Source organism: Canis lupus, chromosome 15 (genome assembly GCF_011100685.1).
Source record: "Canis lupus familiaris isolate Mischka breed German Shepherd chromosome 15, alternate assembly UU_Cfam_GSD_1.0, whole genome shotgun sequence".
Classification (NCBI taxonomy): domain Eukaryota; kingdom Metazoa; phylum Chordata; class Mammalia; order Carnivora; family Canidae; genus Canis; species Canis lupus.
Window position 1 is genome coordinate 41873923 of NC_049236.1, and position 144179 is coordinate 42018101.

The 144179-nt window shown below is 43.0% G+C and overlaps 2 protein-coding genes and 1 long non-coding RNA gene across 4 annotated transcripts; 1 reads left to right on the forward strand and 2 right to left on the reverse strand.

Moving 5' to 3' along the window:
- Positions 1-8336: 8336 nt before the first annotated feature.
- On the reverse strand, positions 8337-88902 carry PAH (phenylalanine hydroxylase). The gene is made up of 13 exons (XM_038558862.1): positions 88745-88902; positions 82725-82832; positions 64972-65155; positions 51001-51089; positions 38674-38741; positions 28020-28216; positions 25717-25852; positions 24576-24645; positions 19061-19117; positions 17091-17186; positions 16496-16629; positions 13119-13234; positions 8337-11001 (listed from the first exon to the last, which is right to left on the reverse strand). The coding sequence occupies exons 1-13, from the start codon at positions 88799-88801 to the stop codon at positions 10958-10960; spliced, it is 1356 nt and encodes a 451-aa protein (XP_038414790.1). The 5' UTR covers positions 88802-88902; the 3' UTR covers positions 8337-10957.
- A 20386-nt stretch (positions 88903-109288) lies between these two features.
- LOC119869373 lies at positions 109289-112415 on the reverse strand. Its single transcript, XR_005370718.1, has 2 exons — positions 111897-112415; positions 109289-110712 (listed from the first exon to the last, which is right to left on the reverse strand). It is a non-coding gene; the product is annotated as an uncharacterized LOC119869373 (long non-coding RNA).
- A 433-nt stretch (positions 112416-112848) lies between these two features.
- Positions 112849-115757, forward strand: ASCL1 (achaete-scute family bHLH transcription factor 1). 2 transcript variants are annotated; one of them, XM_038558863.1, is made up of 2 exons: positions 112849-114262; positions 114596-115757. In XM_038558863.1, exon 1 carries the CDS (start codon positions 113481-113483, stop codon positions 114213-114215), a length of 735 nt encoding a protein of 244 aa, XP_038414791.1. In that variant the 5' UTR covers positions 112849-113480; the 3' UTR covers positions 114216-114262; positions 114596-115757. The 2 variants fall into 2 exon arrangements, with proteins under 2 accessions (XP_038414791.1, XP_038414792.1); XM_038558864.1 differs by having other exon boundaries at positions 114602-115757.
- The last annotated feature ends 28422 nt before the right edge of the window (positions 115758-144179 follow it).

Below are 144179 nucleotides of genomic sequence, written 5' to 3' on the forward strand. Positions count from 1 at the left end.
TTTGCTCATGTGTGTGTTGGCCATGTCTATGTCTTTCTCTGTGAGGTTTCTCTTCATGTCTTTTGCCCATTTCATGATTTGATTGTTTGTTTATTTGGCGTTGAGTTTAATAAGTTCTTTATACATCTTGGAAACTAGCCCTTTATCTGATATGTCATTTGCAAATATCTTCTCCCATTCTGTAGGTTGTCTTTGAATTTTGTTGACTGTATCCTTTGCTGTGCAAAAGCTTCTTATCTTGATGAAGTCCCAGTAGTTCATTTTTGCTTTTGTTTCTTTTGCCTTCGTGGATGTATCTTGCAAGAAGTTACTGTGGCTGAGTTCAAAAGGGTGTTGCCTCTGTTCTCCTCTAGGATTTTGATGGAATCTTGTCTCACATTTAAATCTTTCATCCATTTTGAGTTAATCTTTGTGTATGGTGCAAGAGAGTGGTCTAGTTTCATTCTTCTGCATGTGGATGTCCAATTTTCCCAGCACCATTTATTGAAGAGACTATCTTTCTTCCAGTGGATAGTCTTTTCTCCTTTATCGAATATTAGTTGACCATAAAGTTCAGGGTCCAATTCTGGGTTCTCTATTCTGTTCCAATGGTCTATGTGTCTGTTTTTGTGCCAGTACCACACTGTCTTGATGACCACAGCTTTGTAGTACAACCTGAAATCTGGCATTGTGATGCCCCCAGATATGGTTTTTATTTTTTAAAATTCCCCTGGCTATTCAGAGTCTTTTCTGATTCCACACAAATCTTAAAATAATTTGTTCTAACTCTCTGAAGAAAGTCCATGGTATTTTGATAGGGATTGCATTAAACGCATAAATTGCCCTGGGTAACATTGACTTTTTCACAATATTAATTCTTCCAATCCATGAGCATTGAATATTTTTCCATCTCTTTGTGTCTTCCTCAATTTCTTTCAGAAGTGTTCTATAGTTTTTAGGGTATAGATCCTTTACATCTTTGGTTAGGTTTATTCCTAAGTATCTTATGCTTTTGGGTGCAATTGTAAATGGGATTGACTCCTTAATTTCTCTTTCTTCAGTCTCATTGTTAGTGTATAGAAATGCCACTGATTTCTGGGCATTGATTTTGTATCCTGCCACGCTACCAAATTGCTGTATGAGTTCTAGCAATCTTGGGGTGGAGACTTTTGGGTTTTCTATGTAGAGTATCATGTCATCAGCGAAGAGGGAGAGTTTGACTTCTTCTTTACCAATGTGAATGCCTTTAATGTCTTTTTGTTGTCTGATTGCTGAGGCTAGGACTTCCAGTACTATGTTGAATAGCAGTGGTGAGAGTGGACATCCCTGTCTTGTTCCTGATCTTAGGGGAAAGGCTCCCAGTGCTTCCCCATTGAGAATGATATTTGCTGTGGGCTTTTCATAGATGGCTTTTAAGATGTTGAGGAATGTTCCCTATATCCCTAAACTCTGAAGAGTTTTAATCAGGAATGGATGCTGTATTTTGTCAAATGCTTTCTCTGCATCTAATGAGAGGATCATATGGTTCTTGGTTTTTCTCTTGCTGATATGATGAATCACATTGATTGTTTTACAAGTGTTGAACCAGCCTTGTGTCCCAGGGATAAATCCTACTTGGTCATGGTGAATAATTTTCTTAATGTACTGTTGGATCCTATTGGCTAGTATCTTGTTTGGGAATCTTATCTGTGTTCATCAAGGATATCGGTCTGTAATTCTCCTTTTTGGTGGGGTGTTTGTCTGGTTTTGGACTTAAGGTGATGCTGGCCTCATAGAACGAATTTGGAAGTACTCCATCTCTTTCTATCTTTCCAAACAGCTTTAGGAGAATAGGTGTGGTTTCTTCTTTAAACGTTTGATAGAATTCCCCTGGGAAGCCATCTGGCCCTGGACTCTTGTGTCTTGGGAGGTTTTTGATGACTGCTTCAATTTCCTCCCTGGTTATTGGCCTGTTCAGGTTTTCTATTTCTTCCTGTTCCAGTTTTGGTAGTTTGTGGCTTTCCAGGAATGCATCCATTTCTTCTAGATTGCCTAATTTGTTGACATATAGCTGTTCATAATATGTTTTTAAAATCGTTTGTATTTCCTTGGTGTTGGTAGTGATCTCTCCTTTCTCATTCATGATTTTATTAATTTGAGTCTTCTCTCTCTTCTTTTTAATAAGGCTGGCTAATGGTTTATCTATCTTATTAATTCTTTCAAGGAACCAACTCCTGCTTTTGTTGATCTGTTCCACAGTCCTTCTGGTCTCGATTTCATTGAGTTCTGCTCGAATCTTTATTAACTCTCTTCTTCTGCTTGATGTAGGATCTATTTGCTGATTTTCTCTAGCTTCTTTATGTGTAAGGTTAGCTTTTGTATTTGAGTTCTTTCCAGTGTTTGAATGGATGCTTGTATTGCAATGTATTTCCCCCTCAGGACTGCTTTTGCTGCATCCCAAAGATTTTGAATCGTTGTATATTCTTTCTCATTAGTTTCCATGAATCTTTTTAATTCTTCCTTAATTTCCTGGTTGATCCTTTCAACTTTTTGCAGGATGGTCCTTAACTTCCATGTGTTTGAGGTCCTTCCAAATTTCCTGTTGTGATTTAGTTCTAATTTCAAGGCATTATGGTCTGAGAATATGCAGGGGACGATCCCAATCTTTTGGTATCGGTTCAGACCTGATTTGTGACCAGTATGTGGTCTATTCTGGAGAAAGTTCCATGTGCACTTGAGAAGAATGTGTATTCAGTTGAGTTTGGATGTAAAGTTCTGTAGATATCTGTGAAATCCATCTGGTCCAGTGTATCATTTAAAGCTCTCGTTTCTTTGGGGATGTTGTGCTCTGATTACCTATCGAGTATAGAAAGAGCTAGGTTGAAGTCACCAAGTATAAGTGTATTATTATCTAAGTATTTCTTCACTTTGGTTATTAATTGATTAATATATTTGGCAGCTCCCACATTCGGGGCATATATATTGAGGATTGTTAAGTCCTCTTGTTGGATAGATCCTTTAAGTATGAGATAGTGTCCCTCTTCATCTCTCACTACAGTCTTCGGGGTAAATTTTAGTTTATCTGATATAAGGATGGCTACCCCTGCTTTCTTTTGAGGACCATTCAAATGGTAAATGGTTCTCCAACCTTTTATTTTCAGGCTGTAGGTGTCCTTATGTCTAAAATGAGTCTCTTGTAGACAGCAAATAGATGGGTCCTGCTTTTTTATCCAGTCTGAAACCCTGTGCCTTTTGATGGGGTCATTAAGCCCATTCACGTTCAGAGTTACTATTGAGAGATATGAGTTTAGTGTCATCATGATATCTATTCAGTCCTTGTTTTTGTGGATTGTTTCACTGAACTTCTTCTTAAAGGGGAATTTTAAGAGTCCCCCTTAAAATTTCTTGCAGAGCTGGTTTGGAGGTCACATATTCTTTCAGTGCCTGCCTGTCTTGGAAGCTCTTTATCTCTCCTTCCATTTTGTTGAGAGCCTTACTGGATAAAGTATTCTTGGTTGCATGTTCTTCTCATTTAGGACCCTGAATATATCCTACCAGCCCTTTCTGGCCTGCCAGGTCTCTGTGGAGAGGTCTGCTGTTACCCTAATACTCTCCCCATAAAAGTCAGGGATTTCTTGTCTCTTGCTGCTTTAAGGATCTTCTCTTTATCTTTGGAATTTGCGAGCTTCACTATTAAATGTCGAGGTGTTGAACGGTTTTTATTGATTTTAGGGGGGGATCTCTCTATTTCCTGGATCTGAATGCCTGTTTCCCTTCCCAGATTTGGAAAGTTTTCAGCTATGATTTGTTCAAATACATATTCTGGCCCTCTGGCCCTTTCGGCGCCCTCGGGAACCCCAATTAAACGTAGGTTTTTCTTCCTCAGGCTGTCGTTTATTTCCCTTAATCTATCTTCATGGTCTTTTAATTGTTTGCCTCTTTTTTCCTCACTTTCCCTCTTTGCCATCAACTTGTCTTCTATGTCACTCACTCGTTCTTCCACCTCGTTAATCCTCATCGTTAGGGACTTCTAGTTTGGATTGCATCTCATTCAATTGATTTTTAATTTCTGCCTGATTAGCTCTAAATTCTGCAGTCATGAAGTCTCTTGAGTCCTTTATGCTTTTTTCTAGAGCCACCAGTAGCTGTATAATTGTGCTTCTGAACTGGCTTTCTGACATTGAATTGTAATCCAGATTTTGTAACTCTGTGGGAGAGAGGACTTTCTGATTCTTTCTTTTGAGGTGACGTTGTTTTCCATCTAGTCATTTTGCTCAGTGCAGAGTGGCCAAAAGCAAGTTGTATTGGGAAAAGGAGAAAAAGAGAGGAGAGAAAGAAGGAAAGAAAAGAGAAAAAGAAAAAAGAAAAAAGAAAAGAATAAGAGAAAGAAAAAGAAAGAAAGGAAAAAACGGGTGGGGGAAGGAAATAAATCAAAAAGCAAAAAACAAAACAAAAACAAAAACAAAAAAGAAAAAAAAACAAAAAAGAAAGAAAAAACATGGGGGAGCATCTTCTGATTCTGTATACTTTAAGTCCCATGAGTTCCCCTGGAACTTGTCCGTCTAGCTGGTCTTCTGGGGGAGGGGCCTGTTGTGCTGATTTTCAGGTGTTAGCACTTGGGGGAGATGTTCTGCCCCCTGCCTGGTGCAGGGCTCAGTGGGGGTTGTTTACCCCGTGAGGCCCCAGGTGGAACAACCCCAGTAGCGGGCCGCTCTGGAGCCCTGGATTCAGCCCCTGCAGTAGCTCCGGAGCTCTCCGTCTGCAGGGCCTGGAGGCTCCGGGGCGGGGCCGCTGATCTGCTCAGCTCGGGGCAGGACCGTCCTTGCTGTCCTGGGCCCTCCTGGCCTCTGCCTGTCCAGGGGGAGGCCGGATCCTGGGCTGTGTCCCGGCGCCCTGTGCTCCGGGGCCTGCGCTGTTGGATTCGGGCTCCCGCCCCGCAGCCCCCTCCGCGGAGCCGCCGCCCGAGCCCCTCCGAGCTGCTCCGGGTCCCGCCGTGCGCGCTGCAGCCCTTAGGGAGCTCGGGGCACTCTCCAGGGGCGCAGGTGTCTGTTAGTGTCCCAGGGGGCCCGAGGGCATCTCCGCCCTCCTGGGTCCTGCTCTAACTCCCTGCGAGCCCCTTTCTGCCCGGGAAGGTTGGTGCAGCTCCTGCTTCTCCGGGAAGGGGCTCTCCTGTCCTGGGGACACTCGCCCCGGCCTCAGCCTGGCTCCTCGTGGGGCCCCTTCCCCTTGGAGGCCTTTGTTTCTTTATTTCTTTTTCCCCGTCTTCCTACCTTGATAGAAGCGCGAACTGTTCTCACTGTAGCATTCCTGCTGTTCTCTCTTTAAATCTCAGGCCGAATTCATAGATTTTCAGGATAATTTGAAGGTTATCTAGGTAATTTGGTGAGGACAGGTGATTTGGGGACCCTACTCTTCCGCCATCTTGCCCCTCCCCCCTCCTAAGGTGATCTTCAAATTAGGAAGCAAAGTGAATCCATTTTTCTTGTATTGGTTCCTCAGTAAAACAACACTTCTAGAGGATGACCAGTTTCTAGATAAATCTTGTTTCTGGTAACTATTTCATAAAATGAGCACAACATGATATTCTCAGTTGAGAAATGCTGTCCTTAGCAACAGAGCAAATGCTAGTTTTTTGAACGTTGTGATGTAAAACTGCATTGGTAATGATACAGCTCCGGATGAAGAGAAATGCCTAATGGCATGAAAATGTCAGAAAAGGTAGAAAGTAAAGTTCTATTACCTTTAGCTTCAAACATTTCCATTACAATCTCCAAAGTTGTCCTGTTCATGATACAATTTTAGCTTCAAGTTGATACAGATTTCTTATTTTCCTGCTCACAATATTAATTTATATGTACATATAGATTTGAACTGTGTTGAAAGGTTTAAATTCTGCTTTAAATTCATTTCTCAAGTGGAAGCCAGAGAGTCTTTATGTAGGGCACTCCAATAACTGTCCTTTTCTTTCTTTCTTTCTTTCTTTCTTTCTTTCTTTCTTTCTTTCTTTCTTTCTTTCCTTTTCTTTCTTTCTTTCCTTTCTTTTTTCTTTCTTGAAAGAGGAACCAACTGAGATCTTATTGCTGGAGCAAGACTACCAAAAAATTAATAATCAATTCTAAAGGGAGGTCTTTTGTGCTTTATAACAGAATAATATACATTTGAAATTGCTAGATGCTGCTGAAAGCGACTGAGAGGCTTCTATATACGTGATATGTTTTTTGCTCTTTGTGACAATCTTGTGAGGTAGACATGCATCCTCCCTATATTACAGATGACGAAACGTGACTCAGGGAGAGTAAGAGTCTGCCCAACGAGGTTCAGCTTGATGGAAAAACTGGCATTTGAATCAGGATTGCCAGAGCAGTGCTACAGAGAAATGTTCCATCCTCCCATTTCAAACAGTATAATGTGGGAGTGCACCACAAAAGAAAGAAAAAGAAAAAGAAAAAAAAGAAAGAAAGAAAGAAAGAAAGAAAGAAAGAAAGAAAGAAAGAAAGAAAGAAAGAAAGAAAGACCTGTATTTACTCTGTATAAAGCACAAAAAATGGTCATTACCACCGAGGGAATAAATGTCACACTTGTCTGTTGTCTTTCCGTTACTCAGCCAAAATGTCAAATCTACGGTGAGCAGAGACAACAATCAGAGTCATATTTCCTGGCCTCTGTATTAACTTCGTCACGGCCCTTAGCCTATCCCGACCTTTGTTCCATAAGAGGACAGGCTTTGGGGCTCCCTTGCCCCACTCCCTTCCACACCTAGGGCACCTCACTGGCATGGGTGCTGTCCGCGGTGCTGAGGAGCTCTGCTCTGGAAGGCCGGGATACTCTTGTCCTCTCCCCTCCAGCCCCCAGCATGCTCTCTTAGGAAGCACATCGTGTCATAAAATGACTATTTTCTAATCCCAGACTACCCTCTGTTCTGGGAAACATTTTTTTCTCCAAGAGGGACTTAGCGTAGAGCCTCTTGTCTGTCCGACTTTCCCAAGGACATTCCGGGAACGGAAAGTTTTGGAAAGGTTCTTTTGTCTCCTTTCCTCCTCCAAAATTTGACGTTTTGTTAGGCCAAGGAAATGGAACTCACCAGGCACCACAGCCTTAGGGATGGTGGCAGAGAAGAGTAGTAATTAGGACCCTGGGGGAGCTAGAAAGCCTTCATAGTCCAACAGTTACCTTTTCCAAGTAATGCTGTGGCTCCAGGCTGATTCTCCACTTCTGGGTGGTGCCAATCTCCAAAGACTTTCCAAAGAATGGCTTTGAAATACATTATCCCACAAACAGGGTAGGTAAAGGCTTATGGAAAGGACCAGCCACTCTATGCCTGTATTGGCAGAGTCCTCAACTCAGTTCCAAATCATCTTGTGTCTTCTTAGAGGTCAAAGGGATAGTGTGTGTGTGTGTGTTTGTGTGTGTGTGTGTGTGTGTGTGATGGGATGAGTAACTTCTCAAAGAAACTTAAAGCCCACACTTTAGAGACATAAGGGAAAAACTCAAAGACTAAAGAAGATGCATTCCTAATCCCTCTTTTCTAAGCCCAAACTCTACTCCCCACCCCCACTCACAAAGAATAGTGGAAATTGGCCTTTTGCCACAAACCTTTCCATTTGCAGAATAAAATGTGATCGCTGAAAAGGACAGGAGCAGCTGATATTTCTTTGAGAAGCTTTAGGAATGAAGAAAGCTCAGGGAGGACTAACTATTTCTTTTAAAGTAGATATTCCAAATTTACTTCTAGGAAGAGTAAATCATAGACATCCAAAGTATGCACCAATTTTAATAAACTCAATAAAGGATACTGATGTATTTACTTTCTTTGGGTGTCACTTATCTCCAAAAAAATTATCTGAGAAAAAAAATAAAGGCTGAAGTTCAAGTGCACACATGCACACTGGACGGCTAGATTTAACATTCTCTGCAATTACTTATCACTCTGAGCTTATTCTTCAAGCTTACTACACGTGAGATGGTAAATTGTATCTTGGAGCTACAAGAGTTGAATGTGAGATTACAAATGAGAAAATTCACAGCACAGAAACTATGATAACCATTACTAGTATATATCAAATCTACTTGTTTATAGTTTTTGAAACTACGCAAGAATGTGCTTGTTTCGGCAGCACATATAAAGAAACTACACAGGAAAGCTATTAAAAGGCAGGGATTTTGTGTATGTGGTGGGAGTGGGGTGGGTACACATTCCACTGGAAAGAAGCTTTGATCATTTTCTTTTCTCTTTCTTTTGCTGAGTCCATTTTTATACCCTTTCTTATTTTTTCCTTTGTAATTTTTTGCAATCATTAGGCAAGTCAGTCATTGCTTTTGACCATGTCAGCCCCACTGAGTAACCAAAACATTTCATCTATGCAATTTTGCTTCCTATATTAATTAATAAACATTTATTAAGAACTTTCATATGCCAGTTATTGTTGAAGCAGTATATATACAAACCACCTAGCCATAATCTAGTCTAAAAGCACAGTATCTTTTTTAGACCATAAATTAGATTAAGATGCAAAATGTCCTACAGCATTTAAAAGGGAAAAGTTGCAAATTTAGTTATTTCTCAACTTTTTCTTGCAAAATAGCCTATTTGTGAGATAATCTTCACTACACCATCTATGATTTGCCTCACTCAGAAATTTTTTTAAAGATTATTAAGCACCTACTATGTAATACATGCTAAGGCTTTTAGAGATGAAGACAGGCAAGATTCATGATATTATGAAGTTGACATTTAGTGTAGATTTTTTGATACACAGTTAAGTCATATAACTTAGGAACCTAGAATTGAAATTTAAATTCATCCTTTTAGAAACTTATTGAACACTAGTACTAAAAATTTGAATGTTCTTACATGTATTTCTCCTTTTTGGACACAATAGGATAACTATCAGTAAAGCATTACTATTGTTTCTTTAAAAAGAGCTCATTTACTAAATATTAAACAGATGATAATACTGACACATGAAAATATATTGAATCCTTTGCTGTTGGTTGGGTTTATATATCCAGATAAAAAGAGCTAAGTACTAGGTAACACATTACTAAAAAAATCAAAGACTATCTTCTATTCAGTATGTAATTCTTTCTGCAAAATTGCAAACTAAACCTAAGCTTTATCTTAAAACACATTAAATTATTTTCAGTAAGACTAAAAATCACTACAAAATAAGATATCTAGTCTAAAATACTATAAAATATTTTAGTTCCAAAATCAAGAGGTTCTCTGATATATGTTTATTGTACAGAGATATTTATCAAAATAGTCCCTTTGCAGAGTGTTTGGGGTCTAAAGAAACCAGAAAAACAACATTACCACTTCTAGAATAAACATTTGTCGGTGGGTTCTACAGAGGCATGAGGAAATAAACACAGGGGTGAAAACCCAACTTCAAACAATGAGATCTCAGATACATCAGACCAAATTGCTCTTTCCACCCAGGTAGGATATTTGGGCTGGTATTATTACCCACTGTTAGTGGATCAGGGACATCTGTTTAAAGACATATGTCAGCATTTGAATTGTATTCCAAGACTGTAAGAAAACTTGATTTATCCAGTTAAGCTCCTTCATTGCTCAAGTAAAACCGAGATCCAAAGTAAATTTTGCAAGGCGACATAATCAGCAATTGGCAGAACTGGCCACCAGAAGTCAAGTTTTCTCAAATGTAATGTACCAAATGGACTTGGCTGGCCATAATTAAAAAACAAAAACCATCTGGGATACTTAAAAATACAGATCTTAGTGCTCCATCCCCAGATATTCTAGTTGGATAGAACTGGGATGTGCCCAGGATTTATTGTTGATGATGATATAGCTGGTCTGAGAATCACATGTGAAGAAATACTATGCAAATCCTTTAAGATTTAACTATTTCCAAAATAAAGTGTTAAAGTGGCATGAAAATTTCAGCATAGCTTTAAAGATGCTACTATTCTCCCTGCTGTTTCTCAGTAAAACATATGCCAACAGAAATCAGTCTGTTGACCATCCAGACATAACTTAGGTTATCACAGTGACCTGTGATGGATTGGAAATCTGAGGCTGATCATTTTTTCATGTCACAAGATTATCCAGTTAAAGTATTTCTCAGGCAATGGAGATGAATATTTCCTTCTAAGAAACATTTGAAACTGCAAAATTTTCTAACCACTTGTCTTTTTTTAAACATAACTAAAATTCTCACTTTTGTTTGAGGATTTGCTTTTTAATAATGTATTCCTTTATTATTTCAATGAGTATTATGGAATATCTCTCAGTTAAGCCTTCGGTTAGCATCTGTTGCATCACACATGTCTGCAAAATATCTCCAAACCAGATAACAATTAATTGGAAAATGATATTGAAAGTTGTGAGAGTCAGGTGAGAAGTTCTATTACCTTCTACAACAGTATCTATGAGTCCAATAAACTATACAGAAATGCTTTCATATTATGCTATGAACTTCGATTTTTATAACTATTTTAATGGGCTCATGAATTAAAGGAAATCTACATGGGTAAGGCACAGCAATAACTAGAATCTTAGTTTACTGAAATAGAAAATGACTTTTGTAGGTTAAGATTTACATTAAATCAACAAATTCAATTCTAATGACAGGCTTGTGTTTTACATTGAGTGATATATATTCCTTCAGGAATTTTCTATGGCAAGTAACAAAAGCATATATGAAGCTTGAGCAAATCAGGTCCCAATTTTTTTTCAGGTCCCAATTTTAATTAACTTTGATGAACTGTGACAGATTATTGATTTTAACTGAATTGAGAGTATAGGATTATCATCTTTAAATCAAAAATGACCCCAAAAGATTATGCTTTTGGGTATGCATTAATATGCTGTCATTTCAAGTTATTTTGATTTGTTCATCCTCCATCTTGTTCCAAAAAGGATTAAAGGCTGTCAATTCAAATTAAGGTTTGCTTTTCAAACTTTTTCAGATGAAATGAAAGTAGTTGGATTTCCATGAACAGATTCTCAGTTGACAGGTTTTGTCCATGGGTTTCACTTTATTTTCTGGAGGGCACTACAAAGGATTCCAACTTCACCTACAAAGAAAAAAACAATGGGCCACTCACATCATGATAAAACATGCTTTAAATTTCTACAATGTGTAACACATTAGGGGATCAGTGGGATATAAGAATACGCGGAGTACCACCCCAACCTTCAAGGAGCTTACAAATTAGTTATGGAGACAGGATTTGGGCAGTTACAGCATAGGGATTTACAAACTTTAATGTAATTAGCTCCTTCTTTCCTGGAAGGAGTTAACTGTTTTCTCTCTTTTTCTTTTACAGTACCATCTATAGGTACTTACAAGGACCTAAGCCATGAAACATGAAAGTGTGGTTCATATGAACCTCCTGTGTCAGAAGCACCTAGGACCTTATTACAAATACAAACTCACACAAATTACCACAATTTAGTAAATTTAATCTGAGACTATGAATCAGCACTGTTTATTTTTAACTGGCTCTCCAACTGATTCTGATATATAGTAGGTTTGAGAATGCATGATCTCCATAGATAACTCAGCCTAGATTGCTAGACTACTGGACTAAGATGGAGCTGCTCCTATTCATGCCATATTCACATGCCAACAGGCCACAGGAATAAAGACACTTCAAAGAAGTGTAAGGGGCCCTGAGATGGACAGGCCTTGCTTTCTCCTAGATCCTGAGGGAACAGAAGTATAGAAAGGTAATAGGGTCTTACATAAGGTCACTAAGGACCCTTTAATTCCTAAATGTGCTATTCTATGATTTGAAAATTCTCTAAGAAACAATAGCCTTTGGAGTTACTTTTAACTTTTCAGGGTAAATAAGAAAGAGAGACAAAGCAGCTATGGACTGACCCCTCTATCTTACATTCCAGCCCCTAGAACAGTTGGCTGGCCTCCTCAGGTGAACATATCTATTCCAGCTGAGAGTCCAAAATGGGGTCTATGAGGTGGTGTAAGCCTTGGACTTCTTCAAACTGTCTGATCACAGGGGGCTATACCTAATAGGGAATGACTAGAATGGCCAGGGATGGTTCTACTACTACTGGAAGTGGCCACAGGAAACATCATTGGGGTCCTAGAGGGATACTTCAAGCCCATCTGCCTTTTTTTGGCCTTTGTTAGTGTTACATAAGGTAGGAAACTCCACTTGGCCTAGAATTCCTCCCTTTAGGCTGCTCGTTCCCTCAGTGGTTTCATTCATCCATTTAATAACGCTTGAGGACCTAATATACTTTTTTTAGGACTAGGGCTGGTTACCAGAGATTTGACAGTGAACCCAACCTAGTCTTCTACTCAGGTCTTGTTGGAGAGTCAGACAAATACATAATTATAAAACAATATAGTGATATGTGCTCTGAGTGAGGGATCTGTGAGATTGCCAAGACAGAGGAGGGACACCCAAACTAGTCTTCTTACAGAAGAGATACCTCCAAAGACTTAAAAGATGAACTGGAATTGGGGACATCTAAACGAGAATAGGGATGAGAGTATTTTAAACATAAAGAATTTTTTGGCTAATTGAATTTAAATAAAAATGAATGAATAAATAAATAAACATAAAGAACTGCATGAACAATGGCCAGAAGCCAGGAGGCAGTATGGGAAGTAAAAGCTGGTCAGTGTTGCTGGAGGGGAGTTTGAAGCACTAGAAGGAGAATCCAATGAAGAACAATTTAACACTGTTGTTTTTTATGAGCAACTATTATACTATCCTCATTGTCCTGGAAGAGTGGAAGGCCCATGGATGAGCTAATAGATGGCCAATAAAATACCTAGAACCTGCCTAATAAGGGCTGAAATTCCAGGCACAGCAATACCCATTGTACGCTTAGAGGAAACATAGTGGAGGCAAAGGAGAAAGAGGAACATGGTAGTGACCTGCCACAGTGGAAGGCTGATACAGTGGTAGGACATAGGGTGGAATCTAGGAAAGTTAAAGAAGAAAAGATACTCAAAGCAATTCTGGCCTTTATCCCAAGGTTTTCCTCCCTCGACAAACAAATGGCTTACCTGGAGATGCTTTTCTCCCTCATTCAATATTTAATAAATTTCTTATGGTGAAATTTATGATTAATTTCTTATTGTTCCTATGGTGAGGGTTAGGAAATACAACTTTATTTCTGGTAAAGAGAGTGGCCTCCTGGGGTGTAAGTTACTTACTGTTGATGGAGTCGGCCAAAATTTTAAGTTGCTGCGTATTGTCCAAGACCTCAATTCTTTGAGTGTATGGGTCATAACGAACTGAGAAAGGCCGTGGGATGGTAGCAGCAAAATTCCTGAAACCAAATCCACAGAGCTCAGTAAAGGGCACAATTCAGGGGAAAAAAAATCCTAAAAGATTTCTCAGTGGCATTTTACTTAAATCTCACTAGAACAGGGGCTTTAGAAACCAGGCTGAGAGGTGAAATGGAGTTCTAGTGAGATCCCCTTGGGCAGCCTCTGTGTGCTGCATATGTGTCTCAGTGTATTTACAAACACACATAGGCACATGCTTATTTAGTTACCAATCTCCAAAAGGGCAGAGAAAGCTTATAATAAAAGCACAGAATACATTAAGGCCAAAATTCTTACCATTAAAGAAAATCAAAAGAACAAATAAATCTATCCAAAGAATGCTATAGAAATAAGTAAGCTATGAGAGGCTCGGAAATCAATCCAAGGAGGGAAACATAGCTCTCAAGAATGGAAGAAAACACTATGTTATTAATGAAATTTAACATGATCTGCATGCCTCTCCTGTACTAAATGCTATGTGAAGTCCTAATTGTTCTATGTTCTTTACAACTATCATCCCTGATTTAATCTTCATAAAACCCTTAGAAGGAAGATACTACTACTATCTCTATTTTACTGATGAGAAAACTGAGGTTTGGGGAGGTTCAATGACTACCAAGGTCATACTGGCAATAAATCGTGCAGCTGAGAAGACACTCAGGTAGTCTGACTCTGGTCTGTGCTCTTCACTTCTTTGTCTTCTTGATGCATTTCTGGGTCTGGGAGGAATGTACCAGGAGAGCCTTATGAGGGACATCAAGCAATGTAATTAATAAGATGTCCCCACATAGCCTATAAACTGCAAGAACATCACAAATGATATTTCTAAGTTGGCTTCTGTTGAGTGTTGAAGCTGCCATACTGAGAAGATAATTCTAAGGGAAACTAGTGGGCTCCCCAAGTTTGGCAAGAATGGTAGATCATAGTGGCTGGAAACCCAAGTTCCAGAGCCAGGCTCTGGGCTCAAACTCACCTCTGCCAATGACAGCCCTTGCAGGCTGCACCTCAGTGTCCTTCCTCTATAAAACTGGAGCAAGAGCAGTACTACCTGAGATAGTCGTAGCAAGTGCTATTATAGAATAGAGTACGTGCTACATGAGTGTTAGCTGCTCTCTTTCACTAGTTACTAGGGATTCATGAAGAACAAATGATTAACTATGTCTCTCCAACTCTCCTCCTCTGATAAGAGCTTCCTCAACCCTGCTGGTGACATGAAGCATATAATGCATGTCTGTGATTTGGCCCACTCTGCATTTCTTCCCTCTTATTCCCATAGTTCACCTCATCTTTGTTTCAGGCAATCTGCATCTATGCCACTAGAAGTGCTTTGGCTAGGCAGTCTGTCTCAGGGTCCACTCTTCCTCTAGCCAGGCAGTGGGCACGTGACCACACCCAGCATTGTTTCTTTATGCTTAGAACTTGAATCTTGGGATCCCTGGGTGGCGCAGCGGTTTGGCGCCTGCCTTTGGCCCAGGGCGTGATCCTGGAGACCTGGGATCGAATCCCACGTCGGGCTCCCGGTGCATGGAGCCCGCTTCTCCCTCTGCCTGTGTCTCTGCCTCTCTCTCTCTCTCTGTGTGTGTGTGTGTGACTATCATAAATAAAATAAAAAAAATAAAAAAAAAAGAACTTGAATCTTGAAACTGAAAATGGCTGAAGCTGGTTTCTCTTAGGTGGGAGATTCTGAGAGAATCACTTCCTTTTCTGAACCCTGTTTTCCAGCATTCCCTTTGACTCTGTGAGTCACTCTCAGTAGGATGGAGTTTTTGTGGGTGTCTCCTCTGGGCTGTGGGCACTGACATAGCAGGTGGGATTTCAAAGGCCCAAAAGTCCAGGTTCTGCAAGCTCTTCCCTGATGGTCTGGGACTGATCACTTCCCAGGTTAGAAAGTCATCATCAGGAGGGCCCATTTGAGTGGTTATGGGTTCTGGCTCTAAGCCCCACTGCCTTGGTCTAAACCCTGGGTCAACCACTTACTAGCTGTATGACCCTGGGTGAGTCTCCTATCCCTTCTACACTTCTGCACCCCACCTGCAAACTTCATAGTCTTATCTGAAGATTAAATGAATCAGTACATGAAAAGCATTTAGAACAATGTTTGGTGCATAACTAGGTGTTGGATATTTAACTTGCTTCTCCTCTTCCTCCTTCTTATTATTACCCAGATGGGGTAATGGAAAAATCCATTGAAACCTATAACCATAAAAGGGTCCCAGGAATGGCAGGGAGGAATCATTAGGATTAGAGGAACGTTAGACTCCCAGTAAGGGGTGGATATTCAGGAATTAACTAGAAATGAGTAACTAAGAGAACTTGAAGGCCCTGGAGAGATACGAGAGAGTCATCGTAGGCCCAACCATGTGGACCTGTGGGCCAGCTTTTACACTCCATCACCAAAGCACAGTGCAGTGGAAGCTGGCACACCCAACTTCATGGGGTTGCAGAAACATATATATATATGTATATATATATAAACATATATATATATATATATAAAATATATATATATATGCTGAGCCCTCTCAGCTCAGAGGGCTGAGAATGGGAGTCCTGCTACCTTTCCATCTCCATAAGCCTTTTGTTGAATTGCCTCTGAGACTGATGATTTGCCTATTGCTTATTGCATGCTCACTATATATTGGGCAAAAAACAGACTGGGAAAAAAAAAACAGGAAAAGAGAAAGGACAAAAATTCTTACACAAATGGAGCTTAAGTCATATACTATATTCAGCATTAGCAGGTACTAAGGAGAAAAATAAATTGCAGAAGTGGGTAAGGAGTATGGGGTGGGACTGGGTAGGGGTTTTAAACAAATTGGTTAGAGAAAGACACACAGAGAAGGTTACATGGGGGTGAAGATTTGAAGGAGTTGGCGTGGTGAATGATGCAGGAGAATAAAGAGAACTAGGGATTCCCCCAGGTTAGAAGATTCCTAGGAATGAGTTGTTGGGGGCCTTCTGTGGCTACTGTGTACACAGGAGAGTTCAGTGCCTGGACTTGGCAGCTGGACTAAAGCATAGATCCAGTGGCAGGGTTGTCTGCAGGGGTCAATATGTCCAGACAATAATCTGTGATATGGGGTCCTATTAAAGAACCCCTCCCAAACAGAGAATTGAAAGGGACAAGGGTTGGGAAGCTCTGCCTGCTGCACACCATTGTTATAAGCATTGGAGTCCATTCTCCTGGACAACCACCCACAGAAGCACGAGACCAGATCCAGAGGCCCCAAGAGCTTCTGACCCCATCTGGGTCACCACCTCACCTTACTTTCTCCTTTGCATCATTAAAACTCTCAGCCACGTAATACAGGGGCTGGAACTCTGTGACAGTGTACTCCTGGATGGCTGTCTTCTCCAGCTCCAGGGGGAGAAGCTTTGGCTTGTCAGACAAGCAGTACTGCAGGGCAGCAAGTGCAAAGTTTTCACAGTTAAATCAGGGTCAAGTGTTTCTGCTACCTCTCCATAGGCTATTTGTATACCTTCTTCCATCTTCTTGCTAATCTTTCCACACCCCAACCCAAATTCAGTAAACTAAATTTCCCTATACTAGATCCTACCCTTCATGGCCCATCTAAAGTCTACAGTCCAGATAGAAGGGAGTAAATCCCTCTAGCCATTTTCATGTGAGGTGATCAGTAGAGATGTGAGGGCCAACCATATGTATTTGCATACGTCTGTATGCAGAGCTCAGCCTTTTGGGGGTCAGGAAGCCCTTCTGCTTTGTAGACTTGTAGACTTGCAGCTCAATTTCTACATCTAACACCCAAAGTCATGAACAAATCATAGCTGCTAAGATACCAATCACTTGAGGATTAACCCCTGGGTTGAATCTCAAAATGGGTATAAATGGGGTCATACCTGTAATTCACCAAAAGATGATAGGAGTCCAGCACCATATGCTTTTATGGAGTCTCCTTGTTTGCAGAGGCCAAATTCCACAGTAAACCAGTAAATCTGGAATGGAAAGTGAAGTTGAGAGCACACTCCAAGGAAGGGAAGGGTAGCAGATGCCTCAAGGCTAAGGACAGGCACTGCCCAGCTCTATTCTCTGAATCACTGTGACCTGGGGTCACTTCTCCATGTCCTATGTCTTACTCTGCCCAGTCACTGGTTGAATCTAGAGTTGGCTGAATGTAAGATGTAATAGGAAGCAGAGAAGAAGTATCGAGAACTCCTCAAGAAGATATCCCAATGGGTAACCCTATATGACAGGAACTCCTCAACCCCTTTTGCTTTCTTCTCTGTGGCATTAACTAAAATGAGATGTCCCCTTTAGTTGGTCAGACTTACCGTGCAATCCCATAAAATTCAGTCATGGGAGGTAGGAGATCACTATTTAGTGATAAAATCATTGAGGGCATCCTGCCATCCATGCTAAAACTTGGGGGGTTTCTGATGTACTGCCAACAACTGCACTTATCCTCCTCGAATAACCAAGTCCTTTTCTTTAAACAGCTCCCAGGCCAACATATCCTAGATGCCTGGCCTGGGGAAGATGATTCTGTAATCCAGGCATAACCCTACTGACCAGGGCCAAGAGAAACTTTGGGGTCAATTAGCTGCTGGGGACAGTTATAGTCTCGGAGAATTAGAGATGGGTTACTAGCTAAGTCTGTTTATTGCACTAGATAATGTTAAATCTGAGAAACCTCTCAGCTTAGTCAGCCTGACCTCACATACAGATGATGTGTTTTCAGCCCAGAGAGGTCAAGCAACATGCACCCAGTTACACAGCAGATCAAAGAGCAAGAACCTAGAACTGTTCCCAACCCAGTGTATCAATAGGAAAAAAATTTTTTTGGATAATTTTTTGAGAAGTTAGGTTGGCAATGACTACTCTTATCATTGTCACAGCAGGTGACATGATGCTATGAGTTTTGAGTTTATTTTCTTCCTACAAGTGAGCGTTTATATTAAGTTTTTCAACTTCTTTAAAAGCTGCTTCTCACATAGAATCTGATATTTAAAAATTCATGTTCACACACACACTTAACTCTTCAGACTCTTATGATATACTTTTTCCAGAACATAAACTAATGTAATCATTTTTAAAGATGAGGAAGCAGAAGTCACTTGCTCAGGGTATCAGAGCACTGGTCAGTGAGAGAGAAACTTTTGGGAGTTTTTGCCCTTCTGATAAACCGAATTCATAAACTTCTAAACTGATACATATTAATGATAAATTTAAATTTGTATTCATTTGTGTTCCCTAGTTCCCTTACAAGGCTTTAATTTTCATCTTCTTGGCTGAGCAAATTATGGGAAACATGGCTCAGATGCTGGGGAGGGACGAACTCAAGTTGGAAAAGAGTCTGTAGGAAGAAAACCCCCTCCTGTGCAGAGTAGCTAATGCCATGCTTCACTGGATGAGAGTCATCATATTCACTGGGGAGAAGGAAGTGTTTGATAAGATGAGGAAAGCTCACCTCCATTTCCACCCGTCTAATAAAGGAAAGATTCCCAACGCTGGCTCCAGCACAAAGATAGAGAGTAAATACTTCCTCTTCACAGCCATGAATCCAGGCTATTCCCACCCCCCACACCCCACACCACACACACTTTATGCCCGAAGGTTCTCTAGGGCTATCATTACAGCCTATTGGTGTTGAAGTTACTTTTTTAATTACATGTAAACTTTGCATGCAGCTGATTTCAAACTCAGACCATTAAGGAAAATATACACATTTCACTTGTGTAAATGTAAGTCAGCACATTCTGATATTTTCCCCCCAGTGACCTGGCTTTCAGAGGGAGGATCAAGGCTGTGAAAACCTGAGTGCTATAGCCTATTGCATTCTCACTATCCACCAGGGGCAGAAAGGACTTACTGTGGCGAGTTTCTCAATATACTCATCAGGTGCACCAAGAGAAGCAAGGCCAATTTCCTATAATTGTAGAGAAACAGAGTCATTGGCATGGCTGGGTCTTCCTAACTTCAAACTTCACTCTCAGCTCCAACCTTCTGCTTGACCATAATAGGAAGGGGATGGGTAACTAGATGTCTTCAGAAGGGCCCAGAGAGACCCTGATTGTTCTGTTAAGTCTTCCCTAGCCACATATCATAGAATTATAGATCTCCAGAGCAGAAAACCTTACTTCATCACTTGTTTTTTTTTTTTTGTATTTACCAATAAACAACAGAGAAGGGAGGTGACCCACTGAAGGTCACACAGTAGGTTGTGTCTAAAACTCCATTCCTTGCCTCGGTCTCATTGAAAAATGAATGGATAAAGAAGATGTGGTATATGTATGCAATGGAATATTGCTCAGCCATTAGAAACGACAAATACCCACCATTTGCTTCGACGTGCGTGGAACTGGAGGGTATTATGCTGAGTGAAATAAGTCAATTGGAGAAGGACAAACGTTATATGGTCTCATTCATTTGGGGAATATAAAAAAATAGTAGAAGGGAATAAAGGGGAAAGGAGAAAAAATGAGTGGGAAATATCAGAAAGGGAGACAGAACATGAGAGACTCCTAACTCTGGGGAACGAATTAGGGGTAGTGGAAGGGGAGGTGGGCGGGGGGTGGGGGTGACTGGGTGACGGGCACTGAGGGGGGCACTTGATGGGATGAGCACTGGGTATTATGCTATATGTTGGCAAATTGAACTCCAATAAAAAAATAAATAAAACTCCATTCCTTGATTCCAGCTCAGTGATTATTTTCCCAAAGCTCAAGAGGAACATTCCTGGAATACAAGATGAGTGCCTTAATCATGTATCTTGAAGACACCACAGGAGAATTGCTGACAAATGCTTGCCATACATACTTCCAGATAAATACTAGCTGGAGAGTATGAAATGCTATGGACCACTTCTCATTACAGCTCCAATTATAGAATTCCCCTAGTGGTCTCTTTGTCTTTGTCCTTTTTACAAATTTTCTCCAGCCTGCCTTGTATCAGACAGAGTGTATATATACAAATGAACATAATTGATTGATTCATTCAAAAATGATTCATTGATTGATTCATTCCAAATGCTTATTGAATGCCTTTTATGTAGTTGGCAGTGTACGAAGTCAATAAAGATCCTGGACTTCACTCATGGTGTTTACATTTAAGTGGGGGGAGGCAGACAATAAATAATAAGCATATTAGGTATATTAGGATAAATAAGTTGTTTGGAAAGAAGAAACAAAAGAAGAAAGGGACAGAGGGAGTGGGAGTGCCAGGAGAATGGGGGAGGAGGGACTGAAATTTGAAAAAGATTTCAGAGCAAGTATCATAGAGAAGATGATATTTGACCAAAGAGTTGATGGAAGCAAGGTTTTTGGCTCTACTGACATCTGAGGGAAGAGCATCATACAGATCACATGTACAGCCAGTAAAACAGCTCTCTAAGTAGGAGAAATGTCATTAAGTTCAAATAACAGGAAGGGACCAGTAAGGGTCGAACAGAATAAGAGTGGGGAGAGTGGTAGGTTCTATCAAAGAGGGACCTGAGGAGAAAGAGGGGGAGCTTTTAGATGGGAGATCTTTATAGCAGTAGAAGGGAGAATATGGAATTCATTCTGATTTGGGAGGGGCTGGAGTAGGCACATTCCTTTGTCTTAAAGCCAAATGCTGCTCCCACAGATCTTTCTCTAGTGCTATTCAGAACTAATTTCCATGAGATGATGACAGAAGCCATACCTCTTTGGTGAGACTGACCTGCCTCAGGGTGGGAGATGTGAGGGCAGGGTAAAAGACGGTTCAGACAGAGATTTAAGATGGCTTCTTCTGAGAACTTGGAAGGTCCTCTTCCCCCAAGATGAACTAAGCTATAATGTGGAGCCTTCATAAACATGGGATAGGACGAGGACCGATCTAGTGATGGGGGTGTGCTTAGCTTTGATCCAGATAGATTGGGTTTAATAGTGTTAAGTGGCACAACCATGTAAAAGTGATACTACAATTTCTGTTTATCTCTAATGGGCCTCTAGCTGGACTTTGAATTTGGTTGGGGTCAAAGCCAGTTGGTATTTCAGTTGAATTCGTTCTGATGCTTGACTCTCCTGTCCCCTTATCCGTTGGAGCTCTACTTCTAAAGGTCATATGCCATCTATTACTTGTCTCAATTCACAATTAAGAGTATGCTATAAAAAAAAAGAGTATGCTATAAGGGAAGATTATCAATATTTTGTGTGGCAAGAAAAGCCACTGTGATTTTGTCTTCGCACTTTGGTTGCTTAAATCTTCCTATGGAACATAGCTACATCTAGATAAATATGAACTTTTTCCTTTATTAAAATTATTTCCCAATGTCTATAAAGATACTTTCTTCCATAGGATGTTTTTGAACCATAGTGACCTTTGTCTGTAAAACACATATTTGGAATACTATTTGGAAAAAAGTAAATAGTTTTTTCAAAGGGGAAAAAAAAAGAGGGATCTGGAGTTTAGTCCTATAGAATCTTTTTTGGCTATTTTAAGGTTTAGGATTTTCCTCTCAGTGAAATGGGAGCCACTGCAAGGTTTTGAGCAAAGAAGCGGCAAGATCTGATTTATGTCATCCAAGATTTACTCTGGCTGCTATGTGAGAAGACAGTGTAGAGGATCAAGAGTAGAGGCATATAGACCAGTTAGGAGGCCCCCTCAGTCCCACAGTGAGAAACAATAGTGGCTGAGACCAGTTTGGTAACAGTGGATGTTGATGGACAATGGTCCGATTCTATACATATTTTGAAGGAAAAACACATACAACTTTCGGAAAGATTGGTTAGAGGTATTGGAGAGAGAAAGAAGTAAAACATGTCCTCTAAGTGCTTTTGTTTTGAACAACTGAAAGGTTGGAGTTACCATGAACTAACATAGAGAAGACTGTGGTTGGAGAAGGTTTTAACAGGAAGATCAGGAATTCAGTTTTGGACAGTATGACCACAGATGGCTAATAGACATTCAAGTGGAGAGATTGAGTCGGTGGTTGGATACATGAGTTTGAGTTTGGGGACTGAAGTCTGGGCTGGAGATACAAATGTGTTTGTCATCAGGATAGAGAGGACATTTAACACCATGAGTTTAAGTGAGATAATCAAAGGAATTGGTATAGACAGAGAAGGACAAAGAATTGGGCTTACTTTGAAGCAAGAGGCCACATGGTCTTCATCTCTGTATCCCTCTCTGGGCCAAACCCTGGCCCATATTACATGCTGAGAAAATGCTGAGTTAAAGTGAATTAAATTCAGATGACCTGGCTCTCCTCTCTTGCCCCTCCTGTCATCTCTGCTCCATCCATCCTGTCCAGGCATACCAGAGTCTAACAAAAGCCATTGAAACAGTGCTCTGTTCTCATGGTCACCATTCTTTTTGTTTGTTTGTTTAAGAAAGTAATTCTTTTAAGATTTTATTTATTTATCTGAGAGAAAGAGAGAGAGAGAGCACAAGCAGTGGGAGCAGCAGAAGGAGGGGGAGAAGCAGGCTCCCCACTGAGCACTGGGAGCCCAATGCAGTATTTGATCCTAGGACCTTGGATCATGACCTGAGCCGAAAGCAGACAATCAGTTGAGCTGCCCAGGTGTCCCTCATGGTCACCACGCTTTGTGAGCCCAAAGCTTGCCTAAAATAAGGGGTCTAAAGACTTCCCTGTGCTTCATCCCCATCCCATCTTGCACTCTAGTAGGAAGCAAGTCCTCCTTTTAGGTCCATAAAAAATGTGCTCAGGGAACTTTCAAAACGACACCCTGCTTGGGACCATCCAGGTGTAAGTTGGAAGGATGTGACACTACTGGGCCAGTAGCATCTATCTGTTGACTCAGATAATTGTCCATTCCTCTGGTGGCCCATCCAAATGGAAATGGCTTACGGAGGACTGTCACTTAGCCTCTGACTGAGCAGAATAACTCCTGGTAGTGAGAATAAAAAGTTCCTATTCTCTAAGAAAAAGACTATTCTTTGACCATAGGAACAAATCCCAGTTTTAAAGCTGTTCCAAGCAATCAGTGACATCTTGACAGCAGGAACCATGCTTCTGAAAGTCAAGTCAGCCAGTCAACAACAGCCTCAGCCCAATGGTGACACTTCTGAGTTAAAATTCAGCCAATCCCCAAGCACTCCACTTGTAAAACTCCAACAATATCTGAACACCACAGTTCCCCAAACCTCACATAAAAGCAAGTTTTCTTTGTTTGGAGAGATTGTGTGCAATTCTCCCTTACGTAGTAGGCATTTAGTTAATTAATCTTTTTTTGCTTATTTCAGATATTAAGTGGTAGTCTCTTTAATCAACAATGAAAATATTTATTTCTTCTAGCTGAGGGAAATGGCTTATAAAATTCCCATACAATCTCATTACTCTGAAATTCATATTTGGTCCAATATTTGCTTATGACTCATTCCATCAGATTTTTAACTTTCCCTATGAGGAAGAAGATTGATAGTTAAAGCTTTGTATTAATTCTCATTTGTGGAGACTGAGGCACACAGGTTATACAGCTGGTTGGTGGCACGGTGTGATGTGTGGGTGCATCATTCAATTTTCCCATAATCCCAGCTACCCAACCATGATTTAGCCTTTCAGTGCCCTGAAGGAATTATTAGGATTCTTTCTCTCATGTAAAAAGCTCACTATTATGGTAGATGAATCAAGGCCTAGCTTGTTGCTTTGATGGTAATGTCATCTTGTTGAGTCCCACCCCAAGTCCTCATCTTGTTATTGACATCCTGGGCAGATGCAACATGCTTATTATTCCCCATGAGAAATAAAAATTAAATTAAAACAATAGTGTAGTGCTGTTCTTTTCTTATTCTAGAAGTGGGCAACAGTCAGTCAGAGAGAAAATTTACCTTTATTTGGCACTTTATGTGCCAGGTTCATTAGGAAGAGATCTTTTCTGATTTGTAGTTATAAACTTTGTGGACAGGAAGAAAAACAACTACTTCATCAGTTTTTGCCAGCTGTGAGTTAGGCTATTGGCTTGGACTCTCAGCAAATAATTATCTTCTTTAATTGAAGCATATAAGAATGACTGCCTGACAAGGTAGGAAGTGGAAAGGCCCAAAATTGGAGAAGAAAGGTGCCAGGGGAACTTGGAAGAAGGTAAAGTTACTTCCATGTGGGGATCAAACAGGCATTCATGGATGAAAAGGCTCTTAAACTAAGCCTGGTAGGACAAGTGAGATTAGCAAATTCAACAGCACATATGTAATTCAGAGGATGAGTGATTCACCAACCCCATGCTGTGGTCCCTGGACTGAGAACCTCCATGCGACCATATGCCCATCCCAGTGGGATCACAAAACTATATCTGGTTTCCACTCTTGCACAGGACACAAGGGCCCCTCCATGGGTTCAATTCATTTGAGCAATCCAGGTCTCAATCCTATGATTAATTAAAAGGCCAAAATGATCCATTCCTTACCTGGGAAAACTGGGCAAAGCTACGATCTGAAAACAAGGGCACGTGTCCCAACAGCTCATGGCAGATGTCACTGAAAGACATAAAGCACAGAGCTTGGAAGTAATTAGGGTTATAAGCCAAGCCAGACTCAGTCTTTCTACATGAGAAATGGGCAGGTAGAAAGCAAGTACGCTGTTTAAGTTTATGATCTCACTCCCACTCATAGTGGTGTACAAAGTTTGGGATCAGATGAGGTAACATACAAAAGAAAAGGAAGAAGGGGAAATAAAAATAAGAGGCAAGTCAGGGAACAACAACCAAGGGGTCTTAGGTGCACGCTCAGTGGGGTGCAGAACAGAAGAGCCAATATTCCTATGGACCTCCTCCCATACACCTGAGCAAACTGTGGACCACAAACGCTTCCCACCCCAAGTCTTCATCTTGTTATTGACATCCTGGGCAGATGCAACTTGCTTAATTATTACTCATGAGAAATAAAAATTAAATTAAAACAATAGTGCTGTTCTTTTCTTATTCTAGAAGGGGGCAACAGTCAGTCAGCAAAGAAAATTTACATTTATTTGACACTTTATGTGCCAGGTTCATTAGGAAGAGATCTTTTCTGATTTGTAGTTATAAACCTTGTGGACAGGAAAAAAAACATTTGGGGCATCCTAATGTTTTGTATAGATGCATAAGTTCTATTTTATTAAGAAGATGGCTAAATCCCAAAGTCAGGGGCACAGTGGTCAGCCATTCTCTACCTCGAGATAAGATACATCTAGACATAAAAAGATGAGAATCAACTAGATGTATATTCTGGATGTATTGAGATAGTTTGGCCACCACTTGTTCTTGTTCACATTTGGAACATCATAGTTCTGACTCCTACAATCCCTTTGGCGCTTGAATGTTATCTCATATTCCCATGACCAGTGAGGATCTGAATGGGTGGTTCACAAGATGCCCAAATCACCAATCAATATGATCTATTTGGACAGAGAAAATACCCAGGAGAGATGATCTCTCTCTTTGTGCTACCACCAAACCATTCAGAAAACTAGTCCTGTGGATCAGCCCTCCATGAATGCAAACATCATTCCTGGAGTGACAAGCAATGGTGCTTACTGTGATTGGATACTGGTAACAGGAGAATACTCACGGTTCAGGTGTATACATAGGTTTGGACCCGTGTCTGATGTACTGAGTGCAGTGGAAGACTCGGAAAGCCAAGCCACCCAAGAAATCCCGAGAGGAAAGCAGGCCAGCCACAGGTCGGAGGCGGAATCCAGTGCAAGCTGGGATGCAGAGAAAGAAAATTCAAAGCCCATCATGGCAGAGCCCAGAGGCTCCTGGATACCTATGGGTAGGGAAGCAATGCTCCCAGCTGTCTAGCAGCATCAGTGTTGATGCCAGGTAGATTTGGCTTCACATCTCTGCCCCTACACTTTGTGGCTGGGCAATTTGAGTCAAGTAACTTCATTTCTCTGAGCCTCATTTCCTCCTCTGAAAAATGTGAATAGATATTTACTAGGGTTATTTCAGGAATCAAGTGAGCTAATAAAGTGCTTAGCACAGAGCCTTAGCACATTGGAGACATTTAATAAATTTAGCTTTCATTAATGTTTATTAAGATGAAATACGCATTCCTTATTTCTCAAGTACCTAGACCGGGGAGGGAATTTTCATTCCTCTTCCAGAAGGGAAGAGTACGAAAGGAACACTTCCAGCTTCTCTACTGCCCCTCACACACTACACTCAAGAAAGAACAGGAACTTCTGTGATTGGAACATGTGGGAAAAGAAAAGGAATATTCTGAGTTTGACCTCTTTGGCCCTTTCTCTCCTGACTGTCTTCCCACAGAAGAGCACAGAGAGCATTCTGGTCTCCTTTGGGCCATGCAATGGAATCTACACTTCAACAGTGAATTGGCAGGAAAGTTTATGTAATTCAGAGGTGAAGTATTAGAAATTCCATTTTGTTTGTATATCCATACTACATTCTCCAAGTAGCTTTTAGCAGTAATAAAGTTGACATGTTGATCCTCTCTCTGGCTCCTATATCTGTCTGTCAATTTGTTTCAAACTTGGAAGGAGAATAATAATCACAGTGATGATGATGATGATGATTATGATGATGATGATGAAGATAGCTAACACTGTATACTGCCCACCATATGTCAGACATTGTTCTTGGCACTTTATAAATACTAACCAATTCTCCTAATAACCCTATAAGTTAGAGGCTCGTAGTCTTTCCTCTTTACAGATGGGGAAGCTAAGACACAGAGAAGTTAAATTTCTTGTCCAAGGTTACAACTATGATCAGTCTGGCTTCAAAATCTATCCTCTTAATTACTTCTCTATAACTCCCCAGCTGCTAGTATCACCATTTTATTGTCTCACTGTTGGCCATGGAAACATGGATAATCAGCCAGAGAATGTCTTTAGGACCTCCTTGCCCCTATTCCTATGTTCCTTGGACCTTCAGACTGAAATTCACCCTGCTTGACCTCTTGTTCCCTTCCTTATCTGATAACTAGAGACTGTCTAAATAGAAGGGACCCAAAAGGTCACCTAGCCCATCCCCAAACTATCCCAGCCTCCACTTTCCTCCCTGCCACGGAATTTCCCTGGCTCTTTGCTCCAGAGCTGGCTACAAACCATCTCCACATAGCTCGGAGGCATAGAAACTTCTTCATTTCTGTAAACCTGTGGTCTATCTTCCCACTTTCTCTCATTCTACCTGGCACATATTGGGTATTTAATATGTGTTAGCTGATAGTTTTATTTTGGTTTTGCTTCATTAATGCTTCTTGGTAGAGAGGAAAATACTTACCTCACTTGGAAATAATATGCAGAGGTCAGTCATCCCAATAATGTATTTCCCCACAGAGCTACTCAGATTCCAATCAGTCCAGATTCACTGAGCACCTACTGTATATGTAGCACTATGCTGGGTGTTTTCAACTGCAATGTCTTATTTCATTCCCACAGTTTCCCCAAGAGATAGTCTCTATTTGACAGATGACTAAACTGAGGCAAGTCCTCCTCCACTGGAGACAGTTAAAGCAAGAGTCATACCAGTTGAATGCACAGACTTAGAGCTCAGGGCTTTCAGCATTGCCACAGAGAGTACATTTCTTACACAAATGCACATAGCAACCATCTCACAACACAGCGGGAACTACTAGTAGAGCCCCGCCTGGGCACTTGGTGCTGTGAGTACAGGAAAAGGTGCTTTTCAGAGACATGGGTATGGGAAAATCTACACATGATGCTTTGTCTTGGATGAGAGTGAACAAAAAGTGGATAATGGTGAGGCAGGACACAAGAGTGAACTTTGTTTTTCTGAGAAGCAACTTGCATGTATTATTTACCACAAATACACTCACACTGGCCTCAATTTACTTTCTTCCCTTTCCCCTCCCCTTCCTCCTCACTTTTGTCCCTGAAGTAGACTTACTCTGCAGAAATTGAGAAACCTCTTCCAACTGGGGGATGTTATCTTCACGGAAGCCACAGTATTTTTCCAGAAGTGGGAAGATATGATTGTGCTCGTAGCAAGCGTGGGTTTTATACAAGGACTTCAGGGTTCTGAATACTGTCCCCCATGTTTTCTTTTCTTCCTCAGTGTATTCCACTTGAGGGATGGGCTGCCCACTGCAATACAGGTATGAAATATCTGACCTCAGTAGGGCAAGTGTAAAGAAGAGGAAGGAGCATTAGCAGGGGGAGATAGGTTCAGGGTCTGTGAGCTACTGCCACCCGGACTACAGGGGATTTCATAAGTTATCTGTAAGAGGAAAAGTCTACTTCATAATATAGGAAACATTCATACAATTTGGTTAAAGCAATGATACAAGCTCTCAACTCACCAACCACACCAAGGAGATCTCTGCCTCACTTTTGGAAATCACTTGGACTTTCAGCTATCCCATCTTTCCAATTTTTACCAGGGTGGAAGTTTGCTTAACTGCAGGGACCCGGCAGGTAACACAAATTGGTAAAGTAGTAGGTATGGACAATAAGATGGTGAGACCAAGACAACTGAAGAATGCATCCTGTTTCTAAATAAAGGCATCCAAGTTCAAGTAAAGCAATGTCCTGGTTTCTATTGTGTCAACTAACATAATTATATCTTGGGGGGTAAAGTGAATTTAATATGTAGACTGTGAGTTTGAGACCCTTGCTTATTGAGCATGGCTAGATTTGCTATTTCTGACCTTAGGAAGCTATAAAGGTATTTAAAAACATGCTAGGTATAAGATATGCCTATGTAGCATCTTCTGCTATGACACATAGAACTACAGGGACCTGGTTAAAGTCTATGTTGGATCCTGCCCCGGAGATCCTGAATCTGTGGGGGAGGGAAAGCCAAGGCATCTGGATTCCAATAAGCTCCCAGGGGACAGAGTATAGTTTGAGAGTCATTAGTTCAAAGGGTATTTTTGAAAAACATTTTACTGTGTTCTCAACAGTAAAAACAAACGAAAATCAAACAAAGCCTGACTTTAAAAACCAGTCACTGTTCTTTGCACTGTAGGGCTATTTCCTAACAGGGTACACAATGTCTGGGACAAGGCAGAGCTGTTTACTTCAAAATTATGGATCATCTTCAGGTTCCAAAGTAGGTTTCTCCTGCCCTTTCAAAGTTGTAGCTCATCCAAGGGCATTAACACAGTCACTGTATGTTCCACAGAAAGGTAGGGAGGGATTAGGGGTGAAAGATAGATTTTTGCTTAAGAATTGGAAGCAGGATAATCTCAGAAGACCCTGTAATGGCCAGTAGGGATTGTGAAGAGCACATCAGGTAAGCCCCTGCCTGAGGATGCACCATTATTTTAGGGCTAAGTGCTAATGGAAGGAAAAAGCAGGCTTTGATGATGAACAGGGATGGGTTCACTAGTTGGTTCTGGCAGTGCCTAGCTAAATAGTCTCTAGAAACTTTTTTAAAGATTTTATTTATTTATTTATAAGAGACACATACAGAGGGAGAAAGAGACAGAGATACAGGCAGAGGGAGAAACAGGCTCTCTGCAGGGATCCCGATGTGGGACTTCATCCCGGGACTCCAGGATCATGCCCTGAGCTGAAGGCAGATGCTCAACCATTGAGTCACTCAAGTGTTCCTAGAAATTTAATAAACCTTTCTAAGCCTAGTGTGTGCAGCTGCTACATGGGTTAATGATAAATATTTGGAGGACATAGAAGAAAATTAGGTGAAACACTATATATAAATTACCTAATCTTGGTGCTGATCAATGATACCATTGGGTAATGAATGCATAATTATCATTATAACGGATTCTTATTTAGACGAGATTGGACGCGTTCAGGGTGGTATGGCCATAGACCAGATTCTTATTTAAAAAGAAAGATATTTGCTACTTTGTAACAAAATTTTAAGAGATAGTAATATCCTGGGTACCAAGATGTCCCCCTGGTTGATATTTGCTGTTCCAGGGGTTCAATATACCTTCTCCATTCTTTCAGTAAAGCACTCTCCTCCCCCTCTCAGTCTGAGGTTCGGGTGGAAGGAGACTCCACCACTCCCACCTGGGCAGTGACCAGGTCTGGCTAATTAGACTGTCTTATTTCCCTAGTCATACAGACTTGGTGAGAGATGGGCCCATGTCCTGCTCCGAACCAATGAGACTCAGTGAGAAAACTCGTGTGGACTCTGTTGGAAAGAGATAGAACCTGTGAGTGAGTTGGAGTTTCAGCCCAGTGGCACAGTGCTCACCTCCAAAAGAGATGAGACCGATGCGAGAGACTAAGGCCAATGTAGAGGACTCCAGAGAGTCAGAGGGAGGAACGGAGGAAGGAACAAGTGTGGGATCTTGAGCAAGTTATTGTCACTTTCTGATATATATATATATTTCCCCTGTATATATATATATATATATATATATATATATATATGCCACTTTGTAAGTGGCAATATCACTTTCTGAGATACATAAATATATATTTGTGTGTGTATATATATATATATATATATATATATATATCTTGTAATGTTGTAATGGCAATCAAATTAAGTCATATCTAAAGTGCTGCCTGGATATACTAAGTATTTCAGAATTTATTTTCTGTCTCTCACACATACAAACCAACTTCCATGATCTACTTAGCAATTAAACATAGAACATCTTATTCCATCCACGATTTCAATCAAGAGACCTGAGATTCTATGAGATCCTTGGTCTTTGAAGAAATTGTCAATTATTTTTACCAAGTCATGATCTCATTAAGTAAAATAAACTAAGATATTTTAGGAAGAGTGTCAATTTGGTTTAAAATGAATAGGAGACTTCTAGTCAAACCAATTAGAATCTATCTTCAAAAAAAAAGTTTTCAGTAGAAAATATTGTTTCTGAATTATTCCACCAATCAAATATGGCACTCAAGATACTCTGGCACATGGCATAGCCTTCCCTATCTTTGGTGTCTTATTTTACTTCAGGTCCTCCCACTCATGTAATTATTACAAGATAAAAAATTTGGTGCCCCAAGACACAACTGTAATTTGTCAGTGGCCTTCAAACTAATGTTTTAAGATTTTTTTTTTTGGTGTACTCCATTGGTTTTATTTTTTTTTAATTTATTTTTTATTGGTGTTCAATTTACTAACATACAGAATAACCCCCAGGGCCCGTCACCCATTCACTCCCACCCCCCGCCCTTCTCCCTTCTACCACCCCTAGTTCGTTGCCCAGAGTTAACAGTCTTTACGTTCTGTCTCCCTTTCTGATATTTCCCACACATTTCTTCTCCCTTCCCTTATATTCCCTTTCACTATTATTTATATTCCCCAAATGAATGAGAACATATAATGTTTGTCCTTCTCCGACTGACTTACTTCACTCAGCATAATACCCTCCAGTTCCATCCACGTTGAAGCAAATGGTGGGTATTTGTCATTTCTAATAGCTGAGTAATATTCCATTGTATACATAAACCACATCTTCTTTATCCATTCATCTTTCGATGGACACCGAGGCTCCTTCCACAGTTTGGCTATCGTGGCCATTGCTGCTATAAACATCGGGGTGCAGGTGTCCCGGCGTTTCATTGCATTTGTATCTTTGGGGTAAATCCCCAACAGTGCAATTGCTGGGTCGTAGGGCAGGTCTATTTTTAACTGTTTGAGGAACCTCCACACAGTTTTCCAGAGTGGCTGCACCAGTTCACATTCCCACCAACGGTGTAAGAGGGTTCCCTTTTCTCCGCATCCTCTCCAACATTTGTTGTTTCCTGCCTTGTTAATTTTCCCCATTCTCACTGGTGTGAGGTGGTATCTCATTGTGGTTTTGATTTGTATTTCCCTGATGGCAAGTGATGCAGAGCATTTTCTCATATGCATGTTGGCCATGTCTATGTCTTCCTCTATGAGATTTCTCTTCATGTCTTTTGCCCATTTCATGATTGGATTGTTTGTTTCTTTGCTGTTGAGTTTAAGAAGTTCTTTATAGATCTTGGAAACTAGCCCTTTATCTGATATGTCATTTGCAAATATCTTCTCCCATTCTGTAGGTTGTCTTTGAGTTTTGTTGACTATATCCTTTGCTGTGCAAAAGCTTCTTATCTTGATGAAGTCCCAATAGTTCATTTTTGCTTTTGTTTCTTTTGCCTTCGTGGATGTATCTTGCAAGAAGTTACTGTGGCCGAGTTCAAAAAGGGTGTTGCCTGTGTTCTTCTCTAGGATTTTGATGGAATCTTGTCTCATATTTAGATCTTTCATCCATTTTGAGTTAATCTTTGTGTATGGTGAAAGAGAGTGGTCTAGTTTCATTCTTCTGCATGTGGATGTCCAATTTTCCCAGCACCATTTATTGAAGAGACTGTCTTTCTTCCAATGGATAGTCTTTCCTCCTTTATCGAATATTAGTTGACCATAAAGTTCAGGGTCCACTTCTGGATTCTCTATTCTGTTCCACTGATCTATGTGTCTGTTTTTGTGCCAGTACCACACTGTCTTGATGACCACAGCTTTGTAGTACAACCTGAAATCTGGCATTGTGATGCCCACAGATATGGTTTTCTTTTTTAAAATTCCCCTGGCTATTCGGGGTCTTTTCTGATTCCACACAAATCTTAAAATAATTTGTTCTAACTCTCTGAAGAAAGTCCATGGTATTTTGATAGGGATTACATTAAACGTGTATATTGCCTTGGGTAACATTGACATTTTCACAATATTAATTCTGCCAATCCATGAGCATGGAATATTTTTCCATCTCTTTGTGTCTTCCTCAATTTCTTTCAGAAGTGTTCTATAGTTTTTAGGGTATAGATCCTTTACATCTTTGGTTAGGTTTATTCCTAGGTATCTTATGCTTTTGGGTGCAATTGTAAATGGGATTGACTCCTTAATTTCTCTTTCTTCAGTCTCATTGTTAGTGTATAGAAATGCCATTGATTTCTGGGCATTGATTTTGTATCCTGCCACGCTACCGAATTGCTGTATGAGTTCTAGCAATCTTGGGGTAAGACTTTTGGGTTTTCTATGTAGAGTATCACGTCATCGGCGAAAAGGGAGAGTTTGACTTCTTCTTTACCAATTTGAAGGCCTTTAATGTCTTTTTGTTGTCTGATTGCTGAGGCTAGGACTTCCAGTACTATGTTGAACAGCAGTGGTGAGAGTGGACATCCCTGTCTTGTTCCTGATCTTAGGGGAAAGGCTCCCAGTGCTTCCCCATTGAGAATGATATTTGCTGTGGGCTTTTCATAGATGGCTTTTAAGATGTCGAGAAATGTTCCCTCTATCCCTAAACTCTGAAGAGTTTTGATCAGGAATGTGTGCTGTATTTTGTCAAATGCTTTCTCTGCATCTAATGAGAGGATCATATGGTTCTCGGTTTTTCTCTTGCTGATATGATGAATCACATTGATTGTTTTACAGGTGTTGAACCAGCCTTGTGTCCCAGGGATAAATCCTACTTGGTCATGGTGAATAATTTTCTTAATGTACTGTTGGATCCTATTGGCCAGTATCTTGTTGAGAATTTTTGCATCCATGTTCATCAGGGATATTGGTCTGTAATTCTCCTTTTTGGTGGGGTCTTTGTCTGGTTTTGGAATTAAGGTGATGCTGGCCTCATAGAACGAATTTGGAAGTACTCCATCTCTTTCTATCTTTCCAAACAGCTTTAGGAGAATAGGTATGGTTTCTTCTTTAAACGTTTGATAAAATTCCGCTGGGAAGCTATCTGGCCCTGGACTCTTGTGTCTTGGGAGGTTTTTGATGACTGCTTCAATTTCCTCCCTGGTTATTGGCCTGTTCAGGTTTTCTATTTCTTCCTGTTCCAGTTTTGGTAGTTTGTGGCTTTCCAGGAATGCGTCCATTTCTCCTAGATTGCCTAATTTATTGGCGTATAGCTGTTCATAATATGTTTTTAAAATCGTTTGTATTTCCTTGTAGTTGGTAGTGATCTCTCCTTTCTCATTCATGATTTTATTAATTTGAGTCTTCTCTCTCTTCTTTTTAATAAGGCTGGCTAATGGTTTATCTATCTTATTAATTCTTTCAAAGAACCAACTCCTGGTTCTGTTGATCTGTTCCACAGTTCTTCTGGTCTCGATTTCGTTGAGTTCTGCTCGAATCTTTATTAACTCCCTTCTTCTCTTAGGTGTAGGATCTATTTGCTGATAGTTATCATGATGACACTAAATTCATATCTCTCAATAGTAACTCTGAATGTGAACGGGCTTAATGACCCCATCAAAAGGTGCAGGGTTTCAGACTGGATAAAAAAGCAGGACCCATCTATTTGCTGTCTACAAGAGACTCATTTTAGACAGAAGGACACCTACAGCCTGAAAATAAAAGGTTGGAGAACCATTTACCATTCGAATGGTCCTCAAAAGAAAGCAGGGGTAGCCATCCTTATATCAGATAAACTAAAATTTACCCCAAAGACTGTAGTTAGAGATGAAGAGGTACACTATATCATACTTAAAGGATCTATTCAACAAGAGGACTTAACAATCCTCAATATATATGCCCCGAATGTGGGAGCTGCCAAATATATTAATCAATTATTAACCAAAGTGAAGAAATACTTAGATAATAATACACTTATACTTGGTGACTTCAATCTAGCTCTTTCTATACTCGATAGGTCTTCTAAGCACAACATCTCCAAAGAAACGAGAGCTTTAAATGATACACTGGACCAGATGGATTTCACAGATATCTACAGAACTTTACATCCAAACTCAACTGAATACACATTCTTCTCAAGTGCACATGGAACTTTCTCCAGAATAGACCACATATTGGGTCACAAATCGGGTCTGAACCGATACCAAAAGATTGGGATCGTCCCCTGCATATTCTCAGACCATAATGCCTTGAAATTAGAACTAAATCACAACAAGAAGTTTGGAAGGAACTCAAACACGTGGAGGTTAAGGACCATCCTGCAAAAAGATGAAAGGGTCAACCAGGAAATTAAGGAAGAATTAAAAAGATTCATGGAAACTAATGAGAATGAAGATACAACCATCCAAAATCTTTGGGATGCAGCAAAAGCAGTCCTAAGGGGGAAATACATCGCAATACAAGCATCCATTCAAACACTGGAAAGAACTCAAATACAAAAGCTAACCTTACACATAAAGGAGCTAGAGAAAAAACAGCAAATAATGTTTTAAGATTTATTAAATGTTCTTGGTCAGGGCAGTCAGAGTGTTACATGGCAGATGGGCAGAGATGAGGGTAGCTAGCAGTGATGGGACTTAGCTGCTTTTCTATTTTCTATAGTAATTCACTCTGACCCCAAATATTCACATCTCAAAGCAAAAGCCCTGGAGCTAACCAGCCCCCTCCTCTCATTCACCACCTCCATTCTCTTTGGCTATAAACTCCAACTCAATCTTTAATCTCAGCCTAAAGGTTACTTCTTGCTGACCCATTCATTCAGTCTACATTTAAACTCCTAATGATATGGCCTCATGACACCCAAGTTTTGACTTTGGTAATACCTATCACATTTATTGTCATTAAAAGTGTCGCACTTTTGTCATTGTCTTCCTCAGTATTCCCCCGGAGGACATGGACCCTGTTTGTCTTACTTTTGGGATAGGCTCTGGAACTTAGTAGATATATTTTATCACTTGATCAATATCCTGTGATTCTAGGACTCATGATGCATGAGTTTATGCTTTATTCCCTTTGTGGAATAATGACTGGGAAAGCCCCAGAGATCTGAATGTGGGGGCTATTGGCAGAAGCCAAGGAAGAAAGCCACAGTTCAGTCCTGAAAGACATTACATTTTCTGGGGTGGGATGAACAAGCCAAGGAGAACTGAGAAGAAGCCCCAGAAGGGAAGGAGGGAAACCAGTGGAGAGTGGGGAAAACATTCGATTCTCATTGTATGTGATAGTTATCCTACGTATAGTCATCATGAATTCTGAACGCTAAACCACTGGTCCAAAAGGAAACACAGGACTAGGGTCCCATGAGCTTCTGGTCCCATTTTTATCAACTGATAATACTGAACCTTGTTTTGTGTGACCTTTATATAAAGAAATCTTGTTTAATATATATGGTTGATTCATCAACATTGAACTCAAGCATGGTAACTCATGTCTGCACGAAGCTTACCTAACACACACATTTTCTTTAAAAGGCACATCCCAGCCATCTTGCACTTAGAAACCCCACACAGCACTTTACCACAGTGTTAGGGGGCCATTTTAAATGTTAAAATTATCAACAAAAAGTACAAAAATTTGGCAAACGTGACTCTAAATAGATCTCAAAAGGTAGTTATTTATAGTATAAGAGCTGAAATAAGAAGGTGGTGTCACCTTATTCGACCTGGAAACTTGTGTATCAAGCAAGCAACTCAAATTTTTCCCCATTCTGTGCGTGTCTGGGAATAATTGCAGAAGTGCCACAAGTATCGACTTGGAGGTCTCAAATAAAATGTAAGCAAATAATTCTTTTTTTAAAAAAAAAGATGTTATTTATTCATAGAGACACAGAGAAAGAGAGAGAGGCAGAGACATAGGCAGAGGGAGAAGCAGGCCCCATGCAAGGAGCCTGACAGGGGATTCAATCCCTGGTCTCCAGGATCACGCCCTGGGCTGAAGGCGGTGCTAAACCGCTGAGCCACCTGGGCTGCCCTAAGCAAATAATTATTGAATAATGGGAATTCACTGTGCCAGATACTGAGCTAAGAAACTATTTCAAAGAAGAAAGGGATGGTAAACAGCATCACAAGTTTTAAAAAGAGGAACTAAAATGAGTTCTGAAATAGGCTCTGAATTTGAGAACAAATTCACCCCTACTAGTCACATGGCCTTCGCCACATCACTTAACCATCTGAGATTCAACTGTAAAAATCAAGAAACTGACTAGATCTCTAAATTTCCTCAGAGAGCCAGCCACAGATGGTTCCATCCACAGATGGTTCTCAATAATCAATTTAACTTACTTGATAAACATCCAGGATGGTGAGGCATTCAATCAAGTCCATGATTCCTCATTAGGTTTAACATTTTTTATGGAAAAGAAGCTAGGGGATCAGTTTCTTCCTTCAAATCCTGACAGCTAAGCAGTAAATGAATGTACTTCCTAAGAAGCCCCTGGCTTATATGAAAAATGTGATCTCCTGACTGAGAATCCCAGCACTCAGTGAAGTGGATGAGTTTGCTTTGGAGTTGAAGAAACCTGAATTCAAAACTGGACAATGCCACCTACGAATTATATGATCTCTACAAGTTACTCAGCTGCATTAAACACTAGTTTTCCAATCTGAAACATAAGGAGTTATTATGAATTCTAAATGAAATCATGAAATCATGTAAGCAAAGCATTTAGCTAAGCCTCAGACATAGCAAGGAGATCATAAATACAATTTACTTATTGATTACCTGAAAAAGGATTCCTGTCTACACCTGATTGGATGGTGTCCACCCGATCATGCTAAAGCAAAGACAGGGACGGGGGGTTGCCATATTCCATGATTCTTGCTTGTTATAAGCCAAGGCCCAAAGGCACCTAGATTTTTTTTTTAATTTTTTATTTATTTATGATAGTCACAGAGAGAGAGAGAGAGAGAGAAGCAGAGACATAGGCAGAGGGAGAAGCAGGCTCCATGCACCGGGAGCCTGACGTGGGATTCGATCCCAGGTCTCCAGGATCGCGCCCTGGGCCAAAGGCAGGCGCCAAACCGCTGCGCCACCCAGGGATCCCCAAAGGCACCTAGATTTAACCAAGGTCAGCACAGTTCTGAATTTTTCCACTGTTGGGAGTCATTCAGAGAAGGAAATTGTCTTACTTTTTCTGGAGGTCTTTCCATCTGGAAGATAACTTTGTACCCAGTAAAAAGAACCCTACCCTCTTCCTTATCTTCCCCATAGTCTATCAAAGCTATTCAAGTACCATTCCCTCAGGGCTCTGGTCAACTTTTAAGTCTCTTTTTGAGCCTGTCTTTTCTCATGTCCTTAACTCAGGAATGGAGCTCAGGCCTCAAACACCATGTTTCCCATGGTGGCATTTCTGTAGTCCCTGAGGACTCAAAATAGCAAAAACAGTTCTCTTCCCAAATGATATCCTTGATATTTGCATTTTCCTTTGGCTAAAATAGGGTAGAATCCCAGACGAGGGAAAAAAAAAAAAAAAAAAAAAAGGAACTCATCCAAAAATTATCCTACACAGCTGGGTCAGATCAGATAAAAGTAGAACACTGAGGCAAGGCTTATCTGAAACATCAAATGATTCATTCATTATTTCAGTAAAGCAGCCAATTCCTCCTTGAATGTAAATGATTCTCTTTTTCCTTTCCCCCTGTTTAATGTGGAGAATACCAGAGGCTGTTTTATTCAGGGCTGAGGCCTTTTATAATTACGTCAGACATTAGTGCCTAAGGATGGGACAAAGCTGAGAAGAGGGCTGGGCCCCTGCGCAGTGGGTAATTTTGTTTTGTTTACCAGCATTTAAAAAAAAAAAAAAAAACATGTGTTATTAAAGGGAGGGTTTAAACACACACACACACACACAAAGAAGGCAGGACTCTATGCTAGTATTCTCCAAACTCGGATGAGGAAAACGTAAGCTAGGTGTGTGCTTCTTCTCTTTTCCCCCAAAGCAGAGCGGACTTACTGTCGGTAGTTGTAGGCGATGTCGGCAAATTGCTTTCGTCTTGCTCGATACACAGGATCTTTAAAACCCTAGGAGAAAGAAGATGTTTAATTTCTCAAGGCTTGAGCAGGGACATCCAGCATATTTATGCACGATTCGAATGGGGGCTTGTGAGCCCTGACAGTCTAGCTCTCCTTCCTAAGATTTACATTCTGAAAATAAAGCTTCAGTGAAACAAAGGGTAAGCTCTCCCACTGAGTATTATGGATGGCACAGCATTAGCAACACCTTCAACTCAGCGTAGGCCTCTCTGCTGTGGAACTTCAAAGTGCAAACAGTGTACAGATTTAAAAAAAAAAAAAAAACACCCTCATCTATAGCATTTCTAACTCACAAACTTGCTAAATTAGGCCCTTAGTAGGATAGACGTTCATGATGAAAATATACAATATCTACTAAATTCCTAACGAGTGGTATGTGTCTAGCACTACTTCCCGACTTCTTAATAAACAAACAAATACACACTTGCTGCTATTGCAATTTTTTAAAATACTATTCATTGAGTGCTTACTATGTGCCTGTCTGTGTGGGCTAGGGACTTCTTTTATTTATAAGTCTCACAAAAAACCTGTACGGTTGATCGGTATGATTATCCCCATCCTTCTCAAATCAACAGTGACCCAGGGAAAGAGGAGTCAAGCGAAGATGAAGAGAGGGTTTGAATCACCCAGTTTCATGCTCTTTTCACTACAATTCAGAAATTGTCAAACTTTACACCATGGCAGGGGCTCAACAGAGGAATCAGGCTCAATCTATAGAGATGATGATGATCACTTCTCTGAGGCTAACCTGCAGGTCGTCTTTCCCCAACAGTTCATTAGCAGCATATTTCTAAACAGTGAAAAGAAGCCAACAGTGCCTTTCAGTGTGAGTGCAACATATCCCTTAGTCGGAAGGGAGCCTGAGTAAAAGGGCATTTCCCCTGCACTTTCTTCTAGGAGTTCTATGGTTTAAGGTCTTGCATTTAAGTCTTTAATGCATTTCAAGTTGATTTTTGTGAATGGTATAAGACAGGCATCTAATTTCATTCTTTTGCATGTGAATGTCCAGTTTTCCCAACTCCATTTATTGAAGAGATATCATCGTTTCCCCCATTGAGTATTCTTGGCTACCTTGCCAAATATTGACTGCATACACATGGGTTTATATCTGGGCTCTTGATTCTGTTCTATTGGTTGGTCTGTTTTGTTTTATGCCAGTACCACACTCTTTTGATTTCCATGGTTTTGTAATACAATTTGAAATTAGGAAATGTGATACTTCTGCCTTTGTTCTTCTTTTCAAGATTACTTCTTGACATTGTTTTTGGCAATGATTTTTATGGATATGACACCAAAAGCACAAGCAAAAAAAAGCAAAAGTAAACAAGCAGGACTATATTAAACTAAATGTTTTGGCATAGCAAAATAAACAACCAACAAAATCAAAAGGAGATCAAAAGGATGGGAGAAAATCTTGCAAATCATATATCTAATAAGGGGTTAATACCTGAAAAGTACAAGAACTTATACTTGAGTAACAACAACTCAGCCAAAAAAAATTCCAATTAAAACAATGAGCAGTGGAACTAAATAGGCATTTTCCAAAAACGAAATACACATAGCCAGTAAGTACCTGAAAAGATGCCCAACACTTATTATCAGGGAAATGCAAATCAAAACCACAATGAGATATCACCTCACACCTGTTAGAATGGCTGTCATAAAAATGGCAGGAGAGGGGCACCTGGGTCGTGAAATGTCTGCCTTCAGCTCAGGTCATGATCCCAATCCTGGGGTCGGACTCCCTGAGCAGGCAGCCTGCTTCTCCCTCTCCCCACTGCTTGTGCTCTCTATCTCCTCTCTCTTTCTCTCTCAAATAAGTAAATAAAATCTTTTATTTTTAAAGTCAAGAGATAACAAGTTTTGGCAAGGATATGGAAGAAAGGGAACCGTTACATATTGTTGATGGGAGTAGAAATTGGTGCAGCCACTGTGGGAAACAGTATGAAGGTTCCTCAAAAACTTAAAAACAGAACTACCAAATGAGCCAGCAATCTCATTCCTGGAGGTGTATCTAAAGGAAATGAAAGCAAGATCTTGAAGAAACATCTGCACTCTCATGTTCACTGCAGAATTAGTCACAAAAGTCAAGATATGGAAACAATCTAAGAGTCTGCCAATAGATGAATGGATAAAGAAAATATGTATGCATATTATATATATTATATGATATTTAGCATAATAGTAGAACACAGACATAATATATATCATATTATTCAACCATAAAAGAAAGAAATGCTACCATTTCCAACATCGATGGACTAAGCTATTATGTTAAGTAAAATAAGTCAGACAAAAACAGTGTATCCAAAAAAAAACATAGTGTATCCTCTCACTTCTATGCAAAATCTCACTTCTATGTAAAAAAGCTGAATTTATAGAAACAAAGTAAAATGGTGGTTGTCAGGGGCTGGGGCTGGGAGAAATGGGCAGATGTTGATCAAAGGGTATAGATGAACAGTTATAACATGAATAAATTCTGGGAACCTAACATAAGTATAGTGACTATAATCAATAATACTGTGTTATATACTCAAAAGTTGCTAAGAGAGTAGATCTTACGTATTCTCATCACACACACACATATACACAGATGGTAATCATGTGAAGTGATAAAAGTATTAAGTAACTTATTGTCATAATCACTTTGCAATATATATGTCTATCAAATCATTGTATTATATACACTTTTAACTAATGCAATGTGATATGTCAAATATATATTAATACATCTGGAAAGGGGGTATTTTACAAAAAGGAAACGACTGTAATCTGAATTTTAGAAAGACTAGAGGGCAGCCCCAGTGACTCAGCAGTTTAGCGTCGCCTTTGTCCCAGGGTGTGATCCTGGAAACCTGGGATCAAGTCCCACATCGGGCTCCCTGCATGGCGCCTGCTTCTCCTTCTGCCTATGTCTCTGCCTCTCTCTCCTGTGTGTCTCTCATGAATAAATAAAATCTTTAAAAAAAAAAAAAAAAGACTAGAGACTTAGCATCATCACTGTAGAACTTCCTTCGTTCCTTCCACGCACTTTACCTTGCAATTTCTCTGCCCCACCATCCCTCCAAACCAAGGTGTTAATGAATCATAAACAAGAGCTTGCAATGTGAAGTGTAATATTTAAGGGAGTCTTCTCAAGGGACAAATACTCCGATTTTTAGATATTGTTTTTTTTGCTTTGTTTTATCTGATTGGCTGGTTGGTTGGTTGTTGTTGTCATTGTTTCTTCTTTTTTTCTTCTGTTTAAAATTTTATTGAAATTCAATTAATTAACATATAATGTATTATTGGCTTCAGAGGTAGAGGTCAGTGATTCATCAGTCTTATACAACCTCCAGTGCTCATCACATCACGTGTCCTCCTTAATGTCCATCACCCAGTTACCCCACCTCCTTACCCCCCTCCCCTCCAGCAACCCTGTTTGTTTCCTATAATTAACAGTCTCTTATGGTTCATTTCCCTCTGATTTCATCTTGTTTTATTTTTTCCTCTCTTCCCCTATGCTGTCATTGTTTTAAATCAGGCCTTGCCAGCAATTCCAACTAACCAGGGGTCCATATATATACATAGTCTGAGAATCTGTAGCATAGAGCCTGTCATGCAGAAAGAACTACAAGGAAATGACAGAAAGAAGGAAGGAGGGAGGGATGATTAGAGGGAAGGAAGAAAGAATTTGTTTCTTAAGATATATTTTGAGAAATGGAGAAAACTAAATGTTTCACATTGGAAAATTAAAATACCATATATTTTTATTACAAACCTAACTACAATAGTACACTCCCAAATTAAGTGATTATTTAGTTTAGAAAATATTCCATGACACAGTTACTACAAAGCATCACTCTTCTGTTTTCCTTAGAGTACCGAATGGTTTGGAATCATTAATTACAGGTAGGAAGGCTTAGAAATCTGAAAATTTAAAACTACCCTTGGTGCACTCCTACTGGGCAAAGGTAAGTTGCCTTGAGATGATACAGTCAGGAAGCCAGGTGTCCTGATTTAATTTCCAAGCAGCATTAAATGTATCCCTTTAGGAACCTACCTACCAGGCTAAATGAAGAACACATCGGCATACTAAGGACTCAAAATATAAACCTAATGCTTGCCAATCTTAAGGAGTGATCATCACAGTTATCTTCACCTACCAGTCTTACTTAACAATAATAAATGGCTCTCTACAACCCTTAAATCATAATATAGACTTTTGCACCTGTAAGGCATCTTGGAGAATATCTGTTTCTATATTTCTATATTTTGATCTAGATATGAGGAAAATGAAGCTGATAGAGCCATTTGCAGAACCAGCACCTCCCCTGGGGTTTTCTGTTTGTACCCATGCTGGTAGGCTGAGGTTTGAGGATTGAGGCAGGAAACCAGGATGAGGAGGCAAGACTTCCCTGAACCCACGGGTTTCTACTCTATCAGGCTGCCTTTAGGAATGAGATGCCCATGACAATTTCTCTTCTCTATTTGGCTCTTCATCTTTGATCTTTAATGTACTTCATCTAGGTAGTTCGTCTAGTAGTTCAAAGATAAAAAGTAAAAAAAAAGCTTTGTGTGGAATTGTATATCCTGTAGGTATCAACTCTGTTAGAGGGAACACACAAATGAAATGATGGAAAAAGTACACCAGAGTCTAACAAATGTTATGACGATGGGAAACAATAACTGGTATTTTTCTATACTATTATGCTTTTGAAGTTTTGTACTGTGAGTGTGGATTTCTTTAGTAAAGTAAAATAGTACTGCAAATCCATCTCAAATCATTATGAAGAAGTAACAGAAGATTCACACATTGAGATATATCAACACACACATGTAGAACATACTATACAGATCCTCCACAGGGAAAGTTTCTAACCACAGTCCTCTCTAGTTCTAAGTGCCTAACAAGTTCATTAACAACCTTTAAGAAGCCCCCACCAACCAGGCTACAAGGACCTTTGTCCCTCAGTTACCAGTGAAAAAGAATGGTGGCTTTGAAGTCCATCTCTTGGTGGTTTGGCCTTGCATCATTTGAGCTGCCAGATGACCACAGGGCCTCTGCAGCCGTGTGGAGTACACTCTGAATTAAGTACACTCTGAATTAAGCTTTACTTGATGATGACTAATCATCCTGTCTCAATTTAGGCTAATAGCAGCAATTTCAGTAGCACTGCATGTAATTTATTTATAATCACCCCGTCTCAATTAAGCTAATAGCAGCAATTTTGGTTGCACTGCATGTAACCAAGTATGTTTTGACAGGAAAATATATTGTTGGTGAAGGAGGAGTGGAGAGGAGGGGGAAGTAGGGAGGAGTAGAAGGGACAAAATGGAGAGAATTCTACAGGATGCAAAGTTAGAACATCACCTGCAGTCTGCATTCAATCACTTTCCTTAATGTCAGAATTTTTGCAACTTGAGGGTTGAAGTGTGTGGTTTTGTTTTTGTGGGAATTTCAGGGAGTGTGTAACTACATGGAAAAGTCTTCTGGGTATTTTAGACTAAGATCTTTAATCATTTCTTGATGTTCATGGCCGAGGTTAAACCTTAGAAATGCCATCTTTAAACTAGCCAGGAGAATGAGTGGCTTCAAGTTAGACATGCTGGATGGATTACTAATCCCAGTCACTAGGAGCTTGGCTTGAGGTTGATCAGTTTAACTCTCAGAGCCCATGTTTCTTCATCAGTAAAATGAGACCATGGGCTACCTCACAGTGTTGGGAGGGTTAGATCAGGTAACATAGGCAGGGAACCAAGTAAAATTCTGAGTCTAAAAAGAAAAAAAAATGACCCATTTGTGCAAAATGGTGGGAAATCCAAAAGCTGAGAAATCTGACTCAGAACACAAAAAGGATAGAGTTTGGAATGGGTCACTGTGCCCCATCACCCAATCTTAGGCCTTCTAAACAGCCTTTGTAGAACTCTTACCTTGCTATTTCTATTCCATCTATGCTAATAACGAGAGGCTGTTTGTATTCCATCAGTCCCACACCAACTGGATGAAGGACAGCACACAGCAGGTAAGAGTTTCAAAAAGGTACAGTATCTGCCATTGCCATCCTGCAGGCACTGGCTAGAGATCTGCAAACCAATAGACCAGGGCAGCCCTGCCCCTTGCCCACTCTCTGCTGCTGGCTGTAGCTGCCATCAATAAGGCCAAGAAGTCTGTTTGGGGAAGAATTCAGATAATTGGTTGTCCGAGCCAGTAACCTGGGGGTCATTGTTTTACCTCTCTCCTCCTCCTCTCTTCTCTCATATCTGATAATCAGTTTTTGTGATAATCATTATTTCTTCCAAATATCTTAATTCTGTCCTTTTTACCTTATTCTCACTGCCATCCCTTAGTTCAGGACCCCATCACTTCTCACCTGGACTATCACAACTGCTTCCCAAGTGGCCTTTCTTTGTGTCTTCTCCATGACTCCCCAGGCTTGCAGCCAAAGTAGATTTGTAAAGTGCAAATCTGGTGGGGTCGCTCCCTTCCTCAAAAGCTTCCAATGGCCTCTCATCAGTCGTAGGAAAAGTCCAATATTTTTAAAACAGTCCACTAGGTCTTGCACAATCTGATTCTACCTGTGTTTTCAGCTCTGTGTTGAACTACAATTGAAGTTCTGCATACTACAGTCCAAATTTGTCCAATTTGGTCTTATTCTAATTCTTTAAACATGCCAGGCTTTTCCCTCTGATTAAGGCCTTCACAATGCTATTACCTCTTATGGGAATATTCTTCCCCACTCTTCCAGACCAATAAGCTACTACTTGGCCTTTCCATCCTGGTTAAACTGCATTTTTAAAGACCTTCCTTGTTTTTTTTTTTTTTTTCCCAAGTTTATTGGTTTTCTTCTATAATACACTTTCCCGGCAATCTGAGGATTTCTCCTTTTAGACAATCATTATGCTTGTTAATATCATTAAACTCAGGACTCTATTTGTCTTAATTATCACTGGATTTCCAGTGCATGACATACTCAGCATACTTCTGAATAGGAACTATCAAAAATTATGCAAAAAATTTAAATCACTGCTTAACAAGGCCACTATACACTTGAGGGGCATGTATACTTAATTTGATATGCAATTTATTACTTAGTAAGGTGCAAACTCTTAAAGTGAGATGCTGACTTATAGAAGATGGACAAGTAGTAAAATATCTATTTTATGATCAAGTTATGATTTCTGTCCAGTAGAAAAAGGAACACTCACAGTTATGGCTTTATTTATTTCTAGAACATTAATCACTTGTATAGTTATCTCTATGATCTCACTCCAGCACTTGATTTTTCAACAACCATCCATACTTTGGTCTTTTGTAGCTCCCATCACACCAATGTTTCATCTTGCTGGTTTCCTCTCTCCTGAGTTAATGGATTTTTTGACAAACGTTGACTATATACCTGTATGACAGTTGTTTTTAACTTTTTGAAAATTATGCTTTGGCAGAGCAACTGAGGAGGAGCACAAGTCTTTGATGACTCAGTTGGCTGACATCCTTAGAACAGACGCCATTGAGGCCCTTAGGTGAAGAAGTTTAGGTGGGAGAAAGAAAGAGGAGAGAAGTACCAGAAGTATAGCCCTGAGCTTGGGAAGTTCAAGGCTCTTTCTGGAGAGAAGAGAAACTCAACATCTACATCTGAAAAACTGAAAAATAGTTTGAGAGCTTTAGATAGAAGAAATAAATGCAGAAGGACAATTGTGTAGACTAAAATTTTCTCTCCCAAAAAGCTTCCCTGTGCTGATCTTCAGCCTAAACACTGGCATAGGTGCCAATGGAACTAGAATAGGAAGCTCTGAGGTTAGAGTCTGTGTGGCAGAGGCCGCTGGTGCTCCATGGCTTCTCTGTGACTCATCCTCCTTTCATAGAACATCATTCGCCACTTTTTCTCATTCTCCTTTAAAGTTCATAGTGACAATGTGACTGGGCTACTGTCAATAAAATTTGAGTGAAAGATGTGAGTTGCCTCCAGACCTGGCTCATAAAAACCCGGGAGCAATTCTCGCTCCCTTTTCCCCAAGGGCTGGCAGAATGAAAAGGGCTCTGAGGACTTGGAGCAAAGTGTAGCCATTAAGTAGAAGGGACTTAGTCTCTGCAAGACTGTGTACAGCAATTTCTTTACTGACCTACACTGGAAATAACTCTCCCTTGGGTTAAGCCATGAGGATTTGGGGATTATTTGATAAGTGGCTAGCCTACTGTGGTTGTTAAGAGGGCTCAATCCACATCTCCCTCTTTTCAGAAGTCCTCCCTAACCACTCCAGTCCACAGTGACCTTAGAACTGATAGCACATGCCATCAGATTCATTAAATTTAGTGTTTAATCATGTGCTTTTATCCCTCATGATTTAAACTAAATATTACCCAAGCTGCATTTCATGGAACACTACCCTTTAAGATAATGTTGCTAGGTATTCCATTAAAAGGAGGTTCCATAAGTAAAACAAAAAAAGTTTGAGGAACATTAGGTTGAATGAGTCTTATGTTTGCAGGCTTTCCAAAGTCTCTAATGAGATAACAGGACTCACATATGCTTAAAATGGAGTTCTAGCATATGGTGTTTCTCTGTTTGATCATGAGATTTTTTTTCATGTATTTGTTTGGAAAGAATGCATGTAACCCTTTCACTTGTGTGTGTATGTGTCTGTGTATCTATATGTTTATACGTCTATGTCTTATGCCTTTTGTGAAGTCATACATCATGAGGAAGTGGATTTATTTGTCTTCAATACCCTGAAACACCATGCACACAGTTCTACGGTATCAGTGTCAAGAACCTGGCCTGGGAAAGAGGCAGCCAGAAGGCTTCAGGGGGGCGCACGTATGAGTTGGGCCTTAGAAAATGAGTAGAAGTTTTGCAGCAGGGAAAGAGCAGGTGAGAGCATAAGGAAAGGTATCCCAGGTGAAGGAGACAGCGTGGACAGGACCCCTGAGACTGGAGAATGGCCGGAGAAAGGAGAGTCCATTTCATCACGGAAATCAAATAGACCCCTTGGATTCTGCCTACCAAGCAACTGCCCAACTGTGAAGCTGTAACCCAGTCACCTCTGGGAAGAGCAGACATGGCCACTCCCTGTATTCCACCCCTGGAGGACAGGGGTCATGTACTGTGAATCATTTTAGGCCCTGTTCCTCAGCCTGGGATGCAGCTTGCACATGTACGGGCCACATGGCCCTCCCCGTCTGAGATTTCCCATCCGAATGAGAAAACACAACCCTCCTGGGATGGCTACAACAGCTAAATTTTTTAATTGCTGCCAAAGCTCTTAGCGCAGTGACTGGCACACCATTGTATGCTCTGGAAATGGAGGCTATGAACATCGTTTGCTTAGTAAGTGCTCAGAGAAGGGAGGACAGCAGAGGGGAGGAGGGAGGGCAAGACACTGGCAACCAAAGAAAAGGCAGAGAGGGATGTAGCTCTCCTAGCTCATTTTCCCACTTGGCTGACACTGAGAGGCAAATGCCCTTTACTCTCCATTTCAGGAACAATCCTTCCTTGGCTGCATTCCTCAGGGCAGCTGTTTTGGAGGCCTTGAAGTGAAATGTAGAGTTAAACATCAGTGTACACTGCCAAGGGCAGGAGAGCATACTGCCCGTCACCATGATGGAGCAGAACAGAGGGTCCTTTCTGGAAGAACATCCCGTCACTCCTCACACATGGCAGCCAAGTTCTGTGGGGCCTGAGAGGGTGTGGGGAAGTGCTCTGAAGGGTTACTCTGTCCTTGGCCCATTGGTTCCCAGGATCTAATGACGGAACAGAGAGAGTCTGGCCTTCTTATAGGGAAGACCATGTACCTGACAAAATTGTTCCTTTATGATAAAATTCATCAGAGCAAGAGGCCAGGGAACCAAAAATGTGGGCTGGGTCTGCAAGGAGAAATAGATTCCAGAGAATTTTAAGACTGGCTTATCTGCCTGAGGAGACATAAGAATGAGAGGAGGGACGTGTCCATGTCTGGGGCCTCTTTCCTCTTTCCCTTCCACCCCAAGTGAGCAGCAAGTGTGGCCAACAGAAGGATCTAGGGTCAGGGCAGGAGGTCCGGAGGCTGGTAAGAGGAGAAAACGTTCTGATGGGTGGACTCCACGGACTGGGTCAACGTGGCCAGATGGCTTTTTCAGAGGAGTGATCTCTTTGCAGATGCTTTGCTCCCACAGCCCACCGCCAAAGACCTCTCAAGGGGGATCTAGAGCCTCTCCCAGAGGGCACATCTCTTACCCCTGGGCCCCACAAGGAGAAGGCCGCACTGTCCCCAGAAAGGTGAAGAGGGATCAAAATCATCCAACCTTACCTTTAGTGTTTTGGGGGAGAAGGTACTGAAGTATATATATATATTAGGAGTCTAAAATATGATTCCTATCCTGAGACTAAGTCGCTTCACAAGTGAGAATCAAGGAAGCTGTGTGGCCTCCTTGTCAGGATGCAAGGACCAGAAAACGACTGTAATGGGAAGACTAGAAACACGCTTGCTGACAGGGGCTGCTTAGTAAGTTATGACATTGCATAAAAAATCACATATATAATAATTTCATGATATGCCTCATCTGATTACATATATTAATATCTAAATAACAGAAAGAGATGGGGGAAAGGGATGAGGGGATTAGGGAGGAAGCACACCAAAATCAACAACAATTATTTCGGGACAGTGTGACAATAGGTGAATTTTTTTTTCTATTTTGAAGTCTGGGTGTCATGAGGGAATTCACCTTTGTTCCTGTTAATAAAACAGTTTCTCACTGTAAAAAAAGAAAAGTGCAAAATGCCACCAAGGGGAAAAGAGAAATCATTGGCATTATGGGTGATCTTCATTTTCTTCCTCATGCTTTTCTGTATTTTTAAGTTCACAATAAGGGGTTTACTATGTGAACTAGAATTAGCAACACTTGTTTGTATTTTAAAACGCTGGCCTACTCTAGAAATAGCACTCTCTTTGCCTCTGGGAAAGCACTGCAATTTCTGCCCCCTGGCTAGGCCTTTGTCTTCTAGCACAGCGAACACTGGGTTAAAGGTCTTAAGACACAAAGATTAGTACAGGACCTTAGAAAAGTCATTTTACTCCCACTGGGCCTCAGTGCATCTGTGAAGTGGACACATCTGCTCTGCTTACTGCAAAGAGCCTTCGTGAAGAGCAAGTTCACAACTACTCACCTGTAAAGGCCCCTAGAGATGTAAGAAAACAGACTCCAGGCCACATGCAGACATTCTCAGAGTTGCACTAAACTGCTGTAGCTGACAACGGCCTCCAAGTCATGTAGAGACTAAGAAGCCATTTGCCTGGGCAGAGAGTGAGTGACAGCCAATATCATGGTGGCATTTTTCACCTGGAGAATGTCAGAATGGGCCCGGCCTTGAGTCCAGACTGAATTCTCCACCTCACGAAAAATGGTGATGAAGTTCCCCTACCCTGATCCTCTCATCAGAAACCAGAAGACCTGCTCTCCTGCTCTCTGGACACAGGACAAAGTCTGACTTCTTTGTCTGATACATCAGGACTCTTGTTTTTTTATTTCTTTTTAAAATATTTATTTATTTATTCATTTATTTATTTGAGAGAATGAGAGAGAGAGAGGGAGCAAGCACAGGGAGGGGCAGAGAGAAGCTTTAGCAGAGTCCTTGTTGAGCTCAGAGCTCCCACTGCAGGGCTCGATATGGAGCTTGATCTCATGACCCTGCGACCATGACCTGAGACCATGACCTGAGCCAAAACCAAGTATCCAGTGCATAATGAACTGTGCTACCCGGGGGCCCCACATCAGACCTTTTAAAAATCTGGCCCTCCCACCTAAGGTATCAGCCAGCCCTCACAAAATAGTCTGGATACTTTCAGGACACTGAGCCTTTGCATATACTGTTCTCTTTGCATTCTCTTTGCATTTTTTGCTCAGGTGTTAGGACCCAGCTCCCAGGTCACCCCTGCCATGCTGTTCCTCGTAGAGTTGTCAGTGGTTTACTGTTTCCCAAACTCCTGAATTAAACCTCTGTACTTGTGTGAAGTCAGAAAGAAAGATCACTTAGATATGTGTGTGTGTGTGTGTGTGTGTGTGTGTGTACACACACGCTGGTTTCTGGAGGCCAATCCATACTTGCTTCATCAAGGATATTGACCATGAAACAATGGTGGTGACCAGCTGTAAGAAGACACTCTATACATGTCTGTCATACAAGCAAACAGATGAAGACACACTGCCGGGGATCAGGGAGTGGAGCATAGTCAGGGCGGGGAGGACTGAGAGGATCTCATTGGGAGGGCCACCGGCGCAAGGACTCACGGGATGGTCTGCATCCAGTTCAGCTCCATAGCTGAGGATCTGGTTGGCAAATCTGTCGAGCTCTTGAATGGTTCTTGGGAACCAGGGCACTGAAACACAGAAAGGGCAAAGCCTTGAACGGAAGGTTGGCAGGACACCGCCAAAGGCCTCACCAAGGTCAGAAGCATGAATCAGCTGCAATTAGACCAATGGCGGGCCAGTGGTATCCCATATAACCACCCGATTAATACAGAAGTTAACTCCCGTTTTCCTTGAAAACTAACTTTCCTAAATGTCAGCGTTGTTGAGGTATACCTGACAAATAAAATCATGAGATATTTAAAGTGCACGTCATCATGACCTTACATGGATATACATCACGAACACATTTCCCCCATCTACTTAACACATCCATCAACTCACACATATTTATCTTAGTAAAAACATTTCAGTTCTACTACCTTAGCAAACTTCAGTTATATAATACAGCATTATCAACTGCAGTCACCGTGTTTTACATTAGGTCCTCAGATCTCACACACCTTAGAGCTAAAACATACCTTTTTACTAACCCTTCCCTACCTCTTCCAGCCCCCAGCCTTGGTGATCACTCATCTACTGTCTATGTCCATGAGTTTGGTAGGCTTTTTTTAAGTTACATGTAGAGGGGATACCTTGCTTTATTTGTTTTTCCCTGTCTGGTTTATTTCACTTAGCACCTTGGAAAATAATTTTAGAACATATTCCCCAGTATAATCTCTTTCCTGAAGATTTTCTCTGAATTATCTCAAAATTTACCTCCCTCCCCTCCATGATGGTATAGTAGCATGATTCCTGGTGGTTTTCTTTTCTTTATTTATTTATTCATGAAAGACACAAAGAGAGAGGCAGAGACACAGGCAGAGGGAGAAGCAGGCTCCCTGTGGGGAGCCCAATGTGGGACTTGATCCTGGGACCCAGGGGTCCACCCTAAGCCGAAGGCAGATGCTCAACCACTGAGCCACCCAGGTGTCCCCTATGGTTTTCTTTAGTAGAAGAGTATTGCATGTAACCTCTGAATATAAATTAGATGAAACCAGAGCTGTTCTGTTCCAAGCCAGGATAAGCCCACAAGACTCCCCTCGTGATCCCACCTTCCCATCACATGTCTCCCTCCCAAGGGCTCCCAGGCATCATCCTGGAAGAATCTTTTGAGGCCAAAGCCAGTGTGAAAGTCACTGATGAAGAAAAATGGAGTCAAGCCATTTAGGATTTGATGGTGCCCCATAGTAGGTAAAGAATCTGCAGACTTGTTTTTTGGAGCTGCCCTAGTAGGGAGAGGGGATGATGCACAAGCCAGTGTGGCCTATGGGGAAGAAGACACAGGTGGGGTGCAATGGTCCCAGGAATGGGGGGGAGACTAGGACACCCTATAAGGTGCATGAGGCCAGGACCTGTGCGTGAGCACACTGTGGTTCAGGTGCTCGGGGAGGAGAGGGAATGAAGGGGGTAGGGAGAAGGGATGGAGGAAGGAAGAGGGAGCTCTGGTCATGCTGACTCCATGGCGCTCACGACAGCAACCATCCCTGGGGCGTCAGGTCTGGTCCAGTTGGCAGTTTCTAAAGAATCTCTAAAACAAGGAAAGCGTCAGGATTCTCCTGTACAGATGAAATCCTGCAGCCCTGAAAGCCTACGAGACCCGACCTGTTGAAGTCACACAAGATGTTAAGTGAGTGGTGGCTCCAGGGAAACTAAGTCACAGAGCTTAGGGAGACCTGGGGACAAAGAGGAGGGGAGCGGCCGGGGCGGCGCCAAGGCCCCCAGTGCTCCCCCAGAAATGAGACTTTCTTTCTTTCTTTCTTTCTTTCTTTCTTTCTTTCTTTCTTTCTTATACATTTTTTATTGGAGTTCGATTTGCCAACATAGAGCATAACACCCAGTGCTCATCCTGTCAAGTGCCCCCCTCACTCCCTGTCACCCAGTCACCCTGCCCCCCCACCCCGCCCACCTCCCCTTCCACTACCCCTTGTTCCTTTCCCAGAGTTAGGAATCTCTCATGCTGTGTCACCCTCACTGATGTTTCCCACTCATTTTCTCTCCTTTCCCCTTTATTCCCTTTCACTATTTTTTATATTCCCCAAATGAATGAGACCATACAATGTTCCGGAGAAGAACAAACATTACATGAAATGAGGTTTAGAGCAAGAGCAAGCTTCACTTCGTTGCCTTGTAGTCAGCAAGGTCTGGCTCGGAATCCAGGCTGCATCCTCGGCTCTCGAGCCTCAGTCCTAACTGTGAAGATGGCCATAATGGCAACATCAATAGGAAGAGAAGCAGGTGATTTTTCGAGGCCTCACCGTGCGCTGCCACCGCACTTACCATTTTGGTGGGATAGCTCTTTTATTTTATTTTACATTTTTTAAAATTTAAATCCAATTTGCCAGCGTACAGTTTAAGACCCAGTGCTCATCCCTCCAGGTATCTCTCAATGCGAGCGTTACCGCGAGGACGCAGGACATTGCAGGCAAAGGGCGCTGCTTCTGTCTGTCCGCGGTCCGTAGGTCCCTAGGTCCGTAGGTCCGGGCGGGTCAGGCAGGTCTTTGGGATCCGCGGGGCCAGGCGCAGGCGGACGGGGAAGCGCATGCGAGCCATCTAGTGACCAGACTGCGGAAGTGCCACCTGTGCTCGCCGTCACCTGTGCTCGCCGTCCGCGCCCCAGGCGGGCAGCCCGCGCACCGCGGTGCGGTTTCCACTGCACTAACCGCGGTCCCTCCAGAGCCCTGCTCCATCCATAGGAGGCACAAAACCGTCGGCCGCCGCCGTGAGCGATGACAACCGCCACCGAGCGCTGTTCTGAACGGTTAACTCGCCAGGCGGGCATTGGCGGTGTCCGCAGGCCACAAACGGGGGCGTAGAGAGGTCAAGTGGCAGACCCAACGCAGGGTTCCTCCGTAGGAAAAGGGGTGCCCGGATTCGCACTCAGGCCTGGGCGACCCAGTGCTTCCCTGCTGACCACGTACGCATCCCGCCAGTGTGGGGCGTTGGAGCGGCTGTGGCTGGCCTCCCGAGCCTCATGCCCACGGCCCTCAGCCTGGAGGCCTCTTCTCAAGGCTGGACCCTGCAGCAGGATTCCGGCAGAGTCTTATCGGGCCTCATGTGGTACCAGGCACCGTCCTAGACCCATCACGGGAGCCACCTTGCCTGACCCGCACAGCCACCCAGGCCCGGGTGTCCTCACTGTTCCCATTTTACAGATGAGCACACGGAGCCACCAGGATGATTCTTTCCGTCCGTGGGCCTCTGGAGGCCCGACTGCTGCACTCTGGACTCTGCGATGACCGTGTCCAGCTCACCTGACATGGCACCTGGCTCCCCACTTGGTCTCTTGGACTTTTCCCCAGGCTTTTCTTTCTTCCTGAGTCCGTCACTTCTTTGCCTTGTACAGCGGAGCTCAGTTGTCAGCCCTGAAAACGAGGTCTCTTCCTTACTGGGGTTTGGAAGGACCTGAGACAGGACACCCTATTGTCTTCAAGTAGGGCTCAGGGTCCCCCCGAGACCACCCCAGCTTCTCCCAATGTCAGCACCCCATCAGCTCCCCACCAGGGCACCCTTTCCCCACCCAGCATGTCTCTTCCCTGGGAATCGGTCCATGATTCCAGCAGGTGCCGCCGCCCCCAGGGACAGGCCTCGCCAGCCTCGTCTTGCTGCCCCCCTTCTGATTCAGGACACCCCTCACCCTGTCAGAGAGGTGCCCCAAACACATCTCCGGAGGCACAGGATGTGAGGGGGTCCCAACCCTGTGGGGCTTTCATTCTAGTGGGGGGGTGACAGGAGAGAAGCAGTAAGTACCTGGAAACAGGTAACAGGGCAGGAGGCTCCTCACGGACACAGTGGCGGGAGAAGACAGGCAGCGAGGGGGACCCTGGTTCATGCATCACCTGTGACCCCGGGCCCCGGGGCGAGGGTCTGGGCCTGACACTGGCCTGCTCACCGTAGCTCAGGGCGTCTGGGGCAGCCTGGGTCCATCCTGAGTCCACAGCTACCTACCTCCCTTTACCTCAGGGAAGGTCAGTCAGTTGAGCGCCACCAAGACTGTGGCACAGAGCTGGCCTCCTGAGGCTGCTGTGCTGTCCCTATACTCAGCACCGGGCACCCAGAGTGGATTACTGACTCTCTTCGTGCCTCGGTCTTCCTAGCTGTGAAATGGGGATGATGGTAGCTCCCTGCAGCCCTGCTTCATTGGAACAATCTAAGGTAAAAGGAGGGGATACGTGGGGTTCACCAGCAACCGCACAGGCCCGTAGTGAGTACTGCTATTGTTCACCTGTGAACTCCTGGAATTTTTTTTTTTACTCTGCCCTTAGCTCAGAGAGCAGAGTAGGAAGTCTTCCAGCAAGACTAGAAAGTCTGTGGCTTATTTTGTTATGTAACTGAGCAAGTATTTTATCTCTCAGAGCCTGAGTGGATTTTTTAAAAGATTTTTTATGTATTTATTCATAAGAGACACAGAGAGAGGCAAATACACAGGCAGAGGGAGAAGTAGGCTTCCTGCTGGGAGCCTGATGTGGGACTTGATCCCAGGACTCGGGGATCACTCCCTGAGCTAGAGGCAAAAGCTCCACCGCTGAGCCACACGGGTGTCCCAGAGCCTGACTTTTTATTCCCAATAGGGATTAGAATATCTCTCGATATTACTGCACTTTTGCATGTCACAGCAAATGTGACACATCCCAGTGCAGTGACTGGGTCCACAGTAAGTGCTTATCTGCATCAACCATTAAGGTGCAAAGACTTTCATGATGATGATAAAAAGGAAGATAAAGGAGGAAGAGGAAGAAGGGGGGGGCGCGGACTGGAGTCAGAAGCTGGGCTGCAGTCCAGCTCTGATATGAGCAGACTCCCCAGCCTGGGCCTCCGTTTCCACCTTCTTTACACCTGGGGTACTGCCATAAATCCCTCTGGATTTTGTCTTTGAGCCCCACAGGAATGTCTGTTAAAGGCTGAGGCTGTCCAGAGGGGAAATACATGAAAATACTCTTGCAGTTCCACCAGTGTGTCCACCCTGCTTGCTTCCAGAACGACAGCCTCCGTGTTCCTTCCCATCCCATTTCCCTTTCTTCTCTCACCCAGGGAGAAACGCGATGCACCCATTCAGAGGTAGGTGCGGGCCTCCCCCTACTCAACACTAGAGGGCAGCAGAACCAGCATATTTTCTGCTCTGGGAAGGTTTGGTTTTGTTTTCTCCTCCAAAGGGAGAACACGAGTTGGACCCCATGACTTCGTTTAGATCTCTAGATGGAAAAGAGAAAAAAAAAAAATCAAAGATAAGGTCGCAGAACTCAAAGGACTTACGTCTCGGCAAAGAGGAGACAGTTAGAAGCAGCCCACAGAGCCCAAGGCCTTGACACAGAGGCTGTGAGGATCTCGCAGGCAGTCCTGCAAGGCTGTGGGGCGCCCACCTGCACCCTTGGGGCCTTGTCGCCACCCAGAAAAGGCCCAGTACACAGCCAGTCTGCACAAGTGGCTTACCGTGCAGACTTCAGAGCTGAACTGCCTGGGTCCACATCCTGCCTCTGCTACTTGGTGGCTTTGGGACTTTGAGCAAACTACTTAACCTCTTTGCCCTCCAGGGTCCTGTTGGTAAAATGACTATGATAACAGGGTGCACTCGGTTAGAGGAACGAACGCATGAATCATGCTTAGTGCTGTGTATGGCACACGCAAGTGCTTTGTATGTATTTGGATTTATCATCATCCTTATTGTCATTGTAGGAGGCCCACTGACAAGGAATGATGGTTCTGGTTCGCTCTCCAGGCAGCAGCTCAGCCCTACCTTTGGACTCATTCTCCTGTCCCCTCTCCAGACCTCACCTGAGGTTAAAGTATCATCTCCCAGAGGTCGCTGGGTAAAGCCTATGTGTCATCTGCGGGAGAAGGAAGCCTCCAGGCAGGCCTCACAACTAAGAGAAAGGGTCTCCCAGCCAAGCCCTTGGATAGCAGGACGGAGCTTAAGGAAATGAGACCCGAGAGGCAGGTTCTGGCTGTTGGCAATGGGGGACGCGAGGTCCTTTTCAGCAAGGCTGTGAAGCAAGCAGTGTGGACACTGCAGAGGACCCCATACAGCACAGGACCAAGCCTTGACATATTTATATGAAGCCTGCACTTTTTTTTTTTTTTACAGTCTGTTGCATTTAATTATTTCAACATTACGCATGTATTTATATGCATATATCATACATCTCGTATATGCAGGCAGGTATGTGTCTCAAGAGTTAGGAGAGGCAGAGCCACTGCATGTTTCTGTGGCTACAGATCCATATTTATTTCTATGAAGCTGCAAGACCATTAATCTCTTGTGTGATGCCAGAGCTTGAAGTCCCCAGGGCTGGAGACAGAAGGGAAGGCCAATGTACAACACAGGGGACCAAAGGTGGGCCCCCTCAAGGATGGGCAGATGGCTAGTTTTCAGAGAACAGCGGAACAGCGGAAGCCTATGGTTGGTAGACACGAGTCCTTCTTGCCACCTCCACCTTGATGAAGCAGGTGTCCCGCAGAAGCAGGGCCCTTTCATCTGTAGCTGAAGACACTCACATGGCCTCAGAGCTGGAGAGGCTGAGGGGACCCAGGGCAGGTGAAGTGGCTGCAGGCCCAGCTGCAGAGCCTACACCTCATCCTGTGCAAATGCTGTGCACACCCCAGGCTTGAAGCTGGCAGATCTGTGTCCAACTTTCCTGTCTCTCACCCACAAACTCTGTAACTCTGAGCAAATTACTAAATTCCTGAGACTCTGGCTTCCCCTCTATGAAATGGGTGAGGCAGCCAATCCCTGCCCTGCTTCCTTGGTTGGGGTGAGAATTAACCTACCCACAGTAGGTCCATCTGCCATCCTTATACTTGAATCTCACGAAGAAAACCCAGGGACACTTCTCTGCTTAAGTACGGTCCCAGAGACCGCTGGTGGCAGGGTTGGAGTTCATACTTGTGTCCCTAACCTCTATACCAAATATTACAATTACCGTTTTTTTTTTCCTTTGAAGTTAATTTTTTGAGGACTTAGGATGCAACAGATACTGTGCTAAGTGCATTACTTCCATGGTCTGTTTTAATTCTTGAAGCAATGCTAGGGGGTAGATGTGATTCTTTGCTTTATTAATGAGCAAACTGAGGCTCAAAGAAGGGAAGGGACTTGTTCAAGACCACTGAGCTCACTACAGAATGAGGACTCTGCTGCGCAGGCTTAGAATAAGGTGAGAGGTCGCAGGCGGGTGATTTTAGATTCCTGATCTCTCAGCTGGAGATGGAAAGGGGGCCATGAACTAGAGCAGGAATCTAAAGCTCTGGAAGAAAATCCCTAAGACAGCCCTGTGTCCTCCTCATCTCCCATTCCAAGACCACCTGGAGCTAAGGGTAGAAGCTTTTTAACAGCAAAGTTCTCAGCTCCTCGGAGACACCTTCACATTTCCTTTCTCTTCTTCAGTGGCAGTGGCGGGCCTCTCCCCCGCCCACCCCTGGCAGAGTGCTGGGAATAGAGACTGACCCCAATGACCCAGGCCTTCATCTTGAAAACTTAAATCAGATTAGCTCATTAATGACCTTTGCAAATATCTCCACGGTGGGCTGGCCTCTGTGGGCCCCTTGACCGCCTCACCGGCCACTAGGCTCGGCGTTAATGAATGACTCGGGCAGGCTGGTACAACAGAGGCCCTCTGTGAAGCCAGAGGCACTGGAGGGGGACAGATCATTAATAAATATTGATTTGGCTCCGAGGGAAGCAGCCTGCAAGAGAGCTGGCCCTGGACACCCACGTCGTGGTCTCATTAAGTCGGGGTCAACTGCTCAGCCCGGACGCCAAGGGGTGGCTGGCTCAGGAGCGCTCCTGAGCAAGAGGCCCCACAGGCCTGGTGGGAGCCTGCTTCCTGACCAATGGGTCAGAGAAGGCCTATTAAGTTTATAACAGTTCAAGGAGCAGGCTGAGTGTTCTGGTGAACCCCCTCCCTTCACCAGACAGACGTCCATCAGCCCCAGGGTCTAGTCAATGAGGCACCCAGCCTTCCCCCCGACTTCTGCCTCCAGCCTGTCTTAGGGAGAGCAATAAATCCTCCTTTCCTAGACCCAAAATAGAAGGGTGTTCCCATCCTGTCTTCCCAGGCTCCTGGATGTCTCCTCTGAGGCAATGGCCTCCAGCCTCACAGAGAAACTCCCCAAAAAGGAAAAGGGTAGTGTGCCAACATCCTGCAGGATGAAGACTTTTGAGGGTTTTATTTTTCTCTTCTAAGGAGCCTCTGCTTTTTTTCCAGAGAAGGAATGCCTCTCAGGAGGGTCTTGGCAAGATCGGGTGAACCAAGTGTTCCTGCCTCCTCCTAGACAGAGCAGAGGAGTGGTAAGTTCAGGGCTCACTTTCATCAGTGATATGACAGACCGATCATGTGATCTCTCCATTCATATGTTAAAATAATAGTGAAAAAAATAAGAATGAAAATCAAACGAATGAAAGCACCTTAGCATGAAGTAAAGAGGTAAAATGTGTTGAAATAAATCAATGATGGAATGGATGAATGGGAATGTGTGATATCATGAATAAGTAAAAAAATGACACACAGCATCCTTTTTCCAATTATCATCCTAAACTGACACTATCCTCCCAATATCCTTTGGAAGATGTCACGTATCTTATAAACAAATATACTAGCAACTTGCCCACTGTATCCCCAGATACTGAATTCTGGTTCCTGAAAGCTTACACTGCACTCAGTCTGAGCACCTGCCACTTACAGTCTTAGATCTTTAGATCAGAGTTATGGCCGATCTAAAGCCTCTTGCTTATCATGTCTGTGTCTCTCCAGGTGTCCCTCCCTGATCCTGCTCCCCCTTCTCCCTACCATGCCTGAGGCTGGCTTCTGTGTGCCTAAGTGCCCCTGATGCAAACCACGCTTCCCTATTCCTACAGATATCATGCCACCTAGGAGCTACCTACTAGATAATAAGGCACATGGGTCTAGGCACCATGAGTATCTTTGTTCCTACTGCATCCCTATCCTGTGGTTGACACTGGGTTGGTGCTCAGTGATGAATGATTAACTGAATTAGGGTATAGATATGAATGAAAGAGTGGAAGATGGCAAAGCCAACCATGGTTAGTGAAAGAGAAAGAAACCCTCAAGAGTTAGGATTTTAATAGGTAGGAGCCACATAATTTATAAAATACTAAAGATTTGGGTATCATGGCCAAATGCTACAAATATTTTGAAGAGAATTCAAACAAACAAACCAAAAAGGAGGATACTGTTTTGGGTAATGGGTATTGTCAGAATGGTAAGGAAGAGGAGAAGAAAAGAAAGAAGGAAGCAAGAACAGAGGGAGGTAGTGAAGAAGGAAGGGAACCTGCAGGAGAAGCTGGCCTTCTGTCTCTTAGACTAGTGCTATTTCCAACATGACGCACAGCCAAGTGGTTAAGGGGAAGCATCAAAATCGTGTTCACAGGAAGTAATGTTTGGAAATGATAGGTCATTCCCAGAGCCCCTCCCCCCCACATCATCCCACACATGAACTAGTCTCTCTGGCTGCCAGGGGAGGCTGGACCCAGCCAGGGTGTGTCTGCCATCAACTCTAAATCATTACCCTTGGTCAGTGCCCCTACCCGTGCAGCTCATGGTGTCAAGTAGCCTGATGGTGGGCTGGTGTTGTAGGTCATAGAGCCCCTCCCTACTGAGGCCTGAAGATGTTTAAGTTCAAGGGCTACTCAACTCAAGCAAGTTCAATCCATCAAATGCCATAACCTTCAGGCTATCTTCCATGATCTTCCCCATAAGCCCTAAAAAGTGGCCAAGTCAGTCTTAGATCTATCTTACATATGAGGAAGAAGAGGTAATGAGGTCACTCAGCTGTCAGAGGGTCAGATAGGATTCAAATCTAGCTGGCAGTACACAGAATAGGAGTCCAAACCCTAAGTCTTGACTCTTACGTTCATGGCCCTTTCTGAGTGGCTATCATGTGCTCCCTCAATCCAACATGAATGGCAAACCAACGTTGTTACAATCATCTCATATTTTCTTATCACCTCCTTCAACCGAGGGAACACACTTGTCACACAGAGAAAAGGTATTTGACGGGGTAAACTGGAATGGCCACGTGGATTGTGGAGTCTCCACTGTCCCAAATGAGCACTGTGTCTCATTTCCTAATATTGAAAATGAGAATAGTGGCATCTGCTTGCTCTAGTTATCTGAGATGACTGTGGTGAAGCTTAAATATCTAACAGGAAAGAATTCTGAAAACACTGGATTTGGCAGCCAAATGAGGGATCCCTCTTATAGAGAGACTGCTTATAAATTTATGATTTTCCTTAGCTCGGAGCCATGTGATCTGGCAAATGGACTGGGTTTGCCCGGATCTTTGCTCACCAGCAAATAGAGCTGACTCTCATAGACTGTGAGGTAGCAAGCCCCATACCAACCACACCAAGAGGCTCCGTTTCCAACTCTGGGCTTGGTACACACCCCCCTGCTTTGGCTTATCCTCTTAGCCGAGGGTCTGCTTGTGTCCATAAGGCTTTCTGCTGAAACAGAAGTTTAATCCCCAGCTGTCATGACTTAGGACAACATCCACACACCCAGCAAGCATCCAGGTAGACTGAAAAAGGCTGTCAATCCTTTTACAAACATGCAGATCCTTGGTCTCCTGCAGACCCAGAGCCACGTGCACCTTCAGCACTGAGAGATGTCACTGGGGCAAAGTGAAACACACAAGAGAAGATGTGGAACCAAGAAGAGGACAAAGGGAAGAGGGCAGCAAGAATGGAAGCACAGAGGAAGGGAGAGAGGAAAGATAGGCACGGGTGGCCCAGCCATCTGGAGCCCCTACAGCCCTAAGCAGCTTTTCTCTAAGGGTCCTCACCTCCTTGGGAACCATGACCTCTTTGAAACTCACGCATGTGTACCATCTTGCCCACAACCCCAGGGGCTTTTCAGGCTCCTCCAAGGAATTCTATCCTTCCTCTCCCCATAACTTCTCTGAAGCCTCAGCCTTCTCAGCGCCCTGCCCATCCTGGCAGTACTGCTGGAGCAGCAAGGGGGCCGGAAGACAGGGGCGGGGGGTGGGGTGGGAAGGAGAAAGGAATGAGTGTAATGATGCTGCTCTTGTCTCTTCACAATAACTTTTTCCCTTAAATCATTGCTTCAGGAATTGATACAAATAAAAAAGACAAAATCCTAAGTGCTCCCAGGCCAGACAGATAGAAACACAGATAAACAGACAGAAAGATGAATAAATATATAAACAGCCCTTCCACTCCCCACAGAAAATATAGTCATACTGGCACTTTGGACTCCCTTTGCCTCTACCGCAGGACTCTTATAATTACCACAACTTGAACAAAATCCACCAGATGTCCATTTGCTCTTGGAAAATAGCTCCAATTGGATACATTTCTCAAAAGGTGATAATCCTAGACCTCTGTCTAGCCAAGACATTCTGTCCGTCTGCTTCTCCTGCCTGCAATCTGCCTCCATGTAGGGATTTTCCATCCCCCCTCTAAGCGTAATGTCATGCAGAAGACTCAAAGGGAAAGGTAAAAGGATTAGTAGATTGATCGATGGAAGATATTAATGCTCTTTCATGTTGGGTAGAAGAAGGCTTTGAGGTCCTCAGGAGAGAGGGTAGCAAGAGAATAGACCTCAAGTATTCAAAAGACTCTCTGGATTAAAATCCTATTAAAGTCACATCAGCTCCTCCAGGAGGCATTTTAGAAGGTTGAGGTTTCTTTAACATGTCACCATAATTAACCTTCCCTTAAGCTGTTTTGGGTGGGGAACTTTAGCAATTAAGAAACTGAAAACTTTCATTTTCTATCACCCACATGGCCTTTTGAATGGTTTAAAAATGAGAGTGGAAAGTGGTTTAGCCTAATTGATTCAAGGGGTTCAGATCTCCCACTTCAACCTGCTGTCAGACTCACTCCTGAGATCTGAGCCCCTCAAAAGAAAGGGCACTTTGTCGAGTGAAAGAATCAAAGGTTCAGGTCTACCATGATGCTTTTCTTCCTCTAATCATTCTCCCACTGAGTTCCATGGAAAGAACAACTCTGCAAAGGGATGGTTGTTTTGCCTATAAAGATCTGTTTCTGGGCCCACACTCCAGTTCACTAAACTGAGAAATCCAAAGAGCCACCCTTCTCTGCAGTGGCATGACAGTACTGTTTCAGAACTGTGGGCACCCTGAGCCACTATTTTGTTCTGAGGACACGGGAGTCCAGAAGCTGTGTCAGATAGGGGCAGCCAGTAGGCACTGGGATGACCAACAACCTGAATAAATAAAATGAGACACGTGTTGTTTTCAAGGGTTAGACCTACCAGTGTTGTCTTCACCAGCTCAAATGTCAACTGTTTCAAATGTCAACACTCTGCCAGATTCCATCACTTTGCCCTCATCATAACACCTGTTCCTAGACTATATTCACCGGGGTGTCTTGTTGCCCTTGCAGCCTCCAAAAGGGTAGTATTGAGACTTTCTCCCCCCAGCTCCTACCGCGATGTATGCTGCACCGGGGTGGCTTGACACAGGCTTACCCACAACCACACAGAGTTTACTCTGTGCCTGAAGGCAAGTCATGGCCTCTGATTTTTTACAATGAAATATTAAGGAGTCTGTTGGGCTGTAGGACCTTTGAGGTCATCTGCCAGTTCTCAGACTCTCAGAAAAAGTTGTTGTGTACAGGTTGGCTTTTCATGACTCCTGTGCTTGGGTCATGATTTATCATAACAATGATGATAATGGTAAGAATAGAGAAATCTATTAAATTCTTAAACAGACTCTACAGGGTTCCCAATGTTCCACCAGTGTTATTTCATCAATCCTACAAGGTAGATTCTTGTTACTCCCATTTGATGCAGTGGGAGATCGTGGAGGTCAGTCATTTGCCCAAAGTCACACCAAGTGTAGTACTCTCTGGTTCCGGACCTCTGGAGTCCTAACTATTTTTGCACATCTCCATTAAGAACCTCTTTTCTGAGCCTCCAGTTCAGGCTACCCGCCCTTCAGCTGATCTACATACATCTTTCCTGGCTCCCCAAGGAGCTGCCTGTCTGCTCAATTGCTTTGATTTCCTACCCCAGGACCCCAGCTGGCCTAGCCTCCACCTGCTCCAAGCAGAGGCAGAGTTTGCCCCAAGATCCGGCAGGCCCTTTGTCCTGAGGGCCTGCAGCTCCTGTTGCGAGCAGGTGGCCGGAACAGCAAGAGAAGGCGGTCATCAGCAAAGCAGCTTGGGAGGTGGAAGGAAAGGAAGGCAAATAAGGGTTGATCTGAGGAGGAATTCCAAGTGCTTGCCCCTCAATGACCTGAGCCCGTGTGCTTGGCTCTCCACACTCTGCAGGGGCAAAATCCAGGAATAAACTTTCCTTGTCTTGGTGATAGCCATAGGAGGACAAGGGCAGGAAGAGAAGAGATCTGCTGGGAAGGCCTTGGGGGTATCTTTTAGAAAATGTTTCAATGGCCTGTGCAAAGGGAAGACCCACATCTTTCCTCATTTTAAGACATCTCTGCCAATTAGAATGTTATTTTCAGCTACAGAGCTTGAAACCCCCTTGATCCAAAGTCTTCACTGTTTGGGGGGAAAAAAAAACTTTCGATTTTACAGTAGAAAAAAGTGTGTTTTGATTATTTTTTTGGGGAAAAAACAGTTCATCTCAGCAATCACACTCCTAAGTACCCAAAGGAGCTAAAAACTCATGTCCACACAAAAACCTGCACATGAATGTTCATAATAGCTTTATTCATGATTGCTAAAATTTAAAATATATAAAATTGCAGCAAGAGAAAGAAAATTATTAATATAAGAAATAACTATCTTGAAGAAGTGAAAAAAAATATTAAATGTCTAAAATGTGCTACGTACTCCTCTAGGTCCCTAACATACCTTCTGTAGCTTAATCCCCTGCAGTGGTAGATATTATTTTTTCTAGTATTTTTTTTGATGAGAATGTCGAGTTGCTTGTGTTGTAGAATCCCTCTGTTTCTTACCTGTGTCTTTCTTCTTATCCCGGGAAAGCTCATGAACAGTGGCACCAATGTCATGCCTCAAGATCTTGATGATGTTTCCCAGGACTGGCATACTACGTTTATCCAGATAGGTAAAAAATTCATACTCATCTTTCTTTAAGCGAGAAGGTCTGGATTCAATGTGGGTCAGGTTTATATCATTCTCCTAGAAAAGAGAATAGGGAGTGTGAAGGAGAAAATCACTGGAATTAACACAGACAAATACACGAAACTAGGGTGGTGTCTGGGTGGCTCAGTTGGTTAAGCATCCAACTATGATCTCAGCTCAGGTCTTGATCTCAAGTCATGAGTTTAAGCCCAACATTGGGCTCCATGCCCAGGATAGAGCCTACTTGAAACACAAGCACACACACACACACACACACACAACCAAAGTAAAACAACACAATAAAACACAGAGAAAGGAGGAACAGGATATATATATATATATATATATATATATATATATATATATATATATATAAAGAAGGAAGTCCTTAAAGTATTGAAAGTTGTTTACTTTTCCTTACAAAACCAAGCAACAAAAGTGGGGGAAATAGTGCAAATGCTACAGAATTTAATCACATGTAAATCAGCTAAAGGCCTAGAGTTGCAAACCTAAGACTTTGGTTTGGTTCATATATCTAGGGAAGCAGTTGTCAAAAATGTTTACATAGGGAAACCTTGTTTCCCAAATGAAATCCTCTAGAATCTCAATAATAATAGTATCTCAGTAAGTTAATAACACAGAAGCAACATTGCCCAGCTTAAATAGAGTCCCCAGGAGTCAGGCTTATTGGGTTTATATCAAAGTTCTCATATGGATTATAAGATTAAACAATTTACTTTCATGTTTCTAAAGCTCCCTTTTCCTGTCTGTAATTTGGTGATATTAATGATACCTGCTTCATAAATTTGTTGGGAGCATTGGTAGAGATGATGTATACATACCCTCGGATACATGGTAAATGCTCAATGAAAATTAGCTAGTATAGCTACCATTCATATTTTTATACAATTACTTTTCACTCAGATTATGCAAAAAATATATGTTGTATCTTCCAGGTACTGATCAACCCAGGTGGTTGATATATATCAGTGAAAAAAACAGACCCAAGATAGTTTCCTTTACAAAGCTTACATTTAAGTTGTGGGAGATAAATAACAAACAAAAGATAACTGATTTCTGTATTATTTTGTAATGGTTATGATAAAACAAGGCCAAGGGGAAAAACACAAAGCAGAGCAAGTGAAGGTTATAGCCAGTCCTGGGGGAAAGCAAGGACAAGCTGCAGTACTAAATAGGGTAGACACACAAGGCCTAATTGAGATGGGAAGATTCATGTATATGTGGGTTTTATTAAGTGCCAAAAACAAAAAAAAATACAATACTATAGCTCCTCAACTTTAGTGTCTTTGGCTGGTGATGTTTCAGCTATCATCAATTTTGTCATGAAAAAAATCATTTATGTATTTTGATTCTCAAATTTAAATGCATGGTAGTCATCTGCTTCTCATTCAGAAAGTCTGATTTCATTGACAGAGCCATTCTTTGTGAGGAAAGCCAAGAATATGCTCTATAGTTTCTTAAAACAAATAAATGATAGAGGTTGTCCCAAACATTTAAATGAACAAAATGTACCCTGAAAAGAAATCTAACTCGACTAATTCTAAAATTCCAAAAAATGAAATTCATCAATATTATAGTTCAGGAAGTATATCTTTTTTTTAAGAGGAGGGAGGGACAGAGGGAGAGGGAAAGAGAATCTCAGGCAGGCTCCACATCCAGTGTGGAGCCCGACACAGGGCTTATTCTTACTACCCCGAGATCATGACCTGAGCCAAAATCACTCAAGTAGGACACTTAACCAACTAAGCCATCCAGGTGCTCCAGGAAGTGCATTTTCTCCTTGATTGTTAAGGGCATACAGTTGAAGAGAAAACATGGATAATTAAAATGATGACATCTTTTAATTTTGATTATCACTTCATAGTTTAGAATTATGTTCTGTGAGTAGGTTAAGTTGTAAAACATGAAATCAGAGATGATGGTGCTTTGCCAGAAGTGGCCAGAAAGTTACTGGTATTCTGACCTTGTTCAATGCCTTCCCTGTCAGGGATACAGTGAGGATTCTACAAACATCAGCTTTTATCATTATTATTTACTTATGTGCAAAGCACTAAAAATGAAAACCCCTGAGTATAGCAAACACAATAATAAGTAACCTCACACAGGTATTCTTGCCACACTCTCTTCTGCATAATCCCCAAGGGCACATGATGGAACCATTGTTTATGGGCACCAACTGCAGAAATACACCCTTGACAGTGATGACTAGGTAGCCCAATGTGAGGGTCCCAACTAAAGAGAGAAAAAGTATGTGGAGGAGGTAAGATCAGAGAGATAACAGTTGCTCTGAAGCTTTCCAGACAAACAGAGGTAATTTCCTAAACAAAGCAAAGACCAATGTCATCCTTCTTGGCTCAGATAGAAAGAGAAGGGGTAAGTTCCACCTGCTATTTACCTAAGGTGAAAGTTTAAAGGAAGAAATAATAAATTCCTGCCTCATGTAGAGCAGAAAATACAGCAAGGCCATGAACCAAGAGTGGACACACCTCTGGCATGCTCATTGGCAAGAGTACAGCTGGTGGTGTAAGGGATGAGAAAGGTGGGAGGTGGCAAAAAGCCTGGAAGACAGACTGGTGGTTGTGTTCAACATCCACACTCCATCCTTCACAAAAGCACTTCCAGAGAGAAGCCTCTTACTTTAGGAATAGCCATAAAACAACATATGCCCCATGACTCAGTTTTTATAATTCTGGAGATCTAACTTATGGGGAAAAAAATTCACCAAAATTTATAAACTAATTAAACTCCCACAATAGGGGAATGATTAGGAGAATTATAGTGGAATCACTCAATGGAGATGTGCCACCAATGAAAAGCAAGTAACATTCACAAATCAGTCAACGCTATATACCATTAACACATTAACAAAACAAAGGATTAAAATCACACAGTCATCTCAATAGACACAGAAAAATCAACTTGACAAAATATAACATCCGTTTATGACAAAAGCTCTCAACTAAACAGACATAAAAGGGACATACCTCAACATAATAAAGGCCATATATGAGAAACTCACAGCTAACTTCATACTCAACAGTGAAAAGCTGAAATTTTTTGCTCTAAGACCAAGAACAAAACAAAACATGGAAGCCCTAGCCACAGCAATTGGACAAGAAAAAAAAAATAAAAGGCATCCAAATTGGAAAGGAAAAGGTAAACCTATCACCCTTTGCACATGTCATGATACAACGTATAGAAAGCCCTAAAGACTCCACCAAAAAACTACTAGAACTAGTAAAAAAAAAAAAAAATTCAGTAAAACTGTGGAAGAGGAAATAAACATGCAAAAATCAGTTGTGTTTCTATACACTAATAATGAGGTATCAGGAATAAAAATTAAGAAACCAATCCCATTTACAATTACCTCAAGCAGAATAAAATACTTAGGAATAAATTTAACCAGGATGTGAAAAACCTATACATTGTAAGACAGTGATGAAAGAAATTGAAGAAGTCACAAATAAATGGAAAGGTATACTGTGCTCATGAATTGGAAGAACTAACATTGTTAAAATGCCCACACTACCCAAAGCACTCAACAGATTCAATACAATCCCCATCAAAATTCCAAAGACATTTTTCACAGATCTAGAACAATGAATCCTAAAATTTGTATGGAACTACAAAAGACCATAAGTAGCCAAAGAAATTGAGAAAGAAGAACAAAACTGGAAATATTACATGCCTTGATTTCAAATGATACTACAAAGCCATAGTCATCAAAATAGTATGGTACTGGTACGAAAACAACCCATAGATCCTAAGTTAAGAGTCTCTTATAGTTTGTCTCCCTCTCTGATTTCATCTTATTTTATTTCCCCCTCCCTTCCTCTATGATCCTCTGTTTCTTAAATTCCACATATGAGTAACTGGGTGATTGGCACTAAGGAGGGCATATTACGTAATGAGCACCGAGTGTTAGATGCAACTGATGAATAACTGAACTCTACATCTGAAACTAATGATATGCTATACATCAATTAACTGAATTTAAATAAAATAAGATATATAAAAAATGAACACATAGGTCAATGAAATAGAAGAGAGAGCCCAGAAATAAACCCTTGCATATATGGTCAATTAATCTATGCCAAAGGAGAAAGAATATATAATGGGGAAAAGGAGAGTCTCCCTAATTAACGGTACTGGGAAAACTGGACATCTACATACAAAAGAATGAAACTAAATCACTATCTTATACATGAAAATAAATTCAAAATAAAGACTTGAATGTAAGACCTGAAACCATAAAAGTCCTAAAAAAAATAGGCAATAAGCTTTTTGACACTGGGTTTAGCAGTATTTTTTTGAACCAATCTCTTCAGGCAAGGGCAACAAAAGCTAAAATAAACAAATAGGACTAAATCAAACTGAAATGCTTTGGCATAGCAAAGGTAACCACCAAAAAAAAAAAAAAAAAAGCAACTAGGAGATAATTGCAAACCGTACATCCAATAAGTGGTTAGTATCCAAAATATATAAAGAACTTACATAACTTAATATCAAAAAACAAACACCTCAATTAAAAAATGGGCAGAGGACTTGAATAGACATTTTTTCCAAAGAAGACATACCAACAGGTACATAAAAAGATGTTGAACATCATTAATCATCAAGGAAATGTAAATCAAAACCATACTGGTCAGATTGGCTATTATCACAAAGACAAGAAATAACAAGTATTGGCAAGGATGTTGAAAAAAAGGGAACTTGGATAGCATTGGTGGGAACGTAAATTGGTGCAACCACTATGGAAAACAGTATGGAGGTTCCTCAAAAAAATAAAAACAGAACTACCATACAGTCTATCAATTCCACTTCCAGGTATTTATCTGAAAAAAGTAAAACAAAAACACCAATTTGAAGAGATGCATGCATCTCTATGTTCACTATGATAGCCAAAAATGTGCAAGCAACCTAAGTGTCCATCAGTGGGTGAATGGATAAAGAAGATGTGGTGTGTGTGTGTGTGTGTGTGTGCGTGTGTGTGTGTAGAATATTACTCAGCCATAAAAAAGAAAACTCTAAAGAAAAAAAATTGCTATTTGTACCAACATGATGGACCCAAGGTATTATGCTAAGTGAAATAAGTCAGACAGAGAAAGACAAATACCATAAGGCTTCACTTACATGAGGAATTTAAAATACTAACAACAACAACAAAAAAAAAACAAATGGAAACAGACTCATAGATACAGGAAACAAATGTTGGTTACCAGAGGAGGTAGGAGTTGGGAGGCAGGAGAAATAGATGAAGGGGATTAACAGGTGGAAGCTTCTAATTACAAAGAAAATAAGTCATGGGCATGTGATGTACAGCACAGGTTCTTTGTCAATACTATGGTAATGACTTTGGATGGTGACGATGGTAACCTGACTTCTGGTGGGGATCATTTTGAAAAATTTAAAAATATCAAATTACTATGGTGTTCACCTTAAACTGACAAGGTGTATGTCAATTTTACGTCAATTAAAATAAAAAACAAACCAAAGGGGGCACCTGGTGGCTCAGTTGGTTGAACCTCTGCCTTTGGCTGAAGTCATGATCCCGGGGTCCTGGGGGTATGTGCTTCTCCCTCTCCTTCTGGCCCTCAATCCCCACCAGTGCATGCTCTCTCCCACTCACTCTCTCTTTCTCTCTCTCTCAAACAAAAAAATAAAATCTTAAAAAAAACAAGTAACAACAACATGCATAAAGCCATGTCAGTAATCTACTCCAAAATATGTTAACAGTAGTAGTCTACAGATGATGGATTTACAGATAATTTTGTTTCCTTCTTTCTATTTTTTATCATACTTTGACTTTTCTAAAAACAACACTTATTACTTTTATAATGAAAAATTTATTTCTTAAATGGTTGCAATGACAACCACTTGGGAAAATACCCAGGATGCATATATGATAATTAAAACACATTTTAAAAAATTATGCCTGGGCCAAAAGAAAAAAAGAAAAAGACTAGAATAAAATGCATCCAAGTGAATTATTATGAGATTATGTATAACTTCTATTTAGTTGCCAAAAGCGTTATAATATCAGACTTATAATGAAAAGAGACATTTATCTTTTAAATGTGAGTGAAGTTTTCAGCTAAGGACACCCCGCCAAACTCTTTAAACTATTTCTTTCCCATTTGAATCAATTTGTTAATAAATAACTCTCAAGTTTGGCATGCAATTTCTTTACTGGAGTTTGTCCAGCTTATCAGTGTGGATCCTTAGATACCAATAATTTTGGTTGCTAAGAGAGGCTTTAGAGATGAACCTCCAAACCCAATTATGATCACAGCTACCTTTTAGTAAATTAATTTTTATTTTTAGGCAAAGGGGTCTGTGTAGGTTTACAAGTTGACCACATCACAGACATCTGAGTGAAGGCAAGGGAAGCTCGGAGAATTGTGGAAGGGAATTGTGAAGACAATTTCATGACTTGTCCAACAGAATCAACTCATAAAAGATAGCAAGGTAACACCTTAATCAGGATGGCTGAGCAGAGAGCATGGGGACTCAGAGAAAAAGAAACTGAAATGAACCTCTGATTTCAATAAGGATTAGCTAGAAACCCCTTCCTGCTCCCATCCTTGAGGAAAACTTTTCTAAATAAGGGTCTTGGTCACTAGTGAATAAAACTACAGATGCACAGAATTCACAACGGTGAAAAATGGATTTGCCCTTCTGGGTCTTTTCTGGCTTAGGGTCCATTCCTTCTTCTTCTGCTTCACTGCTGGAGAAAAGGAGAAGGGTACAGTGGGGAGAGTGGGCTTTGGAAACTAACCTGAGTTCAAGCTCTGGCTCTGCTGCTTTCCACCCTTGGACACAACAGTTGGTCCTCCTGAACTTTGGTTTATGGTTAAAATAAAGACAATAATATTACCTCGTAGCTCAGGGGGAAAATAAAAAAGGAGAAAAGCACCTCACACAATTTTGGCTTCCTTGATGGATATACAGTAAAGACTTACTATTATGCTTCGCCTCTTTCAACTTGATGTAAATATACATTCTCCAGGGAGGCAAGATGCCTTATGTTTTATGAGATGTTTCTCCCTTTTTATTTGCTTTACCCTAAATTTTTCTCAGCTTCTTTCTTTAAAGCATGTTTCAAAAAGGAGAAAGAAAAGCAGAAGGTACTTTCAGACAAGACTAGGCTGGCAAAGGAGAGTCTCTTGCACCACTACAGGCTGTTGCCTTAGAATAAACTTGAACGAAGTTAAGCTCTGGCCTATTCCAGAGGTTTCTGGGGGAAAATCAAAGATATTCACTAAGAATGTCCCAAATCGGGATCCCTGGGTGGCGCAGCAGTTTGGCGCCTGCCTTTGGCCCAGGGCGCGATCCTGGAGATCTGGGATCGAATCCCACGTTGGGCTCCCGGTGCATGGAGCCTGCTTCTCCCTCTGCCTGTGTCTCTGCCTCTCTCTCTCTCTCTCTCTCTCTCTCTCTGTGTGTGTGTGTGACTATCATAAATAAATAAAAATTTAAAAAAAAAGAATGTCCCAAATCATTGGTCTCACGTAAACTGACAGGAGCGTTCAACAACTCATTCAACCAAGCACCTTCCATGTGCCACTGTTCATGGTGCTGGGATATGTGTGAACAGGGTGGGAAAAATCCCTGCTCTTCCTGAGCTTACATTCTTGAAGCAGAAGATTAACAGTAACTATGAAAAATAAGTAGAAATATATATATTTCTACTTATTTTTAGAATAGACAATCTTCAGATTGAATGGAGAAAAATAACGCAGGAAGGAGGGATTGAATATTCTGGGGTGGGGGGGCTGCCATAAGGTGCTATTTTAAACAGGAACAGCTCAAAAAATAAGCCGATGATTTGTAAGTACAGATCTGAAGTCAACAAGAGAGAAAAGTATGAGGGAACCACAAGTGCAAGGGTCCTGCGGTAAGACAGCACACAATATGACTGAGGAAGGCCAAGCAGGCCTAGAGTGTCTGGAGCAGAATGAGCAAGAGGATGGGCAACAGGACATGAGGTGAGCCGTCACTGACAGGGACCTATGGGCCCTTCCCTGGACTTCACATTTCGCTCAGAGTGGTAATAAGAAGCTATGGAGGGTAATGAGGCAGAGAAGATACCTTTCTTGACTCACACTTTGAAAGAGGTGGTCTGTTTAAGAGTAGCCTCATGGGCCAAGGGCAGAAGCAGTCTGGAGGCCCCTGTAGTATTTGGGGTAAGAAATGATAGTTACAGGAGTAGAGAGGGGGACACAGGCATAAGGGGGACCTCTTATATGTTTTGCCCATCTTGTCCTGTGAGAGGGCCCGGAACCACCCTGGTAGAGCAATAATCTGGAAGTAAATCCACTGGGATGAATAGGAAATCAAACACCGTCAGAAAAGTGTGGGCCACACGATGAAATTGTGGCGTGAGCACCATATTTTTGCCCACCCTGCCCTGGAAAAGACTCCTCAAGTGGGTTCAAGCTGCACCATCAGCCAGATTCATGCCCTCTGGAGACCGTCCTCAGGGACACACTCTTGATCCCACTGGAAAAATCTCCGTTGTAATCTCTGGGCCTTTTCTGGCCTCTGTCTTCTCCGTCTCTGTTAGATTATCCCTTCACCTTCCCCTCATTTAGCTGGAGTTGCATCCAACTCAGGGGAGACTCCTCTCTGGGGAGAACTGGGGCCTCTTTAGAGAAAAGAACAGTTGTGTCCTTGTGTTCCTCTTCATACTTTTGCTCACCCCAAGGGTCACAAGATAGAATAGGCCCAGTTTCAGTCCAGGGCTCCCAAAGAGCAATCACAACTCATGTGATTGGGGTCATGGTACTCTTTAAATTGTCACCATGTGGGATCGAATTTCATAATAAAAGTTCAGAAAGTATATCCTGTGTTGCTCTTTCTCAGACACGTCCAGCTCTTAAGTGATTGAGCGGCTAAAACCCACACCAGTGTTCAATCTGAAGTCCTTGTAGTCAACCCTTGCCCGTGCAGGAGGGTTAGTGCTGCACCACCTGTGCGGGTGGACAATGAGAGCAACTTAAATGCCCACCAGTGGGACAGGATGCAGTACAGTCGCACATGAACACACAGCAGGGAGAACCAATGAGAACACTGAGCAGATCATCATGGCAACGTTTGTCATGCCATCATCAGGAGAGAAAGCTGCAGAATGACAGTCGTCATACAATTCCAACTTTACGAAGAGTCAAAGCTTGCAACTCTGTGCCCTACATCACTAATGGGCAGCCATATATAGCACAGTCTAAGAGGATGGGTGGGAATAATATCAGATTCAGATTAATCCCTACATCTGGGGAGGAAGCCCAGGGACTTTGGTCATTTCTTAAGCAGGGAGTGAGTTACATGGCTGTTCTTTGTATCATGATCCATATTAGGGCCTTTAAAGAAAATTTTAAGAAGTCATCTGGGTGGTAAGAACTTTTTTTTCCCCACCCCTAATGGAGCTCAAAGCTCTTCTTATTTTGATTGAAGAAGCAGTGTTCCTGTAGACATTTTACCGCTCACGACTGCTCTGGATCTACGGCCAGTGGGGTCAAGGCAACCCTCGTGATTCATTCTAGATCCTGTCCTGCTCTCCAGGCCCAGAGGTTACAGGCAGGACCTTAAAGTCCAAACTTCACATAGTAAACATGGCATATCTGCCTACATGTAACCCTGCAACCCAACCTCTGTCCCCAGGAACTCTGAGGTGGGCAGATACAAAGGATGTGAGGATTCTACGGCCTGACCGCTTGCTTATTCTCTGCCTTTAAGGGATGTGGTTCTTTGTTCTGGAATTCAGTTCCCCCCTCCTCTCTCTCCTGGCCACCCCCTTCAGGTGTCAGCTCAAACATTCCATCTGCAAGAAACCCTTCCTGGCTGACTCTGCCTTGTGGGCCCCTGAGCTTCTCTCCTTTCTGTAGGGGCAGAGAACAACCATGACTCGCCCCAGTCTCCCCAGCACCTTTACAGGATCTGTTAGCAGTGGATGCTAAAAAAAAAAACAAAAAACAAAAAACAAGAAAAACAAAAACAAAAACAAAAACAAAACATTAATTGAATGCATAAATATGAGAGGATGAGCTCACTGAATATCTGATACAGAAAAGGCACAGGTCCTCTGGGTACAGGCAGAGCATAGGATGTGAATGTGGCCAATACCGACTGGGCCTTTTCCATTTGTTTCCAAAAGCCCCGTCCATCGTGAAGACAGGAGGTGACCTCTGAAGCAGTTTTGGTTAAGTGTCTAACCTTGGGCAGCTTGCTTAGTCAGACCTCTGTGTCCCCATCAAGTAAACGGTGCTAATTGAGAATACCCATGAACTCAGTACTCTCCATCCATGTTTGCTCATTCCCTTCCTTAGAGAACTTACAGTAAGGTGATTAGTGGAATGCTAGCAGAGGGAGGGAGACCTCTTCTTTGCAACCTCCCCAGGGGCCTGACATCTGATTTTACAGCCTATTACGAAGCCACTTGCAGCAAAGACTCTCAAGAGACTATTTTTCCACAAAGGGGCGGGACACGAGCTAGTAGAGGCTAAAAATACAGAGAGCTACAGATAATGTTTAAATAAATGCATGAAGCACCGAAAATCAGAACAACTGAGGACAGTGAGATGTTTTCAAGTTCACATGTTTTCAAGTTTCATCTTGGTGTCTTCCTAACTATTTGACCCCAGTTCATGAAAACATCTGCTTCAGTCTCTCCCCATGAAGCCAACACAGTACTTCTGTATCTCTGTTATAAATACCCAAGTGATTGTGTTACATTCTGGTATTGTTACTAGCTGAGGTCAACAAGTCCACAGGTCCACTGGCAGGTAACAGCTTCCCTTCATGGGACAGCGATTTTGGTGCTAATCATCCGAGGAAAAGATGGGCTCCCAGGGAGGGAATGAAGCCTGACCATGGAAATCTGCCCTCACTCTGCAGATCTCAGGTTTTGTTTGAGGAGTTGGGATGCCCATAGGCACTCTTGACGGCGAGGGGCTAATGAAGCTGTCACCATATGGAGTTGGGACAGGGGTCCAGGTCATCTAGGTTCACACAACTCTTAGTCCTTGGTTTATTACTCTGAGCATGTACTAAGGTGTAGTTAAATGTCCCTGCTGCATGTCTGCTATGCTGCAAGCCATCGAAGGATGGTCCTGTCATCAAACATGGATGTGATTGGGCAGCCCGGGTGACTCAGAAGTTTAGTGCAGCCTTCAGCCCAGGGCCTGATCCTGATCATGAGACCCAGGATCAAGTCCCATGTTGGGGTCCCTGCATGGAGCCTGCTTCTCCCTCTGCCTGTGTTTCTGCCTCTCTTTCTCTCTGTGTGTTTCTCATGAATAAATAAATAAATAAAATCTTTTTAAAAAAAAAACATGGATATGATTGCAGTGAGGGACTCCTAGGGTACAGAGGATTCTCCATATGGAATGTTCTCCCTCCATCGCCAATCTTAGGGGAGCTGGATAGATTTGTGGCCTTTGTCTCTATTAAGAACAAGTAAGTCTATTTACACCATGATTTTTGCTTAGATTCTGCCCTGCCTTTCACTGGCTGTTTTCACAGTGGGGATACTTCTGTGTAATGCCTTCTGGCACCCTTCCACAGTAGAAATGTTGCCTTTAAGTGATTCCAAATATGCCTCTTGTGATTTCTACACCTTGCCCTTTTACCTCTGAAGCAATAGAAAAAGTAGTATTTCTCTCCCAGAATAGCCCTTCAAATATGTCCTTGCCCCATCTTCCCTCTTCAAGACAAATAATCCTAATCCTTTAACACCTTTTCACATTGCTGAGAACTTAAGACTCCCTGAAGTTCAATGGCTCTCTAAAACTGATATGCAGAAACAAGAATAAACATTTATTGCGCTCTTACCATGTGTCAGGTACTCTAACAAACACTCCACAAACATTAATTCATCTGATTTTCACAGAAGCCCTGTGAAAGATTCTTATTACCTTTATTTTTAAAAATATGGAAACTAAGCCACCAAGAGGTCATATAACTGCTCCAAGCTCATCCAGCTCATAGGCAGTGCAACAAGGTGTTGAACTCGGTTTGGTTCTAGACAGTATACTCTTAACCCAATACTGTTCTACTCCTTGGGCCCCCAAAACCTAGGTTATAACTGATGGTGTGGAGCTCATAACTCTAAAACAGCATGAATCTAGTGGAACACTAATGCCTGCAAAATATCAGTAGGCCTTCCCTGAACAAGACTGCCTGGCCAAATACATTTGGGGAATACCGGACACCATAACCTTGGATAAATACCCTCTCTGTAGGGCTTCCCAGGGCCTTTAATATGTTTGTGTGTGCGATGCTTTCCAAAATCTAGACGGAGAATTTTCCAGACTTATTTACCCTTGGATCTCTCTTCTAATAAAATACCTATTCGCATACAGAATGCGAAGGAATATTATTTAGGAAACACTGCATAAAGTGTAGTTTAGATTCTTTCATTAGTTTTACCTTTTATTATCTTTGGCTTCATTTTATATGGTCCAGAGGTTTAGTGTCAACTACATGATGTAGGGGTGTTGTCTGTATTTCCATCTAACACTCGCTCTTCTACCTCAGTCACCCTGATATCACGAGAGATGTAAATACACAACAAACACGCTGGGGCCCTCACAGTCTCTCTGCTCTACTGAGCTACTCTTGTTTCCTCTAATGGCCCTGCCCTGCCTGACTCTTGGTCCTTGCTATTTCCTTTTGAATGTTGACAACTATATTAAGTAATTCATTCTAGATTTTTTTACCTTGTTTTGAAAAGAAAAATAAAAAATCAAGGCTTTGGACTCTCTCTAGTCTTCTAGCATCCTTCTGATCTTTATACTTTTTCTAAGATTTCTGACAGGGCTCATAGATCACATGTGGAAGGGATAGAAGAAGTGACTGAAAATATTAATTACATTAGAATTTAAAAGTTCAATATGATAATGATACCATAAATTCAAGTAAAATAAAGAGTCTGGGAGGAAATATTTGTCATTCTACAAAAAGGTATTCAGATTACATAAAATGTCAAGAAATCTGTAAGGAAAAGGTAAAATTGCCACAGAAAAAATTTAAAATCTGGATGTACAAGTCACAATTTACAAAGGAATAAAATCTAAGGTCCTGTAATATGAAAAAACACCTTATCATCTCACTTGTAATCTGAGAAACAAAAATTAAAATGATAAATTGGTACATCCTACTCCTTCTACTGTCCAAGATTAAAAAGCAATGATAAACAACTAACCTTAAAAGTATAGAGAAATGAGTGTTCCCACAGCAAACTAAAGGTAGCATAAATGTTACAGGGTAATTTAACAGTTTAGAGGACAACTTAGTAGTTTCTTTTAAAACAATATATTGAGGGGCACCTGGTGGCTCAGTCTGTTAAGCATCAGCCTTTGGCTCAGGTCATGAACCGGAACCCAAGTTGGGCTCCCTCTGCCTGTCCCTCCCCTTCATCATCATCTCTCTCTCTCTCTCTCTGTCTCTCTCCCTCTCTCTCAAAAAAAATAAATAAATAAGACTAAAATATCCAAGCCTTAGGACCAGCAATTAAATTCTAGCTTAAATTTTTCTTTTCCAAATGCTATCCTTGAAGGCCCTTGCTTTTATTTATTTATTTATTTATTTATTTATTTATTTATTTATTTATTTATTTATTTTTAAGAATAAATTTATTTTTTATTGGTGTTCAATTTTCCAACATACAGAATAACACCCAGTGCTCATCCCCTCAGGTGCCCCCCTCAGTGCCCGTCATCCATTCACCCCCACCCCCCGCCCTCCTCCCCTTCCACTACCCCTAGTTCGTTTCCCAGAGTTAGGAGTCTTCATGTTCTGTCTCCCTTTCTGATATTTCCCACACATTTCTTCTCCCTTCCCTTCTATTCCCTTTCACTATTATTTATATTTCCGAAATGAATGAGACCATATAATGTTTGTCCTTCTCCAATTGACTTATTTCACTCAGCAAAGCCCTTGCTTTTTTCAATTTGTATTTGTATGTGAGTTGATTTAGCTAAGCATTTTATTTTCAAAATTTGTGCATATATTTTGCTCTATAATGTGTACACAGCAAAGTGCTGGATTTTTATTGTCTGTTTCTTTCTGTAGTTCTTTCTTTTTTTATCTAAGAAGCTCTCTATCATTATTGTTTAGAATAAGCATAATTGATCTTCATATTTATAGTTTAATAAAGATTAACTCATTGAATGCCCCCCCAAAATTTCCACATTGCATACCAAAAACAACAACAAAGTACTGCAGAATTGTCTATGACTTCAGAAAATCGGAAATATCACAGATGCCCAAAATAGGGGGACAGATAAATAATATATGGTACGTGTATGAACTACTCTTCAGAAATTATTAAGTGGATCTGGATGTATCAACATGTATGTATCTCAAAATCACTGCATTCAGAAAAGAATACAGAACAATTCTTCCTGAATATTTAATTGTGAAACTACTCAGAGGGTTTTGCCTACAGTAAGTCATTCAGTCCTATCAACTACCCTTTGAAACAAATGCTAGTATTATTATGAGGAAACGAAGCACAGAGAAATTATGCAATTTTCCCAAAGCCACAGCTGTCTCTGCAGAGTCCATGTTCTGGGCTCTACTGAGCCGACCCCAAGAGGCTGCAGGACAAGTGTGAACAGCACAGCACTTGTCAATGTAGATATCATTTTCTTTTTTTTAAGGACTGAAATATAGAAAAAAAGTATACTAAACTCAGAATAATGCTGCGTTGGCCAGGAAGTCTGCAGCATGACAGGACTGATCAGAAAGGACTGCCACACATCTTTAATGCTGTAGTTCTTTATAAACAGTACGTTGATGTTTAATGTTTGAGACCATAATCATATAAGAAAAAAAATGAAAGTGAACCTGTCAAAATGTTAATAGTGGTTGATAGGGATGAGAGGGACTTAGGTAGTTATTATTCTTGCACTTTGATAACTGTTTCAATCTGAAAGAAAGAAGGAATACCTAGTGACCGGTCCCTTTCTCTCAAAGACTAGGAGGATGGAGCCATGATATTTGCATTAAAAAAAAACCTCCAGAAGTATTCAGATATGCAGGGACAGTTGTATTTGGGCAGAAGCATGGGGCACCAGAGAGAGCTCCTGGTTTGCCCATCCAGGATCCCGTCATCGCGATAGGTTAGCTGTGTGACCTTAAACAAATGCCTCAATCTTTCAGAACCCCAATTCCTTCACGCATAAAACATAGTCATATCTCCTCCACCAGGTTGAATGGGGACAGAATCAAGCATCCGCTATGCCTGGTACATCATATACTGTGGTTCCACAGACACTAGAATTCAATTTTCTTTTTTTTTAAAGATTTTATTCATTTATTCATAGAAAGAGAGAGAGAGAGAGAGAGGCAGAGGCAGAGACACAGGCCTTAGAAGGAGAAGCAGGCACCATGCAGAGAGCCTGACGTGGGACTAGATTCAGGGTCTCCAGGATCACACCCTGGCTGCAGGCGGCGCTAAACCGCTGCACCACTGGGGCTGCCCTAGAATTCAATTTTCTATCTTCCTTCAATGAGGATGGGAAGGAGGATAACTTAACTCTGCATTTTGCCAGTCTGTTTAGAAGGGCAGAAGGGAAGCCGATCCATCTAATGTCTAGAGCAAGTTCTGAAATATATTTGAAAAAAAAAAAAAACAAACCACAATACACATTGACAAAAAGCCCCTCCACCAATCCCGGTATGGTGACTTCTACTTCCTCCTCTGTAGATGTATATAATAATACCACTTATTGACCATGGCAGTTGAGTTTTAGATAATGCTTTAAAAAGTTCATCCAGAGTACACACACTCACAGACACACCACACACACACCCTCCGGGTGCATTTTAGCTAGCACTGGTAATTTAGTTGCTTGTGGTTTATTTATTAGGTTGAAAACATCCTGTTAATTTACTATTATTTAATTTATTAACTGATTAAGGCCTGACCTCTCGAGGGAAAATGCTGATTAACTGTATAATACAAAGACTAGAATGTTGCATAGGAGCATTTTACAGATTCATTTTTCCTTATGAACAGTTTGTCATTCAGAAAGTGCTCTTTCTTCTCTGTGTTGCTTGCTCTCATTCAGGCAGACATCCCCCTCCCCCCCACCTCCTATGGATAGACATGTTCAATGTTTTTAAAAATAGGCTTTATTTTTTTAGATAGATTTTAGATTTATTTTAGATTTATAGAAAAACTGAGATGACATATAGAAATTTTTCGTATACTCTGCACCCAGCTTCCCTTACTATTAGCACCGTACGTTATTGTGGAATGTGTGGTAGAACCAATGCACTAATACTGATGCATGTTCATGAACTAAAGACCATACTGTATTTTAATTTTTTCCTTTATATCTAATGTCCTTTTCCTGTACCAGGCTCCCACTCCAGACCCACACTGCATTTAGAGGTTATATCCCATTAGGCTCCTCCTCTTGACTGTGACAGTTCCTCAGACACTCTTTGGTTTTGATGATCTAAATAGTTTTGTTGAGTGTGGGTCAGGTATTTTGTACAGTGCCCCTTAATTGAGACTTGTCTGATGTTTTTCTTCTAGCTGGATTGGGATTATGGTTTCAGAGGAGGAAGACCACAGAGGTAAAGTGCTGTTATCAAGCCCTATCAAGGGTTCTTCCTACCTACATGACTTATCACTGTTGATACTGACCTTCATCACCTGGCTGAGCTACTGTGTATTGGTTTCTCCATCCCCTTTCCATCCTGTCCTGTTTAGAAGAAAGTCACACTGTGCCCCCCACACTTAAAGAGTGGAGAGTGATGCTGTTCTTCTTTGAGTATAGAGTATCCACTTAAATTATTTGGAATTCTGCATGAGAGATGTGTCTCTTCTCCGTTGATTTATGCATTCAGTCACCATATATAATTTTTTTAAAGATTTACTTATTTGACAGAGAGAGAGAGAGAGAGGTGGTGGGGAAGGGTTAGAGGGAGAGAGAAATCCAAGCAGACTCTACATTGAGCCCAACATGGGGCTCCATGTCACGACCCTGAGATCATCACCACAGCTGAAACCAAGAGTCAGACACTTAACTGACTGTGCTACCTAGGTACCCATGCGATATAATTTTATTAAAGAATTTAGAGTAAAAAATAATTGGTTCAAAAATATTCCTTCTTAAAATCCAGGACAAAAAAATTAAAAAATAAAATAAAGCCTAATTTGCTTTGCTTCTAATTAATTTCATTCTTAAGTGAACATTAAATATGCATAAAACTGGTCTGTAGAGGATATAAAGATGACTAAGCCAAGGTTCTCTGCCTGAAGCACTTTAAAAGTAAAGTGCTTTGGGAATACCAAAAAGATAGTAATTAATTCAGGAAAAGCTTGATAAAAGATGTCTGAAACCATGGCCAGCTTCCTATGTGTACAACTCGTGATTCTGAATGATTCACAGATTCTGATTCTGTGAATAGAGACACAGCAGTTCTGACAGAATGGAAGACTTCACTAAGGTCACACAGTTGGTTAATGTTAAGTGCCTGAGCTGAAAATCAAGCCTCTCAGTTCCAGATCCCATGTTCTTCTCCTGGCATTCAATTAGAAAATAACCCAGAAGTCTGCTATGCATTGTCCAAGGCAGAAATGAATGTTTACCTCAAATAATCGCAAGACTTTGGCCAGGGCACCAATTTCTTCTTTGAGTGAGAAGATCAGTGATATGGCACCATTTTGGTTGGAGTTGTCTTCAATGTAGCTTGTTTCCTACAAGATGAAGTGGTCTTGATTACAATGTTTTCCTGTGAAATCTTCAAGGAAGAGTCTGGCATAAACTTTCTCTTCTAGTTAAGGCCTGGAATACAATAAGCTACATATATTCTACACAGAAGGACCCAACTTCTGGGAGAAGATAAGTAAGTTAAGGGAAGTGATATTTTCAATGATGCCCCTAGGTCAGAATTCAATTTCAGAAACCTTTATTCAGTGATGTTACGGTCATCCTATAGATTCAATAGCTTTTAATGAGCACCTACCAAGGGCCAGACACCATTATAGCTCTAAGATCCGAAAATGAATAAGACAATGCCTCATCCTTCAGGGCCTCAATATTTGGCTTAATAGACACACAACACGGAGATCCTCAGAGATGGTATAATACAGTTCAAAAACTGTTCAGGAAAACACTGAAAAATACAGTGTACAAAGTACTAAAAATAGGTATTTGAGACCAAAGATCTGGGTTGAAGTCCTCTGTCTTTCAATTACCGGCTGAAACACTTTGGGCAAATAGCTTGGCCTTCTAAGTTTCCTCATCTAGAAAATCATGCTAATAATAAGCCCTGTAAGCAGTATTCACATGATGAAAAAAAAACAATAGAACAGTTTACATATAAAAATGATGGAAATATTATAAATACACAAGAATGATTGTTTGGCCTTTGGCAAGGATCTCAGGGAAGCATCATGCTCAGGAAAGCTGTATGTCCTGTAAGCTAGGATCTAAGATATCCAGTTATTGAAAGAGTCAAAAAATACATAAAAGTAACACAAATGACCTGCCAGAAGATGGATGTCTTACACTAAATAAAATATGACAAGGATCTAGCACTTTCCACCTTCATATGACAGCAAACTAAGGTGCAATTAGGGTTGGCATTGCAGGGTTTGCTGCAATCTTTAAAAACTATACAGTCAAGTTTTATAATAATATCTAAAGTTCCCTGTGTACCCACAAATAAATAGCATGTACCTAAAACCAGGAGGAAAAACAAAACAAAACCATGCAGAACAATTACTCTCTTGTAAGAAAGTTAATGAAATTAGTGGAATGGGTATTACGTCAGCTCAGTGAGAAGCCTTGTTGAGAGCCTGCCCAATGACTCTCCCAGTAGCTCTCCCAGTGACTCGGCATCATCATAAGCCCTGCTGAAATATTGAGACCCTCAAAATGAAGTTCTTTTCATTCAAAAAATTAATATTTTCCAAGAACTCCACCGAAACCAAAGGTGTGGGGCAAAAACCAAAATCATCAGCAGGGTGCTTCAGTGAATGGGAAAACTGAACTGTTACATACCCCTAAATGGACCATGATGTTATTTTTCTTGAATACAGATTTTTTGTCTTTTTTTTTTAAATTCCAGTATAGTTAATCTACCATGTATGAAGAGTCTATAATGTTCCAGGCATTAGAACAAGCACTCGGTTCGGATCATCTCATTGAATGTTGGTACAATTCAGGAGGTAGGTTTTATTATCTACCAAGTGTCCGCTCTTATTGACAACAAAAAGAAGCATCAGAGAAGGTAAGTAATTGCCCTTAGGTATGCAGTCAGCGACAGAGCCAGGGCAGGACCCCACACCATGGGACCCCAGCCTACATCCGTCTGTGACTCACAGCTTCTTGCAGGACACTGCCCTGCCTCCCCCTTTTTAAACCCTGCCAGAGATATGCACAGGAGTCTCTGACACTACTCTTCTTCCTCCAGAGCACACTGAGCCCCTAGTCCTTCCTGGTTTCCTTGAAATGACAAAAGATTTCCATTTCTGGTTCCATTGGCAACATTCTCTTCTGTTGGCCTCCAAGAAAAGTAACACATTCCAGGTACACCTTAACAGCCACCACCTATGACTAGGGCAATTCAGACTTGAATGCACCCCTCCCCAACCCTCCCATCACCACCACCTTCCTGCTCCTGTGTATGTCCAAGTCCTAACTGACCTTTCCCAGAAATGACCCTCGGGGTCAGGTCAGGCCCTTCTTTTGTTCCCACTGCTCCCACACTAATCCAGCTCTTAGTGATCTGTATCCATCCAACCTAACAGAATTTCTCTTGTGTCCTCTTTCTGCTCAGAATTCTTTAAAGGCTCCCCATGGCCAGCCGGATAAAATACCTTTTCTGATATTCAGGAGTATCTCGGTACCTCATCTCCCGAGTTCCGCCCACAGGACTCACCTCACCAGCAAACCAGCTTTCTCTTTGTCTTTTCAGCTTCTCCTTAAAGCAAATGCTCTGCACCACCCTCCTGCCTCCCTTTTCAAATATCTTAGCTCCCTTCAAAAGTCCTCTTGGGTCTCCCTCCTTACAGGAGACCTCGGTATTCCCAAGCTGACATGAATACTCCCTCCTGGTTCTAAGCATTCCGTTCAGCTTCTGATGCCCACATGACACTTGACTGGCAGAGCTGGCCCTATCTTTAGAGTTCATCTAGTTCCACCCCGTATTTGGCAGATGCCACAATGCCAGAGAAAGGAAGGGGTGACTCCTCTGAAGTCCCACAGGTGGAAGGTAGCAGGTCAGTTACCCAGACTCCTAAATATCATTCTAGATAATTCCTTCTGCTACGGGCAATATATTCATATTAAGCTCATGTTTCCTGTAGACCAGGTATTCAACACTACTCCTGACCGCCTACTCTTACCCACATCTGTCCCCTTCACTTTCTCCCCACAAGCTTCCTAGATCAGAGTTCTTCAATGAATATTCCTTGTTTCTCCACTTCAAAATTACCTGGGGATGATGCCCTGTTCAAGTGCAGATGTCTGGGCCCCGCCGCCCTAACCTATCAAATTTGAGTGTCTGGGGTAGGATCTTAGAATCTGCATTTTCAGAAGACCCCAGATGATTCTTAACCATGGAAGACTTTAAAACCACTGGTAAATGCACAGATTATTTTTAATTATGGCTTTTCCCAAATGTATCTTCAAATTCACATTTACCATATGATAAGATACTACTCTTTCTTGTTATTAATATTAATAATAGGACTTGCCATTGAATGAACACCCACTGTGTGCCAGGAGCCATACTTGGTGCTTTTTATAGCTAATGAACATCATCGCTGGCAGCAACTAGCACTGTTTCAAGACTTTACAGGTAATTAGCTCTCTAGTCCTTACAGTAGCACCAGGAGGTGGGTGCTATTATTTTGCAAATGAGGAAATAAGCTCTGCAAGTTTCAGTGGATTGTCCAAGGACACTCAGCTAATGAGGGACAGAGCTTGGACTTGAACATAGATCCAATAATTCCACATCCTTCTGCCTCCTAGTGACACACCCAACTGAGACAACAGCTCCCCTTTTCAAAATTTGAGGGACTTTAAATGAAAGAAAGCTCATGGATGTTTGTGAAATGGTATGGCCTTGGGTGGATTCAGATCCTAGTGTCGCCATGTTGATCCAGCATGGGGCCTTGGGCAAATCTCTTCCAGAACATAGGCTCATCATCTATATCTTGTTTTCAAAAGGCATGAGAGCAGACTTAGAAATATATGTACACCCAGGATGGGTAAAAGTTAGAGAAAAGTATCTCAGAAACCAAATAGGAGAAATAGGGCAGAGAAAGATAACTTTACTAGCACCCAGCAAGGAAAGAATTTTGATCACAAGGCAATACACTTAACAGGAAAAATACGATCTCCATGGTTGCGTCTAACAAATACACTCTGTAATCTTTGGAAAAGAGCATTTTTCAAAATCACACGCAAGATTTAGCTAGGTATTCCAGGGGCACTTTCAATCTTAGTGCTTTCTGGAGCTATGGTAGGAAGCTTGTAATCGGGTGTGATTAATGCGTACACACCCACGGTATAAGATGACAAGAAACAAGATGCAGACATCTTGCCGTGGACACAGCATACTCTAGATTCCAGTGCGTCTCTGCAGGAGGAAGCTGTGTGCTCCAGGAGTGCCCCAGGTATGGAGGTGAGATCTGCATTTGATCACTGGCTTCGCTGTTCAGTGCTATGATTCCCCTCACCTTGTACCCCACTGCCCTGTTCTATTTTTCTTCACAGCATTTTTCTCTACATGAAATGATGTGTCCGTCTGATTAGTTTTTGTCTTATTTTTCTCCTCCACTAGAATACACGTTTCACTGGTGCAGAAACTCTGCTGTGCCTGGCACATAGTAGATGCACAGTGAGCCTGCTGGGTGAACGAATGGACCAAACAGCTCTTGTAGGGTTGTTATGTGTAGAGCACTTGACATATCACATGCTTTCCAGGCTCGTGTCCGAATTATGTCCAGCATGTTCTGTTCATCTATGTCGGGAGCTTCGAGAAGGCATAAACTATGTCTTTTTTGCAGACTCTCAGAGCCGGAAGGCATCCTAACTGTCCCCCCTCAACCTAGTCCAAACTGCCCCCCCTCAACCACCACCACCTCAGTTTTACAGATATCAGACTGAGCCCCTTCCTCCTAGCTGGGTGACTTCCCCACTCCACAGCTTTAGTAGCCCAAAGACACGAGCTCACGGCTCCTGACTCCATACCCAGGATCCCACCCTGGTGTAGCTATACCAACCACGGTGCTTGACTCAGTGCTTATCTCTCTTGCCAATGCTCCAGACACATTTTGTTGAGTAAACAAACCAGTTCTGGCTAGACACCATTCTCCAGGAACTGTGCTAAGAGCTTTACAGATACTATTTCATTTAATTCTTATAGCAATGCTAGGACATGGGTTTTTTATTCCAATTTCAAAATGAAAAAACCTGAAGCTTTGCAAAGTTAACTATCCTGCTTTCAATGCCAGGCCTGCTCTAAATGTTCCTCCCTATCCCCCAGTCATCAAGAGTGACAATCTATGGTTCTCAGTCTTCTAACCTCCCATGGCTCCCTAACCAGATCACTTACCCCCATCCCCCCATGGTTGTGGGGGCCCCCTGCCAATGGCACTGAAACTAAACAATGACAGAGCCAGCATTTGTTCTGGGGTTTGATGCCCTGTCCCTCCTCAACATGAAGGTCTCTCTACCAAGCACCGCACATCTTTTTCAAAGGAAGTCTTTCTCACAGGACTCAAAAAAAAAAAAAAAAAAAAATCAGTCCAAAGTTCTGTGGTCTCTCTAGTTGTACTAAAACATCAACCATCCTTCCCCCCACTGCCTGCCTATCTGTTCTCTAGATCGCTCCCACTAATCCTACAGATGACACACGTCTATAAACCGGTGTTATCTCCCAGAGCTGGGCTTTCAGTCTGAACCCTAGAGCCTAGGAGTGCAATACTCAGTCACAGAGTGTATTCTGCAATTGTTCACCTCAAGAGAAAAGGCAATGAATCTCGGAGAACAGAACACACCCCGAGCACATCCCCAGTCACATCTAGGATTCTCTCACATTCCCAGTTCAGGGCTAAGGCTTCTTCATCTTCCACTCTGTTTAATTTTCTCTTTCCCCAGGTCTGAGTAAGTCTAAGACTTCCTCAGGCCTCATTTTCTCCAGAAGTTGAAGAAGGATACAATTTCTTCCAATTTTGCCATTTTGAAAGCTGGCTGAGAGCACTTCGTGAATATTACAGGAAAGTGGATCTAGAAAAATCCCATCTCCCATTCCAGATCATTAAGATGCAGCCACTGCAGGGCAGGACAGAGAAAGCAGGCAACAGAGAGGGACAGTGACCTGCCCAGAGACGGAGGCTCTGATCCAAGACTCTAGGAGATCAAAGCACTGTTTCCCTTAAAGCCGCACAGGACAAGTGTCCTTCCCTCGGGAACAGGCGTTGAGGGCCTGCGCTATCTGTTGCCTTCCTGGATATTTTTATCACCTTCAAATAAATTCAGATTCCTCCGTGAGCTTCTAAGGGAGGAGGAAACACCCACATTGCATTGCTCGGGCCCTTTTCCACCGAGGCCCAAACTCCCTTCCCTCCTGGCTCAACCAGGCCGCCCAACGCACCTGCCCGTCGGAGAGCTTACTGCCGGAGCCCCGGTGTTCCAGGACCTCCGCGGACATGCCGGCCCCTGTGCACCTGGTCCCTACCGCTGGGGCCTTGGTGGCGGGCAGTTCTGCAGGCGACACGTGCTGCTGAGGTTTTAAACCTGGTGCTGGAGGAGAGGACAGATTCCAAGGATGTCCATGGCAACGCCCCCCGGTGGGCGTTGTCCTGACGCAGGGGTGCAGGGCTGCGCTCGGGCCACCCCGGGGGGAGGGGAGAGTGCTGCGGGCGCGGGAGGGGAGCCCCAACCTGGCTGCCAGCTCTGCACGGAGCTGAGGCTCCCCGCAGCCTCCGGGGTTAGGCGGGGCTGGCCAACCCAGGACTGCAGGCCTCGGGGAGTGGGTTCTCTGCAGTGCATTTGACCTTGCCTCCGCTCGTGACAGGTGACAGGCTTTGCAAGAAATCATCCTTTCTTCCCCGACCCCTGTCCCCAAAGGAGCAGAGCCAGGATCCTAATTTAAATTTCGATGACTGGTGCGGGCAGGGTCCCCGCTATTAACCATTAAGCCAACTATCTTTCCGAGCTTTGACTTCAGAGAGCTAATCAGGAGGGAAGGGAGCATTGTAAACGCTGAGAACAGCAGCTAAAGAGCAAAGGTAAGAGCACAACCTGGTTCAAGATGCAGTCGCCTGTCCTTGAGCTGTTCACACACCTGCTGGGCGCCCCGAAAAGACAGTGGCATTGCCACCCTGCCAGGATCTTGTGAGAATATGAGTAAGCGTAAGAATGAGGAAATGCATTAAGCATTGAATACGGTTCTTGCTGAATAGCCTCAAGCTCAATAAATAGAAGAGCCTGTTTAAAAGTGTGGGACAATGGGTCACCAAGCACCTCTCCTGTGGGGCCAGGTGGCATTCCAGGCACCGAAGAAAAAGCAGCAAGTGAAACCGAGGGCCCTGCCTCCCCAGCCAGGCTACTGTTATGTGTGTGTGACAGAAAAGGAATTAGTAAATGAACCTAGTCAGAGCTCAGCCTTCAGAAGAAAATACAAACAGAAGTAGGGGCTGGGACTGAGCTGGTGGACATTGGAGAGCGGACTCCAAGTAGGTGGGAAGATGTCATGCACCCGGGTGTGTTCAGATGAGCAGGCTGAGATGAGGCATTCATTGCTAGTAGGAAAAGAAAAAGGATACCACAAAGTCAGAGGTTCACAAAAGATGTGGAAAAAAACCAGGAACATCAAAGTCTTGATGGCCAGAAAACAAACCAATAATAGAGGTTGCTAGAAATCCACCCCTTGCCCCTCCCACATTCTGTGAGAGCCATCAAGCATTTGCCAAAGGGGAAAAAATTGTCATATTTGCAAAACAAACAGACTATCGGTTCCACCCCTGATGAGCCGTGTAGCTTTGCTCAAATTCGTGCCTCAGTTTCTTAGTCTTTCAAATGGGGATTTTAAGGGTTGTTGTGTAGGATTCCTTGAGTCTCTATGAGGTGTCAGGCTTCCAACTGGCCGCTAAGAATATAGACATCATGAAGTGTGATTTCTGTCCAAAGGGAGCCCTTGAGCATCTGATTAATATTTCCTAATATTAATATCTGGTAAATTGGAAGATTGGTGTTGTTGGACATGGGAGGGCAAACCCTGACCTCCACCCACAGGAGACTCTGTATCCTTTCATGGACTCCAGTGTTTTTTTTCATGTGGTAGACCTGAAAAGAGTTTTTCTCAGCCCTGGAGCTGCCTGACAAGCAGCATTTCATCCCTCTCTGTCATACTGCAGAGAACGAGGAGTGTGACGACACCTGTACTCCAGGGGCAGGCCGCGGATGAAAGCGAACAATGACAGCTACTTATTTACGCTCACACCATGAGTGAGCCAAGCTCTCCACACACATTGTGTCATTTCTTCTGCTCAACAACCTCAAGCCTGATGCATCCCCACTTTACATATAAGGAAACTGAGCCCCGGGAAGTTTAAATAAGCAGTCCAAAGTCAAACCACCTTCCACCCAATTCCAAGATGCTTGCTCTTGAATACTCCTTTCTTCCTTTTTGAGATACAAACAACAATTATTTCTACAACAGCAAAATAATAGTATATCTCTTTTCTCCAAATCGGAAGTCTTTATCCAATTTCACCTAAAAATGCCCCAGACCTGGAGTGGGGGTAGAGCACAGTTAATTTTCAGCTACTTCAGAAAACCAGTGATCACCTTCTTTAAAAATAAATAAATAAATAAATAAATAAATAAATAAATAAATATGCCAGCAAAAAGGGAACATTTCTGTACGCACTAAGATAAAAACCCCCATTGCTTGTGATATGCAGTTTGTAGAGGGTGTTTAAACTCTTCTTGTTTAATTCGAAGGAGCATCCCAGAGTTCAGCCTTGCAGGCCACTCAGATGCTGTGGATGGCAACGCAGAGGGACACTGTGTCGCAAGCTGTGTAGCTGGTACACTTAGAGCTGACCTTCACTGATTTGGAAGTTGAAGATTTCCCAACCGCTGCAGGTTATCAATCCCTTTTCATTTTAACCTCCTATGTGGAGGGTTGAGTTAATCATAATCTACTGTTTCATGGCACATAATCAAAAACTACAAGGTCCCTTCTTGTTTTATTTATTCGTTCTCTTTTATCTTCGTTCCCTACCTCCACTCCCTTCTCCCAGAGGTGACATCCCTTAAAATTTCTAATACCCAGGCTTGGATTTTTTAAATGCAGGGGAATATCGGTGCACAAGTGTACTCTCCATAGATATAAGTGATGCTGTAGCATAGCTTTGCTATAGAACGTAGATGTACTTTAGATCTCGTAGTTTCTCTTTCTTTCACCCTGTTCTTAGGATGCTGTGAATGTGCATCTAGGTCTTTGCTTTCCTAACTGGTGTAGAGTCCTCTGTCGTCAGTGTCCACCACACTTGACTTCTCCATTTCACTAGGCTGTCCCTAACTCTCCCCACCCCAAACAATTCTGTGATAAACATCTTCATGCTTGTCCCCTTAGGGACCTGTGTGAGAATTTGTCTTGAATAGAAGGGTGGGATCCTCAGTCAGAGAGAACATGCATTCTTCACTGCATGAGTGTCAGATGGTCCCTTGAATGGCTCATACTAGTCTACACCCCTACCAAAGGCCAAATGCTTCTTGGTGGTAGACATCCCCAATATCTGGCATTTTCCAAACATCTGATTCTTTGCCAATCTGATCAAAGTGAAGAAGTGTGCCCTTGCTGTTCATATTTTGCGTTTCTCTTATGACAACTGGGTTTGAGCCTCTCTTTAAACACTAATGCCCCTTGGATTTCCAATGCTGTGAATAGTTCATTATATACTTTGCCTATTTTTCTGAAGGGATTCCTATTTATCCATGTTGACTTGCAGGAATAATTTGTAGAGTCTAGATATTAGCACTGCCTCTCTCAGTCACTAGTCTGTCTGTCCTAATATATCACTGCCAGTTAACTGTCAACTGGCATTCTTCCTTGAGAAAAAAAAATTCTGATGTAATAAAAATATATCTTTTGAAATTTGGGGGGGGGTCTATTTAAGAAGAGCTTCCTCATCTCTAAGTCACAAAGATATTCTCTTCTTTCATTATCGTTAGTTTTCTCTTTCACTTTTGGATCTTTAATCTATCTGCATCTTTGTGAATGGGATACTGTCATGACCCAGGGTTTGGTTTTGTTTTGTTTTGTCTTGTTTTGTTTTGTTTTTCTCTCTCTCTCCTCTCTTCATGTCATGAATCAGTTTTTTGACAACATGGACAAAGACTTTTCCTCACTGAGTTTTTACATCAGAATTTTCTGAACTGAGATGAAATGACCTCTTCTCAGAGATGCATATTAAGAGTCACCCGTTTGACTTTTGGTACCATGTGTACAATTTTTCAAATCACCATTTATACTTGAATCTATCTCTGAGATTTTAATTTTATTCTATTGGCTTATTCCATTATGTCTCCTCCTGTGTCATTATCATACTGCATTTATTAATATTACAGAATGGTTTGGTAGTGTACCTTAATATTGAGTAGGCAAGTCTCCCTTCTTGCTCTTATTTTCCCCAAAGTTTACTTATCTATTAATGCACACTTGTTCTTCCATATTATAGCTGAAATTTTTATTGATTTGGCTCTGAATTTACTGGTTAATCTGTAGACATTGTGTCAAATAAAAGTAGTAATACCAGATGTACATGCTGGATTCCAGTTTATGATAAATGCAGCCAAAATTTCTCCATTAGTATTATGCATGATATAGGGTTTTGGTGTCCGAACCATCATTAAATTTATGAAATCCTCTCTGTCTCTAGTATACTGAAGTTTGTTTGTTTTTATCACAAAGTGTTGAACTTAGCAAGTTGGCCTTTTCTGCAAAATTACATGATGGATCCCTTCTAGTCTATTAACATGGTAAATTACATTGGTAGAGTTTCTGGGTGTAAGGTCTTACGTACTAGGATAAACTTTCCTTTTTTCTGATTTATTATTTTGTACTACATTATTAGATATGGTCAATTTATATTTTATGTAAGATTTTACCATTTGTGTTTATTACAGAAATGAGACTGCCACTTTATTACTTGTACTGTCATTATCTTACTTTGAAATCAAGACTACAGTAGCCTTACTCAAGGAGTTGTAAAAAATTTTCTCTATTTTTGGAACAACTATAGAAGATGGAAATTATTAGTTCCTTGAAAATTTGGTAAGATCTCTTATAAATACATTGGATCTAAAATGTAAGGGGTCAGGAAAAGTAGAAGATTATATTTTAGTTCATTTAACTCTTTTTGGCCTATTTATGCTTTCTATTTCTTCTCATTCAAGAATTAAGTCAGTCTGTCAAGGTCTCAACAAAAGTGACATACTCCGGTTCATAGCATTCTTTTCTTATTTTTATTTTATTTTTTTCTTTTCTTATTTTTAAAAGGTCTATCATATCTGTATTAATTTTCTCTTTTTAGTTCCATATTTATTTGCATCTTCCATCATCTTGCCACATGTTGCCCATCAAGAATCAGCATTCATAAGACTGATCTTTTCTAATGTTTGTGCTGTTTTTTATTGCATTTTCTCCCCACTTCTTTATTATTTCCTTGTTTGAGCTTGCTTTGTTGCTTTTGCCCAACTTCTTGAATTGAACACTTTGCTTGTTTTCAACATTCTTTGTTTCCTCAGAAATGCATTTAAAATGAGATTTTTCTAAGTAGTGTTTTAGCTGTGTGTCATTAATTTAATACAGTCTTGACTTTGTTTGGCTCTAAGTTTGGAATATAATTTTCTCAATAACCCAAAAGTTATTAGAAGTATATTATTTAAATTCAAGTTACTTGGGATACTTTTGGTTTTCTTTCTTTTTTATAAATTTCTAACTGCATTATATTACGGTTAAAGAACCCAGTCTTCATGATTTTGATTCCTTGGAATTTATCAAAGCTTTGTAACCAGGGGATCCCTGGGTGGCGCAGCAGTTTGGCGCCTGCCTTTGGCCCAAGGCACAATCCTGGAGACCCGGAATCGAATCCCACGTCGGGCTCCCGGTGCATGGAGCCTACTTCTCCCTCTGCCTATGTCTCTGCCTCTCTCTCTCTCCTCTCTGTGTGACTATCATAAATAAATAAAAATTTTAAAAAAATTTTAAGAAAAGCTTTGTAACCAGGTGTACGTGGTCCATTTGTGTAATTTTTCAGATATGCTGGCAAAGAATGGGTATTCTTTGTTTCTTGAAGATATAGATGTGTGTATGTATATATGAGATTTTTAAATTCCTATTTCAGAAATTAATAAATCAGTCAAAGTTGCAGAGCATGTATTTATACATAGATTACAAATATGTGTGATTATATATATATATATACATATATAACTTGTATTTTAATCTAATCTAATAGTTTCTTTTTATTAGTAAGTTTGGCCCATGACTTTTATTATAAAAACTTTTATGCCAGTTCATATTTCTGCCATGTTATTTCATATTTTCCACTTCCCATACTTTCTATTTATTTTCTCCTTTTTAACCTTCCATTGGAGGAAAGGTTTTCTCTTACTGATTTGAAAGTTATCCTTTCTATTTTTATTCCTCTTCTGGCTGTTAGGGACTGAAATGTTTGTGTCTCCCTGCCCTACCAAATTCCTATGGTGAATGTTTAATCTCCAATGTGATGGTGTTTGGGGCCTTCAGGAGGTAATTAAGTCATGAGGGTGGAGCCCTTAGGAGTGGAGTTCTCTACCATGATGAGAAGATGGCCATCTGCAAACCAGAGAGGGGGCCTTCACCCAGTGGTGGATCTGCCAACACCCTGGATTTGGCAGCCTCCACAACTGTGAAAAATAAGTGTTTGTTGCTTAAACCTCCCCGTATGTAGTATATTTGGTATAGCAATCCAAACTGCCTAAGAAACTGGGTTATTTCTAAGTGGTTATTCATTTTTTTCATTTAGATATATTTTTTATCATTTACTTATCTTTGAAGACTTAAGTACTCATACAAATCAAAAATCAAAAAGTTAAAACATAATGAAAAATCTCCCACACTTCCCTATCCTATAAGCATCCAAGTCTCTTCCCCAAAGACAATATTATCAGTTTCTTCCAGAGATTTTTAAGCAAATATGTGCTTGTATTTGTGTGTGTATATTCCTCACCCTTTCAGATGGCAATATTGTGTACATGGTTATGCACCTTGCCATTTTAAATGTTTAACTTATGGGGCACCTGGGGAGCTCAGCAGTTGAGTATCTGCGTTCAGCTCAGGTCATGATCCTGGGGTCCTAGGATCAAGTCCTGCATCAAGCTCCCCAAAGGGAGCCTGCTTCTGTCTCTGCCTCTCTCTGTGTGTCTCTCATGAGTAAATAAATTTTAAAATTCTTTAAATTTTTTTTTAAAAAATATGTGTTTAACTTATGTATATTGAGATCACCCTGTTTATGACATGAAAAATCTTCCTGAATCTTTTTTTAATAGATCGTGTTTCTTTGTATGGATTATCATAATTTAATCAGTACTCTGTTAACACTGTTGTTGTCTCTAGTCTTTTGCTATTACAGATAATGCCATGATGAATAATTTTGCACGTGCACCATTGCACACATATCAGAACATGTCTATATGAAAATATGCTGTAAGCAGCATTTCTGGGTCAAAAAAATGGGCATTCATTATTTTAATAGCTATTGACAAATCATCCTCCAAAGAGTGGCCATATGATTCACTATCCAAACTGGAAGTTTTTGAGTCTAAAAGATGTACTTGTGGTATGGATAAGGAGACAACAGGTATCAACCAAGACTATCACAGGCAAACTGCTATGTATGGTCCCCCAATCCATATGTGTTCTACCTGTTTACACAAGAAAAATGTGATACTGTCTATTTCTTTATAACTTTTCCAACCCATATGAGGTTGCTTAGTTCAGTATTAAGAAATGTCAGCAAGTATGTTCAGATACACAAAAAGACCAGACATCACTTGAGTAAATCAAACAAGTCTGCTGAGTCAATATGCACAGCAAAAAGATCATCAATATTATCTTGGGACAAAAAGGGGTATAAGTTTCCAGCCCATAAACCTCACCAAAGAGTAGACACTTGTGGGTGATAGTATCTGAGTGAATGAGAGATATATCTTACCTCTGGAAGCTCAGCACCCCCCTTATACCCAACTAACGGCTGTGAGATTAAAGTAGTTCTGGACAGGATCTTGTCTGGACTAAGCATAACTTCATTGATCCAACTCATTGATCTCAGCTGTACATGGCACAGGCTGATGAAGAGGCTACAGCATAAACTTAGCAAACTCAGAACCAGCTTCCCATGTATCACATTCAAACTCTTCACACTAATGTAAACTGCTTGGCTAAGAACATTTACAAATTTATTGTTATGGGACCAGAATAATTGTTAGATACCAAGACATGTGGCCTTTAGACCAGCCATGAGGTCCTCCTGCAGTTCATATTTTTAAATCTTTGATAATCTGGAGAACAAAAAACTCATTATAGTTTTCACTACAAATCTTTTGTTTTGAGCAAGGTTATTTCTATTTACTTTTCTGTGAACCATCTGTACCTTGGATTAGATCCCTACCCTTTATTTTTGAAATCTCTAGGCAGGACACTGGCCTAACCTTCATTCCTACCTCCCACCCACAACTCAGATACACTGCACTATGGAAGATATATGTTCTTCATGGAAGCATCTACAGTCACAATCTAGTACTGTTGTCATCTGGGACCAAAAAAAATATCCAAATTCTGATTATTTTTCTCATAGGGAGTTTTGTAAGTGCCCAGAAGATTACCCATTGGGAGCTTTTAAACATAGTTCAGGTAATAGCTCCTGACTAAAAGAAGGCTATATCACAATAAATTTCTGTTTCTGTGGGGGTCCTCTCATGGTGGAAGCTAGTTCAAGAAAAACATACCTTGTCCTGCCAATGGTGGAGTCCAGCTTGTCCTCACTGTGACCATCTGTCCATGTTTAATATTCAAAGAAGCTAGATAGCTTCCTAGCTTTATACATGAGTTGGGCATAGTCCCTATATCCCTCAAATTTCAGAGGACATAGGCTGAGTTCTCTGATAGGTTCTTTTTACCCTCCTAGATTTGGCATAAGGTGAAGAAAAGGGATGTCTGGAAAGAAAAGAGAAATGTCACAGCACACTAATAAACTTCTCTTTAATAAAACTCTTTCTCTCTGGTCACTTGGATCAGTGTCCTAGTAGGCCCTTAAAAATCTTTAAAGTGAGTGTTGAGTCAAGGATTGCAAAATGGGCTTTACCATCTCTTAGCAAGTCCTGCATAGAAAGTCTCAGAATCCAAAATAATGACCAGAAAACAACCACATTTAACATAATCAGAGTAGTAACTAGACCAATGGATGTTTTTAAATTTGAAATATTCCCTTAAATATTTAATTAGGTCTATGCATGTATGCAGAATTTGGAGAAGGGGAAAATTGAGAGGTATTTCCCTGACATTTCTTGGACTATGTCTTGGACTGCCTTTTCAAGGACATTTGCACAGCAACAGCTTTGGAAGAGGGAAAATGGTGTCTCCCTCTGGGTCCAAGGGCAGACTTGGTTCTTGACCAGTATGAGAGATTGAGATCTCTTCCCTAAAGACATTCCATGGTAATAAAGTCTTCCCCTCTCCCTAGAGAAAATATGCTTGCATCCCATAGTAAAGATGATGCCTCTCTTTGGCAAGGAGGATGGGACAGTTGCCATTGCCCCCATAGAAGATATGGGTTTCCTAACCTCAGCATTCCTCAGCTGTGACACAGATCCAGTGTATACTCAGCATCCACCTGGATCACTCTGATACCTATGGACTTGGAGGACAAGGGGAACCAATATAAACATGACAAGCATGTTGCCCACTTTGAGCAGTAAACAGTCTATATCGACTGGGCTTATTATTTCCTTGCTGGCCAATTTCATGGAAGTATGGCAATTCATCCTAAGAATTACACTGATGTTTAGGAAATACTTGATCTACTTGATGGAAAAAAAAAAAAAAAAAGAGATGTGGCAATAATGGCCAGCATTTTCTTTCCTTTTCTGTCATGGAAATAGAAGCTCCAAATGTTAGCCAGATAAACCCAAGACTTCACAGAATAAAACACTACACTCTCCTTCTTTCTTTCAAGTTAGATGTAACTGCAGGTTTAATATTTGGCCAAAGAAACAGAAAAAGTAGAAGTCTGCAACATCTCAGAAGTGTCCCTACAGGAGGCATGCCCTTCTTCTTTTATTTTTTTCCTTCTAGCAGTTTGGAATGTAGAAATGTTGACTGGAATTGGAGCAGCCATGTTGGATTATAAGGTAAATGTAGGAATGGGGGCTGCGGTTTTCAGAATAAAAAGAGGGAAGGATTGAGATAAAAGGAGCCTGGTTCATGACACCATGGAGCTTTACCCCAGCAGCCTTGGACTTCTGACTAGACTTTGATATACGGACAAATTTACTTCTATTTTGTTTAAACTCTTGTTATTTTGAAATTTTTGTCACTCACAGCCAAATCCAATTCTGACAATACGAGAGACACAGAAATGATATTTATGATGAACTTCTCTGTCCAAGAGCTCCTGTTTTCTCATCCGGATTTAGAGAATAATGCAATGTCTCATTGTAACAACTAGGAAGTTCTCACCCAGCAAAATCAGTTCTCAGCAAGCTTCTTCAGGTCCTCATTTCTATGGTGTACTTCTTAGTATAACCTCTCCCACACAGACAACCCAGAAACCTGAAGATCACCATCCACAAATGCCCACATAAACTAAATGCAATTGATGTGTGAAGTTGTGGTTTTAACCAAAATAAAATTCAAAGCAGGCTATTCCTGGAAGTCTGGGGAGAATTTAGACATTTCTTTGGATTATAATAAAATCAGTTGGCAAATCAAGTGCATTTGATAAAAGGTTTATTAAATGAAATGAAGTGTGTGTGTGTGTGTGTGTGTGTGTGTGTGTGTATTCTGGAGACTTTTGAAGCCATTACATTAGCATTCCTTCTTGGCAACATCAGAGTGAGGTCACTGAGTGCTATCATTCATACGTTCATTCATTCAACAAATATTTGTTGAGAATGTACTATGTGTCAGGCACTGTTCCACATAATAATGTGCAGGACAGTCAATGCTCTCATTGATTTCACATTCTATTAGGGAACAACAGTTCCCAGTACACAAGCGGACAAAAAAAAAAGAAAAGCAAGATATACTCAGTACTGATAATGACTAAGAAGAAATAAAGTTTTAAAAAGAGGTATTATAGAAGTGATTGTTTTTGGAGAGGCTGATTTAAGTTGGATGCACAAGAAGACCTATTCAACATGGCATTGTTTGAATTATTGGAAGGCTTCACTCTAAATACAAAGACCTGAGGGAAGAGGCTCCCAGTGAAAGGAACCTCTGTACAAAATCTCTGAAATAATGAACACATGGGACTTCATTTAGGGGCAAACGCCCGTTGTGATTGAAGTAGAAAGAATGGAGGAGAGAGGTATGTGCTGAGTTTGAAGAGGTGGGCACTTTTGTTGACTGTTTCCTTTGCTGTGCAGAAGCTTTTTATCTTGATTAAGTCCCAATAGTTCATTTTTGGTTTTGTTTCCCTTACCTTCATAGATGTATCTTGCAAGAAGTTGCTGTGGCCAAGTTCAAGAAGGGTGTTGCCTGTGTTCTCCTCTAGGATTTTGATGGAATCTTGTCTCACATTTAGATCTTTCATCCATTTTGAGTTTATCTTTGTGTATGGTTAAAAGAATGGTCTAGTTTCATTCTTCTGCATGTGGATGTCCAATTTTCCCAGCACCATCTATTGAAGAGACTGTCCTTTTTTCAAGTGGATAGTATTTCCTCCTTTGTTGAATATTAGTTGACCATAGAGTTGAGGGTCCATTTCTGGTTCTCTATTCTGTTCAATTATCTATGTGTCTGTTTTTGTGCCAGTACCACACTGTCTTGATGATCACAGCTTGAAATCTGTGCAACCTGAAATCTGGCATTGTGATGCCCTCGGCTTTGGTTTTCTTTTTTCAATATTCCCCTGGCTATTCGGGGTCTTTTCGGATTCCACACAAATCTTAAGATGATTTGTCCCAATTCTCTGAAGAAAGTCCATGGTATTTTTTTTTTTTAGTCCATGGTATTTTGATAGGGATTGCATTAAATGTATAAATTGCCCTGGGTACCATTGACATTTTCACAATATTAATTCTTCCAATCCATGAGCAAGGAGTATTTTTCCATCTCTTTGTGTCTTCCTCAATTTCTTTCAGAAGTGTTCTGTAGCTTTTAAGGTATGGATCCTTTATCTCTTTGGTTAGGTTTATTCCTAGGTATCTTATGCTTTTGGGTGCAATTGTAAATGACTCCTTAATTTCTCTTTCTTCAGTCTCACTGTTAGTATACAGAAATGCCACTGATTTCTGGGCATTGATTTTGTATCCTGCTACATAGTCAAATTGCTGTATGAGTTCTAGCAATCTTGGGGTGGAGTCTTTTGGGTTTTCTACATAAAGTATCATGTCATCTGCGAAGAGGGAGAGTGTGACTACTTCTTTGCCAATTTGGATGCCTTTTATTTCTTTTTTGTTGTTTTATTGCTGAGGCTAGGACTTCTAATACTATGTTGAATAGCAGTGGTGAGAGTGGACATCCCTGTTGTGTTCCTGATCTTAGGGGAAAGGCTCCCAGTGCATCCCCATTGAGAATGATATTTGCTGTGGGCTTTTCACAGATGGCTCCTAAGATGCTGAGGAATGTTCCCTCTATCCTTACACTCTGAAGAATTTTGATCAGGAATGGATGCTGTACTTTGTCAAATGCTTTCTCTGCATCTATTGAGAGGAACTGGAGGGTATTATGCTGAGTGAAGTAAGTCAATCAGAGAAGGACGAACATTATATGGTTTCACTCATACAGGGAATATAAAAAATAGTGAAAGGGATTATATGGGAAAGGAGAGAAAATGAGTGGGAAAAATCAGAGAGGGTGACAGAACATGAGAGACTCCTAACTCTGGGAAACAAACAAGGGGTAGTGGAAGGGGAGGTGGGCGGGGGGATGGGGTGACTGGGTGACGGGCACTGAGGGGGGCACTTGACGAGGTGAGCACTGGGTGTTATGCTATATGTTGGCAAATCGAACTCCAACAAAAATTATACAAAAAAAAAAGAAGAGGTGGGCAGGACCAGTTCTTGTGTTTACGACCAATAGTGTATTAAGCCAGCTCACACAGACTTGTGACAGCTGATTTTCCAGAGGTTTTGTGAGCCTGTTACTAAACACATCCATGATTAAAAACTAAATCATGGAAACTTAAAATTAAATAAGTATATTAAAAACAAGATAATGAATATTCATCATTTCATAATTATTTTTAAAAAAAATTTTTTTTAATTTATTTATGATAGTCACAGAGAGAGAGAGAGAAGACAGAGACGCAGGCAGAGGGAGAAGCAGGCTCCAGGCACCGGGAGCCCGACGTGGGATTCGATCCCGGGTCTCCAGGATCGCGCCCGGGGCCAAAGGCAGGCGCCAAACCGCTGCGCCACCCAGGGATCCCTTCATAATTATTTTACTGAGTCATTGTTCATGCTCTCCAGGTTCTTTATGCCTGTTACATGTGTGTGGTATAAATACTGCATAATAATATGCTACTGCACATCTCTCCTCAGCAACACGTTCACATTGGTAGCCTGAAATCTGCCATAGTGGGAATATTTGCACCATGGAAATCAGCATATACCACAAATCAGGAGTAGAGTCAGTCCTTTGCTACACATTTACCACATCCCATTGAACTATAACTATGGCTGCAAAATACAAGCAGGACTGGGTTGAAACCAGATTCCTCAGAGGGCAGGAAAACAATGTCACAGAGTGACTGAAAATGTTTTAGGGCAGAATGGGCTCAGCTATTGGTCAATGGGGTAGCAACACCAAATCTAAGCAGATCAGGGTGAGATTCAGTCTGAAGAAAAATCCAAAGTCAGGCACCTGAGTGACTCAGGGGTTGAGCATCTGCCTTTGGCTTGGGTCATCATCCCAGGGTCCTGGGATCGAGTCCCACATCGGGCTCCCTGAAGGGAGCCTGCTTCTCCCTCTGCCTGTGTATCTGCCTCTCTTTGTCTCTCATGAATAAATAAATAAGATCTTAGAAAAAGAAGGAAAAGAAAGAAAGCTCCAAAGTCAAAGCCAAGGGAGGCTGCCTCAGTAGTGAGACTCAGGACTAAGTATTAATACTCAATTGGTTAACCCAAGTACCGCTTCCAAAAAGCTGCCTCTGACTCACTGCCCCAAATGAACCCAGAGAGCATCTTGAAACTTCCTTTATAATTAAACTCATAAACTCTCTTGTCTTATTGTCACTCTTCTGTCCCTTCCCTTTAGATTAAGAGCTCTTAGCTCAGAGACCAAATCTTAGTCTTTCTAAATTCTAAGACTAAGCATCATGCCTGATCCATACTAAGTACTCAATTCATATCAGTTTAATCATAAATGTAGAAAAACATACACAAAACTGTTCAGGGCAAAAAGGTTTGGGGAGAAATTAAAACTTCAGCAGTAGGGGAATAATTAAATTATAGTTCATTTATATAATAGATGCAACCATAAAAAATCATTTTTAAAATCATAAAAGAATTATATCTCAAAATGCACACAATTCAATGAATGACTGATAAAATACAAAGTCTTGGATTTCTCATTGTGTAAATCCATCAAGAGGCACACTAGCACAAAAAGGGAGGAGAAAATAGACAGGAGGGAAATGATATTTATTTATTTATAAATATATATTTAATTATATAAATATGTGATTTTATATAAATTGGTAGATATAACTATATAAATTATATGAACAGACAATGAAATAAGTTATGTACAGTTAAGACTCAGCAACTGTGGAGACAGCGTGAGAGTACAGTGACAGTGTAGTACAACTCCCACAATTTTTTTTTTCAGTTCATGGGTGAATGGTGCCAAGCCCTGAATTACAGAACAAAAAGGAGGTAAAGATTGGAGTCAGAACAATGAGTCCGGTTTTACACATGTGACACTGGATATACCAGTGGAGCACCCCAGTGGCGATGCTGGTCACTCAGTTTGAGACCCAGAGAGAGGTCCAGGGTAAAAATAAGAATTTGAGAGTCATCAGCAAAAGACATGAAAGCTAAAACTTACAGACAACATGTGCCATTGGGAGACTTTATTCTGGGAATGGAACACTAAAAACTAGTACTGAGAAAAAAATTACCAAGGGATAAGAATCATGGTGGCCAAAGGAAGAGAGAACATCAAAAAGAGGTCAGCAATCAACAGGGCCATGTGCAGGACTTTCAGTAGCTATTACATTTAGCAAAATGGAGTATTGTTGAATGTGTTAGTGTGTATTCTTCAGAGAAACAGAACCAATAAGAGATATCTATATCTATTTTTTAAAGATTTTATTTATTTATTCACGAGAGACATAGAGAGAGAGAGGCAGAGACACAGGCAGAGGGAGAAGCGGGCTCCCTGCATGCAGCCCAATGCAGGACTCGATCCCAGGATCCCGGGATCATGCCCTGAGCCAAAGGTAGATGCTCAACCACTGAGCCACCCAGGCATCCCATGTATCTATCTATATTTGTACAGATAGATAATAGATAATGAAAGAGAGAGAGAGAGTATAAGGAATTGGGTCACATGGTTATGAAGGCTGAAAAGTCCCCCAAAAGCTGCAGTCAGGAAGCTGGACACCCAGGAGAAAAAAATGGTATAGTTCTAGTCTGAATCCAAAGGCTTAGGGAGAGAAAGAGAAAGAAAAAGAGACAGAAGTCTCCCTTACTCATGCTTTTTGGTGTTTTCTGGCTTCCAGTGGATTGGAAGATGCCCACCCACAGTGGGGAGGGCAATCTACTCAGTCTACCAACTCAGATGTTAATTTGCCCTCAGATACACACCCAGTATGATGTTTAACCAAATAACTGAGTAACCCATGGTCCAGTCAAGTTGACTGTAAAACTAACCTTCCAAGTGAGGAACTCTGGGGGGTAGGGGCGGGGACAAACCTTAGAAGGTCAGTTGGAGTTAAATAAATGGAACTGTGGTGTAGAGTATTGTTCTAAGAAATTTGACTGAGAGGTGAAGGTGGTCATAAGATCAAGGAATGGGTTGACTATTTTTTAGGATGGAAGATAAGCATTTTATGTTATAGGGCTAGGAATTAACCAGTCACAGCTTTCCAGGCTGACTTGAGGAGAGATCAGATTAGAAAGAAAAAGAACTTGGGAAAGGAGGTTGGAGAGATGTCCAGAAATGAGAATGAGAAGGAATCAGAGTGGAGAATGGAAAGCGAAGATTTCCCAGGTGGAGCTGTTCTGGTTGTAGACAAAGCCCAAGACATGGCCCGAAAAGGAGTGGCCAAAGGGGAGTGGAGGTTAAGGTTGCTGGAATCTCAGAAGTCAAGGAAGCAACACAGATATGGCCAATATCAAAGACTATCTCTGTAATAACTTACCAATCCTCTCCACCCCCTGCAGAAGTCACTAGTGCATGCCTTTTTGCCAAGAGAGTGTATCTGTGGGGCTAGTGTAACTTCTTTATCAGAAGAGGTACGTTATTTACAGCTCTGAACAATGGATGCTGTATCTTATCACCTCGAAAACCTCTAGAGTACTAGTACTCCATCTTCAGAATACAAAAAGTTTATAGCTTATCAAAAAGGCGGATTGACCCCAGATTGTCACTTGACTGGAACGAAGTAATCTGAGAATTAACAGGCACCTCATTTATCCCTAATGTGGATATTGTGGAGACCTGTATGGTTGAACTGAATCACCATACAGGGTCAAATTATAGAACGGACCCCTAAGGAAGGAATCTAATTGCAAGATTTTCATGCAGTCCTCCCTGCAGTTTTAGAAATACCCGGCAGGTGGCGAGCGACTCCCACAACCCACAAAGGAAGATTGTTAGCTTTCCTGGTCCCGGAATCCCTGACCAAAACCTGCTCAGGCCTGTAAAGGACAATCCTGTTTCCCCAGCAAAGCTGTTGGTGAGAGTGAGGTGTTTCTTCCCTTTACACCTGAATCCTGGTGAGCCAATGGCCCACTTTTTTCTCTTTCCCCTGGAGCCATAATCCTGGTACCAGCAGGTGCTGGTCTACATCATGAGTTTGTGGATGAGGTCACTTGCTCCCTAAAGGTTCTTCCCATAAAAAAAAAAAAAAAAAAAACTGGAAAGGATGTTTGTCTGCTCAAAGAGGGGCACCATTGCCACTAGAGGGTCCCATGGTGATGCCTGTATTGTCTATACAGTCAGAGCTGGAGGGGAGGTATCTTACAGTCCCTCATTTTGTAGATGAAAAACAGTCTAGGAAGAGGATGAGTAATTTGCCAGAGGACACAGAGCTAGAAGGTTCCAGAACCTGGAATCTGTGTCTTGACTTCAAGTCACTTGCTTTTTCTCTGCACCTAACACTATAGGTGTCTGTGTGTTTAGTTCACTGGGGTCTGCTTATGACTTGGAAGAAGCCTCGGATGACTATTTGGTTGGGGAGGAGGAGCTGGATGACTTTAAGATGTGTTTATACAACAAATCCACCCTTCTTAACTAGATTGTGTGTTTACTTGAGGGTAACCTGTTGGATGAGGGAGGTTGAGAGTCCAGGCTAAAGGGGTTTTCGACAGAGGACTCTCCATTGTTGTCCTACTGTGGTTTTAACAGACCTTCTTTTCTTACACGCCTCCTTTTCTGCCTGTTAAACTACAAGCTTATTGAAGGCAATGATTGTCTTATTTATCTCTAACTATGTTCTGTCGTTGTTTGATGGATCAATGAGCGTTACCATCCTTGATCATCTTTGGATCAAAGTGGCATTTTCTAACGTCTTGCATGACTAGCACATACCTCCTGTTTCTATTCAGTATCCTTGCACTTATCTAACAAATGCGCAGACGGTGTTTGTGTGCCAGACACTGTTTTCACCACATTACAAATATCAACTCATTTAATTTTGGTTTTGTTGCTGTTTCTTTAAGGTCCCCCGTCAAGAAATATCAATGTATCAGAAATCACCCTCTTCCTCACCCTCCACCTCCTCTTCCCCCAAAAGACCCTCTACATACCAGGCCTAGGGAAGAGTGGTGGGGAAGAAAGAGTTAATCAACCCACCTGGGAGCTGGCAGTTTCCCAGGTAGACAGCGGGCTCAGTGGGGGCCTCCTTCCTCACCTCCCATAAGCAGACTCTCCCCTGGGCCCTCCAGGCAGTGGTTGGGGCAGTGGTCCAGGTCTTCACTGAGGTGGAGGCGGCTCACAGCCGCCGGCCTGATTTATAGGCCACAGCACTCCCGGGCAGCGCCGCAAGGAGTCGGGCTGAGCTCGGACTTAGGGAGATGATGATGGACACAGGACACGTGGCCACACAATGGGGACACACGACTGACCTCAGCCACTTCGGCAAACTGCCTTTGCTTTAGGGAGGTGGCAGGAGCGCTTCAGGAACTCCAGGACCCCAGGCGCCTGCATCCTTCGCTCTGGGCAGGAGTTCCCCACACCTTGTTGAGTGCAGAGAGCACCCAAGGGCGCTCGGGGGGGCCCCCCCAGAGCTCTCCGAGGCCCCTAACCCTGAGCTTTAAAGTCTTTCCCGGAGCATGGGAGCTTGGGTGCATTCCCCACTGTGTCAGGAAAGGCTCATGAACCTTTTCTTCTCGGGGCTGAGAGCGGCCAGGCCGCGCGCTGAGAGCGAACTTGCTCCGCACGTCAAATGGGGGCACCCAGGGATTTTGTGACACTGTGCTGGGTGAAACCCCACAGAAGGGTCATAAAAAGGTGGAGTGTGTGTTTGTGTGCAATGGGAGGTAGGGAAGTAGGAGGAGAAAAAGGGGGAAGGTGGTTAAGGGAGTCTGAATTTGAGAAGGAGCAATCAAGTTGGGGAAAAATAGCAGGGCTTTTTTTCTTCCCTCCTATATGCAAACTGTCACTTCGAGTTAGCCTTGAGCCCTTATCTGGCTCATTAGCATGAGCTGTGGCTAACGCGCTTAAACCCTCTAATTATTTATTATGCCTTCACGTAGCAGGGTCGCAACCCCGGGGCGCACTTGCGGGGACCTGCAGAGGCGGGCAGTGCGCGGGGCTGGGACGCGGGCGCATCTTGGCCCGGAGCTCCCAGGGCCCGACTCTCCCTGCTGGGAGCCCCGCAGGGCGCTGTTCCTGAGGCGGCCTTGCGTCGGGGTGTAGCAGAAAGGCCCTCTCCCCAGAATCCATCCCACTCATCTCCTTCGTCTACACTTGGCGCCTGATCTTCTCTCTATTGCCAATTCCAAAGACCGAAGTTGAACGCAGGGAACAGGATTTTTGCAAAAGGGCAAAAATGTTGGCCAAATGAGGAGCTGGAAGGTGGGCTGGTGGTCTGCTGGGTGCCTGCCCTGGAGGGAACCTAAAGCTTGGGGGATCCCTCCTTTGCCCCCCCCCCCCAAAAGCGTTGAGACACGCGCCGCTGAAAGCCAGCCACTCCCGTCCAGGGTTCTATTCAGAAAACAGTTTCAAAATAAGTTAACCTCTGTAGGGTGTTTTCCCCTCCTCCCCTTCTAATTGTCCCTCACGCCCCTCCCGCTCTCCGTTAGTTCGAGTCTGTTTTATGTTCCTCTGCGTTGTGCCAACTATTTTATCTTTATTCCTTCTCTTTCTCTCTGGCCATTCATTCCTTTTTTTGTGTGTGTGGCTTCTCTGGCTGATGTGCGGCTCGTTACCACCCACTGCACGCTCGCTCCTATAGCTGAGGTGTTTCTATACAAACTCAAGCGTCCAGTTGTCATATTAATTATTACACTGAGTAATGACTGAAATGGTCAAAATAAGGGTAGACTCGAGAGCGCTTTTTCTTGCTGCTCAAAGATTCAGCAAAGAAGCTGTGCAACAAAGCAATAATTGGTCCCCAGAAACACTCCGACAAGGCATGGAATATAGGTTTCATAGAACCCTGTGATTGTGAAGGGGGGAAAGCTCTCAATGGACCCCACGCTTCTTTTCTAAACTCTCTTGCTGAGCAAAAAATGGACCTCTGTTTGAATACTGTCCTGATCCTTGAATACTATACCCAGCAGAGAAAAAAATGCACCATTTATTGTAAGTTTTTTTTTTTCTTTCCCAGCTATTCATGGGGTCTCTGTGAAGAATCAGCTGGTTTTGTTTACCCTGAAAGACCTTTACTTTATTTTCATTCTTGGAGGAGGTGGGGAGTGGGGAGGGAAAGAGAGCCATGTGCCTAGACCGAGAGAGGAGCTGGCCTACTGTAACAAAATAGAGTGTAACAAATCCTACAAAAGTTCAGAATGTATTGATTCTTTGGAGAGCTATATAGATTAACGACTTTCTTTATGCTTATCCCAGGAAGGTATTTAATCATAATATAAATGGGGCTTTAGAAAAAATAAAGATTTAGCAGCGTTACTTCTCCTTATTTGGAGAACTTCAAAAGGACTTGTGAGAGTGGCTGCAAATTACTCCCTCACCCCACCCGAATCTCCCCTCCCTAACCAAAAAAGCCACAATAAAATAATAGTTTGTGCTTTTTGTTGTTGTTGTTTTTCCAGCTTTTTTTTTTCCTTTTAAAGGCATATTGAATAAGCAAATAGATTTGTTTGAAGCCTGGATTCCTTAATGCAGGTGCAGGCCTGGACGCTGTGACCAAGAAGCTAAGCCAAATCCGTGGTTTATGGTATTTGGCCTGCCTCCCACTACCCCCCTCCCCTTTTCCAGGCCATCCCAGGCCCATGAGGCCCAACTCAGCCTGGGCAGCAGGTTTCTGAGGTTACCTTGGGAAGGGTGAGCTTGGAGAAAATAGATTAAGCAGTAAGAAACTTTTCCTCTTTCCTGGGTGTCAAGTACAAGCTTAGAGCAACTTCCACCCCAGGACGGAGGCCCTGTGTTATAAGCTACTGGAAAGCGAGTATCTGCTATGGCACCCCATATACTCACTTTTCTTGAAGCGTCTGTGGCTTCTGGGGCTTAGCGCTCACCCAAATTGAGGGCTGCACTTAAAATCTTATCTCCACATAAAGAACCAAAGGCCTCTGTTCTTCTCTATACTTTATTTGCTCTTTGTTTGGGATGCAGTTACAAATACAATTTTATTAAATTATCTTTTCAATGGAAAAATCTAGTTTCACTTTTAATGTTCACTCCCCTCTCCCATAAAGAAAAAGCACAGATGGAGCCTTTTTAAAAAGATGCAGCATCTCTCCTTTCCACAGAGAGAAGGTGCACAATTCTGGAGCTTGAGGATGGTGTGTGAGCAAAGGTAGCACTATCCTGGCCTTCAACTGTGAGTGGAAATTAAAGTGGCAGACTTGGGGCATCAGGCAGCAGGTCCCCCTGCAATACTAGGAAAGTGTCTCCCCATGTAGATACCAGTGCTGAAGGCAGGCAAGGTTTCATCTAAGGTTTGGTCCACTTCCAGGATTCCCTAACATAGAAGAGTGGCCTGAGATGCCACAGAAGGTAAGGGCTTCTATGGTTTGGGAGAAAAAGAGAAATCTTCCCATTTTTCTGGGATGTCTACATTCTGGAAAATACCCACCAAAGGAGGTCAGTGTCCTGCCACCACCCCATCACAAGAGTACATGGTGGTTCTCTCAAGAGTGTGTATGCGAGTATGTGTGTGCATGCAGGAGTGGGTCATAATCTAGGTCTCTGGGTCAGAGGCAGGATTCTCAGGGGCTCTTAAGCCCCAGTCTTTTGTTCAAAACTGGTGACACCACCAGAAAGGCAATTTCAGTGGAAAGCTCCCTTTGGCAGTGCACAGTCCCCAGAGCAGAGGCCAGGCCCCTAACAAAACTATGCTGAGCCACTCTGCCTTCTGGTTGGAGAAGATGGAGAGGACACTGCTGGGTTAGGGAGGGGTAGGGCGAGGAGGAACATTCTTCCCGTTAATCCAGAAGAACTCAGGGAACACCTGAGTTCCAGGAGATTTTGCAAAACCGGTATGGAAGCAGGCTGAGGATGCAGGAGTGGGGAGGGTGACGATGAGATTTGGCTCTGGGCTGGAGTGGGGAGAATAGGGACAAATGTTCTGGGGCGGGAGGAAGGATCCCAGGCCTGTTGTCTTTTCTCCTGGGCATAGGGCCACTACAATGCAGGGCTTCACGAGTTGCAGCTTCCATTTGGAAGCCCATTTGATGGTGTGTGGGGGGGGGGGGGGCGGAGTAGGCTCTGGCCTTGAAGTCCCTGATAATTAGGATCTCTATGCCTGTGAGAAGTCCGCACTGAAATGGAAACTGAGCCTGCTGGCTATTGGCAGATTCTCCACAGTCCTAGATACATCTCAAAATGAGCCGGGGTGTGTATGCCGCATGCACAGATGGAGAAACTGAGGGCGGTAGAGGAAGAAGGGCTTGTTCCAAGTTGCAACGCAAAATCACGCCAGAGCCAAGGCTGTGGACCTTCATCAAACGTGGGATGACAGAGACTGAACTGGAAGGAAAGGAGCTTGAATCAGCCTGCGAAAGAAAAAGCATTCAGATGCCTCAGTGTTAGCTACTCCCCACATTTTGCTCACGAGGAGTGGGTCGGGTCCAGGAGGTTTTTCCTAGGTGCCTCCTAGAGGCCTGCACCACACCCCTCCGCTGGGGCACATAGGTGGGGAGAAGGGCCTTCCTAACCAAGGCTTGGCCAGACGGTCTGAGGCTTCCTGGGGAGGAAAGGGGTGGTGTGGCTCTGTTCGAGGCCCCACAACCTCCTGTCCTCACCGGAAGGGAAGACAAGTGATCTTGGAGTCCTCCCAACACCTTTTCTGGCGTAGGTTGGGGTGGGGGGAGAGGACAGAGGTGTAAATCCCACCGAGCCCCCAGAGCCCGGAGCCCTGCAGTCCTGAGGTTCCGGGTGAGGGAGGGAGGGCGGAGACGGGACTGTGCGGTAGGAAGTTTACAGAACTGCTCTCTGCACGCGGGGTTCCTCTGCTGCTTCCCTAACTTGCTGATTTTCAAAGAGAAAAGTGAGCCGGAGAAGAGAGGAGCTTCATCCCCCGTGCCATGGGTCCTTGCAGCCCATCACCAGCGCTATTGTTCTGGCAACACCCGCAGCCAGTCACACAAACTAAAGGTGGCTCCTTGGATCACCCCCACAGATCCTTTAGAAAGACCCTTCTCCACAAAGGGAAGTCCAACGGGAAGCAATTATTTGGATAATTCCCCACAATCATCCCTGCTTGCAGGCCTCTGATCAAAACTATCTCTACTGAACAAGTCAACCGAATGATTAGCCTCTTTATCCTTCCATGTAGACGCGCCCCAGCCTCCTTCCCCCGCCTCCACCAGAGATGCACAGAGATGGGCCCGGTGGCTTGGTCCTCATTCTCCGCTCAGCCGCGTCCCAAGGCGTCTCAAAGCTGGACCTGGCTGCGGCCTGAAAGCGCCAGGGCCGAGGCCCAGGAAGGGCGCCTGGGTGGGCGCTGTCCAAGCGGCCAAGCGACCGCTGCAAGCGCCTCCCCCTCCCTCGCGGCGCCAGCACGCGGCCCCGCCGGGCTCCGCTCCCAGTCGCCTGCCACCGGCCCGCCGGGCACACGCCTGGGGCGGGATGGAAGCTGCGCCAAGGCCGCCGAGGTGCCTGCGGCGGCGCCGACCAACCAGAAAAGCTCCTCCGGCCCCTCAACCTCCACCACCCCCATCTCTTTTCTCGGATTCACCCTAGGAATAGCCCAGAGGGCTCCCCTCTTAGGCATCCCTCAGCTGGTCCGGAAATAATCCTTGGGGAGGGGGGGGCGACGCTAGAGGCAACTGAGGTCATCCTGGGGGGTATCACTGCCCTCCAGCTACCTAAAGCGCTGATCACAATCACCCCTCAGTGACATCACCTCCCTACATTTGCTCAGCCAAGGGGAGCAAATCCTAGTTTCCACACCTGGATGGGACATTAGAGACCATCTCATTCAAACTTCTATTGCTGCAGATGAGGAAACTGAGGCTCGGAGAGGATGCCGCTTATCAAGGGCCACAGAGCTAGCGAGACCCAGTCTCCACAGTACTTTTATTTACAAGTCCAGTAATAATTTAATTATTAGTCCAGTAATTCCCATGGAGTTCTCCTCTCCCCATCTTACTATTCCAATCGCACATCTGCTTCAGCACCCTCAAACAGTGAAGACCCCCAAGAGAATGACAGTAAATAGGAGAAGAAAGCAGGAAAAATAGAGCCCCACTGTCCCCAACCCGCACACCGCCCTTTGGCACTTTTTTGGCTCAAACACTTCTCTGGGCTTTGCTCCACGTTCTCAGGAGAATCCCGAGGCCCTTCACCCCAAACCCTTTACCCCAGACACCCCCAACTCCCAGGGCCACTGGCCACTCCCGCGACGCCGGCCCCCCCTTTCTAGAGCCACCCCCGGCTGCAGCCCGCCCTGAGCGCGCCGCCTGTTTATTCAGCCTGGAGTCCGGCACGCGCCAGGCGCACGCACTGCAACAACAAACCCGGCTGAATGGAGAGTTTGCAAGGAGCGGGCGCAAGGAATGGGCGGGGGGAGGGGGGAGGAGGAGGGAGAGTTTAGGGAGTGGGTGGGAGGAGGAGGTGCGAGGAGGAGGGAGCGGGGGCCGCAGCCGCCCGCTGCGGCAGCGGGGAGTGGGGGGCGAGGCGGGGCCAGGGCTGCGCTTGGGGCTGGGTGTCCCATTGAAAAGGCGGCCGCACTCCAGCCGCCCAGCACTCTCTCACTTCTGGCCAGGGAACGTGGAAGGCGCACCGACAGGGGAGCGGCCAGGGAGGGCGAGTTAAAGAAGGAAAAGAGAAAGGAAGGGAGTTAACAAAATAATAAAAACAGCCCGAGCCACGGCTGGAGAGACCGAAAGCCGGCGCAAGAGAGCGCAGCCCTAGGGGGCGAGGAGCGGGAGACTCAGCAGGGCGTGCTCGCCACTGACTTTTGCTGCTGCTGCTGCTGCTGCTGCTGCTTCTTCCTTTTTTTTTTTTAAACAAGAAGGCGCTAGCGGCAGCCTCACACGCGAGCGCCACGCGAGGCTCCTGAAGCCAACCCGCGAAGGGAGGAGGGGAGGGAGGAGGAGGAGTGGAGGGAGGAGGAAAAGCGTTTGCACCTTCTTCTGCTCCCACCCTAAGAAGTCTCCGGGGATTTTGTGTTTTTCTAACTTCCCTCCGGCCTCACTGTTCAGCTCTCCCCTTCTTCCCCTCTCGGTTCGCGCACCCGAGTCCTGCCCGCGTGCCCCCGCGCGCCCGCACCTCGCGGCCTCGCTTCTCCCCTTGCGCGACTCCTCGGCGGCCGCTGCGCATGGAGAGCTCTGCCAAGATGGAGAGCGGCGGCGCCGGCCCGCAGCCGCAGCCGCAGCCGCAGCCCCAGCCGCAGCCGCAGCCCCAGCCGCAGCCGCAGCCCCAGCCGCAGCCCTTCCTGCCGCCCGCAGCCTGCTTCTTCGCCACGGCGGCGGCGGCGGCGGCGCAGAGCGCGCAGCAGCAGCCGCAGCCGCAGCCGCAGCCGCAGCAGGCGCCGCAGCTGAGCCCGGCGGCGGACGGCCAGCCCTCAGGGGGCGGTCACAAGTCAGCGTCCAAGCAAGTGAAGCGACAGCGCTCGTCCTCGCCCGAACTGATGCGCTGCAAACGGCGCCTCAACTTCAGCGGCTTCGGCTACAGCCTGCCGCAGCAGCAGCCGGCCGCCGTGGCGCGCCGCAACGAGCGCGAGCGCAACCGCGTCAAGCTGGTCAACCTGGGCTTCGCCACCCTGCGGGAGCACGTCCCCAACGGCGCGGCCAACAAGAAGATGAGCAAGGTGGAGACGCTGCGCTCGGCGGTCGAGTACATACGCGCGCTGCAGCAGCTGCTGGACGAACACGACGCGGTGAGCGCCGCCTTCCAGGCGGGCGTCCTGTCGCCCACCATCTCCCCCAACTACTCCAACGACTTGAACTCCATGGCCGGCTCGCCGGTCTCCTCCTACTCGTCCGACGAGGGCTCCTACGACCCCCTGAGCCCCGAGGAGCAGGAGCTGCTCGACTTCACCAACTGGTTCTGAGGGGCTCGGCCTGGCCAGGCCCTGGTGCCAACGGACTTTGGAAGCAGGTAGGTGGCATTTGGGAGCGGACGGGACAGATTTCCTTTCCTACACCTTTTTCCCTCCGTCTTAGTGTCTGTAGGAGGGGGTGTCTCCACGGAGACTCTCGGGCCCAATTAAAGAATCTGTTAAACTTTGTCGACTTCAGATTCTGGTGTGTTAGTTTCAGTGTTGGCCTCTGAGCGGGCTCTGCCCAGTTCTCCAAGACCTCAGGGTGGGGTGAGGTGGGGAGATGCTCCGACCTGTCAGAAGAGGTGCTCTACCTGACAGATCCTCTCCCAGACCTCCACTCCCCCCCCTCCACCACCAAGTTCACACTAACCTCTCCCCTTCTTCTTAAGTTACAGGGGGACCGCACAACCTGCATCTTTCATGCTTTCTTGTCAGTGATGTCAGAAGGGAGAAAAAAAGAAAAAGAAGAAAAGAAGGAAAAACAATAAAATAACATCAGGCAACCGACCCCAAGACCAACTAAGCATTGCCTGCCTGAGAAGCAAGGCTCTGGCAAAACAGGGATGCGCTCAGAACTGTATCTTTGCACTCCAATTGTCGCCGGAGCTCTGAAGGGTGACTAGGACCTGAGTCAACGCGCAGAATGCAGCTTGTGTGCAAAGGCACTGGGCTCCCGGCAGAAGGGAGCAGCAGAGCCCTATAGAAACTCCCACCCACCAGTAACAGGCAGAACCACCGAAAGCACTCGCTAGGATGCCTTCACCTCCCTGCCCTCTGTGAAAGCGCAGTTCTTAGCCCTATAGAAATGGGTTGGTGTCTCTCTTCGAAGCATCCCCCATCCTATCCCTATAAGCTGTGGACATCTGTCTGCAGTGAAATTATGCTCTACTCAGTCCTTTGAAACTCCGATCCTCGGCGGGGGCGGGGGGAGGGGGGCTCCCTACATCCCCATTTCCTCACATCATCTTTTCTACCATTTTCATCATAGAATGCTTCCAATCTTTTGTGAATTTTTTTATTATAAGAAAAATCTATTTGTATCTATCCTAACCAGTTTGGGGATATATTAAGATATTTTTGTACATAAGAGAGAAAGAGAAAAAATTTATAGAGTTTTGTACAAATGGTTTAAAATGTGTATATCTTGATACTTTAACATGTAATGCTATTACCTCTGCATATTTTAGATGTGTAGTTCACGTTACAACTGCCATTTCTCCTATGTGGTTTTGTAAAGAACTCTCCTCATAGGTGAGATCAAAAGGCCACCAGATGTACTTCAGCACCAATGTGTCTTACTTTATAGAAACTTTGTTAATGTATTAATGATGTTATTAAATACTGTTCAAGAAGAACAAAGTTTATGCAGCTACTGTCCAAACGTCAAGTGTGGCAGCCAGTTGGTTTTGATAGGTTGCCTTTTGGGAAATTTCTATCACTGCCTTTTTTTTCTTACTGTTTTATTACAAACTTACAAGAAACGTGTATAACCCTGTTTTATACAAACTAGTTTCGTAATAAAACTTTTTTCTTTTTTATAAATGAAAATTATCAGCTGCCTCCAAGTTTTCCTTGACTCCACAGTCCCTGTCCAAGTTTCAAAATGTCAAAGGGAAGGAGTGGGTAGGGGAAAAGAGGGTGGTGTGAAACACGCTAAGTTGGCAGAAATGACAAACGTAAGTGCTACAACCAGAGGTGACACTATGATAAATGTAAAGGAAAAAGATGTCTATAAGCAAAGGTCACTTTCTTCCTCTTTTATGCTGCAAACATACACATACACCTAAAGAACAGGTGATGAAGAATGGCTGCTACATCTTTTGATGAGATGATTATATGGATTTAAAATCCACCCCCCCCCAAAAAAAATAAACTGGGAAGAGAGGGTCCTCACCTTACTTTCTAACCCTTATCCCCATTCCCCCATTCGGAGTTTCTCATCGTGAAAGTGGAAAGGCCGCATGAGATAATGGGCATGAGGGGTGGGTGGAAGGCTGGTGGTACCAGACCTCGGGCTGGGGGAGGTAGCCTTCACAGTACTTGCTCCCAGGGGCGGGCGTGCTCTTCCTTCACTTTTAGGCACATATTTTCTATTCCTTTGCCCCACTCCACACACTTTCCATATTGATTTTAAGTAAAGGACGCATATGATATGAATTCCCTGCAGGAGGAGTTAGATTTAAATGAATAAAAGCTTAGAAATGTGTGGTCGCTTTGAGACACTGGCCTATCTAAGCTTGTGACTCTATCCGAATAGCGTGAGCTGCGTGTAAAAGTACCCAATTACCAAGATTCAAAAAGAAATTGGTGGGTTTTTGGCTGGCTTGCTTCTTGTCAGTTAGCAAGGACGTGATCAGAATCCTACCCCTTCTCTCGCAGGCTCCTCACTCGCCGCCTGCATTACTTGCAGATTCAGTTTGCGTGTCTCCAGCCAAGCGGAAAGCCTAGCGCAAAATGCATCTTACAAAACCCAACAAAGAACGGAGAGCCAGCACGTCTTCCAGAGTTAAAAATCTAGTCTGTGTTGGTACATCTATACCATTTAGTGGCACAGAATAATCATTTTTTAAAGCCGCGATGCACGGAGCACGCCACAGTGTCTGATGTCATTTTGCTAAATGACCCTCTATAGAATGCACATTGAAGCTTCAGTCCCTTTCAAAGAGATGAGCGTAATTAAGGGGAAAAAAAATCAGTAAATTCCTCATCGCCATAAATAATCAGACTTTCTGCCAGCAGTGGGCCAATTTAGAGCTTACTTGAGGGAAGTAATGCTTTTGTGATGCCTGCTTTTATTTTTATCTTCTCATTTGGAGAACCAGAGCTGGGGTACCCCCCATTTCTTTTAATTTAGCTCCTTTGCAAGTTTCCAGATAAGGTATGCAAAGAAAGTGTAGCAAGTCATTTATGGCTATGAATATAACATTAGGATAATGTTTCAGCCCCCACAAAGGGGATTTTCCCTCCCTTCTCCTCGTGAAGACAGGTGTTCTTTTAGTCACTTCTGAATGGGAAATACCCAGTCTCGTTAAACTCGAGGCAAAGTTAGCCGTTGTTTGCCACAATGCGAAGGCAAACTCTAAAAATTCACAAAAACACACAATTTTGCCGAAGCTAGGAAAGGGCAAAGCAGGGATTGGGCAAAATCTCATTACATCTGCTCTAATCGCTTAGCAACACAAAGCCTGGGCTTGTGCGGGGAAGGGAAGCCATTCACTGCGCTCTGACAGGCCGCATTCAGCCGGCATTAGTCAGCTCCATAAATCACCGCTGCCCATTGGCTGCGCGGCGGGCTTTGCAGTGGCCCTGGGCTGTCAGCGAAATACAAAATGTAGACCCCAGCGGCCAGCAATCGTGGCCTCTCCCCCATCCTGGCCCCCGCCTCACTTTTTTTTTTTTTTTTTTTTGGAGGGGGTACTGTTGAGGAAAAGTGCCTTGACTTTATTGACTGAGAAATCTTACCTATTCAAACAATGGCCCGGAGACCACCGAGTGAAGGCTGGAGACATGCCTGAAGTCCAGGACCAGGAGTGGGCAGTGAGGGAGAGAGAGCGAGAAAGCCGACCTGACCTGCCGCTGCCTGCCGCGCTGTTGGATGTGAGCCTTACCAGTCTGAGCTGGAGCTGCTGGGACGCACGTTGCACCCCTTTGACAAAGCCTTTTAAAATTTCTAAATTGGAAGTAGGAGTGTGTGTCTGGAGAAAACTCAATCTCAAGTTCCCGTCAGGCAGGCCCACCAAGGAAGAGAGAAGAAGCAGGTCTGCTCTCTGCAGAGAGCATCAAAGAGTAGGACTGAGATGTAGTCAGAAGAAGGGGGTGGGATGTGCATCCCCACCTGGCTCTCCTTGCGGGGCTGGGGTGCTAGAACACAGAAGCCACAGCCATTCCGTTCCATCCCAGCTTCAGTGTTCCTGCTTGTTCCAGGGGGTTGATGGTTGCCCCAGCCCCATGAGGAAAAAATGTAAAGCAGTTAACACTCGCTGGGTAGGGGAGATGGTACAGCTCTATGTAAATGTGAGTGCCTGTTGTTGTTCTTCTTGACTTCCAGCCTTGTCTCATTTTCACAGGATCAGTCTGCTCATGCATCTATATCGCAGCCTGGATTTGAGGCTTACCTGTAAACCACATAGGAAGAAGTCTGGTGGTACATGTGGAGTTAAGTCAGTCTTCACTGGTTAGGTCAGGTGACCTCACTTCAAATGCCACCTCCTCCAAGGAGTTTCCCTGAATGCTCTATGTAAAGCAGCTCTCCACTGGCCACAGGCACTCACTCCTCTATCCATTAGGCTGTTTCTCCTTCCTGGCAGTATAACTACTGTGTGAAAACACTGTATTTTTTTGTTTATATGATTGCTGTCACTTGCCTGCTGCTAGATTATAAATAAACTCCAGGAGGACAGGGACCGCTCCTGTCTTGCTCCTGTCTTGTGCACAGGCATCTCACTGCCCCTGGGGAGACAGGTATTTACTGACCAAATGGACCGTCTGCCCTGTTGGATTGATAACTGTGCTTCTTTCCTCCTCCAGGTCTACCTTCTCTGCTCTGCTTTGTGTTTTAGGAGGCCGGTTGTTATGGACCTCACCACTAGGGCTCCCTTGCCCTCTGGCTTTCTATTGGGTTGGAGCAGTGGCAGGCACCAGAAGGAGAAGGAGAGGTAGTAGGGCCATAGGTTGGGTCCTTGATAGCCCTGCTCCTCACTGCTTGGGCTCAGTTGCTTTGGCAGTGACTCTGCTCACAGCTCTTGTCAAGAGGCCTCACTCCCACAACAACAGATGTTGCTAAGATGTAGTAACGGCTTCCTCCTCTTGCTCCTCAGGCACAGAGGTGGTAATGGCTCCCCCTTGTTAGTAGTCTTAGGGTGCTGCACCATTTTGCTTCCCCTAGTCCCATCCCTCTCTCCTCTCCCAGTAAACTCTTCATTGACCCTTTCAAGTGTGCCATCCGATCCTGTTGACCTTGGCTGCTACATGGACTGTTCTCCCACAGGATCTCAAGGATGTAGTAGTTTGGCATAAGATTTCCAGGGGCTCATAGGGCTATTTTATTTGTAAGAAATTAATTAGGGCGGAGGCAAACGTAGCTCTGTTCTAAACCTAACTTTGTAAAATCACGTCATCTTTTTGAGCTAGGAATGGCTTACCCGAACGTTCGCAAAAAAAAAAAAAAAAAAAAAAAATTCCATTATAGTGTCCTCTTCCGGAAAATGAGGATGATACCTTTCCTTAAGAATCAGAAAACGAAAAGGCTTTGGAGCTGGCAATGCAAAAAATTTCAGTGCAAGAGATGACAGCTTCTCATGATCTCTCTGAACCAGGTAGAAAGTGGTGCCGGCGGCTTGGTACCAAGACCAACAAAAACTATGCCTCGGTGGGGCTTGGTACCAAGACCAACAAAAACTATGCCTCGGTGGGGAAGCCCTCATTCATTCACTCAGCCATTTACGTACTCACGTAGAAACGGAGGAACAAGTTACTAAATTGAGTCAACATTTCTAGGACTCGTTTTATATCTTCCAGAGTGAGCTCTCCGAGCAGCTTGTTTTACTGCAATATCTTTTAAAACACTACGGATGTGTCGCTGATACATTGAATATCCTTAACCCTATTTTCCCTTTTCCTATTGTTGAGAAGCCTCTGAACTTTTTTCTCCCTCCTTCCACTCCTGGGCCAAGAAATGGTTCATTTTCGGATTCCCCCAGAAACTCCAGGGTATCAGAGTCAAGGGTAGGGAAGCGGATTGGCGGACACTAAGGTTGTCTCCAGGCGGCGCAGGCGAAGGGCTGGGCTCTAAGGCAGGTCGAAGTTATATTCCTTCGTCCTTTGTATGCAAGATTAGGTTGTTACAAAAGAGGGTGTGTAGGTTAATGGCAGGAAGCGAGTTGCAGCGCAGAGCGCGGGCCCCGAGCGCGTGTCAGGTTTAATGATTTATTCAAGCTGCAGCGCATCCGGGCGTTGATTGGCTGCAGGCATGCGTCCGCTGTCAGCTGCGCGCGCCGGCCTCGCCCCGCTACCTGACGGCAGGGGTGGGGTGGGGGGGCGGGGCGCTGGAGGGGAGAGGGGCTCGGGCGCAGCCGGAGCCCGGAGGTGTGAACCGGGTGTACCCGGCAGGAGGTGGGAGAGAGGAGAGGAGAGAGATGGAGGGGGTCAGAGAAGAACCGGGGCAAGAGGGATGGGGATGGGAGAGAGAGAGGGAAGGATGGGGATGGGAGGGAGGGAGGGAGGGATGGGGATGGGAGGGAGAGAGGGGGAGAGGGGATGCGGAAGAGAGGAGGAAGAAACACTCGAAAATAAAGTCCGGGGTAGAGAAGGCAGGAGAGAGTGGGGGGAAAGGGAGAAAACAGCCGAGGGGGAAAAGCAGAGGGAGAAAGAGACAAAGAAGGAGAAGAGGGAAGAATGAATGGGAGAACGGAGGGAGGTCGGAGAGGGGAGTGGGACGCGCTCCCGGAACGCCCGACGTGCGCCCCCCTCCAGGCAGCCTGCGGGCGGCCGCTCACAAAGCCGCCTTTGATGCGCTAGCGACCCGGGCTATTTTGGGAAAGAGATGGGGGGAAGAGGCGCCAACCCACACTCCTTGAAGGGAGTCACTTTCTGCAAAGTGCGCTGGAAAGGACTGGGCCCTGGTCCGGGCAGTCAGGGCAGGAAGTGGATGCCGGGGACAAAAGCTCGGCACCTGCCAAAAGCGAGAGCCCTTGGAGAGCACCTCCCCCCGCTCCCCCCTCCCCGCGCCCGGCTACCCTGCGGCGGGCCGCGCGCTACCCCTGCCCGGCCGCCGACCCGCCCCACCGCCGCCCCCCACCCCGCCCGCCCTGCCAGGGCCGCGGTGCCCGGAGCGCTCTGCCGGCCTTTCTCTGGGTCTCCCCCGGGTCATGGAGTCACTTTCTCCTTCTCTCTCGCTTCCCTTTCTCCCTTTATGTCTTCCTCTTCCCCCCGCCTTCCGCACTCGCTCTTTGCCCTTCTCGTTATTTACAGTTAGCGGCAACACCCAGACACTTCCAGACTGGAGCCCGACTGAAGTCCAGAAGCCCCGTGGGAGGAGAGAATGGAGTGTGGAGAAGAGCGAAAGAAAAATATTTGGGGGAAAGGGAGTGTGGCATTTGAAAAGCAATGAGAAAACCAGCCCAGTGGGTGCATTTTCCCCGGATGAAGTTGTTGAGCCTAGAGTGGGCCATCAGAGTGGCTGCTGGTGCTGGGAAGCTGGAAATCTGTCCATCAGTAATCACCCCTCTCCCAAGACCAAGACAGCAGTGAAGCTGGCTACCCCCTCACCCTCAGCCCTCTCCTCCCACCTCTAGTACACTCAGCCCCGGCCTCCCCCAGCTATCCCTCTTTACTAGGAAAAACAGTCGGTCTCCATTGTCCAGGTGCCAGCAGGGCCTTTGGCAAAAGGGAGGCCGGCCAGCCCTCTGATCAAACTCAAAGGTTAGTTAAAAGACAAAAACAGCTGAAAGTCTTCATGAATAATGCCGGCCACCCCCCCTCAGCCCCCCACCCCCACCCCCACCCCAGCTCAGTGTAGTGCAAGACCCGCTCAATGCCCTACCACTTTGTTATGCTGCTCGCCTAAGTCAGAATTTCACAGAAAGCCAGAGAAGAAAAGCTCCCACAATTAGGGGTCGCCTGTCAGAAAACATTAACGCCTTCCTCTCCAAGCCTGTCAGGCCTACTGCAGATACAAACCGCCATGGCGAATTGGCCCTCCACCCCGTGAAGCACCCGCCAGGCGAAGGAGCAGAGATTTGAAAGCCCGGGCTGAAGGAGCCCGCCTAACCATGGTTTCTGCGGTGTCAGGGTGTGCAAAGATCCCCCAGCTGCTTCTTTCTAAGAGACACCCAAGATGCCTGGGAGAGAGCATGAGGGATGAGGCGGTTGGGCATATGGACAGCCCGCCCAGACCAGGGCAAGTGTAGGAGGGCCTCTTTCCTGCAATGGCCACAGTTTAAAATGTACACACATAGCTGCAGCCTCCTCTCCGCTGATGCAGCATTTCCCAAGCGCCAGGCATCTTATTTGTTCATAGTCAGAGCAAGCCTATAAGGTGGTGTGTTATTATTTTCACCATGTAGATGGAGAAAGAAAATGAAGGGCTCAAAAAAAGCTATATGACTTCTCCACGCTCCTAAGAGCTAGGTGGTGGCAGAGTCAGGATTAGAATTTGTTTTGCCTGACTTCAATATTTGTGTTCTTGCAACAGTAATCTACCTCCTAGTTTTTCCAAGATGATCCAGAGACCAACTTGGTTTGTCTGCTTTTGAAAACATGACCCATATCCAAGATGTTATTTGCCGTCTTTCTCCCATCACCAAGAATATTTCCTGCATCTAGAACAGCATCTGGCGCATGCTTGACACTAAAATCTTGTGGAAGGAAGGAAAGAAGGAAGAAAGGAGGGGTTCCTTGGAATGGTCCTTTTGATTTTCTTTGATCATAATTTTGTTTCGAAAGATATTTGATTTGGGACATCGAGAAATCTGGTTGGGAATTTCTGTAGGTCATCGATTAACTAGGGCATTAAATCTTTGTTTCCTTACTGCATACATGGAGCTACTAATGTTTCTCCATGAGGGGAATTAGAAAGATAGAATATGTGTAAAAGGAAAAGTGTCTAGCATGATATCTAGCGCATAGTAGGTTGCTCAAGAAAATTCACTGGAGGGGCAACGGGGTGGTGCGGTCCGTTAAGTGACTGACTCTTAGTTTTGGCTCAGGTCATGATCTCAGTGTCCTGGGAGGGAGCTTCATGTTGAGCCCCATGTCAGGCACTGCCCTGGGCATGGAACCTGCTTAGGGTTCTCTCCTTTTCCCTCTGTTCCTCTCCACCTCTCTTAAAAAAAGAAAAGAAAGAAAGAAAGAAAGAAAGAAAGAAAGAAAGAAAGAAAGAAAGAAAGAAAGAAAGAAAAAGAAAGAAGAACATACACATGAAAATTAAATAGTATTGATTCTTTTATGTTTTTTTGTCCCAGAAAAAAATATATGTCACAGGTGCATTTACATCCATGAAACAAAAATGATCTATGGATGCAGTGATGATTGTAGCTAAATCTTCAGCCAGTTTTGTATTTTGTTGTTCTGTGGTGTCCGCAGCCCAAGAATGGATGAGCTAATAAAGCAGAATCTGTGCTGGTGGGTCCCAGGGAGACAGATGAGTTTCAGGGCCTAGAAGAAGGAAGCAGTCACCCTCCAGTCAGGGCAGAGGGTTTTGCTATGGCTTACTGCTCCCTGGTGAGGCAGGCAAGAAAGGAATCTCCACAAAGTGATGGCTTTGCTAGGGAGAAAGTGAGCACTAGAGTTAGAACGTGCCCTTTTGCTTTCCTCCTAGGAGCCTTGTCCTCTCAGCAGTTGAGGTTGATTCAGAACTTTGGCCTCTTCTCCAAGCCGTAGAAGGAAGATTTTCAGGAAATCACTCATAGAGATTCAAGGGGTGGCCATCACTCCCATGGCATCTGTCATCACTGGGCGATGACTTAAATTTGCTTTGGCTCCCAAACCTCTGGGGTTGCTGTCACCCCATTGTTGTAATTCCACCCCCCAATCAGCTCTTCCAAGTTCCTAAACATCAATTTAACAAAAGAAAGAGAGAGAGAAAGGGAAGAAGGAGGAAGAGGGGAAGAAAAAGAAGGAAAGAAGGGAGGAAAGAAAAAGGAAAGAAACAGGAAAAGAAACAAAGCTTCAGTTTATAATTGTAAGAATGCTTAATAATTCTGCAATAGTTGGTCAACTTCTCCATTGTTGTTTTCCACTGATTCCTTGCGGGGACGGTTTGGTTTGCAGAGAACAGCATGCTCTTCATATCTTTTGTCTTCCCACATTTTTTTTTTCTCGTTCTCTGAACAACCTTCTTTGAGTCTTCCAGGAGACAGAGCCTGTCCTTGATAAATAATCATTATCTCATGGAGCGCCCGCTGAAATAATGGAGGAGTGTAAGCATGAGGTCTACTTGGAGCATATTTAATGAAAATGGGACATTGCCTGCAGATGTTCAGAGTGCAGTCATATTTGAAGCACAGACCCCGCTTAGGAGCACCTCCCACAAGCACATGATAAAGTGAGGCCTGTAGTTTACCTGACTACAGTGGTGCAGCCAGTGGTGGTTTATAGAAACCAATGATGAGATCCTTGCTGTGAAAAAACAGAATAAGCAAACATTGCAGCCCCAGGAAGGGGCTGGACCAATCCAGTTTCAGCCTTCAAACAGTCCATAGCGTCTCTCCGCTTTCCAAGAGGATGGAAGCAAGCCTTGGAGAGAACAAAGCGCCCGCCTTGGGCATCTTCTTTCCCCAAACGGTCCTTCCCTATTGCAGAGGCCAAGAAGCCTGCTTTGCGTACACCTCCCCACCTCTAGGAATATTACCCAGCTTCACCGGGACACACAGAAGAGGCCATTTACTTTGCAGCATCTAAAGAGGGTAAACTTTTTAGCTGATAGCTCATTTGTCACTGGAGATCCTTTACAGATGAAAACAGACATGCTGATTCTGATTGTTGGTGCTTTTCCTAAGGAAGGAAAAAAATCAGATATGCTCAAAAGACCTATAGCAGAGCATGTGGTAGTTGTAGTAGTGTTTTTTATAGTTTCGAAAATATAAAACAACCTGTAACTCTAATGCTGGAGTTCTTGGTTCAAATAATATCGGCAGGATTATATGGGGCGTGTTGTATAGAATTGGAAATGGTGATGTCTATTTACGGAAATTTATGTAGCTTTATAGATCTGTGATATAATAACAATCTTTCCACTGTTTCACTGATAAGTGAAAACAATAGCAATCACCTATAATTATATTGACGAGAGAAAAACTGTCAATGTACAATTACCTTTTTTTTTTTTACAAAATGGCATCATATAATTCACTTTTCTACTTAAAATATGAAGGTGAATCAGTTTAGTTATTAATTCAACAAACATTTTCCCAAGCCCTATTCTAGACCCTCAGGATGCCGTAACAAGAGTCTAATACGAGCCCAGCCTTTACAGTTTGTGGGGTAAGAAAGACAATAAAAAATCATGTGGTTACATGTTTCTGATTCATCATAGTCTTCTATAACAACCAATGATTTCAAGTGTTGATTAAATGTATCATGATATCTTAAACAATCTGTGTATTTTTACGTAGAGATTTTTTGCTAATTTTTTACTAATTATTTTTATTTTTTGCTACATATGAATAAATCCTGTGGTAAGAAATTTTATGACCAAACAACTACACATGATCATGTCCCGAAGATCTATCTTAAAAAAGAGGACAGTTGTGTTACAGGAAATGTGCTTTCTGAAGACTTCTGGCTTCACGTTCCCTGATTGTCTTCAGAAAGGCTGAATCAATTACAATTTCACCAGCAAGAATGAGGAGCACCGACTTCCTCATGGCCTCACGAGGTACTATTATATTTTAAACAAGCAAGCAAACAAACTACTTTACTAATCAGTATTTTTTTAAGTGATGCCTTCTTCATTCATCCTGCTTATCTTACGTCACTGGTGACATTCAATCAACTTTTCGTATTTCCTTACAGCAGTGATTCTCATACACCGGACTACATTGTAATGATGCTGCATTAGAATACATAGGGACCTATCTGCCTAAAACACATACTGCTGGGGAGTCTGATTAACTGAGTGGTCCTGATATGAGGCCAGCTTGTGGACAGTGATTGTGATGTCAGCCCATCTGGGGAGAGAAGTCAGCCAACTTTAGAAATGACAACTGTGAATGAGATAAAATGGCCAATGGCATAGAGGTGATTTATATCCCAAATCTACTTTTCCAAAGTTCCAGAGGCTGAATCTCCCCAGTGGTAATCCTGTAGGTGGGGAAGGCAGAGGGTTACTTTGGCTTCTGACTCCCCAACTATTCCTGCCTCTCATTTCCAGCCTCTCCCCATTCACGCTGACCTCCCAGCCCTGCTCCCCACCTGCTGCTGGCCTAGAGAAGAAAGCCATTTCCATTGGCCTTGGCTGCCTGGGGAGATCTATATTGCTCTGGGGAAGACAAGAGCTGTCCCCATCTTGGTAAAGTGTGAAATTCGGTTTTGATTGCAAAAGGAAGCCATTTCAACAGGATTACACCGTGACCATGTAGATTGAACTCAGCCATATGGCCTAGGATGCTTCTTCCTACTGCCAGGTAACAGTGCATTGCTAATGACGTGGTGGCGACATTTCCAAATGAAAAAATAAAGCCACCTGGACTGGAATAAAGGAGGCAAAAAATGACAAGATGCTGGTAAGCAGTGACAGTGTGCTCGGGCCTCTGTGGGCTTTGAAGAAGCGATGAGCTTTGTTTAATTTAGAAGTCTAACCAATGAGCACATGCCTGGTGTTATAAAAGAGCTCTGCTTGCTTGGCATAGAAGAAAGAGATTCCATGCCTGTGTCAAAACAGACTCGAAGTGTCGACTAAAAGAGATGGTTTGACCTCACTTAGCCTCAGTATCTTCATCTGTTAAGTGGGCATAAGAACACATTTAACAGGGTTATCCTCAGAGCAAGGCAGGTTAGCATGAGGGTGATCTGTAATCTGCTAGTTGCTCTACTAGTGTAAAAAAAAAAAGTGGTTTTATTGGTGGTTTTATTGCAAGCAACAGAGAGGTAAACTGACTGGTTTGCCCTGAAAAAAAAAACTTACTGAAAGGCTTTTAGCTGTTGGGAGAGTAACTGAAAAGGCTGATTCTGAGAGTCAGAAAATGAGGTCAGACAGCAGCCAAGACCCTGGTGAAAGTAATTCTCCAGGATAGTTGGGTGAAACTACAGCCACTTTTGCCTCCAGCCTGGGGACACCACCATCTATGCCACCACCATCTCCAAGACAAGATGCTGGGTTCCCACCAGCACCCACGGGGCTGTAGCTGGGAAACTGACTGACTCACTATACTCCCAGCTGCCATTGTGACAAAGACGAATTCTCTGCCATCTCTGTGTCCTTGTGCTGTTTGCTGTCTGGTCCACATCTGGGTGGGGGCTTCTGATTGGTTGAGACCCATATGCATGGGAGACCAGGAAAGCAGTATGTGGCCTGGCCCACTTTTATCGTAGGAGATGGGCTCCCCTTTCTACCAGAATGTTTAAGAGCATGCGAGGGAAGGGCACTCAGATGCTGGGTGATCCAAACCAAAAACCAAAAACACAACGAAAAATGAAACAGCTTGTAGAGCTGGGATCATCAAACCATGTCTCTAAAGGGGGATAAGTAGAAGGCCACCTGGGGGCTCAGTCTGTTGAGCACCCGACATTTGGTTTCGGCCCAGGTCACAACTTCAGGGTCCTGACATCCCACCCTATGATTGGCTACAGGCTCCGTGGGGAGTCTCATTGAGGTCCTCTTCCTCTGCCTCTGCCCTACCCTGCTCTCTCTCAAGTAAATAAATCTTAAGAAAAAAGGGTAACAAGCAGGTATTTTCTGCGATAGTAGTGTAAGAGAAGCAGAGAAAATACACACATAAAAGTGTGACTGTATTGTAATAAGACTTTATTTACAAAGACCGGATCTGGCTGTCAGGTCACAGTTTGCAGATACTTGTTGTAAGGTGATGATGATGGTGGTGACAACTGGAGCAGCTTTAGAAACTCTCCTTTGAATCCTGGCTGGAAGTGGATGCAGGTGGAGATAGAAGCCATACTTACGGTGTGCTTCCAGCAAGACCCCTTTCTGGTGAGGAGTGTGGCAGATGAGAGGGAGCAAAAGAAGGAGTTTCTTCTATGTCTGCCTTCCTGGCATAGTCACCCCAACCCTAAGTGCTCACTGAGTCTCCCAGGGGCTTCTCTCCTCACTTTGCTCCATTTCTTAGGGCAAGTGTCATGGTCCTTGATGGCCTTGGACAGAAGCATGAGAGCCCTTCATTTACTCCAGAACCTGGGGATCCATTTCTTTCTGGATCCTGTCAGACACACTGGTGAGACCATTAGTAGCTTCTTCTATGTTCCATGTGACACTCCCATAAACTGGTTTATGTGACCTGGGGTGGGAGTGGGTGGGATGAGCGTCAATCCTACAGAACAAATGACAAATCATCACCAGTGAATGTTGGCTGTCATTGGAATAACTGGAATAACTGGATGGAATAACTCCTTGACAGAAAAGAGATGGTTTCTTTCTCTTCATCAATCATCTAACTCATCGGGATTGTGATCCTAAAGTCCGTCATGGCCACTTGGGGCACCAGGACTATAAAGAGGAATAAAATATGGTCTCTGTCCTGGAGGACTGCAGTTAGTTTTATCGTTATTAGCAAGCTCTTTTCCAGAAGCAGTCATTTACTATGTCTGGTTGTCTCGAGCATACTGAATATTGCAGGGAAGTGGGCTCACTCATCACTGGATGGGGAAGGCCAGGCATCATTTTGATCAGAACTATGTTGGCTGGCATGTGTGGGATGCCCAGCCTGTAAGGGTAAAACCAAATGTGAGAGACTTGGCCCCCACCTCCCTCCCTGCCTCTCTTGTCCCCTTCTTTTCTCTCTGAACAAGAAGTCTGCCTGGAGGAATTGGGGTTGTATGATAGCTCTGGATGCCCTCAGGCTGCAGGTGCTGAGTGGGTTTCTATCAGTACATAGCGTGTGACCTGGCGCCTTGTGGTCCCAGGATGACTGCTCCACCTCAGATCATTTCTGGTTTCTAAGAGGGGAGGATGAAGAGAAAGGGGGCTGTGCCATCCAAAATGTACTTTCCTGAAAACTCCTCTGGAAGCCCCAGTTGTATCTTCTTGGCCAGAACTATGTCAAGTGGCTAATGGGATGAAGCAAAAGTAGCCACATACAGCTTTTTAAGCTGTGAATGTGGCTGCTTCAAACACAAATGGGGTTCTGTTAGCAAGAAGGAAGAGGAGGATGAATACCGGGTTCCAGAGGCTCGGGGTCCCTCTACAGTAGATCCCACTTCAAGTGTTCACTTCATACCAGGGCACCTGGAGGGCTTAGTAGGCTAAGCATCTGCCTGCAGCTCAGGTTATGATCCCAGGACCACATGGAGCTCCCTGCACAGTGGGGACTCCATGTCTCCCTCTCCCTCTGCCCCTCCCCCTGCTCGTGTTCATTCTCTCTCTCTTAAATAAACAAAATCTTTAAAAAAAAATCTTAAAAAAAAATCGTCACTTTACACCATTTCATGGGTTCCACCACCAATCTCCCAGTCCTTTCAGTCTTCCATATTTGTCTGTACTTCTAAGTTAGAAATCAGACCAGATCTCTCAACACAGCAACCTCAAGTTTGTTTGTGGAAGCTCTGAGTATTTCAGGGCCTCCTCTTCCAACCCTCTGAGCTACCAAGGACGAAGTGGAGGCCTAGAGACATTAGCTGTGCCAACATCACCCAGCCAGGAAGGGTTATTTCCAAGACTAGAGCCCATGGAGAGTATGCCAGGCACGTTCTGTCAAAGGGTTATGTTCTCAGTCAGATTCCTAGATGGCAAGAATTTCAAACTTTCCTAACTAGTTCCTTTTGTTACTGGATTCTGCATTTAAGCCCACGACACTGACATTGGTCTTGAAACGCCATGTTCAGTCCTTCCTATTTTCCCCCATTCCTAAGGTCTCTAAGGGTCTTCATTCAGTAATCACTAGCTGTTTAGGAGGTTTCAAATATGTTGATAGAAAGACCATACCAGATTTGTTCTCCGAATCTGGATTTCTGATGTTGCTAACCTACCAAGTATCTTTGACCCGACACCCAAGCCAGTTCCAAGATTCTCTCGTGCCTCCTTTCCAACTGGCAGCCAGTGAGCATCACTAAATCCAGAAGATTCTATATAGTATCTGAAAAACCTATAAAAACAGGGAAGATACTCTAATTATTTATTGATCTCTTTCCTCAGATTAGGGCTTTAATTTAGAGATATTTTGCCTGTCAAGGCGTCTAGATGCTGAAGGAAACACACGGAGCATGTTATCTGAAAACGTAACAAATACTTTGTTCACACAAAATTTTTTTCTCTGTTTCCAGGATTTCTAGACACCCTATACTTATTTCTCAAACACAGCCCCTGCTTTCCCAGCCCGATTTCTTCTACTTCTGTTTAGGACCTCCTCATCTCTGGGTCTCTGCCTCTGAGGTGGACCCCTTGTATATGTCACATCCAATCCAATCCAACATGGACAACTACTTTAAAAATACTATGCAGATGCCACCACTGCCACCAGAGTGATGGCTCTGCAGTGTGGCCACTTTCATCTGCAGTGGTCTTCCCGCTGTCTGCGATAGTGCCTCACTGAAATGGTTGATGACTGAGCTTCTGCCTGCAGTCCCATCCAGGTCACCAGTCATCCCTGCTGACCCCTATAACCCAGCAACACCAAACACCTTATAATCCCTGCACACCCCTGCTTTTTCTCCTCCCACAACCTTTGTCCCGTGCCCTCTATATTGGTCTGGTGTATTCCTTTACCCTTTATGCTCTGGCTCAAACATCCTCCAGGAAGCCTACCTTGACCTCACCTCACACAGATCATTTCTTCTCTGGAATTTTTACATAGTCTGTTGTTATTTAGTCCCCCTCATCACAATGTTCCCTAATGTATTTGCTCGAGTCTTTTTTTTTTTTTTTTTTTTGGAAAGAAATGACCAAGACAAAAGGACTTTGAATTGTGTTTGAAATTCAGAAACACTTGCCCAAATCACTTCTATTAAGTAGACTCTGCTGTATCAGGAAGAGAAATGATGACAATTTTCACATTGACCTCCAGGAGTTACAAGGAGCATTTGCAGCTCTGAGAACAATAGCTCTTAGGAAAAGGAGCCAGGAAACTCCATGATGCTTCCCTCTCAGTTCTGACAATTCGTGAATCCTCATTAACTGTCTAACAAGTCTTGCAAGTCTTAAATGTAACTGAACAAAAAGGTTCATTAGTGTGTGCTTCAAATTAGGGAGAAATTCTCAATTTTCAGGACACAAGAAGAGAACTTTCTTTCTTCTTTCTTTCTTTCTTTCTTTCTTTCTTTCTTTCTTTCTTTCTTTCTTTCTTTCTTTCTTTCTTTCTTTTCCTTCTTTCCTTCCTTCCTTCCTTCCTTCCTCCTTTGTTCCCAGATGTCAGAAGGCCTAGACAACAGATAAAACAGTCTGTAGCAAAACACAAACTGACTTGAAGATTTTCCTCTCAGCCTAAAAAAAACCCAGGTAGCAAGGAAAATGGGTGAGTGGGGGCTGGGGGGTAATGTATGGAGAGAATCTAAGAAAAATGAATTTATTTGCTAAAAGAGAAACTCATATTTATACTCTCTTAATTTTTTTCTTTTATATTTTGTGTTCACAGTAGGTTGTTAGATACTGGGGTAAGGAGCTATAGTCATATCCTCCATGCCTAGTGCAGAAACCATAGTAGGCGCTCAATACATGCAGATTTTAATTAAATAACATCATCTAGTTGCTGATTGGTTCTGACGGGAAAGATCTAAGATCTAAGAGAAGTGATGGACGTGGCAAGAAAAAGACACTGGCTGTGTGGAATTACAGGCCACAGGAGATGATCCAGGTCTGTGCTCACCGGTGGGCAGGACCTGCGCCCAGCCCTGGGGTCCTGTGGCATGTGTGCCCACGCGTGGCTCACTGCATGTGGGCCATGTACACATCCCAGGTCTTGTGCCTGTCAGTCCTGGGCTCTCCAACTTAAATTCTGTTCTTCTGGTAGTTTTCCTACCCCTTTTTCTTTTGTCCCCTTTGCCAGGGACATGGAACTTTTCTCCTGTGTTTTATTCTCGACTTTTCTTTTGAAACAACTTCAGGGAGTCCAGGTGTAGAAGAAGTGGGGAGGCCCTCAGTGCTGTTTGGGCCCACGGGGAGCAGGGATTCGACTTTCATTCTTCCTGGCCCCAATTTTTTTTTATTTTGTTCTTGGAGCCCTCTTCTTTATAAATCCATTCAGCAATTTTTTTTTAATTTATACAAATTCAATGTGTGTGTGGGTTTTGGGTGGGCTGTGGAAATTGATTTACGAGTCAACCACTTTTCTCTTTTCTTGCCATCTCCGCTTGAGTGGTTTGTCGGCCCTGGGCCTTTCTTTCACTGGAGGAGAATAAGGTTGTCTATGGAAGAGGTCAGCATTTCAAATTGGTGGAGTTCAACTGCACAAATGACATAGAACTGACAAGAAAAGACAGGGGGTTTGGAGGTCACAGACTGCATAGGTCTCGCTTAGGGTTTTTGCTTTGTGATGAACCCTGGCACCAAAATGAATTAAATAACAGGCTTAAGGACTATTGAGGGAGGACTGAATGCAAATCAAAGATAAGTAGAAGTTTTCTTTCCTAAAAGGGGAGTGATTTTTTTCCTTGCCTCTCCCCCTTCCATATCTACCCCGGCAAGAGCTGCATGTTAAACATGATTTCGCTGGCATTATGCTGGACGCTTTCACTCCACTGCCGCAGCGATGGCCTATCTTGGCCTATGATTAATGACCTGCTAGGCAATTTGGAAGCCATAATAACTCTGCGGTCTGCACACAAACTATATAGTCGCATTCCTTTTGTGGATTTGCCAAGCTGTTACCAAGGGGCCCACACAGGAGCCGGATTGCTTAAGAGATAGCGCAGCATTTCTGCAAATGCCATTTAAGCCTTATCTTGCCAGGAAGTGTGATGAGCAGCAGGCTCATTTACAAAATCCAGAGTGCAGATCTCATGGCTTCTTTATTTTAGCCCAGATTAAGGAAAACAAAACAAAACAAAAAGAAACAAACAAAAATTGCTAAGAAAGAGAGAAAAAGAACAAAACAGGTAAAAGCCAATCTCTATATGGTGTCTAGGTTGAGTGATTATAGGATAGACAGCATATAGTAGTGACATTCCCAAATTTTGAATCATATTCATCAAGGCCTAATGGCAATGATGCCCTCTGAAAGCAAAGAGATTTTTGAAAATGCTGGCAGAAAAAAAGGCTGGCCTTCAAGGTTCACCATTTGGGACTGTGTGTACATTTCTGAAGAGGCAACCTGCTTCCTGGACTGAAGGGGGATGGGGTCAGGGGTCAGAGGGCTGGCGTCCAGTCCCAGTTCATCCATTGGCTCCCTCTGTGGCCCTGGAGCGCTTCTCTTCTCTGGTCTGCGGTTTTGTCATTGGTTCAATGAGAAGTTTGGGTTGAGCAAGCAATCTAGCAGGACTTTGCTGGCTCTAAATTGTGTTCATTTAGCAAATATTTACCGAGTGCCCACCATGTACATGGCGCTCTTTCATTTAGAGAAGAAAGCAAAGATCCCTGTGCCTCAGAAGCTTACATCCTAGAGCCATGAGACAATCATAAACAATACATATAATTCATAAGTAAATTGCATATGTTTGGGGGGTAAATAGTACTTTGGAAAAGGAAAGAGTAGGGCAGAACAAGGGGGAATAGGAAGGCCATGGGAGGTCGGTTGGAGACAGATTGCAGTATGAAAACTGCAGACTCTGTGGTCAGACTCAGCCTCAGTGAGAAAGTGGCAGTGACCTTTAGGGGATGGGAGAGTCAGCCACCTGTTTATCCAAAGGGAAAACATTCTGGCAGAGGGAACATTCTGTAGCAAAGTCCTTAACACTTTGAGAATCTTTTTTTTAAAGGTTTTATTTATATATTCATGAGAGACACACAGAGAGAGGCAGAGACAGGCAGAGGGAGAAGCAGGCTCCATGCAGGGACCCCGATGCGGGACTCGATCCCGGAACTCCAGGATCACGCCCTGAGCCAAAGGCAGACGTTCAACCACTGAGCCACCCAGGCACCTGCAGTCTGAGAATCTATGGGTGCTGTCATTTTCCTTGAGATCCACTGACTTTCAGTCCCTTATGCTAGCTGGTGGCAGTTTTATCACCCACATTCATGGTTCTCAACTTTGACTATATGTTGAAAGTACCCTGGGGACTAGAGTAATATAGAGTCTTCGGTCCCACACCCAGAGATTCTTATTTAATTGATCTGGAATGCAGCCCTGGCATGGAGACTTTACACACCTCCACAGGTGTTTCTTACATGCAGCCAAGGTCAAAATCCATTGACCTACAGCAAGCAGGTCAACTCCACCATAACCTTCCCTGGGGCTGTTCGTCACTGAGGAAAGCCAAAGCCCTCTCACAATTCACAATATCAAAGCAACTGTCACTCAGTTCATAGGCAAAACTCAGTAAGAGCTTTCTCTGCACAAGCTTTATGTGTAGCACTAGCCAGGCAAAGGAGAGCAAGGTCTGTGCTAGTGGGGAGACAACAGACATGTAACAACAGTTCCTCACTGAGCTGGCACAGAGCACTAAAGCCCACTGTGGAGTCCTGAAAGTCAGATCATCACTAACATAACTCACTCAAATTATGACTTCATGATATTTGCCAAATCCATGTAAAATTGACTCATGGCTTTTATTTAAAGTCTTACTTTACCATAGTCCTAATAAATAATACCTGTGAAATCAGTATGAGTGAATCATCTCATCAAAGAAATAGCTGCACAAAGTTTCAAAGTATGCATCTACATGCTGAAGACATTCATTATCTGTCAGCATTGCTTGCTGTCCATGAAAATGCTTCACATACCACTTTGTCATACAGCAGTGAGTCTGTCTCTAGGCCAGATAAGGAGCAGTGAAATTGCTGGGTTAGAGGTCATTACCATTTTAATTTTAATATATGCTGCTAAATGGGCCGCCAAAGTAACCCAACCAACTTACACCAGTCTATAGGATTGTGTTCCACATCTTAGTTGTGTCTTTCATGTAGAACCACTACCCATAGGTGGTGGATTCATTGAAGTCTTCTCACCCACCATGGAAGCAATATATTTGCCCAGGTCTGTCCACACTGTTGTCCACAGCACAGAGAGATCTGTTAGAAGCAGTTGGAAACTGTGGAATTATCTGGCCTAGGCAGGAATGGTACTCCCCATCTGAGCACTGTGTCTTGACCGTCTGAACTAAGCAGAAGTCCAGCATTTTAGAGTAAGGGGCTGAAACATCACAGAGACTCTGAAACCTCTGGCACATCCATGTTGCATTCATTAGGACAGAGAACAGAGTTCCAAAATAACAGTGGCTAAAGTAAGTTTGGAAAATGAGTTTTCACACAACCATCAATATCTAATAAGCTCAGGGATGGCACTGGAGAGCCCTGGTGGGAGGAACCCAGACGCTTGTGTCTTACTCCACTTTTCCCAAAGTGTTCTCTGGTTCCATCTGGTCCAAGATGGTACAGCATCACATCCACATTCCAGTCAGGGAAAGGAGGAAGATGCACTCCGAACTCACACTCACTCAGCTTATACACAAAATGTAGTCAATTGGCCACATCTATCTGCAAAAGTCTGGGAAATATTGAGTTTTGTTTGTTTGGTTGTATTTTAATGTAGTCATGCACTCAGCTAAAAATGTCGGTGGTTCCATTACCACAAAGGAGAAGGTGAGAACAGATCATGTCAGACCATAGCAATATTGTGGTACATGGCAGACGGGCCATGACATGTGATCTTAACCATGGAACAATGGCAAGTGACATATGGAGAGTCATTTATGTTTCATATATGTTGTCTCATTTTGCTCTCACACAATCCAGTGAATTAGAAAACTGGAGATGGAAGAACTCAGGACTGACAGAATGGACGGTTCAGAAAATTGCTCTATGAGCAAACATTGTCACCTGCTGTACTTGATTGAAAAGCTTCATTTGGATCATTATGAAACACACTCCTTTTATCCCAGACACTTGATTCTGAAGAAGATATTTCTGAGAGAAGTGGATTTTTTTTTGGGGGGGGGTGGTTAGGAGGCAAAAGTGAAAGCTAGTTGGAAATCATGAGGTAAAGAGTAAAGTTGGGGATGCAAGGAGGCTGTTCTGGGAGCTCAGCAGACAGACGGGATCTCGGGGATGAATGGCATTTCAAGGGACATACTCAGGCATCAGGGATGATCACTAACGTGATAAAGAACTTGTGTAGTCAGGATTTATTTTGAAAGTCAGCAGGAGGGCTAACAGATTGGCTTGGTGATATCAGGGTAAAGGAGCAAATAAAAGAGCCCCAGAAGATACTGTTGTTTTATGCTCTGATATTGTCCATCCTGTACTGTTCATCTTCTCTTCTATCTCAATTCGACCCATCCTTCGAGCCTCGGTACAGAGGTCATCCCTTGCTGGAAACCTCCAACCTCTAGTTGGAATGAATCTCTCCCTCTTTCTCCACCCTTTATTCAACACTCTCTACATTAGAAACTTTACTGAAGAAATTTGTAGTATTTAGTGCCCCCAGGCACTTGCATCTTGTTTAATGCTCACCTGGTTGAACTGAAACCATCCACTACTGCATTTTGTTGATACCTCATGAAAGCAAAAAATAGTATGAGGTGGTGGAAAGTGCTCTAAGCTGGTTGTAGCAGTCTGGGTTCAAATTCCAGCCCTGCTTTTAGTGAGATCAGAAATCTTGGGCAAGTTATTTCAGCTTTTTTGATATGAATAAACTTGTCTGTTTAATAAGATAAGATACAAAGGCTCTTTTATCACAGAGTTAATGGTTAGAGACATTTAAAAAAATGTATAACCAGAATTTTTAGAAGTTCTAACTGAGTGATTATATCAGAGGTCTGGGTACAACCTTCAGAAGTTAAAGATTCTTAGAAAGTTACAATAATGAAGGCAGTATGGTAATAATTCACTCATTAGTAAAATGAATCAATGGAATGGAATACATCTTGAGACAATATTTACCAAAAAAGTAGTATGAGAAGTATGATACTGGCACAAAAAAAGACACATAGATCAATGGAACAGAGTAGAAAACCCAGAAATGGACTCACAAATTTATGGTCAACTAATCTTCTACAATATGATGAACTAATCTTCTACAAAGCAAGAAAGAATATCCAATGGAAAAAGAAACAGTCTCTTCAACAAATGGTGTTGAGAAAACTGCAGAAGAATGAAACTGGACCATTTTCTTACACTACACACAAAAAATAAATTCACAATGCATGAAAAGACCTAAATATAAGAGAGGAATCCATCAAAATCCTGGATGAGACCACAGGCAGCAACCTCTTTGACCTCAGCTGTAGCAGCATCATGTAAGACACGTCTCTAAAAGCAATAGAAACAAAAACAAAAATGAACTATTGGGATTTCATCATGATAAAAAGCTTCTGCACAGTGAAGCAAACAATCAACAAAGCTAAAAGACAACCTACAGAATGGGAGAGGATATTTGCAAATGAAATATCTGATAAAGGATTAATATCCAAAACCTATAAAGAACTTAGCAAACTCAACGGCCCCAAAATAAACAACCCAGTTAAGAAATGGGCAGAAGACTTGAATAGATATTTTTCCAAAAGAGACATGCAGATGGCCAATGAACACATGAAAAGATGCTCTACATCACTTGGCATCAGGGAAAAACAAACCAAAACCACAATGAGATACCACCTCACACCAGTCAGAATGGCTAAGACTAACAAGTCAGGAAATAACATGTTGGCGAGGATGCAGAGAAAGGGGAACCCTCTTACAGTGTTGGTGGGAATATGAACTGGTTCAGCCACTCTGGAAAACAGTGTGGAGGTTCCTCAAAGACTTAAAAATAGACCTATCCTATGATCTAGCCATTGTATCACTAGGTATTTACCCAAAGAATACAAAAATACAGATTCAAAAGGATACATTCATCCTGATGTTTATAGCGGCATTATCAACAATAGCCGAATTCTGGAAAGATCCCAAATGTCTATTGACTGATGAATGGATAAAGAAGATGTGGGATATATATATATATATATATATATATATATATATATATATATACACACACACACACACACACACACACACACACACAATGGACTGTTACTCAGCTATCAGCAAGAATGAAATTTGCCATATGCAAGGACATGGATGGAGCTAGACTGTAGTATGCTAAGTGAAATAAGTCAGAGAAAGACAAATAACCATATGATTTCACTCATATGTAGGATTTAAGAAATGAAACAGATGAATGTAGGGTAAGGGAGAAAAAAGGAGAGGGAGTCAAATCGTAAGAGATTCTTAACCAATAGAGAACGAACTGAGGGTTGTTGGAGGGGTGGACCAGGGATGAGTAATGAGTGATGGGCATTAAGGAGGGCACTTGTGCTGAGAAGCACTGGGTGTTATTATATGTAAGTCCTGAATCACTAAATTCTACTCCTGAAACCAATTTTACCATGTATGTTAACTAGCTAGAATTTAAATAAAAAACTTGAAATTTAAGAAAAAGTAGGATGAGATTATGGAACATTAAAAACCAGTTGGGAATGGAAACTTGACTCAATTAAAAGACAAGATAGGCCCTTATTTAGCTGATTTGTGGGATGTGAAGACATTTTTAAGCACAAAACAATAGAAATAGAAGACAACAAATAGATTAGACTATAAGGACAATTTAAAATTCAGCATATTACATTGTCATAACCACATTAAAAAGTGGAGGACATTCTAGAAAATACTTGCAATTTGTATCAGTAAGAAATGGGTTTTTATAAACCAATAGGTCATACCAAAAATTTACAGTAGAAAATAGATAAAAGACACAAATCATTTATAAATTATGACAATGGTCAATAAAGATTAGAAAAATATTTAACTTCTGCAGTGATTAAAGACATGAAAATGTAAGTGAGATACTTTTCTGCCCATTTAAAATATAAAGATGAGAAAAATTGGTGATACTGAATTCGGGCCATGGAAATAAATATTGCACAATGGTGAGTAGGAATCCAAGTTGGTGTAGCCCTTTCGGAAGTAATTTTATGGTACATAGCAAGTGTTTTGACAACCTCATACCCTGTAAACCAGAAGTCCCATTCACTGGGATTGATATCCAAACAAACAGAAAGAAAGAATCAGAAATATAGCCAAAGATTTATCTTTAAAGACTGTAATTGAAATACTACTTATAATAGCAAAAACCTGGTAATAACCTCAATGACCAATAGTAAAGGAATAAATGATGGTGGAGCCATTACTTGGGAACTATTAGGGTCTTCATTGAAAAGTGTTTGGGGTGCTTGGGTGGCTCAGTTGGTTACACGGCTGCCTTCGGATCAAGTCATGACCTCAGGGTCCTGGGATCAAGCCCCTCTGTCCCTCCACTGAGCTCTTGCTCGCTCTCTCTCTCTCAAATAAATAAATAAAACCTTTTTTTTAAAAAAAGTATTTGAAGTCTTTTTATTGATAAGTAGATGATCACAATAAAATGTTAAGTGAAACTTAAAAAGCAGGATCCATACATTGCGTACTCCGTGTGTACCCAATCCAATAGTGTAAGTATTGTGTGTGTAACCACCCAGAGAGAGTATGCAAGAAAAGAAACAGCATGCTAACATTCTTATGTAACAAGACTTCAAATGGTTTTAATTATCTTTTGAAATACTTCCTGTGTGAGAGTACATTTTATTTATATAAGCAGAAAAATGCAAATATTATGAAATCTCATAATAAGTAGACAAGCAAGCAACCTCCCCCTCCCTTCTTCCCTGCTCCCCAGTATGCATCATAGATGATTTAGGGAAAGTACTTGTTCAGAATCTGAGTTATTTGATTCAGAAAGCCCGAGAGTAAGGATGGATTTGATTCATTATTAACTCATTTATAGGAAGCTAATGATGGGATATAAAAGATGCAATTTATTGAGCACTTCTTACGTGCCAGGCAGGGTGCTAGGCACTTGGTAAACGTTGTTCCTCATTAGCTGCTGATGCCTCACTACAGTCCTACCAGGTCTCCTTCTGATAAGTCCCTTCTGGAGGCAGGCGGGGGGCGGGGGGTACCTGCAGCTGCTACACAGAAGAGAAGAAAAAGACGAATCCTTGTGTTCTCACCAGAATTCAGAAACCGTTTCTGCACACAAAAAAAACATTGGTAATAGGGGAAGTTTAGGGTCTCCCATATGATTCTTTTTATTGTTTCCATAATTCCTTTTTGAAAAAAAAATTTATTTATGAGAGAGAAAAAGAAAGAGAGAGATGGAAGAGGGAGAGCAGGCGAGTGGGGACAGGGGTAGAGGGAGAGGATCTTCATGCAGAAATCCTGCTGAGTATGGAGCACTGAGCTCAACTGGGGGCTCCATTTCACAGCCCATGATATCACCCCTTGAGTCAAAACCAAGAGTTGCATACCTAAACGGCTGTGCCACCTGGGCGCCTCTCACTCTTATAGTTCTTTTTATGTAGAAGTAGAAATTTAAGCCTTGTTTGATTAAGATGACTGGGTGCCTGGGGTACCCAGCACTTGGCACAGTGCTTTGCACTCTTGAACTCATTCCACGTTTCTGTACTCTATGAGGCGCATTGTCACACTCATTGTGTTAAGGAGAGCCTGAGACTTAGATATGTTAATTCAGTACCTCTCAAACTTTAATGTACATAAGAATTAAGGGTTTTTTTTTTAATGCAGGTTCTGATTCACTAGGCCTAGGTAGGGCTTGAGATTTCTTACCAGCTTCCAGATGCTGCTGATCCTGCTGGTTCCTGGACTGCATTTTGATTAAAAAAGAGGTCAATCTACTTGCCAGATCCCAGGTTTTAAATGGAGCAAGCAATGCTGTAAACCGCCCCCCGCAGGCTGACCTCATGCTAGGCTGCCCCACTAATAATATCACATGCTTTAGTCCTCATGGGTCCACACTTTGCCAACATTGTCTCCGTCTTCCATTCCCCCCCACCCCCATCAGTTCTCATATCAGGAAAACAGTCAGTTCTGTACCCATTGTCTCAGGAGCGGGACTGGAAATAGAAATAAAGGCATATTCCTTTCTTTCCCAAATTTCACCATCTGGTGCCCCTTAGGCCAAATCTATCCTGAAGAGAAGTTCCAATGAGCACATCTTAGAGTTTTATGTTAACACAAGCTTAGGATTTTAATGGCCATACTTAAATATCCTTGGATTTCATAGAAAAATTCAGATTGTTCGCTTCTTCAAAAAAATTGGATAGTCTGAGAACCAGGGCCTACCCTCCCTCATGGTAGCAAGTAGTCAGAGATGGTAGTGCCAGTCTCTTTCCAAAAGAATAGGGTCCTCAGTGGGCCACAGTCCCTACCTGGTCCAACTGACTCATTTCCATTAGCTGCATAGTCAGTATTGGTAGAAATTTTGGGTGAAATGGAATGTTTGGGAGAAAGACTGGCAAGGTAGGTGGGACCCTAATATCATACATTCGGAATTAGAGATGCAGGGCCTTTATGGAGTACTCAGAAACTGAACCACCTGCAGGATGCCAGGCCCTCGTCTGAGTGAGCATTATCCATCACCTTGGGTGTCCCAAGACTATGAAAGCTGATTTTATGGCCAGCATCCGATGAGGACTTTCTATAGCCCCAACACCTTGCACTGAATGGGAGTGAAAGAGTGGGGAAAGGGGTGAGTCCCAAGATTTTGCTTCATCCCCACCTGGCGCATCTATGAGGACAGTTTTCTCCCTAAATATTCCAGGATGCTCAAAAACCTAAGAGAAGGAGTAGGGGGCTAGATACCCAACAGAGCTATTGTGAGTGCAAAGGAAAATCCATGTTCCATAAGTTGTTGGGAGTAGAGGTCCTGGACAAAACCCACTAGAGATCCCTCCTAAATGGGAACCGTGGCTTTTTGTACCTTTTGAGGTGGACTATTAGTAAAAATGGCCACCATTATTCCCTTCCTTGTATCCAAGCCCCCTTGACACATGACTTGACAGATCTTCCCATCAACAGGTGGAGTTTATTTCCCCAGTTCCCCCCCACCTCCCCAGTTTGAATCCTGACTAACCTTGTGACTTGTTTGGCCAAACATGCAAACATGGTGCACCAGTTCCAAATCTAGGTCTCAGAAGGCTCTGTGTGTGGCTCTGGGACACTGTCCTGCTGCCCTCACAAGTGGCTAAGCGAGCCCACTGAAGTGCAGAGACCGGCCATTCCAGCTGTGGCTTTCATTGATCAGTTGCTTCCTGAATGACTCCGCAGCTGACGGTGGGTGCATGAGTGGGCCCGGCTAGGCTCAGAAGAACGGCTCCACGGAAGTCTACCCCAATTGCTGACTCACATAATCATTAGCTGAGTAAAATAGCTGTTGTGTGAAGCTACAAACCTTTGTTCTGGTTTTATATTTTATGCAACAAAAGCTGACACTCCCTTAAAACACACACACACACACACACACACACACACACACACACACACACACTGTATTAGTTGCCCAGGGCTCCTATAACCATGTACCGTCTACAGGATGGTTTAAGACAACAGAGATGTACTCCCTAGCAGTTCTGGAGACTAGGAGTCTGAAATCGAGGTGTCCACAGGGTTCGTTTCTTCTGGAGATGCTGAGAGAAAATCTGTCCCATGCCTGTCTTGTAGCCTCTGGTGGTTGCTGGCAACCCTCAACATTCCTTGGCTTATCCATGCATTATCCTAGTGTCTGTTTCTGCCCTCATATCACATGGTGCCCTCTTTTCTGTGCCTCTGTGTCCAAATTTCCCTCATTCCCTTACAAGAATACCCATCATTGGATTAGGATCCACCTTAATCCAATATGCCTTCTTTTTTTTTTTTTTTTTTTTTTAAGTATGGATTCATCGTAATTACATCTTCAGAAAATCTATTTCCAGACAAGGTTGCATTCATAGGTTTCAGGAGTAGGGATTTCAATGTACTGTTTTGGGGGGACACAATTCAACCTACTACTGAACTACTTATGTTGGGGAATTCATCCAGGTTTCCAGATAATATCTGCTAAAGGAATCTTTTTGGAATACCACCCGTCAGTAAATTAGACTTCTCATCTTTATATCTATATTTGTGGGCTTGAGCTGGGAATATGTCATTTTTTTCCAGCTTGGTGGAAACAGCAGAGCTTTTAGAGAGGAAGAAGAAAGCTAAAACCTTGACATCATGTAAATTATCTCATTGAATCCTCACAATTCCTCTTTGGTGTAGGTATAAAGATCCCATTGTATAACTTAGAGATGTTGAGAAATCTGCCTAAGTCATTTAGTAAATACATTCTGCAATAGGTGTTTGAGTCAAGTTTGTCTGATTTCAAGCACATTATCTTTCTACTATAGCTGGTGCACCACCCTCTGTGTCAGTTATCTACCAAGTGCTGTGACCTGGAGTAAGTGTCTCAATCTCTTAATCTTGCTACGATCCCTCCTCTTTAAAATGAAACTGATAAATGTCATCTTCATTGGTTTTATAACTATCTGGAAAATTGAAGTAGAACATGGTGGTAAGGGCTGGGTTTTGGGTTAATTTGGAGTCTTGGCTATATGTGACTCTGGGCATTTTGTATGAGCTTCCTCAGCCCTTAATTTTTTTAATCTGTAAAAAAGAGATAATATCCCTTATTTCAAAGGTTTATTGCAAAGATTATTGAGGTCAAATATTCAACACGCTTAGCTTAGTATCTGCAATAGTAAGCAAGGCCTCAAAGATGATGTACAATTAGGTATTTAAAAGCATTTTCTAGGGGCCCCCAGGTGGCTCAGTTGGTGAAATACCTGCCTTCAGCTTAGGTCATGATCTCAGGGTCCTAGGATAGAGCCCTGTGTCAAGCTCCCCACTCCGGGGGGAGGCTGCTTCTCCCTCTCTCTCTGCTCCTCCCCCCCTCTGTGTTCTCTTTCTTTCAAATGAACAAAATTAAAAAAAAAACATTTTCTAAAGTGCAAAGTTTTAATTAATGCCAGTTATTACAATTGTATTTTATTTTGAGTTTGAAGGAATCATGAGGGCGGGGTGATTGATTTCCCTGGGTTTTGTCTAACTGAACATCCCCAGGTTTGACCATCAGCTGTAATCAAACCTCCTCACAGCCCCAAGGGCAAAGCCACTCTCTTGGCTGGAGAATCGCCACCAGGAGGACAAAAGCTCCTGCCACAGAACTCCCCAGTGCTCCACACCCCAAGTCAGGGGAGGGCCGCCGGCCCCTTTTGGGCTCTATAAGGCCTCAGGGTTTCTGAAAAGTCCCTCATTAGCTCATCCTTGTGTGTACACTCCAGGACCTGACAGCCTGCATCCATCTGTGGTTGTTCCAAGCGGTCACG

What these genes read in the sequence shown, in the direction of transcription:
- PAH (XM_038558862.1), bottom strand. Translation starts at nt 88,801, where the DNA reads ATGTCCGCGGAGGTCCTGGAACACCGGGGCTCCGGCAGTAAGCTCTCC. An exon ending in CCTATGTATACACCTGAACC is followed by an intron (nt 24,646 to 25,716) that starts GTGAGTATTCTC and finishes TATGTCTTTCAG; the next exon opens with TGACATCTGCCATGAGCTGT. An exon ending in ATATTGAGAAACTCGCCACA is followed by an intron (nt 17,187 to 19,060) that starts GTAAGTCCTTTC and finishes TTTCCATTCCAG; the next exon opens with ATTTACTGGTTTACTGTGGA.
- ASCL1 (XM_038558863.1), top strand. Translation starts at nt 113,481, where the DNA reads ATGGAGAGCTCTGCCAAGATGGAGAGCGGCGGCGCCGGCCCGCAGCCG.